At 41.4% G+C, this 144,179-nt stretch overlaps 3 protein-coding genes across 5 annotated transcripts; 2 read left to right on the top strand and 1 right to left on the bottom strand.

The window, feature by feature from the left end:
* The first annotated feature begins 19,083 nt into the window (after positions 1-19,083).
* Positions 19,084-36,079, top strand: ZCCHC10 (zinc finger CCHC-type containing 10). Its single transcript, XM_060240520.1, has 4 exons — positions 19,084-19,277; positions 30,076-30,234; positions 32,244-32,285; positions 33,995-36,079. The coding sequence occupies exons 1-4, from the start codon at positions 19,207-19,209 to the stop codon at positions 34,263-34,265; spliced, it is 543 nt and encodes a 180-aa protein (XP_060096503.1). The 5' UTR covers positions 19,084-19,206; the 3' UTR covers positions 34,266-36,079.
* Positions 36,080-41,672: 5,593 nt separating this feature from the next.
* AFF4 (ALF transcription elongation factor 4) lies at positions 41,673-115,030 on the top strand. 3 transcript variants are annotated; one of them, XM_060240517.1, is made up of 23 exons: positions 41,674-41,861; positions 54,980-55,080; positions 70,985-71,111; positions 74,965-75,753; positions 76,377-76,421; positions 77,159-77,245; positions 83,509-83,545; positions 85,309-85,357; positions 87,181-87,201; positions 89,248-89,302; positions 89,684-89,721; positions 90,655-90,817; positions 92,357-93,271; positions 100,553-100,641; positions 102,368-102,599; positions 104,905-105,002; positions 105,495-105,558; positions 106,994-107,145; positions 107,602-107,673; positions 108,900-108,993; positions 111,221-111,264; positions 112,098-112,318; positions 113,783-115,030. In XM_060240517.1, exons 2-23 carry the CDS (start codon positions 55,043-55,045, stop codon positions 113,899-113,901), a joined length of 3,549 nt encoding a protein of 1,182 aa, XP_060096500.1. In that variant the 5' UTR covers positions 41,674-41,861; positions 54,980-55,042; the 3' UTR covers positions 113,902-115,030. The 3 variants fall into 3 exon arrangements, with proteins under 3 accessions (XP_060096502.1, XP_060096500.1, XP_060096501.1); XM_060240518.1 differs by having other exon boundaries at positions 41,676-41,861; positions 107,009-107,145; XM_060240519.1 differs by lacking the exon at positions 54,980-55,080 and having other exon boundaries at positions 41,673-41,861.
* A 5,491-nt stretch (positions 115,031-120,521) lies between these two features.
* Positions 120,522-122,904, bottom strand: LEAP2 (liver enriched antimicrobial peptide 2). Its single transcript, XM_060240516.1, has 3 exons — positions 122,711-122,904; positions 121,843-121,979; positions 120,522-120,909 (listed from the first exon to the last, which is right to left on the bottom strand). Exons 1-3 carry the CDS (start codon positions 122,762-122,764, stop codon positions 120,873-120,875), a joined length of 228 nt encoding a protein of 75 aa, XP_060096499.1. The 5' UTR covers positions 122,765-122,904; the 3' UTR covers positions 120,522-120,872.
* Positions 122,905-144,179: the final 21,275 nt, after the last annotated feature.

Below are 144,179 nucleotides of genomic sequence, written 5' to 3'. Positions count from 1 at the left end.
GTCATCTCGAGGTTGAACTACTGTAATGCCCTCTACTAGGGGCTGCCCCTGTGTCAAACCCGGAAACTACAGCTAGTGCAGAACGCGGCGGCCAGGCTGCTATTGGGGCTTCACAGATGGGAGCACATACAGCCGGGACTGCGGGGACTGCACTGGCTGCCAATAGTATACTGGATTTGTTACAAGGCGCTGGTTATCACCTTTAAAGCCCTGTATGGCCTAGGACCTACCTATCTTAGAGACTGTCTCTCCCCAAACGTTCCCCAGAGGGTACTTCAATCTGTATCCCAAAATCTGTTAGTCATCCTTGGCCAAAGGATCCAAATCAAAGATCACTAGAGAGAGGGCCTTCTCGACTGCAGCCCCCTACTGGTGGAATCAACTACCAGAGGAAGCAAGGGCCTTGTGGAACTTTGCCCAGTTTCGCAAGGCCTCTAAGACCGCTCTCTTCCGACTGGCTTTCCACTGACGCCAGGCCTGTATCGTAGGGAAATGGAAGAAATACTGTCGCCACTGAAATGATATAATATCAAAGAGATTAGCACCAAACTACTCTGATTGTTTTAACAATGGAATGTGTAATTTTATAATATGTATGAATTTTAACTGTCTGTTGTGGTTTTATACTGTGAGCCACCCTGAGCCTGCTTCGGCGGGGAGGGCAGGATATAAATCAAATCAAATAAATTAATTTAAAAAGCCAATCTGAATCATTCCAGAAATGTACTGAATGATATTTCTACAAGTTACTTCTGTTAAGTCCTTTGTATATCCATATACTTCATTTTCCAGCACTGTGTCATTTATGAACTGTTGACACACAATGATATGCTGTGTTCACTGAAATGTGAGTTCAGCATCTAAAAATACCACATATTTTTATAGTCCAGTGCTTAGGACACTCGCCATGCAAGCACCACTAGGGAAACAGTCAGAAAGGCAACAGAGTTTCCATGGGAACATTACACTAATATGAATTGGTAATGTCAAGTTCACAGGCCATAATTTAAGGGTGTCCAGAAACAACATCAGGAAACAGGAGAATTGTGGTTCCAGAGAACTAGGGCTACCATAGTTTGAAAAGCAAAACAGAGGACACAGAATCATAGAATCATAGAGTTGGAAGGGACCTCCAGGGTCCAACCCCCTGCACAATGCAGGAAACTCACAAATACCTCCCTCTAAATTCACAGGATCTTCATTGCTGTCTGATGGCCACCTAGCCTCTGTTTAAAAACCTCCAAGGAAGGAGAGCCCACCACCTCCCGAGGAAGCCTGTTCCACTGAGGAACCATTCTTAATGGTAAGGAAGTTCTTCCTAATGTTGAGCTGGAAACTCTTTTGATTTAATTTCAACCCATTGGTTCTGGTCCGACCTTCTGGGGCAACAGGAAATAACTCTGCACCATCCTCTACATGATAGCCCTTCAATTACTTAAATATGGTGATCATATCACCTCTCAGTTGTATCTGGTAGCCCTATGTAAACCATTAAGTCCCAATCAATACATTTCTTAGATCTGTATTATATTACAAGGTTTGGATCTAGCAGAGTGATTTCTGCAAATAAAACAGGTGTGTGTGTGTGATTTTTGCCACCACCCAGTGCTGCTTTTGGAGGACCTTTCTACAAAAAGCAGCATTTGAGGCAGTAGTTGGAAGCTGGGAAATCCTGCTCTGTAGATGGAAAAACCCATCCATGGAAATCTTTGCTAGATCCAAGCCAATAGTTTCTATTCCCTCAAATTTCAGAGAACAGGATAGAAGTTATAAAAAATATGGGATGGAGAGAGTTAACGAAGAGAAATGAACTCAAGGTCATTCAATTAAAACTGATGGGCAGTAGGTTCAAAACAGACAAAAGGAAATACTATTCACAGAGTGATTAAAATGTGGAGTTTGTTGCTGGAGGATATAGTGATAGCCACAGGGATAAGCAGCTTTAAAAGGGGGTTAGACAGATTGATGGAGGATAACTCTGTCAATGCCTATTAGCCATTGTGACTATGGGGAACTAAGACTCTGAATCCCTGAGCCAAGAAACAACATCAGCGGAAGTCTCTGGCCTGTAAACCCTATTGTTGACCATCCAGAGGAATTGGTTGTGAGATAGGAATTCTGTGAAGCAGAATGCTGGACTAGATGGACCACTGGTCTGATCCAGCAGAGCTCTTCTTATGTTCTTATATACCTATTTTATTGGGGCATTTCTCCACAAAGTGGTTTACCAACATTTCTGACACAACCAATTTCAACAATGTAAAGTTTTGCGGGGGAGGAGTTGACATCAAGTCACAGCCAACTTTTGGTGATCCTGTAGGAGTTTCAAGGCAGGAGATGTTCAGAGGTGGTTTCCCATTGCTGCCTCTGCACAGTGATCCTGGTATTCCTTGGTAGTCTCTCTGAAGAAAACTTGTTCCCTGAAATTTCTTGCCTGAAAGTTTGGTTCAGGCTGCAGATGTGGTCTTCTTGTGGGTTAATACAGTTCAGAAACAGCCTTGCTAAAGCCAGATCAAACTGACCTTGTAGAATTGCAGATAACACCAGCTGCAGAGGGAAGTCAAGGAGCCAGCTCCCAATTAGCTACATTCCATTCAAGTAAGCACCTGTGGGAAAGAACTGGATCTAGCAGCAGATAGTTTTGATTCTTTTCCCCCTGGTCTTACCACCGGTTAGTTCATCTGATCCCTTATTGACTTTAGACAAATTCTTGGTTTGCCAAAATGCGTGTCCTACTTTGCTCTCTGCTCTGAAGTGGGTCAGTCTTTGGGGGAGACAAAAGCCTGGATTGCAGTGTTTAAATTCTGGATCAAAATTCACTTTAGAACAGATCCCAACAGCCTTCTTGATTGTATGAAAAGAGACCCATATATTTCATCCTGGACAGCAGTGCTTCTGTCCAAACTCAATCAATTGGGGTTAGAGGTAGATGATTTTTCTACCTCTGATGAGTCATATATCTTCAGATGTATTAAATTGAGACTGTGGGAATCGGAGGAAACAAAATTACGGCCAACTGACCCTTATATTTGTTCTCCAGCTTCCTTAGGTCTCTATGCTTTCTGTGGCAAAATGCCCAATTATCTATCAGACTTAACCACTCCAAGTCATCACAGGGCATTTATGTTGGCTAGACTAAATGCGTTTCCCTCCAAAGTTTTACAAGGGAGATATCAGCGAGTCCCTTTAGCCGACAGACTTTGCTCCTGTGGAGCGAATACTCCTGACTCAATCCAGCATATATTGCTTGATTGTTCTTTTTACCATAACCTCCGCAAAGATTTATTTGACAAGCTTTATTTTCCCCCAGATTTGTCTATTCTACCACCCTGTTATTATTTATTGAGTGATACTGAGGGGGTGGTTAGTGAGGCTGTGGCAAAAATTTCTGGCTGACATCCTTAAATTTAATTCTGACCATGTTTGAATGCATCTGTAAGCTCATTTTGATTTTATCTCCAATGTTTAAATTTTTATATTCTGTGTATTTTTATCTGAATCTATTATGCCATTAAAGGTTTGGTATGGCCCTTATTGACTTAATGAATTGGCTATACATCACCACTCAGGTACCCTATTGGTCTATAGGCTTGAGAACATGATGGCTTTCTTACCCATGAAGAAGTAGGTTTCTAGTCTATTAACTAGTGTGGCTGACTGCTTGAGACCATGACATGCAGTCAATTTCCTGCTCAAAATGGCCATCTTGAGGGCCTGACAGCTTCTAGCTGTGCTGTCAGGAGAAAGCCACTTTTGGATTATTGGAACTTAAATTTTGAATGGTAACATCTGATATCTGGAACAAATGTATTACTGTCTTAGTTAGTATTTGAATTTATAGTTTTCTGATTTTTATCCTCCCATTTTCTTGTCATTTTGGAAATATTCCTGAACCTTATACTTTAATTCACTTTGCCGTTATTGGCCTTCAACTTATGTAAATCTAAGTCCAGAGCCTAGACTGGCTGTCCACCTATCAGAGTAATTTGCTCTTGTGTGAAACTCACTCTGCAAGTCTACCTTGCAGGGAGGACTTTCTTGTTTAGTCCCAAGACAGATGGGAATCTGCCCTTCAGTTTCTAACTGAAAGAGCTATGGCTGACCCAAGACCATTCCAGCAGCTGCAAGTGGAGGAGTGGGGAATCAAACCCGGTTCTCTAAAATAAGAGTCCACACACTTAACCACTACACCAAACTGGCTCTGGTGGCAGGCTACCGGACTGGTATGTGAGGAGTAACACCCCAGAGTTTTGTAATTTTGTGTTCTGCGGCCCTTTACCATGAGCCGGCCCTTCCACTATGTCATGAGCCCTGACGAGGAGGAGCTAGAAGGGTTAACAGTTCTGGAAGAGTTGCCAGCCAGTTCCTCAGCTAAACAAACAGCAGCTGGCCCATCAATCACTCTCCAGGCACCAGTGTCAGCTGTTGACGATCAATCTCCTCCAAGCTCTCCTCCTCCCATCTCAAGAGTTTGAAGCAGGCTCCAGAAAGAACTTTCAGAGCAAAGACATGAAGCACGCCGATGCTTCAGATCTCTCAGCCCTGAGTTCTAGCAGAGTCACTGCCACCCAGGGAGCAGGTTGATTGAGACTCCTAAATAGCTCCCACCCAGGACCTGGTAACCTTGTGAAAGCAACAAGTCTATTCACTGACTTGCATCCACGCTCCTCCCTGATTCCTGATCCTAACCTGCTTGATTTCCTTGGCACCCTGACCTTTTGACTTTTGGACATTGACTTCTGATTCTGGTTTGTGATTCTGCATTGGTGACTTGGCTCCTGCTTGACCTCCTGGACTTTGACCTTGGACTGGCTTTGGACTCCTGCCTGCCTGCACCCTGAGAACGTGACACACTAGGAAAATTAGGCATTTGCTTAAAGCACCGGGCTGGGGGGGCGGGCACCAAATTGGGTGCTCCCCCCCTCCCAGTGCCCTAGGCAAATGCCCTGGTTGTGTGCTGGCCTGCTGGCTTCACTTCACCTCCCTTCCCAAGTGTCCTCTCTGCCCTACTTCACTGTGTGGGTAGCGAGTTGCAGCAGCACGGAGGAGGGCTGCGGTGGGAGGGGTGTGTGGTAGGCCTGCCTAGGGCACCAAGCACCCTAGGGCCAGCCCTGCCTTTGTCCCCAATGAGTTTGGGCCCAGGGTTGGCCTGAAATACTTTGACAGTCTCCCATCCAAATACTGACCAGGGCTGACCCTGCTTAGCGTGAGTTCTGGTAAGATCAAGCAAGCCTGGGCTGCCCAGGTCAGAGTAATGTAAGTTAAACAAACAAAAAATATAAAGAAAGAATTCTTCTGAGCTATTTCTCATTTTAACATGCTGTGGTATTCCAAAGGGTGTTAAGTATAGCACTTTGTTACTTGGATCTTTAAATTGTGATGTACAGGTACAATGGTTGTAAATCTAATTTTTCTTAAGTTTACTTAAAAGTTATGTTTATATTAATTTAATTCAGAATACATTCTGGCCCATAATTACTTTGTGTTAGTAGTCACAGCTTCTATTTACTGAGCAAAAAATTAAGAAATATTCATTAGTTTATAAAATTCCTATCTAAAGATGTCATAGCTTTAAGTAAATAATGGATTGCAACTTTTTTAGCAAGTGAAATTGAGAAAAGGAAATGCATAGTGAATTAGAACATGACACTTTTTGGCAGAAAAGTTACTGAAGAAAGAATTATCATTACCATCATTATATTATTATATTGAAATGTTTTTATGTTTGGCACTTTGGGAACCCTAACATAGAAAAATTTTAATTAGACTAATAAATGTTGTCATTTATAGTCTGCCTTTATCACTGAGATTAAAAGTGAACTATAAGCAGAAAAAAACTATTCAGTTAATCAGCAAGTGAGTTACAAAATATGACAAGCTGGATCCAGTATCACCTCTAGTCTCTTAGGTGAGTCAGTGAGGGTCAGTTGGATCCCATCAAAAGCAGGCTATCCTTCAGAACCTCAGCCTTTCCAGCCAACATTACGGCCATCCTGTCAGGATTCAATTTCAGTTTGTTTACCCATAGCCATTTCACTACAGGTCAGGTCAATGTTCAGAGTCTCTACAGCGCCACCGGATGAACTGAATCAGAAAGTGACAAAATATTGCCCCATTTGACCTTCCAAATAAATGTCTCAAATACCATAATAAATTAATGGTAAATGTGGTGATCTGATGTTAAAAGTGGGATAAATTGGGATGCTATACCCATTGGTGGCCAAGCAAGAAAAAGGGAAAAAAGAGACACAGGGCACCAACTTCTGAGCGTGGAGTGTCTTTAATTTACTCATCACGTATTATCTCATCTCATTGTTATATGGAAATCTGCTTGTACAGATCTTTGGGAAGATAAATTAGGACTGAATACATGCTTTTCCTCCGATCGTAATTAATTTGCTTATACCATTTGAGCCAGAAAAAGAGGTTTCCCCTAACAGCTTAAAGGCCCCCTAAATGGGCTGAACTGCCTGTTTTAAGACATACGTCCTTGCTCCCAATTTTCCTTGCCACACTAGACTGAATGGAAGTAAGCAGCAGGTCTTCACTTTCAAGCCTATCGATGAGCAGAGAGAAGGCTTGGCTTTGTGCTTGTGCTTCCGGCACTCCATAGCAGAATGGCGGTAGTCAGGGCTGACCTGAGGGTTTCTGGCATTCGTGACCAGTCAGCCTGCAGCACTTCTCCCACTGCCAGTTGCCCTAGCTGCACTTCCTCTTTTGCAGAGGTGAGGCAGGGAAGGCAGGTGCCACACAAGGCAAGACTTTTTTGGTGCTCTTAGCACCTGCTGCTCACTGGTACCCTAGGCAGTCACCTAAGTCCACCTAGTGGGTAGGTCACCGCTGCAGGCAATATGCAAGTGCAGTTCTCATTCTGCCTGTCCTCATGTTTCCCCTCTTTTTCAAGTCAATGGATTAACTCATTCCCTCTCCCTGCCCTGCCTCCCCACCCCATGGCTAGAGTTGCGTCTAAGCATGCAGACTGCTCCCTCTTGTGTGCAGGTGATACAGTTTTACAATGTTACTGTACTTTGTGTGTACACAACTGCAGAAGGGAAAATAAACACAATGCACTATTGAGAGAACAACAACATTATCGCTATGACTTTGAAGAAACAAAAAAAAAGTTATTGCAGAATAATTTTTTCTGATTAAATGATGTATATCTTATACCTGCAGAACAGAGCTAACCTTATGGACAGGGATGCCTGAACATGTCAGTTGAAAGGAAATGTTTTTTTTTATTTTAGCCATTTGGCTGTTCAGAAGCAGCTCAAGTCAGCAGGTTATCTCCCAGCGCTCAAATGTGCAGTACAGCACAATCGGCAGTATTTCGTGCAAGTACATTGTGATGGGAATCTAGTCACCCCTTCCAGATCTGTCATCATTTTATGACAGCTAATCATGTAAATAAAGAGTCAGAAACCAATCAGATAGCCAGCAACTATGAATAAAAACTTATTTTTTATTTTTTTTAGTATTTATCTAAGTTCAATGACAGCCACTTCCAATACATTCTGGCTAACTTTGCTATCAGCCAATCACAATATCACTAAACAACAACACTAAAAACAGGCAAAAACACCTGTTTCCTGTGTCCAAGTGGTCAGGAGGTTCATATATTTAGGTCCTGAGATACTCAGAGGAAAGGCAGGTACATAAATATTTTTTTTAAAAAAGGCAGGAAAAGGAAAGGTGCCCTGTGCAAGCACCAATCATTTCGACTCTGGGGTGACATTGCTTTCACAACGTTTTCATGGCAGACTTTTTATGGGGTGGTTTGCCATTGCCTTCCCCAGTCATCTACGCTTCCCCCCCAGCAAGCTGGGTACTCATTTTACCAACCTTGGAAGGATGGAATGCTGAGTCAACCTCGAGCCGGCTACCTGAACACCCAGCTTCCGCAGGGGATCAAACTTAGGTCGTGAGCAGAGCTTAGGATTGCAGTACTGCAGCTTTAACACTCTGCGCCACTCTGCAGCCTATAAATATAATGAGATTCTTTTGTACCACAAACAACATTGACAATAACTGGTCATGGCTCTGACCTGGACAACCTAGGCAAGCCTGATCTCATTAGATCTCAAAACCTAAGCAGAGTCTCCTTTGGCAAGTATTTGGATGGAGACCTTGGAATGCCAGAGTCAGAGGCAGACTTTATTCAGTCACCTCTCTGAATAAAGGCCCCTAGAAGGGGTCAATCAACACAGGTTGCCATGACTTCCAGGTGTGCACACACACACACACACACACAAAAATACCCAAAAAAGAAAAGAGTAAATAACTGGTCATAAAATTAGAAAAATATACTAAACCACTATGTTTGGGGGTGATCTTGCATCCCTCATTGTATATGGAGGCCCAAGACAGGCATATCGCCAAACCGGCATTTTTCATCTGCTCCAGGATCAGCAATTGGCCCCTTTCCTGTCATGCCCTAGCCTAGCCATGGAAATTCATGCAACAGTTACCTTCAGGCTGGACTACTGTAACTTGCTCTACACTGGCCTGGCATCAAGATTGACCCAGAAGCTCCAACTGGTCCACAATGCGGCAGTGCAGGTCCTAACAGGAATGTCACAGACAGCGCATATACACCCAGTGCGGTGCCAGTTACACTGGCTCCCAGTGGAGTACCGTGTCAAGTTCAAGGTTTTGGTACTGACCTGTAAGGCCTTGAGCAGTCAGGGACTGACATAACTACGTGACTCTGGTATGTCCTCAGGAGAGTATTATGCTCTTCAGAGAGCAACCTACTGGTGGTCCCTGGCCCCAAAGACATCTAGCTGTCCAGGGTCAGGGCCTTTTTGGTCCTGGCTCCAACCTGGTGGAACTTTCTGTTAAATACCATTAGGGCTTTGTGGGACCTTATGCAACTCCACAGGTAGGCTTGCCAGTCCCCAGGAACCCCCAGTTTTGCTGGCCAGCAGGGGAAAGTCCTGTCCCAACAGCCACCATGTGAAGAAGAGGAAAGAGAAGAGATTGGACTTATACACCACCCTTCACTATCCAAAGGAGTCTCAAAGCGGTTTACAATCTCCCCTCCTTTCCCCTCCCCACAAATAGTCTGTGAGGTAGGTGGGGCTGAGAGAGCTCTCCCAAAACTGCTCTTGAGCAGAACAGCTGTGAGAGAGTTATGACTGATTCAAGGTTGCTCCAGCCGTTGCATGTGCAGGAGTGGGGAATCAAACCCAGTTCTTTCAGATAAGAGTCTGCACACTTAACCACTAAACCAAACTGAGCCATTAAACCTCAGCAGGCTCAGAAGACGTTTGCAACTGTCTGTGTTTTGGAACATGTATGTGTCTTTTAATCTCAGTAACAGGAAAGCGGAGGGTGGGGTGAGCAGGTAGAGCCATGAGTTTGTGAAACTGTGAAGTTGTTTCTAGAACCACTCCTTAGGCTGCCCTCCTTTCCTGTTCCTGGTTAAAATACAGCAGATGGTTACATTCAGCAACTCGTGTGAGTAAATTGCCCCAGTGAGAACACAAAAGTTTGGGCTTGCAAACTCTATTTTGGCATCTTTGTGAGTGTGCATGCATGTCCCTTTAAAAAGCCATGCTTGGAAATGCCATGGAAGTGCAGCTGCTAGGTTGGTAAAAAAAAGAGGATGAGGAAATGAAGACTGTATTCAGGGAAACTGCACTACTGTATTTTTATTTATTTATTTATTTTGGGGATGGGAAAGTCTCCCAGCTCCCCCCCCCCCCCCAAAGTCCCCAGATATTTCCCGAGTCAGACCTGGTAACCCTATCCACCGGGCCTGCAAGGCAGAGATGTTCCGCCAAGCTTTTTGTTGAGGACAGCAACTGTTTCCGTCTTGGCTGGCACCCTCCTCCTCCTGTTTTGTCTCTTCCCCCGCCTGCAAAGTAGCCAGCAGTCTGAAATAGGATTAACCAATATTTGCCATCTGTTTTAAAATGTATTGTAATGTTTTAATTGTTTTATCCCGTGTATGCTTTTACCAATGTTGTACATCGCCCAGAGCCCTGAAGTAGCAGGGATTAGGCAATTCATAAATTCAATAAATAACGAATGAAATAATATGCTAGATGCAGAAATCCAGTTGTTCCCAGCTCTGAACTACTTAATTCCATAGGTTTCACAGGACAATAAGTACCATGCAGTTTTTAGGGATAGGCAGATTGTCACACAGATTTTCAACTGGTTGGGACATCAGGCAACATCATTTCTGCCTCTGGAGCTGCCCCTAAATCTTCTGGGAATACCAACCATTGGTCTAGCATCTCTTGTTCCATATGTATATTAAGTATGAAAGTGAGGTAGGGACTAATTGTTTTAAGTCAGTTACTGATTCTACTCTTTTATGCCATTGTATGTTTTATGTCCCCACCCCCCACCCCCCATTTGCAGCTTTGAGCTATGGAAAAGTGGCATAAATGTTTGGGTTCAAATGCAGACCACACACAAGTCTCTATCTGTTAATGAATTATATCTGTGACTCCTAAATAATAGGTTGTGACATTTTGGGTGCTCTGATAAATTACTAGGAATGAGAACAACACATTTCAAAAAGGGCTGATGTAAAGAGAGATTCACCTAAATCAGATACAATCAAGTGGTGGCACCTTTTAACTGGAAATCTCAAGAACTGCTTACTTTAGAAGTGGTTCAGAATTCAACCTGATGCAGTTTCTCTCTTTCTTGATAATAATTTCATGTTATTATTTGGAAACTTGAGCAATCCAGTTTTACCCAAGGATAGGCAGTCTTTCAAGGTGTTAAGGGAACATCTTAGATGTATATAATTTTTAAAGTCAACGTACATACTTTTTGGTATAAAATGGAAGATTGTTTTATAATCTTCAGCGATGAAAAATACTTGAACCTTTGTAATGCAAACACTGGCACATTTACATGCTGAACAGCTTGGAGAAGGCTGTTCCTGCCACCATCAGGAGAATTAAATATTGTGTCTTTTCACTGACATAAATGAGGGAGGGATGATGATGGGTTGTTTGTCAACATTTTTGCAAAGCGTTTGGTTACAATCTGACATCAGTGTTCATTCTAAATCCATTTCCTTCCTTTCTGAGTCAGACTTTTACCAACTGAAACTATAGAAACAATTTTCCTAGATGTTATCAGCACACTGTTGGGCTCAAACACAAGAACTCCATACGCTCTCTTGGCGGCCTCACATACATACATCCTGAACAGTAGTGGTGTGACAGAATGATATACTGGGAACTCTACTGGGAACACCAGTCGACACCATCTTGGACCTTCCTACTATATGTAGAATCACTGAAGATCAGATTCTGGAATGCTCGCCAACTCATGCAGGTGTCACCAGCCCCTCCTAATTAAATGTATCAAAGGTGACAGAAAGAAGTAACAGGATGAATAGACTGCCATTTTCCCTATCATTCAGGGCCATTAATCTAGTGAGATACCCAGGCTGAAAACCAGACCATGAGAAGTCTAGAAAGGTGGAGCTATCCAGATGTTTCAGGAACTGGATGGTCAGGAAAGGATTGTGGGAGATGGGGTAACAACTAGGCAAGGAGCTCTTCCCAAGTTGCAAGCAACCCTGATGACATTAGACAAAATAAAAAAGGATTTAGGATTTCCTGTAGGTTTTATTTAAATTTATATTCCAGCTTTATACGGAATAACACACCATCACATACATATAAAATACAAACAAACAAACAAACCTTACATCTACAGACCTAATACCACTTTTGTGCTCCATACACTGAATAACAACTTTCCAACACATATGTAATTTTTGGGCAACCAAAGATTTCTGAAAAGCCTGAAGCCTGATTCATTTACATAGTTCTTTTACTGCATTGAACCATACTGTCTTTCACAGAAAAAATATTAATTTTCTACTATCAATATATTTAAGCCCATTACCCTGTTTCTCCATAAACTGTTACAGCATAATTGAACAACAATTCTAGACTAAGGGACTAATACACAAAAACAAATAGAGAAGTCTTCAGTATCATTTTGCGCAAATACATGTCTACCAGCTGTGGAAAAAAAGCTACCAGAATTCCAAAAGTAACACTTTCCTTTTATGTTTTTATCTATCTTGGCCAGTCTCCCAGGAGACAGATCCTGCTAATACCTTATTTTCATAATGTTTTTGCTAAATAAAATATCAACAGAGAGCTTTGGAAAATTTTCTATACTTCTTGGTTAATTCTGTAGAAGAAGGTGCCATAGAGTTGCAACTGACTCAAGGCAAAACCAACCATGGGTTGTTCAAGCACAAGTGATTTAGCATTGCCTTCCCAGCATAGCAAACCCATTCTTCCATGGTGGTCTCCCATCTGAACACACACAGTAGCTGACCCTGCTTAGCTCTCAAGCCCTAAGGGTTCAGGCCAACCAAGATGTTTTCAGTAACCTTTTAATGAAATTCTTAACTGATTTACATTTATGTTCTAACAAAATATAGTATATAGCAGAGAAAATACACTTACCCCCTCCCTTCTATTAACATTTCAAATTTGCTAATTTCAGTAAATTCTGGAACCTTCCCATTAAATGTTCATTTTGTAAATACTGAAAGGCAGATATGCTATATAATTACTACAAACTGACACTAATCTAAATTAGATTACCATATTACAGATCTGTAATATCCGAGTCCACCCTTATTTATTTATTACAATGAATGCAACTAAAACTCTGTCTCTTGAGGTTTTAAAAAAAGCTAATTGGCAAGCCCTTGGCAATCGGGTGGGTCACTGGTAGGGCTGCCAGCTCTGGGTTGGGGAATACCTGGTGATTTGGAGGTGGAGCCTGAGGAGGATGGGTTTTGATGAGGGGAGAGACTACAATGGGCTATAATGCCCTAGAATCTATCTTCCAAAGTGGCCATTTTTTCCAGGTGAAATTATCTGTATTGCCTGAGATCAGCTGGAGGTTGGCAAACCTAGTCAAAGGGGAAAGGAAGTTTTAAGCTTTCCTTTATATGCGTTTTCCGCCATTTAAATACCCCTCGGAAGCCATAAATGGGTGGAAAAGGCAGGTAAAAGTACATGAACCTGTCTTTCCCAACCTATGGATTCAATTGTAGCTTTAGCAGGGCAAGAAGAAAGGATTGAATACTTGTATCAGTGACCCTTCCATGATTCTCAAAGCAGCTGCTTGGGCTTTTTATACACACAGAGAAGATAGTGATCAGGGGTCTAGTTTAGTCTTTAGTTTAAAATGCACTGATAAAGCAGGAGATGGAGATTATCTGTTCTTTCCCTAGGCCTTTCATCTTCTCTCTCCTGTCAGAAAAACAGATGTTCTGCTTGCTAACACAAGTCTAAAAGAAGGGTAAGGAACAAGGGAGGCAGTTGCATCACCATGAGAAGAACACATAATGTTTAGGGTTGTACTTGAAAATCTGATCCCACCCCCCAATGCCATCACTGCAAAGCTGCTTACAGTTATGCTCTGAAAACAAACTACCTTGTTATCTGAGTATTGGTCTGATTACCTAATTGGTTGCACTACTATGCATCTGAGGAAATGAGCTCTGATTCACAAAAACTCATGCTGAAATCAACTTTGCTAGTTTTTAAGGTGCTACTTGACTCCTGTGTAATTTGCTACAACAGATTCTCATGGCTATACCCCTTAAATTATCACCTTGTTATTAAAGACAGAATAACATATTTCCAGTTGGATTCCTGCACAATCCCAAAACCTTTTTTTGCAATCAATATATCATGATGTTTTCTTTTGGACATCTGTTGGAGTCTTTTTCATGCCATTTTGGAACATTTTAGCTGGTCCTAATAAAAAATACTATGTGAATGCTTCTGTTTGTATTTTCTCCTAATGGATCAACAAGACAGCATTTTTTATTTAATGGAAGATATTCAATGTGTAGAAAATATCTGGGGACAACAGTTGATGATATGAATAATGGGTTTCAAGGGGAAATTACAACTCTTTCAAGTTCCTGAGCTGCATTTGTAAGCTCAGCTGGGGTGGGGATTGTGGTATAGCCACATTCTAGAGCTCAGGACAGGTACTATACACTATACTGTAACTATGCCTCTTATGTTAACATAATTACTCACAAGTGCACAGGTTGTAGTCATGACCTTGTAACAGAAGAAAGAATTCCAAGTTTGTCTCTTCCTTTTGTTGCAAATTTAATACCAAATAGACAAGGAGACTGGATTTGTGCATGCTTTCTTGTTCTAGATGCTGAATTTGCACCTGCTACAATTCACAGTAAATGCCCAAGCTGCAAAATTCATGTTCAGTTCCTTGACTGGATGGTCCCACAGAACTATGATGCATGTCTTGAGCTAAGGTTTGTGTACAACAGTGATAAAGGGTCTTGGCACCAATTTCTATTGCTATCATTGTTCCTGGTGAGAATACCTTACGGTTTCTGCTTGTTGTAAGGGATCATGATGAATCCTTACCTTCACCTGTAATGTTTTAGAATACTTCATGACATTTACGGTAACTTCTGTGAAATCAGTTATAGCTGGAAAAAAATTAAAATAAGGAATTGAAAAATATTCACATTGCATTTGTGAGCTGAAATACATTGATCTTCATATTAATTTATTTTAAAAGTCAATTGTTTTCATGTTCACCCCATTGTATTCCGTGGAAATTAGTTGCAAAAAAAGAGTTCTTGAGAGATGCTCATTGGTAAGTTTGGTGAATACTGTGCTCCCCAAAACTTTTAAACAGGACTTTTTTCTAAGTTGGAATGCTGTTTTCTAAGCACTTAATAATGTTAAATATGTTTCTATATTTCATTGGTTTTAAATATTTTAATTATGATCCACCTTTAATCTTTTTGAGAAAGGCAGATTACAAGTGCTGAGGCTCTGTGGAAGAGCCTCTGCTTTCCATGCAGAAGGTCCTAGGTTCAATCCTCGATTTCTCCAGGATCAGGCAGTAGGTGATGTGAAAGACTTCCACCCGAGACCCTGGAGGGCCGCTGCTGGTCTAAGTAGACAATACTGACCATGGACCAATGGTCTGATCTTATATAACAACCTCATCTTATAGATGTTTATAGTTACTGTGACAAAAAGCTTTGTGCATAATGACATACCTACAGCAACAAAGCACGATGTTCCTTAGGCTGTGTTTCCAGTTATAATAGTTTACTATAATATGTAAGGATCATAATAGTTCTGATAATGAAGCTGTGTTTGCAGCAGCTCAAACACCTTTAAAATGTGTGGTCCTCCCCTTGTTTGGCCATTTTGACCATGTAGGGTTCTCAAGGCAAGAGACGATCAGAGGTGGTTTACGATTACATGCCACTGTGTTGCAACCCTGGACTTGGTGGTCTCCTATCAAGTACAAACCAGGGCTGGCCATGCTTAGCGTCTGAGATCTGACAAGGCTGGGTTAGCTTGGGCTATGTATTAATGGTTGCTGTTACTAGTACAATTGACCTATTAGAGACTGTGATTTAGACTGCTTTAGGTCAGGATATATCTTGACTTAAGTACTGGATATTAGGCACCAGAGCTTGGTTCCGATGACAGCAAGAAGCAGATATGAGTAACCACAAGAGCAGCACAAGGCATCACATATAACATAGTATTATGAAAAGCAGTAGAATATCACACAAGCACAATAAGCAGTCATTAAGACATTGCAATTAAAATGTTCAGAAATGGGAACTGCTTTTTTGCTCAGGAATGAGTCATACAGTAATTATCATAGAGAGTAACATATCCAGCTAAAGCAGTGACATATTTAAATGGTATGTAAGGCATGTTTTGCTGTTGCATCAAGGGGATGTAATTTTTACAGTGATTAATAATGCATGTATAATATATGGCATTGCTCTAGAAACCTCTGATGCCAATTAGATAGGATTATCATTTTACAGATACCAATTCCTGAATATAAGAATATAAAATATAAAGTAATATAATATAAAATATTATAATATAATATAATGTAAAGTAATATAATATAAAATAGAAGGATAAAATAAGAATATAAAATATAAAGAGCCCCATGGCACAGAGTGGTAAAGCTGCAGTATAGCAGTCAGAGCCCTCTGCTCATGACCTGAGTTCAATCCCAGAGGAAGCTGGTTCAGGTAGCCAGCTCCAGGTTGATTCAGCCTTCCATCCTTCCGAGGTCGGTAAAATGAGTACCCAGCTTGCTGGGGTGGGAAAGTGTAGATGACTGGGGAAGGCAATGGCAAACCACCTTGTAAAAAGTCTGCCGTGAAAACGTTGTGAAAGTAATGTCTCCCCAGAGTTGAAAATGACTGGTGCTTGCACAGCGGACTACCTTTACCTTTTTAATATATGGCATTGCTCTAGGAACCTCTGATACCAATTAGATAGGATTATCATTTTATGGATACCAATTTCTGAATATAAAACGAAGATACTTAAGAAAGAGCGGTAGATATTCAATGCTTAGTGTATAACAGCACATTTACAATTAAATTGTATTTAAGTGAACAATGAAGGAATCATTCATTTTTGGGTACAGCATGCTTCATTTCTGAATGAGATTTTCAGGGACCTGGTCAGCATTTTAAATTCATTTTATTTATTTCAGCTTTTTTTAAAAAAAATCTAGATCTCCTGAATAATAACGAAGTCTTGAAAGCACAAAAATACTTGACTGTTTTGCCTAATGAAAAAAAAGTTTTCTCCAGTCCTTCATATAACTACATGCACTCCACTATGATCCCTATAGATTTCAATGCAACACCACTCTGTAGTCATAGTTGTGGAGGGACTGAACTCATATCATCTGTGAAGAGATCTCTCAAGAACACATATGCAAAGCCTGAAATGATCAAATACTAAATGGGACTTAGCTGTGTTACATTTACAGTTTTCCCACAATAATTCCATCTGATTTATTCTCACAGTAACGATGTTTCTTGAGCTTAATGAACTTTCTGTAATTACCTCCAATATAATTACTTTCCCTTTCTGCTAGTTTCTCCCTTGCTGCATATCACATTAAGAACTGCTATGTCACATTCTGTTGCGGGGAAATTATTTGACTAGAAACTTCCACATTTGTACCCTATGCACACACACACGTATTTAGCCAAGTGGGACAGCCAAGCTAGGTAAAGGTGTTCAGAATGACAGCTCTATCTAGTGATGTGTTTGCAAGGACAGAATAGCTAAATCAAACCCACTATCTACCTTTATAAACCCCAAGGAATATTACCAGCCCTGTCTTCTTATGGACAGAGAATTAACAGATGAAGTTATAAGGGGTGCATTTAAACCTTTTTATTTCTATCTATTAAAAAGGCATGGAGCTTCTGTCCATAAAAATACAGCAACCCTACATGATGTTTGAAAATGCTGCTACATTTTCCAACATAACACAGAGGTCAAGTAGCACCTTAAAGACTAACAACATTTATTTCAGCATAAGGTTTTTGAGTCAGAACTCACTTCAGATGCATGGAATGTACAATTGGACTAATTTTAAAGCTGTGGGTGGTGTGCTACAGAGAGGCACCAGTGTAAAACAAGATCCACTCTGAGATGTACTCCACTCAGATACTCCTAATTATCAGCAGAACAGAGCACACAATTTTGATGCAAGATGAGGCAGTGGAACAAATTAGCATCTGTAGGGATGGGATATGGGAGAGAGTGCGCTAAGAATCTGAGGTCTCTCTTGCATTCTAGGGAGTTACATGGTCTTGAATTTGTTAATTGTTCCAATTCAGCACTATCTGTGAAGGTTTTTTTTTAAGTAGAACAACTCAGAAGAGGAACTTACCTTAGTTAATTGTTTTATTGGTTTTTATAGAACTGTATTTTATCAATTGTTGTAAATCGCCCAGAGCCCAGCACTAGCCAGGATACAGTGATTAATTAAACTGAGGACATAAATGTAATCTGTGATAGACTGGACTGCTGTGGAAGTGCAAACACTAAACTGGCAAGGCCACTTCCAATCATCTTTAGTGGCCTCAACAACAAAACTAGAAGCTGAGGTAAAACACCAGCAAAAATCATAGAGTTGAAAGGGGCCATACAGGTCATCTTGAATGTATCCTGTGGATTCAAAATGGTGCAGATAAGAGGTTGTGGAAGCTGTCAAATGCTGACAGTTGTTTGTGTGTAAAGTGCTGTCAAGTCACAAGTAACTTACAGTGACCCTGTAGGGTTTTCAAGGCAACAGGCATTCAGAGGTGGTTTGCCTTCCTCCGCATAGCAACTCTGGAATTCCTTGCTGGTTTCTCATCCAAATACTAACCAAGGCTGACCATCTGACCTGATTGGGCTAGTCTGGGCCATCCAGCTCAATTGGCAGTCAGTAAATAGGTACTATCACTGTGGCACCTAAGTTGTGAACTGGAATGTAAGGCCCAAATTTGAGATGCCTGAACAAGGGCAAAAGAGAGATGTACAGCCCCGTAGTTGTGAGAAAGGACAACTGGAGTTGCAATATCCTGTGTAGGACTGTGAATACAAAGGAAACCCAGAATGGATCTTGCCAAGAACTCTCCAGAAGAAAGAGTAAATGTCTAGCAACACTCTCTAAACATAGACATATTGCTCCCCCTCTTTAAGTACTGTCAGTGACAACTTAAAGCCCTGATGCTCCTGTCACAACAAGGCAAAGCTGGCTCACGTTGGGAGGATGACTGACAGAACTGAGGACAGAGAGAGGATTAAATTGTGAAGTGGAAAGAGTTCTGGAAGTAGTGACTGCAGCATAGCACTGCAGTCTGTCCCACTGACCCGCAGTTTTCTACTTCAAGCCGGCCATCATATGCCTGGGAGTAGATCCCACTAAACGAAGTGGCACTTTAAAAAGAAAAGAAAAAGAAGTAAGCATACATAAACCTTCATCGGCTCTCCCTAACCTACCATCCCAGAGAGGTTTACAGTGTTTACCTTTTAAAAGAAATATTAAGATCCCGAACCTGTACTCTGAGCTAGATAAAAGGGACACCTTGCTTTGCATCTTTGTCGTGCCTTCTTTTTCATCTATGCATCATCAGAGAAGAAAAGCACTAAAGCCTCAAGGTTTTCAACGCAGTCGTTAGATTTGGGGAAGACGTTGGTGTGGAGGGAAAGGATAGGGCAACGAGGCTGACCGTACGTCCTCCTCATATCTCACCTGCCATCTGCGCATGACCATTCCACCTTCTTTCCCTCCCTCGGAGCCCCCTTGATTTTTTCCACCTTGACCGATTCTTCCAATAGGGCAGAGAAAAGAGGGTGGAGTTCCCGGCATGCAATGTGCGCTGTTGCCCGGCCGGTGGCTAAGATGGCGACTCCCATGCATCGCCTTATCGCCCGGAGACAAGCGTGAGTTTGTGTGTGAGGTTGATTGGGGGGACGGAAGAATGGGGTGGTAATAATGAAGTGGATGTGGAGAATTGGCATGGTGTCCTGAGGATGATTGTTAGGAAGCTAGGACTGTCAACCGAGAGAGTGCAAATGGAAGCATGGTGTAGTCCTAAAAGCTTAGAAATACTCTAGAATATTTCTCTTTCAGGATTTAGGAATATAATTTCCTGTGCTTTTTTGCCTGTGCTTCTGCATAGGAAGGAATGCGGTTTGTATCTGTTTGTGGAAAGAGTTGCATTCAAAGTTTTGACGCGTTAAAAAAGCCTTTTAACATTTCAACCTCAACCTTGGCTGTTCAAACTCAAAATGGTCACAGTAATGTGGCCAATTGTAGTTGTATTCGTGTCTCTATCACTTACGAGAAAGAGTTCTTTGGTTAGGATTTTTTTAATAAACCATAAGTGACAATTTAAAAGAAGATTGCAATTCCGTTTTCTTTTCTAGTGCGTTTGCCTCCTTTGATCGTACCTGCATTTAAAACTGCTTCTGTTGTTAAATGTTTTGTACATAGCTGAGTGTGGTTTCTAAATTCTTCCTGTGAAGTGCTGTACTCGCACTGCATTAATTAAAAGAATATTTTCCTGTATGATGCGCCACTGGAAAGCTTATTAAAATTGGTAACTGGTTCTCTCAAAACCAACCCGACAATGTGAATACACATCAGGTCCTTCAGTTTGTCTCTCTGCCCCATGGTCTGTGAATCATATTTAAATTAGTAGAACAATGTGACCCCAGTTTGGGTCTATAGCATTTAAGTCTTGTAACCAGTGTTCCCACTAAGCTGCAGAGTCTTGTGAGCAAAAATTCTGCTTTGTGAGTTACTGCCATTAAAGCTGTGAGCTACTGCATAAATTAGTGTGCTCTGGGGCCATTCTTTTTGAGCTAAGACAAAAATGTGTGAGCAGAAGGCTGACAATCTGTGAGCTAGCTCACATTAACTCAGCTTAGAGGGAACACTGCTTGTAACATCTTAAATTTGAAACATAAATTTACATGAATGTATGGGGAATAAAAGAGTGGGTCTTGAAATGCAGGAAGTGGAGTCTGGCATTTCTATGCAACATAATATAAGTACAGTGACCACTTACAACTGCTGTAATTATTAAAAACACTTCTAATGCTTCTCTTGACTAATGAATATTTGGGGCCTGACAGGCCAGGCCATGTGTTTACTAGTGCTAAGTGAGCACGATATTATTTTGTAAAAGGAATTGGTTGGTGTTAAATGAGTTAACATTATTATTCACAACAGTGACAAATGGTAGTCACTATGCTAGAAGAGATCTTGTTAGGCTTTAAGAGGCTGACAGTGCAATCCTAAACAGAGTTTTATCCTACTAAGCCCATTGACTGTTGCTGCCTTAGAAAAGCGTAATTCTGTTTGCCCTGTAATATTGTTGTTCTACTGGAATTTATAATCCTTAAAAATGTTAAAAATAATCCTGTGTATGCTTACTCAGAAGTAAACCTCTCTGCAACTTATTTATTACTTAGCTGGAAGTGGGTTTAATTGAACTCAGTGGGATCCACTTCCAATTTAACATGGCTAGGCTGCAAGTTCCATAACTATATATTTGTCTTGACTTAAATTGGATATATTTGAACTTCTCAGACTGGCTTTCAAAAAATGCTGAAGCCAGGTATTAAACTATTATTTAGCCAGTTGTCTTACCTCAATGAAGAAGAAGAAGAAGATATTGGATTTATATCCCGCCCTCCACTCCAAAGAGTCTCAGAGCGGCTCACAATCTCCTTTACCTTCCTCCCCCACAACAGACACCCTGTGAGGTGGGTGGGGCTGGAGAGGGCTCTCACAGCAGCTGCTCTTTCAAGGACAACCTCTGCCAGAGGCCCTGCTAGCAGGTGCAAGTGGAGGAGTGGGGAATCAAACCCGGTTCTCCCAGATAAGAGTCTGCACACTTAACCACTACACCAAACTGGCATTTTGCAGTGAAGGTATGAGCTATTGGTATTTGACCTTTTAAGGCTTAAAGTAAATTGCAGTGAAGACTTACAACTGCATCCCAATCTCTTTGATTATCCATACAGTCTTTATAATCTCCAGGTTACTTTTCAATGTATTTTGCTTTTTTAAAATTCAACATTCCCAGCTTCATCCTAACTTTGATTCATTGTTATTTGTGTTGGCTTCACTAGGTCTCAGACTTCCTGAAATGTGTGTTCCGTTCACATTCCATACAATTTAGTTTCACATTTTCCACTCCTTGACCTCACAGTATCAATGGACTTATTCCTTATCTACCTTCCCTGGAACCTATAGATGCATAATCAGGCAGTTACCTGTAGGAAAACTGACATTGGTGAAAATTTATAGAAAATACTGAGATGGTCATAATTGACTAGATTGTAGATTTGTTCTTGCAGAGAACTGCACAAAAATGCTTATGTGGTACTAAATTTGTAAATGCACATGCATAGGATTGCAGCAAAACGGCTTTCTTGGTATACGCTTATTCAGCAAATTCCAATGAGTCTCTTTCTCAAGCATGTATGAGAGTGTAGCTTTAAATATGGTAATTAGCATGTGAGAAGGTAGTAGACTGTGTTTAACTAGGAGCTAATTCGATTTATCCCAAAGGTTCCTGACTGATTACACTGTGCTAAAACAGATAAAACACATAACATGCAGCTAAACAATACTTTGTATAATGGAAAAACCAATTAAAACTTCAGTTAGCATTTATCTTCTTAATTTAGTTCTTTTGAGTTTATTCTTGTGAGATTTGAAAGACTGGGCTAGCAACCATTTTTAGTATTTGTTTTATTCTTTAGAGTTATGTTCTGAGCTTTTTGGAAAACTTATGTGTTGGCCCAGACAGTCTTACTTCAGCTATAGAATTGTTGCTGGTGTACGTTAAATAGATTGTCCATGAAGCATCGAGAATATAACCTACTACTATAATGTTAAAACTCTTTTAAAGACAGTAAAAAAAATACTCCTGGATAACAAAGCTTTTTGCAGGTGACCTAAATCTTCTGACTCTTGTTCTATTCACTAGAGCAAAAGGACACTCTGTACCTTCTAAGAATAATCCCTGTGATAGGCAGGTGTGGTAGAAAAATAAGCAATCCAGTACCTCCTTGGCGCATACATTTAATATAGTTCTGTCTGTCTCCCCCCCCCCCTTTGTCTTTTGGGACTGCAGTATTTCTGTGTTCCGGATTATAATAGTAAATAAGTACATTTAGTTTCTTAATGTTCTAGTTTTCAGAGTAACTTCCATGTATATTGTAAAACATCCAGTTAAACTGTTTAAAAACATGATTTGACTTTTAAAGGGTTTTTTTAAAAAAACCCTTTAAAATAGATTTGAGAATGACCCACAGATTACTTGAAATAATTGAAAGGATAACAGAAAGGTTTGACCCCCAGAAGGCAAATCCAGTAACCAAGGACAATAGTCCAGTGATTTTTAATAGAGTTGAATAGCATCCAAAGATATGTGAACACCATCTATTGCAGTGTAACTGGTTTGTGGACAACTCTTTTAAATACTTAAGTCAATGGTAAATGATCATAAGAATATTTTAGGGTAGCTATAAAAACAATTGTAAGCCTCTTACAGTTAATAGCAAAGTTATAAGTGACTGTTACTAATCTAATAATTTTAAGGTAGCTTCCGGATATTCTTCAGTAGAATGTAAGAATGAAGCAGTAAAATGTTCTTAAAATTCAAATTAGGGTAGCGCCATTTATGTGGTTTTCAGTAATGACTGTGCAGAGTTACACCCATTGACTTCAGCAGTCTTAAAAGGGCATAGGTCTGTTTAGGTTTGCACTTCATATCAAATCCAAATTCCTTGATGTTTAGCTGTAATAACGACATTTGCTTTTGAGTGTGCTTGTTTTTGCGTTATGTAAGACACAGCCTGTGCAGACAGAATGTTACAAACATGTTTTTTAAAGGTGAAGTGTGGTGGGAAGTACCGTAAAGTCAGAGCTGACTTGTGGTGACCCCATAGGATTACCAAGGCAAAAGACATGCAGAGGTGGGTTGCCATTGCCTGCCTCTGCATCACAACCCTGGTATTCCTTGGTGCTCTACCAACTAAATATGAGTCAGGGCTGACCCTGCTTTGCTTCCAAGATCTGGCTAGCTTGGGCATTTAAAGGTGATATGTCACGATAATTGTAAATGTTCAGTCCTAGAGCAACTTTCATATAGTCACGGTAAATTATTTTTTTCGCAAAACAATTTTGTAAGTTCATCCCCAGAGCTATTGACTTTCTGAATAAAATTCTAAGTCAGAAGATTTAAGTCACCAGGCTACTTAAAAACATGAGAGCAGCAATTTTGCATCAGATCAGTGGTCTATCCTAGTCTAATATCCTGTTTCACTCAGTAACCAATCAGAAAATTACAAACAGGACACTTAGGCCATACCTCATTTTTACTTCTTTCCCAGCATTGGCATTTAAAGAGTTACTGTCTCTGAATATGCAGTCCCTTGTGCCACATGGTATCACAATCTGTAGGGTCCTTGGACCCTTGGAAGTGGCATTTTGGGCACAGAAGACTGCTGGGAGTGTGGGCAGGTGCTGAAGAATTGTTTCCATCGTTTCTGTTGATAGTTTTGATTCAACCACAGATTTCATTGCCTGTTTATTTTTTTCTTGGCAGCTCGGTAATGTTAGACACTTGATAGAATCTTTTAAGATGTGTGTCCTGCAGAGAGCTATGTTTTATAAATTTGTAGGATATGGTTTAAAGCCATGCTTAGATTAGCTGATGTTGGTGGTTTGGCTGGTGTACCGTTTGCCTAATGCACCAGTCAGCGCCTTACCATCCCTGATGGAGGCCGTAAGAGGCTGGGCATTGGAACACCCAAGGCTTTTGATCCTGGGTGATTTCAGGGTCCATGCCAATTACCCGACCTCCATTCAGGCGGCAGACCTAGTGTCATCCATGGTGACACTGGGACTCTCCCAGGTTGTTACAACATCCACGCACCAGGCGGGGCACATGCTGGACTCTATCTTTGCGACGAGGGTTGTAGTGGATCAGGTTGCTGTGGACACAGTGCCATGGTCGGACCACTATGCCCGAAAAGCCCATGTGGATGTCAAACCCACCTCAAGCCCGTTTAGGCGGCAAGCATATTTTGGCTCGCCCACAGAGCCTGATGGACCCTGTGCGGTTCCAAATGGCTCTTGGGGGTTCCTGGTCTCCTGGCAATTCTCTAGATGACTTGGTAGAGTCATGGCATGATCGACTCTCTAGGACCATCAATGAGACTGCACCATGGCGCCCTCTGCACCCCCGTTCTAAGCTTGCACCGTGGTATACCCCGGAGTTGCGGCTGATGAAATGAGTCCGCCTAGAGAGGCAGTAGCGGCGGACTCGAGACGAAGCAACCAGAACATCTTATAGAAAGTGTAAGAGATCCTATGAGATGGCAGTCAAAGCCACAAAGAAAGCTTTCTTTGCAGCTTTGCGACATTGCACCAGGCACAATTGTTTAGTGTAATTCGGTGGTCGCTTACAGTACTGCCACAAGGCGGGCCAAATTGTAGAGAATTAGATATTGGCTGTGAGGCTTTTGTGAATTTTTTCACAGACAAGAATCTTGTCGCTCCATCACAACCTTCCGCTACAGTTGAACAGTATGCAAACTCGAGGCTCCATGCCTGTCTTCCGGACCAGTTTTGGATCATTTTAAAACACTCAGTTTGGAGGAAGTTGACAGAGTACTCTCCACTGTACACTCAACAAATTGTGATCTGGACCCATGCCCATCCTGGCTGATTAAAGCATGCCAGGGAGAGCTCCGATATCATATACAGGATATCATAAATAGATCTCTCAGATAGGCTTTTCCCAACATCTCTTAAAGAGGCTGCCCTCTCCTGAAAAAGTCCGCCCTAGACCCGGCCAAATTGGCACACTATCGACTGGTCTCAAATTTACCCTTTTGGGGGAAAATTATTGAGAGGGCAGTAGCATTACAGTTACAGAGTTTTCTGGAGGATGCTTCCATCCTAGACTCCCACCAGTCCAGCTTCCAGCCTGGTCATGGGATGGAGACAGTTCTGGTCGCCCTAGTGGATGACCTCCAGTGGCATCTGGATCGAGGTGGCTTGGCGGTACTGATGTTGTTAGACCTATCGGCTGCGTTCAATACGGTCGACCATCAGTTGCTAGCCCACTGCCTTGCCAACTCAGGGATTCAGGGGCTAGCCCTACAGTGGCTTTCCTCCTTCCTATGCAGTCGGGGACAAAGGGTGTCAATTGGGGGAGAGTCGTCCTAGAGACACCCGCTTACTTGCGGTGTGCCTCAGGAGGTGGTTCTATCCCCAATGCTGTTTAACATTTACATGTGACCCCTTGCCCAGATTGTCCGGAGGTATGGGCTGGGTTGCCATCAGTACACCGATGACACCCAGCTCTATCTACTGATGGAAGGCCAACCTGGTGCTGTCCCAGAAAGCCTGGATCAGGCGTTGAGAGTCATGGCTGATTGGCTTAAGCTGAGCCGACTGAAGCTGAACCCAACAAAGACAGAGGTCCTCTGCCTGAGTCGCGGCGGCCTAGGCAGGAAAATCCCCCTACCAGCTTTTGACGGGGCACCACTGTCAGTGGCGCCCAAGGTCAGAAGCTTGGGGGTGCTGCTGGAAGCCACCCTGACAATGGAGGCCCAGATAGCAGCAACTGCGAAATCCACCTTTTTTCATCTGAGGCGGGTGAAACAGTTGGTTCCCTTCCTCGACTGTCGCGACCTGGCAACTGTGATCCATGCAGCAGTCACCTCGAGATTGGACTACTGTAATGCCCTCTACTTGGGGCTGCCTTTGTCGTGAACCCAGAAACTTCAGCTAGTACAGAATGCAGCTATTAGGCTGCTATTGGGGCTGCCCAAGTGGGAGCACATACAGCCAGCGCTGCAGGAACTACACTGGCTACCAGTAGTGAATCAGATTCATTACAAGGTGCAAGTTACTACTTTTAAAGCCCTGTATGGCCGAGGACCCATTTACCTGAGGGACCGTCTGTCCCCACAGGTTCTCCAGAGGGTACTAAGATCTGGATCCCAACATTTCCTAGTAATCCCCAGGCTTAAGGAGGCGAGATTAGTGACCACCAGAGATCGGGCCTTTTCAGTGGCAGCCCCGTCCTGGTGGAATCAACTGCCAGAAGAGGTTAGGGCCTTGAGGGACCTTGCTCAGTTTCGCAAGGCCTGTAAGACCATTCTCTTCCAGCAAGCCTTCAACCAATCGTAGGAGAATTCTGGAATAACCATCATCTTGAGACTCTGAGTAACATCTAATTGTTAGCACCAACTGTATATTGTTTTAACTTACATGTTTAAATGGTTTTATTGATTTTATGACTGTGATCATAGCATACTATGATTCTGATGTAAGCTGCCCTGAGCCCGCCTTGGCAGGGAGGGTGGGGTATAAATCGAATAAAAAAAAATGTTGTACAAAAACTTTGATGCATGTCTCCATTTGCATCAAAAAATAGATCCATCCAGTTCAAAGGGGTCCATATAAATACTGTAAAACAGATGTAGCTCCTGATCTTCATCTCCCTTATCTGAGCACATGATACATGCGATCCCTTGCCCCCCTTTACTGGGGGATTTTTCCTGCTGCAATGGGATCTCAAACTAACCTTATAAACAGGTCTTCAAAATTTACTAGCTCTAAGATATTTTTAGAAAGAATGAGTATTTAACTATTAATAATAATAATAATAATAAAGAATTGTCAACTCACTGGTCAAGTATTTTTAATGTTTTGGAACCAAGTTTTTATTTTACTAAAATTTTCTGTCTGAACTTTTCCTCCATCCATAGTGGGTCCAAGTGACTTACAAACTTACAATCAAAAAGGCAGGGCACAAAATTTTAAAAACAGTGTAAGTAGTATTATCACAGACTTGATACTAATTATATAAACAAGTTAGTTTGTTTCAAAATAACAGGTGGTTTAAAAAAATAATTACAACAATGTAAATAATTCGTGGAAATATTTTTTAAAACTTTCCTTCTAGAACACAAGAGTGAGCTTACAGAATTAAAAAGAAAACCAGAAATACCCAAGTAATATCAAGGTTATATCTTCTGGTTTTTATATTTTGGTTCTTGCAGTTTCCATTGATGACTGCATATGTTCATTTGAGACTCCTGAAGTTATAACATTTGGCCATAGGAGAGCTTTTGATATACTTCTGATTTGTCCCTGTGCTATGAGAGGAATAGCAGAAAACTGCCCTTGTGTCTGTCTTTACTAATATTATTTGTACTTACCCGATTTAAAACATTTATCTTGTCATTTCATAACAGTTCTTGAGGTGCTTCAGAATAAAATAGCATTTGAAAATCAATATTACTAACAAGCAAGAAATTAAAACATTAGCAAAAAAGCAAATACTAAAACTAGGAAAAAGACAATAAAACAAAAATCTCCCCAAAATAAGACAACTGACTGAATAATTGAATAAAGTAATCTATTAAACGTACAATAACAATCTGGGCTTTATAGAATATTTTACGATGTTTGGCCCTGGTTAAATAAGAGGTTCTCAATTGACAGGTGTCCTACCCCCCCCCCCTTTTATTTTGCTGGTTCACACTTCTAATCACATGTGGCATGTGATGACCATGAGGAAGAAGAAAACTATTGTTCTGTTTATAAATGTTTTCCTTGCTGGTTGCCTGGAAGTGATACTTATCCACTACATGTGACCAGGCAAATTCTATTTACTTTCTGTTTAAATTCTAAAACTGTATCTAACATTTAATATCCTGTAATCTTCAATGGAGTGTGTAAGAGTTGCTTTCACTGTTGGTAAATGTGACCATAGAATGTACCTTTGGTCTGTTCCTTGATGAAGTCATTTCAAGCCTCTTAAGCATTTAGCATTTTTTTAAAAAGAAATTAAAATCTGATTGTTTCTGATAATTAAAGGGCGGGAGGGCGGGATATAAGTCAAACGTAATAAATAAATAAATTACACACAGAGAAACAAAATTATACATATCAAAAGAAACAAATTCATACATAAGCCACACTGTGATCTACAATGAATCATAAGAGGCAACTAGGTAAATCTAATCATTTATTTTCTTAATCCAGACCGTAATAAGCAATATACAGTATTTATTAAATGTATGTGTTTTTTTAAAAATTGCTTCATCTGGTCTTCTGATAGTAAATAAGCTATTCTTGTCAATGAAGCAGTGCACCAGATTTTCTAAAATTGTTCATTTATAGAAGGAAATTCTGCCTTTTAACAATTTATTGTTATAACCATCTTGATGACAGTGAACAGACTTAAAACTAGCTTCATATCTGAAGGATTCACATAGCCTCTCAAGTACCTGAGCAGTGTCATCTTAGGTTCAAGGCGTGTGCTGATACCTAGTATTTATCCAATAAGCTGGACTACAGTTCTCCCAAACCATCTGTATTTTAAAGCATGTCCATAAGATTTGAAATATCTCAGCAGATGATGAACCTCCAATGTTTATTCTGCAACAAATTACATATGAGTGATAGTTTGTGGGAGTATTTATATTTAGTCTTTTTTCATACTTGCTAAAAAGCAGTGTCCTGCATGAAGCAAATGTAATTGTGTTTGGGACAACTATATATTAAAAATGAACAAATAAGGCTCTGAATGGAGTTTCTGCTTTACTAAATACGTATTTGATATGCTACACACCAAACTGTTGACCAAGGGATATACAGGATTAAATGGTACCATAATAAAATTAGAATGAAAATAGAAACTTAACAGTGCCTTGTAATTTGTTCTTGAGTTCTTTACCCTTTTACCTTTTCTTTAAGTATATCATAAGAACCTTTGTATGTATGCCTTTCAGTTCAACTATATCATGAAAACCTTTGATACAGCATCTTCACATTTTTATGGGCTGTATTAAAGATAACTGTGAAAAGCGGGTAGGTGACTTCTGGCTTTATTTTTACTCTAGTACAATTGAAAATAAATATTTACTTGTGTAGAAGCATATATAAGTTGCTCTGCATAAACAAAAAAATCACATATCCTTAGTATGAACTTTGACCTTGCTGCTGTTTATCTCTAGTGTTAATAATAGGCAACCATGCTAAGGTACATCTGTACTTCACATAGCTGGTATGCAGTGACAGTTTAGTCCTACATACACCATTGACTTCAGTGAGCATATAAATGTAAAGTTCTGGGTCTGTGCTGTAAGTTGGTATTCTGTGTCTGTTGTGCACTGTCTTTTATTTGTTTCCTGCCCCGTGGGATAAAACAGGATTGGGTACCATTAATTTTAAAGGATGGGGCTTTCTGAAGTTAATGGCTTTGAGTTGTAGTATATCCATAAATTAAGAAATATTAAAAGGGCACCCCATCATAGTAGAGGAGAAAATGATTTTTTGTGGGAAATTTGGGGTATGGTTTTTCTTGAAGATATAAAGCAGACCCCTTGGGGGAAAAAATAAGGAGAAATTTCCCATTTGCATGTATACTGGCTAAATGTAAAACTAAGAATCCAGTTCACTTGCCACAGGAGATTTGAGAGTACAATTAGGATCATTAATTGTACCCAAGTAAGTACTTGTGGATCTTCTTCCACTTTACCAGATACTTGATGAGTTGAGGGAAGAACAATCCTAGCTTTGAAACCACAATTGGAGATAGGAGACTAAAACTGACATGGTAGTGTCTGCTGCCTTCAATATTATGCTTTTAAATCAAAGTAATCTGGTCTCCAACTCTGTTCCTTATTTTTACAGGGAAGCAAACAAGCAACATGTGAGATGTCAGAAGTGTTTAGAATTTGGGCACTGGACCTATGAATGTACAGGGAAAAGAAAATACCTTCACAGACCTTCAAGGACAACAGAATTAAAAAAAGCACTGAAAGAAAAAGAGAAACAACTATTACAACAAAAGTAAGATCAACCATGTGGGAAAATTCATGCCATCAATATACAAGTGTGTGCATAAGGTCCAGCTGTAGCTAAGAGCTTTAAGCCCTATTGACTTCAATGTGGGGGAAATACATTTATTTATTTAAATTTATATCCCGCCCTTTCCGTGAGTGGACTCAGGGCAGCTAACATCAGAAACAAGTATATCAGTTAAAACCTTAAAAAAGTGTTGTTATACGTCAGAATAATACAGACATGTTTCTGTTTGCCTTTAACTATAGTTTATACTCTGATTTTTCTTCAGCGCACATAGTTTATCATGTCATTAACATTGTATGTTCTTAGCCCAGTATCTGAAACCAGGCTTAGCGTTACTAAAAATAACAAGAAACCATAGGTAATGACAGAAAAAGGGAATTTGCATGTGAAAGAAGAGGAACTGGGGGATATATGCGTGATGATCACGACTATGCCGACTATGGATCCATCTAGTTCAGTATTGTCTACTCTAACTAACAGTTGTGATTAGTTATATAATTGTTATATAAAATGTGCTGGCTGTTGAAACTCCTTATAACTGTTGGGGCTCAGCTTGAACCTATAGTGACAAACAAGACAATACCAGCTCTTCATTTGCACTAGCAGACCTTCTGGCAATGTTGGTATAGTGTCATGTTTGTAAACTTATACCATCATAAGAGTCTTCCTTCATGGCTAATACTTATTTGCTGGAGCAAAAAAAAAATACAACTGCAACTGGCGTTAACAATCCGTATAGCACTGGCATAAGTATCATGCCATTTAGTATGTGAGCTTGTGGGCCAGGGTCTGGTGTGGATTTCACTTGTCTGGGTGCAGTGTTTATTTATGCAGCCCAGTCCAATGCAGTTAAGTGCATCTAAGCCATTGGAATTGCTTAAGCATGCCAAAATATGTATAAGACTGCTGTATAAATAGCCTTTCTGCTGTTGCTTGTTGGTGGCTTAAAAAAAAAGACACAAGGATTTATTTTTTACAAGAGCTTGCTTTTGAAATCTCATCCTAACTTCCTCTATGTAATTATGTGTCTCATAGATTTTGCCACTCTAAAAAAACTTAACATTTTTATAGCACACTTCATAAAATCTTGGTAATCCTTTGAACAGTCATACTGTAGGCCAGTATTATATCTATAGTGCATGGAGATGTTGAATCTGAGAGCAGTAACTTGTTCTTTAGTTCTTTAAACTATGGTCTGCCCAGTGCACATGCTTGGTCAGTGCACTACCACATATGTACAAACTATATGTATAATGCATCATTAGTGTGTTGCTTTGTTCTTTTAAATCACCCCTTAATTGCGATGGAAACAGAATTGCAATGTTGCAACTCTCTATTTTAGTTATAGTAGACATTTCTTCCAATCTGTCGTTCCAAGGGAGTGATCAACATTTAAATGCTTTATGGTTTTGTTTGTTAAAACTTGTATATCCTGCACTTTTATTAATTTTTTCTCTTGAGGAAGTTTATAGGTAAACTAAAACTGGAAGAGTCCACTTGTAGGACACATTAAGGACCACCTTTATTTTTTACTGCTATCTTGTTCTTATCTGTTGTTTACCGCTTGATGATTGATTGTTTAAAACTGATTTTACTATATAGTGCTGTGTTGTTTATATGCACTCACTGTAAGCCACTCTGAGCCCATCTCAAGGTACGGCAGGATATAAACCCAATAAATAAATAAACTAGAGCTAGGAGAAATGTAACTATAAAAATATTAGCTGTGATCCCTCAGGTACTATGGCTGGTCTGTTTCCATTTCTTTTAATGGATTGTTCTGGAGACACAAAGACTACTTTAAAATACTTATAGCTCTATTGAGTTTAGTGGATGTTGGAAATCAACATGTTTATATATGTTACTCAGGCCTTCTGTTTATCTTATCTCTTGTTAAAGAAGTTAATTTTTCTAGTAAGACCTAATGTATCTTTTAATTTATTTTTTCCATTATTATTAATAAAAGCCATTTCCTCCTACTTTTTAATTAGCTCTGGAGAAAACACTACCGACAGGAAGAGCAAGAAGAAAAGGTATGTGATGTGAAGAAATCAGAAAATGGAACAGATTATTTCTCTCCATTGCACTGATTCTGGTGATAATGATCAACTTGATTAATGAAGTAGGCAGAGGCTACAGCCCTTATTGAGAAGTATTGGCCAGCAGAATTTATTTCTCAGGATGAAGTTGTGTGTTGAGTTAGTTCTCATAATGTATTATGCATATTTTTGGCATATATCATTGCAGTTTTCTTTGCCCTCTTTTAAATATAACATCTCTGTTTTCTTTCAGCTGTCCCTATTTTACCTTGCTTCTTACAATGGTAATAGGCATACACACACACTCGCTAGATTGGCAAGCCAAATTTGAAGTTGCTGTCAAAATTGTAGGAGGAAAAAAATACATTCTATACATAATTTTAAATGCAAAACTTGAGGGTCTGTTGTTCTGTAGTATTTGTCTTCTGTTCTTTCCATACATGCACATGTAAGCTATATCCATTGTACTTAAAGACCATCCAAGACTTGCAAGACTATTTAAAAGTTGTCATTTCATGTGCCATAAATCTACAACTTTGATCTGACTATCTCTACCTGTTTTCAGTCCTGATTAAGGAGAAAAACAGGATATAATAAAAATAATAAATATCCTTTTAAAAATAAAATGATATAAACTTCTGCGCATCCTAGAAAACTGAATATTCTGATCTGAACCAGTTGTCTTTAGCTATTTTACAGGCTTGCTTTCTTCTAGAAAAGGATGAATAAAGGATTTTAGTGGAAAATGCATTTACACATACATTATTTTAAGAGTAAGCCAGAAAATTCTTTGGCCTCAATTTGTAAAGGCTTAAGTATTTCTCTCCCCACCCCTTTGAGACTTAAAGGCTGTAGGATACTTGGTGTACCCAGATCTTTGATTGCAGCTTCACTAGAATCTGAGATTAATTGAACCTCTTACCAAAAACATTCTGTAAAGCTAGAAATCATTAAATCTTCTCAGGAGTCTAAAGCTCCGTTAACATTTGCGTTTCTTACACATGGTAACAGGCATAATAGTGTTGGTTTATTGTATTTTTTGTAACTATTTCAACAGCAGTTAGAAACTTAACTTTAAAAATCAAGGAAGCAATATTCTTTCCCTTCAAAAAAACCCCTTTCCTTGATAAATAACCAAAGGTTACTATGTTTTTGAAGTCAAACCTAGACATTTCCCAAATATTTTGGAAACTCTACAGCTTTTTTGCTCAACCCTGCCTTTACGGCAGCTCCCATTCCACATGGCTTTTGTTTGTGTAAGTCCCATGATCCCCAACATAGCCTGTTTTCCCCCACAGTCACAGAGAACCCTCTTCTTTTTTGGCCAGTAGAAAATCTGGCTGTATACAACTCATGGAAAGTATAATTGAAATCTGGTTTGGTAGATTCCACTAGCCATTGTTTATTATTATAGCCAGGGCTTTTTTGGTAAGCAGAGACTTATTTGCATATTAGGCCACACCCCCTGACACCAAGCCAGCTGGAACTGCATTCCTGTGCATTCCTGCTCAAAAAAAGCCCTGATTATAGCAGTCCTTAAGCCAGTCATTCAGAAGGAAAATACAAACATACAAGATTCCAAAGTTTTAAAAATTTAAAATTTCGTCTAATATCTTATTATCTAACTACCATGCAAATTCCATAGCCTGAGTATCCAGTGATCTTGAGTAACGACTGCTGTTATTTCTAAAAATTTTATGCAGATCTAAAAGCGTGACAAGTTCCAGCACTAGCAGCAGCAGCATCAGTTCTGCCAGCGAGTCATCTTCTGAGAGTGAAGATTCTTCATCCTCCTCTTCTGATGACAGTGACAGCGATGAAAGCACTTCCACTTCCTCTTCCTCCCCTTCTTCAAGTAGTTCTTCCAGCTCTTCTGACTTTGAAACAGATTCCAGTTCCTCCAGTAGCAGCAGCAGTACCAGCACAGATAGCAGCACAGATGATGAGCCACCAAAGAAAAAGAAGAAGACATAGTTTGATGCAGGGTCAGAACTCTAATGTTGGCATTTAAAAAATTAAATGGCATTTAAAATTGCATTTATGGCCAAACAAAACAAACAGGTCAGTTTTTACAATTTGGGGGGAAAAGTGTAAGTGTTTTACAGAGTAGTTGCTAGGGTATTAAAAAGCTGTTAAATGGCAAGCAATGATTTTTGAAAGAGTATTTTTGTGGGTTATTGTTTAATAGGAAAGGCTACTTTATTTAATTTTTAAAGAAATCTATCAGATGTTTATATGAACTAAGGTCCAGTCGCCCTGATGTTTACATGCTAGAAAGCAACCTTATTTCTTTGAACCATCCTGCGTTGTGTCATAGAGCAACCTTTATGTTGCAAGCAAGATGGAAGGAGGGTGAATATGAAGTTTTCTTTCAGTTGGCTGAGAATATAGCAAAGCCATGTTAAAATCTCCACTAAGAGTTAAAGAGGAAATGTTGATATTGCATCAAATATAGATAAATTTACTTTTTTTTTTTTCCAAATGGCTTTTCTGTCAGTGCTGATCTGTTGGTTTATATGTTTGTGTTTATACATTCTCCCAGATCTTGTTCTGCATAATGGAAACAGGCTTCTGTGCACAGATTGCTGTTCTGGATGTGTTCCCATGTATGCTAAAGGTTGCTTTGCAGAGAACATAGCACAGTAGTGGGCTGCACACACGTTACTGCACTTGGTCTCTCCCAGCAAATGGATGACGACTGTTATTAGTTTTGAAAGTTCAAATCGCCTTTTGGGCTTGGGGAGGCTGATTCCGGATACCCATTTCTCCTTTATGAGTGAACAGTACTGTTAGTACTACCAATGTCCACCTGTTCATCAGTGGAGATGGTTACATGCAGCTACATATTTAAGTCAGTGCTATGCACCAGAATCTCTGGACCAGGGCCAAATGCTTTAATCTTTTTAATAGGACCTGTGTTTAGAGCTGCTTCTACTGAAACTTTTTTGAGACAAAGGTCATCCCTATAAAGCATTACTTGCACAGTGCATAGAGTACTATTACCATTGCCACAGAAGTGTATCATCTTTGTGCCTTTTTCATAAATACGTACTAATAAGGACAATGGAAATTTTCATTCTACCTTCCGCATGGTAATTTGGGAGCCTGGAGAAATGGTAATAACATATGTGCCCTATTTTCAGTGAGGAAGAAAAGTACTTTAATTTGGGGCTGGGTAAAAGAACCTGTCTTTTGCTTCTTGTGCTATGTTTGGAAAATTATTAATTGTAAAATAAACTCAATTATATTGGTTGCATAATTTCCACTGCATTTTTAAGTTACAATTGCTTGTTTAGATCTATTCTTTGCATAGCACAAATTTTATATATGAAAATCTAATATGGAGGACACTTATTTGCAAAGATCATATTACAGTACATTTCTTGCTAGTTGACCGAAGTGAACTAACTTGCTGTTGTGATGAATATTAACAACTGGCAGTAGTCACTTAATTTGTGATACTGTCTCCTTTTAGTTTCTTATTGATGGGAGTCTTTTTAAGAGGGATGTGGGGGGAATCTTAAATATCCTAGTCTAGTTAAAATATGAATTAACTATTAAACTATTTTTTATATTTTTATGAAAATGTAGTGTGTAGACTGAATTTTGAATACAAACGTTCTATTTAAATGTTTATGTAAGTTGTGCATTTTAGTCTGTAACCATTTCTATGTTTTGCAGAATTCAGATACTGTAATTCTAACAGTACCAGAAAATTATTTGGGAGAGTCATGCTAGAGAATGTATCATTTAAGAGGAAAGATTAATAAATTATTAAAGCAGATTAATAATGTTAATACTTCGTGTTTATGTACCACAAGTGTAGAAACAAACCTCTAGTTTAGTTCCATACTGGACTGAAGAGCCTGAAGCCATGAAAGATAATGAAGGGAATATCAGAGAGTTAGTGTACGCTAGACCCTGCTGGAATGGAATGAAAGGAACTAAAGTGGCTTAGATAATATTGAGGCATTGCAGCACTTCACTTGTTCATAACAGAAAGGTGTTTGAACAGTGTTACTAAAGAGATCTTTAGTCAGAAACAAATTAGGGCAGAGTTGCTGGAAAAAGGAACACTAACAGCAAAAGTAAAAATCTAACCTTTGACAAGACAATCTTAATATGGATATAAGGGGGCTGATGAGAATAGTTGCAGACATGTTCAATATATCTTGAGCAATGACAAAACAAGTCTGTCATGGCTCAAACTCATACCTAGTTTCCATTTTAAAAAAATCAAATAGTACAGCCATCTAGAAATTTTACTACTTCACACTTCAGATGGGGGTTACTCATCTTCTGCTAAGGAAGTCTAGCACGGTAGGAACATAAAGGGCTCTAGATTCATGTTTTCTTTGAAATGGTGGTACTGTCAGGAATTTTTTGACCTGAAGCAACCTTCAGCCAAGCAAGCTAAAGGAGTGTAGTAATGGGGGGTTTATAATGTATTCTTCCTTAGAATGAGTACACTGAGACTTCGACAACATATGGTACACTGATTGTTACTTACTGAAATTTCACCGTTTCACTCAAGCAAACTAGAGGAGAGCATGTATAATTGAAGGTTAGAAACTAACCAGTTATACATGAGTCATGGGAATTAAGCCATTTCTATAGCTGTTTTCCATCTATAGGTTCCTCAGTGTTGATGATTGTGCACAAGGATGGTGCAAATTGTTACTGTTCTGCTTACTATTTTGCAATCTGAGGGATGTGGGAACTGGATTTGGCTGTGGTTATCAGCAAATAGAAGATACTGACTTGATGTTCTATCTAAGCAGATGAATAGCATAGATAACAGGGTGATCTCTCCTGCTAACTTAATGGTTTCTAGCTACTTGCTGCTCCTGCATTGTAGTCATCAGTAAGAAAGACTTTGTTAATCTCTCCCGTAGCAAAATGGTTACTCCTACAATAGTTTTGCCACCCCATTTAGTATCGTGAAGATTCTTCATAGTGTTGCTCAGACAGGTGCACATTTTGGAGATATGGATATGTATGGTGTAGCTATCTCTGGGGGGAAAAGGCTCTGAGCAGATTTCTGGAAAGTTCGAACACTGGCATAAGAGATGCAGATTGTCTGTGAACTGCAGGTACTAAATTAAATTTCTTTCTGAAATGGGCTTTTTAGAAAAGAGCCTCTTGATACATCTTATGGATTTGTTTTAATTTATTAGATGTGCATTTCACTTTTGGTTCTAATTCTTCCCTTTTTTAGCCTGGAAATTAAACTTTCATGCAAGCAATTCAAGTTTAATTTATTTTGTCTTGTAATGACTGGAACTAAGACATCAAGAGAAAAGAAAGCAACCATAAGATTATGAATTAATCTCTTACCATCAAAGTCAAATAATGTCCTAACCTCTGGCATCTGACGCAAGCCCATGATGTACAGAGTGCAGTTCTAGCACCGCGGTGTTGCATTCATTCTTTCGTTTTGTTTTTGGTCTTTCTGACAGAAACATTAATGTTACCCTTAAGTTAACATCACATTCTTTATACAGGCAAGACTTAGGACTCAATTGTTTTATCTTCATGTACACTTTTCTGCCTAATCTTTGTAGATTGATGACAAAACAAAGGATTTGACAAGAAGATTCTTCTCAGGAAGGGGGCATAACTCAATGGTAGAGCATCTGATTTGCATGCAGAATGTCTTAGGTTCAAACCCCAGCATTTCTCGTTAAAAGGATCAGGTAGTAACAGGTGATATGAAGCCTATGATATGAACCCAGGTGATATGAGACTATGGATAGCTGCTGTGAGACTGAGTAGACAGCACTGACTTAGAAGGTCCAATAGTCCGATTCAGTATAGGGCAGCCTCATAAAACAACTCTTGAGTAAAGTTCAAAAAACACAGTAATTTCCTTTATAATACGCTACAAGGAATCAATTTTACAAGAGTTTTGCTACAGACACTTTTCTGTAGCTAGACTGGCAGACTTGGACCTCTAATGAGTCTTGTGATGGGAAGCGAAAAACCCAGCATCCTATTCTTTGCTCTCTATTGTTGAACGTTGGATTCATGGATAAGATCCATAGGACTAGAGGAATTCTGTTTGTGGACTATTCCTCTTCTGACTTTTTTTAAAGGTACTTATTCAATACTGGCTTCTAATGTATGTGGGGGGGGGGGTGCCGCAAGTTGTCTGTATTCAGAGATGATATGTGCATTCATTTTATAATATTTCACCGGGGAGTGACTCAGGAGCTAACTAATTCATGCTTACTCTAGTGACAAGTACCAGACACAGAAATTAGCCCTTGGAATAATAGTGGAGTGGTTAGGAGTGAGGACTCTAATCTGGAAGAACCGGGTTTGATCCCCACTCCATACGCACCTGCTGAGTGACCTTTGGTCAGTCACAGTCCTCTCAGAGTTGTTCTCTCAAGAGCTCTCTCAGCCCCACCTACCTCACAGGGTGTTTGTTGTGGGGAGGAGAAGGGAAAGGAGATTATAAAATGCTCTGAGACTCCAAGTGAAGGCAGGTTATAAATCCAATCTCTTCTAAATCTTTTCATACATTCTTAAGAGATTTTAATGAATGGATATTATGAAATATGTACCTTTTCATTTTATCACACTGCAAAACTATTTTATCTATAGCTATTAGCCAGCCACAACCTGTAATTATCTGTGTAGCACTGGAAGACACAAAGCCTTACATGTAATTTACCAGCAATCACAGAACATTATTAAAGAAATACATGCAAAACTTTATATCATAGTGTTCAGTATTCATGTAGCAAATGTGTTCAAATAACTACGCAAGCTTATTGATGTAATCCTTGCAACAGGTTAGTGATATCCCTATTTTGCTGAGGAGGAGGATAGGTAGCCTTAGACTATCTATGACAGAAGGAAAGAAGAAGACTGATTTGTATTTCCATCTCTTGCTCCCTATGCTGCACAAGGTGTCAGGTTAAAAAGTGTACATGAATACAGATATTTAAATTACAGTTCAAGTAGAATGAGAGCTATAACTTGTTTTTAAAACTAACTTGGAAAATGTGTCAAAACAATGATCTTGTCCAGGGCTTTTTTTGAGCAGGAATGCAGTTCCGGCTGGCTTGGTGTCAGAGAGTGTGGCCTAATATGCAAATGAGTTCCTGCTGGGCCTTTTTCTACCAAAAACTGTGAAATAATGGTGATGTCAGGGGTTGTGGTCTAATATGCAAATGAGTTCCTGCTGAGCTTTTCCTACCAAAAAGCCCTGATCTTGTCTATGATCCACTGAAGCTATACAACTTTTGAGTTTGATATAGCAAAATCAAAAACTTCGATATGTTCAACTGCAGTTACTACTAATCATACACAGTACTGCAACCTTTATTGGATTAAAGCTTTTAAAAATAGTTCAGACACTTGTGTACTTAATACCAACTTAAAAAACAACAGATCATTCGTTTAAATTCTCACACTCACTTTGAATACACACCCAAGTTGGAAAGAACATCTTGTGCAGTTCACCCTTTCACTAAGGTGAAATTAAGTTACTGGGCTTTACAGTTCACCATTTCAGGACTGGAGATAATATGGAGTTATGTATAATATCCCTTTCTTGCAAGAAGATAGGAGCCCCGTGACACCAGGTCCAGAATCCATAGCATTTCCAATTGTGATAAAGTGGAGGTCCAGGAAGTCTACAAGCAGATAATATTTCTCATCTATATCCTGATCTGCCATTCAGCAGCCCATTTAAGTTTCATTTGTTCATCATGGCTGGTTGTTCATAGATATCATTCATAGATATCATTGAGTGATTAGTCTAATGCCCCTACTGTCCCAGTAGCCATAACCCAATACGCTGGCTGCACAGTCAATTATTCATGCATGGAATGAAAATACTATTACTGCTTTCCAGTAGTAGTCGCACCCATTAAGTTTAACCTTGTTATGCACTCTTCTTTCTGCCATGGGCCTGTAGACCATTGTGCAGGTGTTGCCTTATATAATTAAATATCACCCACGCTTAAATAGCTTTTGCTTTGTGAAATTACTATGTCATACTATAGTACAGACCACCCGGAAAGACAAATGATTGGAGCCTCATCAAATCGATTTTTAAAAACCCCTGAAGTCTCCGTGGAAACTAAAATGATTAAACTGAGTTCATGGATCACATTATAAGACAAGAATCAGTGAAGAAGACAATAATGCTAGGAAAAGTTGAAGGCGGCAGGAGAAGAGGGAGACCTACAATTACATGGATTGATTAAAAAAAAAATGCCACGGCCTTCAGTTTTGAAAGACCGGAGCAAGTCTGTTAACGATAGAGCATTCTGGAGGCCATCAATTAATAAGGTCGCCATAAGTCAAAAGCAACTCGACGCACACTGACACGCGCGCTTTCAACACTAATCCAACTAACTGTGCCATTTGCCGGCGCTCCGCACCCGTCCTGTGTGAGCAGAGCTGAGCTCAGCCTGCCCCTCCGGGACGCGGGGATGGCTCTGTAAAGGCAGCGGCCGAGCATCAGAGGGGACAGGAGAAGCGCCGCCGCCCGGCCATGAGCCTCTATGGCAGCAGGTGCCTGCCGCGGATCAGCATTTGGCTGCCCTGCCCAGCTCGGGGAGGAAGGCCGAGCCGGCCCCGGGCAGCCCTCGCTGGAGGTGCGGGGAGAAGGAGGACGAGGGTCAGTGGCCACCTTCTGGCTGCTGAACGCCAAGCCGGAGCTCCCGGTGCATTGGAAGGCAGCGAGGGGCTTTCCAAGATCGCGGTGCAATTAAGCCAGACACTCGGGGAGCAGCGGCGCCAGTGAAGACCCGGGCCCGTGGCGCACGCCGTTTGCCGGGAGCTGCCTGAGCAGCAGCGGGCGCGGTATCTGCGGGCTGCCCTCGCTGGGAGTCTCTCCGGCTGTCCCCTCTGCCGGCCGCCTGTCGCACTCCGCCTTCACCGCCCTGCCTCGGGATCGAGGCTTCGCGGTGCTGCAGCAGCAGCAGCCGCCGTCGGCCGAGCAAGCTTTGCACCGCCTCGAAGTCTGGATGACACAAAGCAAAGCGGCGAGCAAAGTCCATCGCGCTCTGCCTCCACTGTAGGTGCCGTTGTTTTGCTTTCCCCCTGTAGGGGGCGCGCAAGAGCACCGACGCCCTTCAACTGTCACGGTTTCACCTCACGCGTGACGTTCACGCAGCCCGGGGCTTCCTCTCTGGGCGAGAGAGAGAGAGAGAGGCGGAGCTCGCCCTAGACTCGTCGGACGGGAGGAGTGTCACGTGGCGGGGCCTGAGGCCCCTCCTCCCAGCCGCAGGAGCGAGGCGGCGGGGCTGTGTTTGGCGCGGGGGCCGCTGGGTAATCCGACTCCAGACAGAAGGGAGAAGAAGGCAGCCGAGGGAGGCGGCGGCAGGGGGCTGACATTGCCGCCCATCCCCAGCTCAGCGACCGCCAGACATGGCGTCACGGCGGAGCCGAAGATCCGCCGCCGCTCGTGCCCCTTGGCGGTGATCTGCCGTGGCCCGCGCGGCCCCTCCCCTTGCCGGCGGCCGCCTGTGGGGCCTTCGCGGCCCTCTCCACACCGCCCGGCAGCGGCCCCCGGGAAATGGTCGGGGTGTAGCGGAACAGCCAGCGGAGGTGAGCGGTGGGTGGGGGGCTGGGGCGGGCAAGAGCAGGCCCCACTTCCCGAAGAGGGGGAGTCGGAGCCCCTTTCTTGGCTGGAGGACGGCGAAACGTCATCCCCTCCCTCCTCCCTCCCTCCCTCGTCGTGGGCAGCCGGCCTTTATTCGCCCCTGCCCCGCACGCTCCCCGGAGAGCCGCCGACGTCGCATCGGGCATCTCTCGTTCTCCTCGGCGGGGATCGAGGAATGGGAAGGCGTTTCCCTCCTCCTTGTTTCGTTTGGCATCCGCTTCCTTTCTTTCCTTTTGGCTGCCGCTTAGAGCCCTCCTTGCATTTCTCTTTCAAAACTCAGAGGCGCTGCTTTTCTTCGGACGCGCTTTTGCTGTCTGCTTGCTTGCTTGCTTGCTGTCTCCTTTCTTTCCTTGAGATGTTCTTTGGAAGACGTCGAGTTTGTGGCACATGTGGCAGCTACCTGAAACAAATGACAAAAATAAAAGCCCATTGAGAACAATGGGTGATGCCTGAAGGCCCGTCAGATATAAGGGGAGGCAGGAATGCCAGTTGCCTTGAATGGACTTCATTGAAATACATTATAGCAAAAATAAAATAAAATATGGAATGAATCTCGGGAAATTTGCCCTGGTCCTTGAATGGCAGGCCCAGAGTGGAATTAACACTTTCTGGGCAAAGATAGACCATGCTGACACTGAAATGATAATCTCCAGAGTAGAATGACTGTCTCTGGAAGTAGCAGAAATGCTTTGAGCCTGTAGTAGCACCAACTCAGCATTCTGTTTTAACTGTTTTAATCATTGAATCTGTTTCACTACTGAATGTGTAATTTTGATACTTATTAATATAATTGTTTGTGGGATTTTATGTTGTAAACTGCCCTGAGCCTGCTTCAGCGGGGAGGGCGGGATATAAATAAAATAAATAATAAATACATAAATAATAATGACAACCCCCCAGAATGAAATGACAGACTCTGGGTATAGCTGAAGTGTTCTGTCATTCCAGTTCCAAGAAGACTTATGGGGTTGTCATTACAGTCCCAGTGCAGTTTATCTCCAGTATTGGGGCTGTCGTTCCAGTCTCAGAATAATTCTGATACTCCCAGGGGCTGTCCTTCAACTCAAAGGGCTTTCGTTCTAGAACAGGCCCAGTGCAGTTTATTTGGGTCCAGGAACTGTCATTCTGCTCTGGGGACTGTCATTTCCCATCCTAGAACACTTTTATTCTGTGTCTAGAGGCTGAGATTCCACTCTGGGGACTTTTATTCTAGGCCCAGAACAGTCTGTTTGGGCCCAGGGACTGTAATTATACTCTGGAGGCTGTCATGCCAGGGCCAGGACAGGTTTCTCAAAATCCTTCTGCATTTCCATTGCAGCTTTTGTGTGCTGTAATGTATTTCAGTGATGCCCATGAAAGTAAATTGGCATTCCTAGCTCCTACTATATCCATTGACATTTCAGGCCTCCAGTGTTTTCAGTGGGAATTCCTGTTGTCTGTTTTATTACATCCCTAACCTACCTTTTACAGACACATACTGCAGGAGCATTTCATGAACTCTTTGTCTTTATCTTGCATACTTGCATGTATCTAGGAACAGAAAAAAGCACCTCCTTTTGCTCCTAGAAGGGTTCATGGAACAGCCTGGGATAAATGCACCTATAGGTTGGTCTTAACGAAGCCACCTCCTTTGTTCTTTCTCAATGTTAGTTGGAATTAGTCTTTCGCCAGTAATTAATGTCAGTGTTTTGTTATTTCAACTTGAGTGTGTGTGCAATATACCTTTACATATAATTAAAACAGTTCTTTGGATTGATAAGAAAATAAACTGCAAGGAGGCCTTGTCGGTAATTTGCCTAGTTCAGAGTTTGTATTTGTGTGTGCCTTGGAAAAAGGAATTCTGCAGAAGGGTAAAGTAAGTTGTCTATTCCTAGCACATGGAGTTGAATCCTGTAACTCCCTTTCAATGTTCCCTCTAAGTTGTGGAGTCTTGTGAGCAAAAATGCTACTTTGTGAGGCTACTAGCATTAAAGTTGTGAGCTACTGCATACGTTCGCGAAGCCAAGCCGAGAGAGAGAGAGAGAGAGACTGCATAAATTGGTTTCCTTTGGGGCCATTTCACCTGAGCTAAGACAAAAATGTGTGAGCCAGAGGCAAAAAAAATCATTTTAGAGGGAACACTGCTCTCTGTCTGTCTGCCTACCTACCTATCCATCCTCTCTCCTCCCCCTCCCCACCCATTTAAGATCTTTTACAACAAACTCTTCTTAAAGTTCTCTGGTCATCATTTGGGATTTTATGGTCGTTTGGTGAATAGGTGCAGGAATCTTCCATGTGCCCTCATACAAAATTCTACTTTGAAGTGTACTCCTAGTATAATGAAGAAGAGCAATTTGAATAGCTATGCTTATCTAGCTGTAGAACTGAGAACTGGTTTATGCAATATGTTTGTATGCATGAGATGCCTCAGCTGTCCTTGGGTGCAAGCACATGATGTGGGCAGTGATGGGCCTTTCCCCAATTGTGTGTGATTGGTGGAATTGCTGTTAGTATAGTTCACATGTTGTTTGCTTGTAGAAAGTAATAATACTTTATTGCATCTGGGGAAAAATGGCTCAAAGGTGTTATGAGTGGGTCTGTATTCATTGAGGAGCAGGCTTTCAGTTGCATGGGACTCTACGTAGAAGTAAGCTGTGACTCAGATTTGCTTCAGTGCCAGTAGAGTTGATTTAGAGGTAGACAGTTTTTACATCGATGTAACACTTGGATCAATAAGGTGAATTATGATCTGTTTTTTTTTTCTGTTTTGAACACATGATTGATTAAAGTTACAGGAAAAGGAAATAAAATATAAAACCAATAAAATAATTTGAAAATATATTAGTCAGAAAAGTCACTGTAAGGAGATCCAATAAAAAGAAAGATTTTATAGCCTGTGTGGAATGCACATAAAGGAGAACAATTATAGAAGGGTCATTTCATGACCTTGGGTGCATGATTGTAAAAGTCCTGCTTCTAGGAACTGATTATATGGGAGGAATGAGTGATGGCTGAAATAGTGTCTGGGTTCATAAATGAAGACAGTGGCAAAGTTGATAGAAGGAACAACTGTTTCAGGTTATATAGACCTTAGCCATGCACCATAGGTAAATCCAGCACTTTTAAAGTGAGAACACAGAGGTAAATGAGTGTTGTTGACAAAGCAAAGTCTTGCATGTATTCTCATCTCCTGATACTTATGGGTTAGGGCAGGATATGAACTCAATAAAATAAATAATAATTAAATAATATTTAACCGAAAACAGTCTACAGTATTTTGCACCTACCTATGAGTTATTTTCAAGGGCAGCTCAGATAAACTGCATTACAAACCATCTAGCTTATAAACTACAGAAGTATGGTTCAATGTGGCAAGGTCTGTGCCTCCCTAGGACGGCACAGCCTGCACAGGAGATGTAATTGACAGCTGTTCTGCATACCACAGCAGCCTGCTTAACAAAACAAAGCTGTTCCACTGTGATGCCAAGGCTATGAGCCTGTGTCTATAGAGTAATAGTAACCGCATCAATTGCCATGTGATTTGCCACCAGTATCCTTGTCTTCTCTGGATTTATCCAAGTGGGCAGCCGTGTTGGTCTGAAGCAGTAGAACAAAGTAGGAATCAAGTTGCATCAACCAATTTTTATTCAGAACGTAAACAAGAATACATAAAATGAAAATGGGTTAAGTATATGTAACGAGATAAACAGCCAATATCCCTTATTTGAGTATGTCAATATAAAACGTTATTCTGATACACTATTATAAAAGAGAAATACATTGGAATACTGTGGATGTATAGCTATACTCACTGAGAGTGGGTTTAGCATATGTAATAAGATAAAAAACCAATGTCCCTGTTCAGTCCTGGAAAGGTGTTTGTTCCAAGTGTCATAATAATTTGGAATTAAGTAAAACAGCTACCTTGAGGTCACCCATTGAATGCTTTGGAAGGTTAAAGTGTTCTCCCACAGATTTCTCAGTTCTGTAATTCCTAACGTCAGATTTGTATCCATTCATCCTTTGGCGTAGGGTTTGTCCTGTTTGCCCTATGTAGAGAACTGAAGGGCGTTGTTGGCATTTAATGGCATATATAATGTTGGAAGATGAACAAGTGAATGAGACTGAGATCGTGTAGTTAATGCTGTTAGGCCCAGTGATTGTGTTGTCTGGGTGTATGTGGCAGCAAAGTTGGCACTTGGGTTTATTGCAAGCTTTGGTACTGGTGCCGATGCTCAAACAACTCCTCACCCACAACAATACAGCATCTCATCTGAGCATATACTTAACCCATTTTCATTTTATGTATTCTTGTTTTCTAATGTCAGACTAGAATGATGTTTAATATGTATAGATTGATGTTGGTAAGTTGATTGGGTGGACTACAAGTTGGATATACATGTCCTTTTGTGATTCACCTAGATTAGCAGAAACACCACTTGGCAGAGAATTTTATTACCTTTTATGGCTATCTAGACCAAATGGCCTAGCCACACTGTTTTATGCGACTATGTGACTAGTTATTTTGCCAGATTGCTTTTATTTCAGCTCACAATACCTGATCCCCTCGTCTGATGAAGTGTGTTTAAGAGAGCGCATGAAAGTTTACGTTCTGAATAAAAATTGGTTGGTCTTAAAGGTGCACCTTGATTTCTGCTTTGTTCTCTGGATTTAGTTTGTCAGCTCAACTGCAAACACTAGATAAAGATACAAATGGTAGCTCCTAAGTGCTAAAAGATTTGCATGATTCTCCTAGCACTGTGATTTGATGTTTGAGATTGTTCTACAGAAGGATAGTTGGTTCAAGGGAAAATACAGACCACTTGCTTATTTATTTTATCAAATTTATATCTCACCCTCTCCTAATGGGCTCAGGGCAGCTCACAACAGTTAAATAACATAAAACTTTAAAACAAGATATACAATAAAATCATTTCCATACAATTTACAATCATGACGTTCAAGATGTGCATTGATATTCTGATCATTCTGATGTTTTTGGTTTCGGTTCTTACAGTTCAATGAGATTGCCAGTGCTGTGGAATAATAGCCACTTCCCCTTAGCTATTGAAAGCAAGTTTAAACAATTCAGTCTTACAGGCCCTGCAGAATTGTGACAAGTCCTGCAGGACCCTGATGTTTCAGGGAGGGCATTCTACAGAGCGTGGGCTATTACTGAGAACGCTCTGGCTCTGGTGATGGATAATCGAGCTTCTTTTGGTCCAGTGATCTTAAGAAGATTTTGGGACCCCGAATGTAGTGCTCTCTGGGATACATATGGGGAAAGGCGGTCCCAAAGATAGACAGGTCTCATGCCATGTAGGGCTTTAAAGGTTATAACCAGCACCTTGAAACGAATTCGGAATGCCACAGGCAGCCAGTGCAACGTTTCCAGCACAGGTCGAATGTGCACCTGTACAGGTAGCTCCATTAACAACTTGGCTGATGCATTTTGCACCAGCTGCAGCCTCTGAATTTAAGTCAGGGGCAGCCCCATATAGATGGTGTTACAGTAGTCTATTCTCAAGGTGACCATTGCATGGATCACAGTTGCTAAGTCGTTGCGCTCCAGGTATGCCTTATCTGCCTAAGATGGTAAAATACGGATTTGGTAGTGGCTACTACCTGTGCCTCCATTGTCAGCAAAGGCTCCAGGAGCACCCCTGAGCTCTTGACCTTTGAAGCTGGCGTTAATGGCGTCCCACCAAAGGCCGGCAAAGGGATCACCCTACCCGGGCCGCTGCGACTCAGACGCAGGACCTCTGTCTTCGCTGGATTCGGTTTCAGTCGACACTGCCTGAGCCACTTCACTATGGCTTGCAATGCTAGGTCCAGATCTTCCAGGATGCAGCTGGACTGCCCCCCCCCCCCATCAAAAGATAGAGCTGGGTGTTATCAGCATACTGGTGACAACCCAGCCCTTATCTCCGGACAATCTGGGCAAGGGGGCGCATATAGATTTTAAACATCGGGGAGAGAACCACACCCTGGGGCACACCACATACAAGTGGGTGCCTCTGTGATGATTGCTCCCCTATGGCCACCCTTTGTCCCCAACCTTGGAGAAAAGAGGTAAACCATTGAAGGGCAGACCCCTGAATCCCCACGTATGTTTCAGGCTCAGCTCTGCCTTTCATTACTGTGTTTTTTACCATCTTCAGTAACTATTTTGTGTGAGGCTCACAAATCAACTGGAATAGTTGGGTTTAAGCTAGTTGACTACGTCAAGGATAATGCTATCAAAGTAGTTTAAAATGTAGAAACAGTTTTAGCTGGCTGTGACTGGTTCCAGCTTTATTGAACTGCAGTTCTGAAAGATCATAGAATAGCTGCTATAAAGTAATAGTAGCATGATTTAGTCTAGAATAAACAGCATATTAATCTGCCATTCATCAGAACTGAAGTTCAATAGACAATAGTGGAGCAGAAATTATAAGATTATGCTCTGAGTTGTAACTTTATTTACATTCTTCAGATCTCTATTAGATGTAGTTTCTTTGCAGTCCCCATTTTCTGTTATTGAGGTTTCAGTTCAGTAAATGTAATGCTGTTCCTGACAGGAATTTGTTATTGAATAGGTAATGTGATAATGTTTGAAAGGACTGCTTATTCCGAGTGACAATTAAATGCCATTCTGAGTACCATCTCCAGTTGCCAGTGTGAGGAGCGGTAAGCAGCAAGCACAAGGTCCACTTCCTACAAAACTGTCAGTGATGGACTTCTGACAATCTGTGCAGACACCTTGAACTTGCAGCTTCAGATATGTGCTGGGTACAGTTTGTACTCGGCATTGACAATTTTTTTTTTTTAAAAAGATAGTCATCTCCGTTTCTGCGCAGTGTGTCAGAAACTTCGCTATGAAAATAAAAGCTGTATGCAGAACTACTTTTATACTGAATTGGCTCATCTGTTACAGTGCTATTTACACCGGCAGCTTCATTCCAATCTCAGCTCTCTTACCTGATATCTGGATAGTATTAGTTTTTTTGGTGCAAGGAGATCCCTGTTCCTTCTCATTGGCACCTCTTCTTTTATACCTAAATCTAGCATATTCTTGCACATATACCTTCCATGCACTCATCCACTGGTTTGGGTAGGCTTAGCCATTTAAAAAATGTTCAAGACCTGTAGCATATTTTAAACGAATTTGGATAGGGTTTTTTGCTTGAAATATTGCTTTGGATGGGTGGAGTGCCCTCACGATTGCCACTAGGACTAGACAGTTGTTATACTGCATAGCCAACTACTGCTAAAAACAGGATGAACTGGTTGTTCCTGAACTTGATTCTTTTAAGAAGGTTGTATATCTGGCCAAAAAGATGAGTAAACAAGGTTTGTTAATCAAGATATGTGGAATTCTATACCCAACCTTGGCAGAGATATTGGAGATTAGTTATGGCATATTATCCATACAAAGTACATTTTTTTATCACGAAGTTGTAGCCTGTCCTGCATATATTTCACTTATTTAGGCTAGCTTTATCAGGCACTGTATTGAACGCAGAGATTTATTCTTTTGAGCTTTTGTAGTTCAGTTACATTTCCTGATTGCCTAAAATGTTTCCTCTTTCCTTGTGAAGATTAGCAGAATAACAGGGGATCTTGCTTACTCCACTGTACCATTTACTGTAAAAGGCAAAACCTTTGTTGTTCTTGTAACTATTAAAATGAGGGAGTGTTTAAAATAATTCTTCGCTAGTTCAAAATTTCCTTAATACTTTATAGAATCTGAATCTTTGTAGGCTACTGAAATCTGCTATTGGAGAAGCTAATACATATGTTAGATCACTCTAGTGATGGGCTCCCACGGTGACTCATTGGACTACCAATAGATACAAGCTTTATTTATTTACTGATCTAATGGACTAAATCATTTGTATAAATTTTTGTGTCTGCCACATGGCTGATCAACATTGCCTGGGAGTTCCATGCTTTGAACTTAATTCCTGACATATGTGTAGGCGTGGTTTTCATATGAACTGTTTGGAGAAGGGACTTGAGCCCCATTCTGCCCATGCCATTTTCCTGACCTGAAATGGCCTGGGAAGCCAGTATTTGCCCTTATGGGACAAACAGTGGTTCCCCAGGGCAAATTGATGTTGTAAAAAAAAAAAAAATAGCATGCAGGGAAAGGGAGGAAGACCTCCTTTTCCTCATGGTCCCAGCCCAAATTGGGTCCATGGATAAGCCTGAGAGTTAATTTTCAGCTATGGAATTCTAGTATCTCCTCTAACAAGATGTGAACTAGTCCTGAATTAAATGCAGGTCTTCCTGGTCTTTGTTTGACTGCGCAGGAAATTGATTCTTGTTGGTTGTGAATTGTGTTAGTTTCCTGTTTTGGGAATCATATGATTTATGCTCACAGTTCATTGCTAGGCTTGGATTGGTTCTGTTTGTTTGTGTTGGTTTCTCATGCTCATTCTGACCAAGTTTATAAAGTTATTGTGGGAAAGACCGAATCTACATTGAGGCATTTCATGAGGTTCTGCACAGTTCTCTGGTGGCTCCTGTGTTTAATATTTTATGTATGAGTGAGATCATCTGAAGCTGTGGAGTACGTTGCTGTCGCTATGTCGTTGACACTTTGTTTTACGTTATTTTAAGCTCCTCAAAGCTGCTGGGCCAGTGATTGGATTCACTGGTCATGTGGTTGAAGGAGAGCTTGCTGAAGCTAAATCTGGATGATATGAATTATCGGTAATGGTGATGTCCTAGAGGGGACTGAGCTGGGTGACCAGAGTGGGAACCCAGATTGTCTTTAATTTAATTTTAATCAGATTCCTATTTAGTGATCTTCCCCTTTCATATTCAAGATTACAATGCTGAGTACATCAAGGGTTACCCAGAACAAAAACTTGGTCAGATGTTGTCTTTTATGGACTGCATGCAATAAGTTGCTTTGCAATTAAAATTAAATATATAGTCATACATTTTTTGCCACCTGGTGAACAGAAGGCTCTTGCAGTATTCCTTCACTGGTTAAATAAGCGATACTTTAAGTACTGATAGTTTATAGCAGCTCACCAAGATCCTTTAAAGTAGGTCACAGTTACCATGGAAGAGTGAGGCTGAGAATAATTTGCCCAGTGCTCTCATAGTAAATTGATGGACAGTGATGGAAATGTATTTATTTGGAATAATTGCCCCCCCCCCCTTTTCCCCTGAGAATGTGTCCAACAAATGCAGAGCATATAATGAACAAAATATCTAATAACTGCTTATGGACCATGGTGTCTGAGATCTCTACTTGGAGCACCTTGGTTCCCATGTTTTCCAGAAAGAATTCCCTAGTATTTGACAACTGTAAACTTAAACTTCCAAATTTCTGCATTGGTTCCACGTAATAAACCAGTTGTGATAGTTGAAGATTTTGATGCTTTGAACTGACCCTAAAGCTTTCTAAAACCATTCCAGTCAATAGTAAACAAATGTAAGAAGTCTATATCTTTAAAAAGTACAGTATCTTCATATTTTCATATAAAAACTAGTAACATTTCTAGAAATTCAATTGAGGGAGACATTCGAGGTGTATTCATAACATGCATCATGAATTAAGTTAGTACCTTACTTCTTCAGAGTAAATGACTACAATAAAGTATTTGTTTTGGTTAAAATGTAGATATTTTTAAAATAATTTTAAACTAACTTTTTTATTGGTTAATTTGTAAAAATGAATGTTGTTAGCCGCCCTGAGTCCGCTTGCGGAGAGGGCGGGATAGAAATTTAAAGTAATAATAATAATATATGTATAGACTATGTAGAGTAACAGAAGCAACTTCCCTTTTGATGGTTTCTGGCAATAGGCCTGATCTAACAGGAGCCCCATGGCGCAGAGTGGTAAGCTACAGTACTGCAGTCCAAGCTCTGCTCGTGACCTGAGTTGGATCCTGGCGGAAGCTGGGTTTAAGTAGCTGGCTCAAGATTGACTCAACCATCCATCCTTCTGAAGTCGATAAAATGAGTACCTAGCTTGCTGGGGAGGGGGATGTAGATGATTGGGGAAGGCAATAGCAAACCACCCCATAAAAAGTCTGCCAAGAAAATGTCATGATGTGACATCACCCCATGGGTTGGTAATGACTTGGTGCTTGCACATGGGACTACCTTTACCTTTAACATTGATAGTGTGATAACCGTCAAGTCATAACAGTGAAGCCTCAATGAGAGGAAGTCACCTTTTCCCTCTGTGTGCCTGCTTATATCTTCTTCTCATAATCCCACAAATTAATGAAGAATGGTAAAATTAGCTAACATAGATGACAAGCAATTTCTGTTCCAGTCAGTAAGAAGTAGCCTTTATTTTAAAAGGACTATATGAAGGGTTACATGAAGACTCCTAAAACAGAACAAAAGCTGCACTGGACATGGGTGTGCTGGCATTAGAGGTATGCAGTTTTTTTGTTTGGGTCCATTGGACCCGAAAAAAAATTCAGGATTCAACCCCCCCCCCCCCCAAAAAAAAAAAACACCCTGGTTCCCAATACTGGTAAAGTATTCTTATTTGGATATTATTTTTTTTTGAAATTCCGAATTTTTGTTCCAATAGACCCAAACTGAAAAATACAAAGGAAAAAAAGCAGCAGTGATGCTGTTGGGGGGGGGGGGACCCAACAACTGAGAAGTGGCCCAGCTGGGACCCTTTTGGGCAGTTCCTTTAAATTGGAGTGCCCGAAAGAGCTCTCAAAGCAGTTGATCCTACAGAAAGAACTTTTCCCCATAGGGCTCAGCTGGGGCTCTACTTGGCAGCCCAGTTTAAAGTGGACTGCCGAACAGAGCCCACAAAGCAGCTGATCCAGTAGGGGGAGTGCAGAAGAAAGCCCCAAAACAGCTGAGTGGTGGGAACAATTTACTGCTGCCACTCAGCTGTTGTTCCAGGTTTGCTGGTAATCCCCAAATATATCCAGGATTGGGGGGGGGGCTTTTTTTCAGTCCTCCCGAAAAATCCTGGATACATTTGGGATGCAGGTATATTTTCAGTTCATGTAGACCTGAATGCACATCCTTAGTTGGCACTATGGTAATCTGTCATGATCTATATTCAGCCTAATATTATAATGTTGTTTGGTCTTCTCAGGTTTAGGTTAAGTTTCACCAAGGTGAAAACACCATGATAAACATAAAAACAATTCCTCTTAAAATGTTGTTACGCCCCACACACATTTGTATGTATTGTAGCTTATATGATTTCTATGGGTCTTAAAAGTAATCGTTTTTAGAAATTTTGAAGACATAAACCCTTTTCGAATCTTGCCTATTGAATATACCAGTGATATAGGAAATGATAGCACTTTCTTATTCTTAAATATACAAAAGAAGACTTCCACTGAATTTCGAATATTAGGAGCAGTACTGCTGGTAGTGTGAATTAATTCACATAATAATTTTCCATGTATTATATAGTTACTCTCTAATACTAAATACTGATCCATGGGGTCGCAGAGTCGCATGACTCTGCGACTGAACAACTACTGATTTGTTGCTGTGGACGAAACATGTTGATTTAAAACTCATGCTTTCTACAACCTTAGTATACGTTTCTGAAATCTTGATATTTTTACCATTTAAAAAAAATGATATACAGCACATTGCTTAGTCATTGGTAACATATTACTCCTAACCACAAATAAGGTCTCTTTTATAAAATGCATCTATGACAAGTTTTGTTTAACAGATGCTGATTGAAATCCATACTAAAAGGTGCCTTTTCTTTCTGGTGTTCTTTTTAAATCTTCCCTTCCCCTATCCCCAGTCTTAACTAGAAGCAAGGAGTGGTGTAATTACTGGAAAGATAAAGGTTGGATGCAGTGGTGTCCTGGCACAAAGATTAGGGGATCTTTGCTTAACTATCTCAGATCTTCCCCACTTTCCCTTTCCCAGTAATCTATTTCTGACTCAGGCAAATTGATTCTTGGGATTGTGGGATTCATGTGGAGGAATAGCCATGCTGTTTGCTGTACTGCATTGAGCAGGTGTGAAATTGTTCCCTTCTCTATCAGCAGAGCTTTGCTATGAGAATAAAGAACTATAACAGAACAGACAAGAAGGGCAATTTTGCTTTCTTCCCCCTCCTTGCAGCAGCCCACCAACTTCCAAAGGCAGCAGAGGGCATTCCAGTGGCAAAGTTTTCTGTCTAAGGCAGCTCTTCTTAGTTCACATAGAGGAGAACCTGCAATGATGATTTCCTCATCTAGGCAGGTACAAGAGAAGGTGGTCCTTTAATTATCTGGTACTGGGCCATTTTTGTTCAAACTCAGCTCTTTGATTTGGGTTTGCAAACTTAACTTGTAACCAAGAGAGGTCTCTTAACACTGATATAATATGTTTTAACTAACCCTAGTTAGTAAATTAGCTGTGTTCTGAACCAGTTAAAGCTTTCAAGCCCTTTTAAAAGGTAGTCCCATGTAGAGCACATTGCAATAATCTAATCCGGAGGTGATTAGCACTTGGATTACTGTGACTAGAGTACCTCTGGTTGTGGATAATAGCTCACATAGTGTTGATGATTCTACGCCGATTTCCTCTGCTACTGAAAGATTACAGTTCAGCAAGCAGGGGACCTGCAAGGGTTTATGGAGGGCATCTTATTCCCCCCATTTCCTCTTTATTTTTCCTGAAAGCCTCTCCCCTCTTTCCTGCCTATGAGCCAATCTACCTTTATTTCCTTTCTGCCCTCCAGTCTTCCATTTTTCCTCCTTCCCTACCCTGGTAGCCTCTTGCGGGAAAAGTCTGGCCAAGTTGCATGATGCAATCTGCTGGGTGAGGGCTAGTTGTGCGGTGGAGAACTCAAAAGGACTTGTGAGTGGTGCCTTACTTTCCTCTGTATCCCTTTCCTCACACTATTTCCTCTTGCTCTTCTCCTGGCAGCCTTCCTATCCTCAGCTTTCCCTGCTTCCTTCTGTCCTTCCTACCTCCAACTGACCTATCTTTTATCTGCCCCCCCATCTTCAGCTATATTTATTATTTACTATATAACCTGCCTTTCTCCACAGCATGGACCCAAATTCATTTTTCTCCTCACAACAGCCCTTTTGTTCCATTTTCTCCTCACAACAATTATTTCTCTTCTATTTTTTTTTTTTTTTAGATGTACCCAAGTTGAGAGAGTCATTACAACAGACAGGGTTGAATACAGAGTGGCAAGGAATTAATGAGATGTATCTTAAGAAGTGGTTTGTGGCTGGAATGGTAGGTCTGTTTCAGTTAAGGGCTGTTGAGTTTGGGGAGCGGGGAGGCTTGACAAAATCTTTTCACATAAACCCTGAATGCACTGCAAACCACCTTAGAAACTGGCTGTGTGTGGGAAAGTAGGGTGGTCCCCCCAAATTTACTCAGATGATTTTTTGATTAAAATTTCAGTTATAGAAATTGTGTCTTAAAATAGCTAAATTTAAAAATAGAATTTAAAATACGGTACAGTTATAATAAAACTTGGTTTGCCATCTCTTAGTCATAAATCATGACCATATATCAAGTCAGTGCATGGAGTTGAAGCCTGCTTTGCCTGACTTCTGAGGTTAAGCACTGTGAATTATAGAATATATAACATTATTATGTGGTTGCTACTAGGTCCTTAGAGCACTAAACTTTCTCGTTTTACCAACCTGAATGCAAATTGCAGCCTTAGGTCTTAAGTGATCTTCTTGGATATTATAGTAAAAGCCATGTGAAATCCATTTGAGCCCCGTGATCAAAGGGGCTTGGATTAAACATGTTTAAACTGTGGAAAAGTTTTAAAGTGCCATCTTAAGTTGAGTTGCACCCTTCTAAGTTCATTGATGTCTATAGGTTTAGAAAAGTTTGACTCTGCTAAGCACGGCACTTTGCAAATTGCAAACCAGTATGTTTCTTTATAGTATACAGTTTGCATACAAAAATATTAGAGTATCAAAGTGGGAAATTGGATTAGATCAGTCTTTTCTCTTAGCGATTTTCAAAGTGGGATGGGAAAAGGCAAACCATAGTGGATTGAACCCTGTGAGCTTTATGCTTGCATAGTTGGATTTTGCCTCATTTTTTTCTTCCGTAGTCTGCTGAAACCCATTAAGTCCTATGCTGAGAGTTGGGGGACATTTATAGGTTAAATACAGTGGGAATTGTGTGGAATTGGCCGCCACCTTCTTATGGGAGCAGAAAGAGGGTAGGATCCAACCTACTGCAATACAGTATCTGACCTGGAGTCAAAATTGGTGCATACAATCAGGAACATTCTACATTTTCATACTCAGACTTGAGCTCAGTCTTCTGTTTGTTGTTAAGATAGTCTGAAAAGTATGAAACGTTGAAATGTGATTACTGTTGAGCACTGAAATCACAGCCAAATTTTCTGTGAAATATGCCACAATGGAGTATCTACTGAGGCATTAAACAATAATATAAGTAATAGTTATACAAGCGTCAGGAAGATATCTCTTCCTAGAAAGTTCACCTATAATTTTTTTTAGAACCTTAAGAAAATCTAGATACAAAGCATTTGAATGACTTTACTATAAAAATGGGACCTATATACTACATAGGAACAGGAGACAAAAAGTAGGCAAATTGTGCGTCTGTACCTCAATTCCAGGTAAATTCACATTCAGGGCAGCAAAAATGAGTGTATCAGAATATCCAGACTTTGAATCCAAGATATCAGAAAGTCAATGCAAACTGTAAATGAAAACATTTATTGTTATTAATTGCTGTCCCATCCTGTATCTGTCTATGGTGAGATAAAGTCTTCTCTAGGAAGACTTGTTTGTGCCAACCTATTGATTCCTGTAATACTCCATTTCAATACTTAATGGAATTTTAAATGCTGTTTAGAGAATAATCTATTAGGATTTCTTTTACAATTCTTTTCAGTTGCAAAATCTGGTTAAACTATGGTGGCTGAGAAAGTTAGATGTCACTTTCATCTCTCTTGGTTCTTTCCATCTGAAACTCTAAAACAAGTGAAAACAAACAACGTCATAAATCCCACTCAATTTGTTTTTAACATGGATGGTAGCAAACAGATTTTTTCTGTTTTTCATTACTTTAAAAATGAATGCACACCCTTCACTTTGTATCTAGTGTACTAATCACAGTCAGACCTCATTATTACATAAATATGCACTGTCTTGGCTCTTCTCCACTGAAGTCAGTATTTTTTTTTATTCTCTTTTTTTAAATTAAATTTTTTTTAAAAAAAGATATACAACAAGTGCAGTCAGTATTTAAGGAATCTTAACAGTGTTGTGTCAGCCTACATTGTTGGCATTTGTATGGATTAATTAACCTCTTCCATAAATACAAACAAAAACCATTGCATGTTTGCATTTTGCTTGCCAGGAAAGAAAACGTAGAAAAGTTCATTTGTTTTCTCTCTCTCTCTCTCTCTCTCACACACACACACACACACACGCACACACTTTCACACTCACACTCTTACTCACACTCACACACTTGCACAGAGAGAGAGAGAGCCTTTCCCCAGTATATTCAAGTATATTGCTTTTTGGTAAACAAATATGTACATTAGCAAATTAGTATTTGTTTAAAAACAAACAAGTATTGTTCTTATACACATTGTGTAAAAATGTGCTTGTTCATTTCAACTCTGTAGGCACTGCAAGTTTATTGTAAGCCAGCATACGTATAGTAAACAAAAACAAAAGTCTGATGTGACTAGAAAATTGTGAAGACTTCCAGTTATTTTGTGCTGAAAGTCCTCCATTCTTGATTGGTGAGGTTAATCAGTCTTGGTCTGTGATTTGTCTAGAAAGCAGCACTTTTGACATGACAGTTTTGCTAACCTGTCTGGGCTGATGGTAACTTTACACGAAAACCCTAATATATTTGATTGAAATTCACCTTCGATGTTCTTGGAAGCCTAATTTGCTTGTCATCAAAACTGGCATCCTCATATTTGGACATATTGTTTTTGTTTTCTTATTTAATGGTTTTATAAAGGAGCTCGTTTCTGCCCAGAATTTTGTAAATAGCTAATTGCTTCAGTTTGTGATATTAGGTTGAAAAGTTTCAAAAATGTCTTGTCTTTTTAAAAGTAACAAATTATTGCAGCTATGTTTGTGGGGCCTAACTAGTAAACCTTTTTTGTGGGCTAGTAATGTACTTGTAAGACTGAAGTAATAATAGTTGTGGAGACGCTGGCCTCTGTAGTGTCTTTTTCTTTCCCTGGAAGACTGAGCAGCCAGGCCATGACTGGAAAGTGTTCTTGCTTCCTGATGCTTCCCCCATCAAGTCTTCTGCTGAACCCTGCTGCTCAGAGAATCATCTTAATGACTCTTGCAAACTACTTGGAATGTTTTCGAAAGATGCTGCGTAGATCTAAATAACCTCCTCAGAACATTGTGCCAGCTACATAGCTGCTGGGGAAGGCATAGGCGAAATTAGAACTGCCTTTCCTGGAAACAAAGTGAAAATACAGCTAAAGTGCTCACCAGCCGGGACGACGCCGAGGCCGGCGAGGGCCGCGGCAGGGAGGCGCCAGGCGCGGACGGAGGGCCGCGGCGGGAGAGTGCTGGGCGCGGCGGAGTCGAGCCGGAGTGTGGAGCGTGGAGTGTGGAGCGCCGAGGTCTGAGAGCAGGCGGCGGAGTGTGGTGTTGGAGGGGTGAAGTATCGACCGGGGAGTTGGGGAGCTGGAGGGCGCCGGCGAGAGGCTGGAGGCTGCGGCGTCTGTCCGGCGGCGGCGTCTGTGAGCTCAAGACGGGGCGAGGTGCCGGCGCGGCTTGGCTACCGGCAGGACGACGGCCCTGCTTCCCCCCCTCCCCCCCCCACTACGTAGACCGGAGGCCTGTGGACTGGAGTGTTGGGAAGCGGAATGAGAGGACGCCGACGAGAGGCTAGAGGTAGCGGCGACGGCGTAAAAGAACTGTGGGACGGGGCGAGGTACCGAGGCAGCGGGTCTGCCGGCGGGACGACGGCCCTGGTTTCTTCCCCTCCCTTCCCTCCCTCCCTCCTTCCATCGTCAGGACTGAAGGTCTCCGGGCCTATTGGGTGGCGTGCTGACCCTCATGTGAGATCAGCGCCTAAGACTCAGACCAAGTCACCTGCACTTTATAAGACACTACCGCACTTTAAATCAAGACCATTTGTACTCCAAAGGCCCTGCACTTTATAAGACACTACCGCACTTTAAATCAAGACCATTTGCACTCCATTGTCATCAGCACCTTAAAACATCTGGATTTAAAACAGCAGCACTTTAGCCAAATAAGACTATTAAGATCATTTGCACTTTACTGCCCCCGGCACTTTAGCTGGTACAAACTGTTCCCTCCTACCCACTGGATCCTATCTCCCAAATTATTAAGATTGGTGTAATTTATTGGTTATTTAAATTGTTAAGACTGGACTGATTATTGGAAGAGACAAATCCAAACACCTGTCAGTGGAAGGGTTGGTGGCACCAGTGAGAGATGATTGGCCTGGGGATTCCGGTACTCCTGGGGAGGGGAAGGTATGATGGTGGGAACAGGCAGAAATGGAAGGGAAGGAGATCGAGACAAGATAGTGCTCGACCACCTTCCAGCCTGCGTCCCATCCCGATGGTGACAGGTAGTGGGGCAAGGCGAAATTACTCGCCTCCGTCACTGGTGTTATGTAATGCCAGGTCCATTAATAATAAGACCTCTATCCTCCGGGAATTCCTGCTTGAGCAGGATATGGACCTGGCATGCGCGACCGAGACCTGGGTCCGCGATGGGGAGACCGTAGCTCTCTCCCAGATGGCGCCCCCGGGATACTCGGCCTTTCACCAGTCACGGACTAGCGGGCGGGGGGGAGGGGTGGCCCTGTTCATTCGAGAGGTTTACTCCTTCCGGGCCCTCCCGGCTCCGGAGATCAAGGGCATTGAATGTGCCGGCCTGGCGTGGGATGTTGGGGAGGGGCTGGCGATCTGGCTGGTGTACCGACCGCCTAACGCACCGGCCAGCGCCTTACTATCACTGATGGAGGCCGCAGCAGGATGGGCATTGGAGCACCCGAGGCTTTTGATTCTGGGTGACTTCAATGTTCATGCCGATGACGTGACCTCCAATCAGGCGATGGACCTAGTGTCTTCCATGGCGACACTAGGACTCTCCCAAGTAGTTACGACACCCACTCACCAGGCCGGTCACATGTTAGACTTGATCTTCGCGTCGGGAGTTTTAGTGAACGATCTTGCTTCCATAGCAGTGCCATGGTCGGATCACTATGCCCTCAAGGCTCGTGTGGATGTCCCACCCCAACCCCGTTTGGGCGGCGAGCTTATTTTAGCTCGCCCGCGGAGCCTGATGGACCCGGAACGGTTCCTGATGGCTCTGCGGGATCCCTGGCCCCCTGGCGATTCCCTCGATGACCTGGTGAAGTCTTGGAATAATAGGCTCACCGGGGCCATCGATGAGATCGCGCCTAGGCGTCCTCTGCGCCCTCGTTCAAGGCCGACACCCTGGTATAACCAGGGGTTGCGGTGGTTGAAACGAGGACTCAGACGACTAGAGAGGCAATGGCGGCGTACCCGAGATGAAGCAACTCGAACATCTTATAGAGAGGTTATGAAGTCCTATGAGATGGCAGTCAAGGCCGCAAAGAAAACTTACTTTGCGGCAGAGATTGCGTCCGCAATTTCGCGCCCGGCACAACTGTTCAATACAATTTGGACCCTTACAACGCTGCCACAGGGCAGACCAAATTTTAATGAATTGGAAATTGGCTGTGAGGCTTTTGCGGATTTTTTTGCGGATAAAATCGCATCGCTCCGTTCCGACTTCCCTGCCACATTAGATACAGCTAGTGAACCTGAGGCTCCGTGCCTGTCTTCGGATTGTGTTCTGGACGGCTTCGGCGCGCTCAGCCTGGAAGAAGTTGACAGGATCCTCCTATCTGCACGCCCAACAACTTGTAAATTGGACCCATGCCCCTCCTGGCTTATTAAGACCTGCCAGAGGGAGCTAAGATATCCTATACGGGATATCATAAATAGATCCCTATTGGAGGGACATTTTCCATCAGCGCTTAAAGAGGCGGTGGTCCGTCCCCTCTTGAAGAAAACAACGTTAGATCCGACCGAATTGGCACACTATCGGCCGGTATCGAATTTGCCCTTTTTGGGCAAACTTATAGAGAGGGCAGCGGCGTTGCAGCTACAGAGCTTCCTGGAGGATGCTTCTGTCCTTGACCCCTACCAGTCTGGTTTCCGCCCGGGCCACGGGACGGAGACGGTGCTGGTCGCCCTGGTAGATGACCTTCGGCGACATCTGGATCAAGGCGGCTTGGCGGTGCTGATGTTGCTGGACCTATCGGCAGCGTTCGATATGGTCGACCATCGGCTTCTGGCGTGCCGCCTTGCCGACGCAGGGATTCAGGGGTTGGCCTTGCAATGGCTTTCCTCTTTCCTTGACGGTCGGGGACAAAGGGTGGCGATTGGGGAGGAACTGTCCCGGAGACACACGCTTGATTGTGGGGTGCCTCAAGGGGCGGTGCTTTCCCCGATGTTATTTAACATCTATATGCGCCCCCTTGCCCAGATGGCCCGAGGGTATGGGCTGGGTTGCCATCAATATGCTGATGACACCCAGCTCTATCTGCTTATGGACGGCCGGCCTGCCTGCGCCCCAGAAAATCTGGACCGGGCGTTACAGGCAGTGGCTAGGTGGCTTAGGCTGAGTGGGCTGAAGCTGAACCCGGCGAAGACAGAGGTCCTTTGCTTGGGTCGCTGCGGCCCAGGAAGGGAACTCCCCCTGCCAGTTTTTGACGGCGCTCCATTAACAGCGTCGGGCAGGGTTAAGAGCCTGGGGGTGCTGTTGGAGCCTTCATTGACGATGGGGGCTCAGATAGCAGCCACTGCCAAGTCCGCTTTTTTTCATCTTAGGCGGGCGAGGCAGTTGGCCCCCTTCCTGGAACGTGACGACCTGGCAACAGTGATTCATGCTACGGTCACCTCGAGGCTGGACTACTGTAATGCCCTCTACATGGGGCTACCCTTGTGCCGGACCCGGAAACTGCAGTTAGTGCAGAACGCTGCTGCCCGGCTGTTATTAGGGCTCCCAAGATGGGAGCACATTCGGCCGCGGCTCCAGGGTCTGCACTGGCTGCCAGTAATATTCCGAGTCCGGTACAAGGTGTTGGTTATTACCTTTAAAGCCCTATATGGCCTAGGACCTGCCTACCTTAGGGACCGTCTCTCCCCACACGTTCCCCAGAGAGTACTACGCTCAGGTTCACAAAACCTGTTGGTAGTCCCCGGGCCAAAGGAGGCCCGTCTAAAATCCACCAGGGATCGGGCCTACTCAATAACGGCACCTTATTGGTGGAACCAGCTGCCGGAAGAGGTGCGGGCCCTGCGGGATCTAGGGCAATTCCGCAGGGCCTGCAAGACAGTCCTCTTCCGGCAGGCCTATGACATTAGCTGACAATGTAAAACATCTTGGATGGAACAAAATGTATCTATAGGCCGCCGGTTTTATTCTATCTTGTTTTTTACTAATTTATGGTTTAATTGTATTTTTAAATGTTTTAAACTGAAGTTGTTTTAATTATTATGTTGTAAGCCGCCCTGAGACACTTAGGTGAGAAGGGCGGGGTATAAATCTTAATATAAATAAATAAATAAATAAATAAATAAATAAATAAAACATTGCATTTTACTGAATCTCCAGAAAGTACTTTCAAGTGCAATTACAAAAATGGTCACCCCCCCCCCCCAACTTTAATTATGATTTCTGCTGTCTTTGTTCAACATGAGTTTAGATTTTGACTGAATTGTTACCTGCATTTGAATTTGTTACAACTAGAGTTGTCCCTTACCTTTAGTTGAACAATAAACTGTTTTGCAGTGGACTTGGAGAGTAACAGAAACATTTTGTCTCCAGCCTGATTAATCAGATTATAATAAGAGAACCATACTTGTTTGTTTTTAACCTACGGCTGTAGTGTACATCTTGTGGTCACTTAAGATGTACACTACACCACTACTAAACATTTGTCATGCTCCCACTTTAAGCACTGCATCTAAAGTAGAATAGATTTGCCAATATCACGCCTAGCTATGATGCAGGCAACATAACTGTAGTACGGATGCTCACACATGCAGTGTAGACAGGTACACATTGTGTAAAAATTAATTAACCTCTTCCATAAATACAAACTTTCTCTGCATCACAGTCCAGAAAATGAATGACTTAACTAATGTGTTTTTGCAGATAAGCCATTACACCTCCCCCCCAGCCACTTGTGATAGCAGTCTCTTAATAATATGAAATGTAAAAATGTGTGGTAAAGCTGCAGTCCAAAGCTGTGCTCATGACCTGAGTTCGATCCCAGCGGAAGCTGGGTTCAGGTAGCTGGCTCCAGGTTGACTCAGTCTTCCATCTTTCTGAGGTCGGTAAAATGCGGACCCAGCTTGCTGGGGGGAAAGTGTAGATGACTGGGGAAGGCATTGGCGAAGCACCCCGTAAAAAGTCTGCTGTGAAAACGTTGTGAAAGCAACATTGCCTCAGAGTCGGAAACGACTGATGCTTGCACCTTTACCTTTTTAAAAATGTATTGGTGTTTTTTGTTGACCGTTAATGAGAATCAGATTGCACTTTTGCACCTTGATGAAGTCCTATAAAACACTGATCAGTGAATGCTTTTGGTTTGAAATCTGTTTCCAAAAAATTGAACTAACATGCTTAGCAATCGTTGCAACAACATGACTGTAATTTGGTAGCTTTGGCTGTCCTTTGCATCAATTGTCACATTTTTTCAGTTTTTCATTTCAAATAGTAACTCGCACAAAATTAATGTACAAGTATTTGTGAGCTTAAGCTGAAAGGTCTTTAAAGAGAGGCACACAGAAATCTTTATGAAAGCAGGTATAGCCCTTTTCAGAAACAAACTGGTACAGTTTACCCAGCACTTCCACTCTGGTCTTCTAAATTATCTCATTATGCTAATATGCTTTGCCTTAGTTTTTCAACAACAAAGTCTGAGCTTTTTCTTATCTAAAGGGTTGTTGACACCTATGTTTGTGGCATAGCACTACTTCAATATCTGTGTAGTATTTCTGTATGCTTTGTGAAATTCACTGCACAGTCAGTAATTATATCTAATGTCACTTTGGTCAGTAGGTGGCCTTTGAGGGTGTTCACAGGTGTCTAATTGTAGATGGGTGTGTCAGAGCTAGTTATTTATAGTTGCACTGGAGATTCATAGTCAAATATTGGCATGCAGGACTCAGGTTGCATCATGTCTAGTTCATTGGCACTGCATGTGATGAGCCATTTGTGCTTTTGCTTGAGAAAGCATTTTTAAAATCATCCAACCAGAAGCCCTTAAACCACTGAGGTGGTGATTTCTTTTCAAGTCGATAGTTTGAAAGATGATATTGAAAGTTTATAAGCAGCTTCTGGCCATGCTGCATGGCACTCAGCAGTTCATTTGTACAATCTGAGTGCTTCCCAAGGTTTTAGCAATCCTACAGCCTATAAGAGAGCTACAGGATGCAGAACTCTTTTAACTTGCATTATGAGAGTAAGTAGGAGGCAGTATGACAGTATAGCAAAGTCCAGGAATGGAGTTTGATCTTGGCACCCTTAGCTCTATGAAAAAGCAGAGAATGTATGTTTCTCCTGGTTTGTGCTGCATTTTGCTGTATAAAGGTAAAAGGGCCTTAAGGTATCGGATACTTGTTTATGTGATTGGAGGTAATGGGAAAGAACCAAATGCTAAATGTTCCAGGATAAATAATACATTTTTTCATATTGTAGAACTTCTAAGTTTGATAAGTATTTATAAGATAACAGCACTTCCTAAAGCCTGCTGTTAATTGTTTTGAGTATATAACTACACCTGACATAAGTGAGCCTTGTGGCAGAGTACACAAAAGAAACTTCAGTGCAGAGGTACCAGTGCAAGCTTAGTTCTCAGAATGCAGAAAAAGTTCTGAAAGGCATCACCTCTGTAGTAATTTCGCTTTTTTTTTTTTAAGCCCCAATGTAAGTTTTTTGGAAGTGTGATTGGTATGTATAGGAAACAACTCTTTTGGCTCAGGCATGTATAATCATTCTTTTGTACACATTTTGAAAACCCATTCGCATAGTTAATACTGTCTGAACTGACCTGTGTTCCTCCACTATGAGAAGAGCAAAAGCCTCTTCAGCTGTGGCCCTTTGATTATGAAATGCCTTCCCTATCTCTGCCTTCCTGGTGCAAAGTGTATTAAGTGCTGGAGCTAGGCTTATTTGTCCTTCTCCCTCTGAGGCAGACGACATCTTGGTGGGTGATTGGCAGGGACCCTAGTCATCATATAGACAGATTGTATTGGACCTGTATCTTCCTATATTATAAACTGACCAGAGCCAGAATCTGATTTTGGTAAAATGCCACCTTATTATTGTTTTGTGGTTTTACTATATCAGAAAAAGTTGGTAAGCAAAGTACAGGTCCAGTCTAGAGTCAAGCCAGGATAGTCTGAACAACACCCGAGTCAGGAAGTCCAGTCGGGGGTCTGAGAGTGTGGTTGTCTGAAGCAAGGAGTCAGGAAGCTGAGAAATCCAATCAGGAGCACGAGAGGCAAGGTGGATGCAAGGGTGTCACAGATGTGACTTGTTGCTTCCATGGAGAGTTCGGCCCCCCGAGCAGGGCGCTAAATAGGTCTCCGGTGATGCTTCAATTAGCAAATGGGGACGCTCCTGTTAGAACTCAAGGCTCAGCAACCATCTTCCTTACAGGCATGCATCTCTTTGACGGGTTGCTAAGTCCTGGTGGAGTCACTCTCTCAGCCAAGCTACTCGTGGAGGTGAGTCAGGTGGGCTTTCAGATTGCAGCTGCTGGCCAGGTGCAGGAGATGCTGACTCAGGCAGCGGTGGTGAGCTGTCCACTCCCAGAACATCAGAAGAGCCAGCTGCAGGCTCTGTTGGGGCTGTGAGCTTGGGCGGGGGCTCAGCAGAATCATCATCATCACCCATGACACTTGCAATGTCCAGCCATTTAATGTATTCCTAGGCTCAGAGCATTTTATATTTTTGGTTTCTGCTTTGATCCTTGTGCTTTGCATTGCTAAATCCCACTATTCCCCCACCTTTCCATTTAAACAAAATAGCACAAGAATTTTAAGCATGTTTGTATTTTAAGTAAAAAAAATTAATATCTTTCATTGTGTTTCTCTGTGTCCTTTATAAAGTTTATATCTCTGCTACCTGGCATTACATTTTTTGACACACATGGGCTAGCCCTGCAAAGTCCCATTTATGTTAGATCCAGCCCTCATAACAAATGAGTTTGACACCCCTGCTTCAGATGGGCCAATTCTTCACCAGGTTTCATCATCCCCAGGCTGAAGGGAACAAATGCCTTTAGTTTTAGTTTAGGTTAGTTTATTTGATTTGTATCCTGCCCTCCCCGCCAAAGCAGCCTCAGGGTGACTTTAACATTAAACTGGCCAAGAGGTCTGATGCACATCTTCCTACCAGTTCCAATAGTGCAGAAATTACTTAGAAAGATCAAAGAACGACAGGCAGAGATCATACTAGTGATTCCCATTTGGCTTTGCTGCCCATGGTTTTCAACCTTGCTGCAAATGTTGACAGGCTCGCCTTTGAGACTCCCAGGATCTGTGGACGTCCTACAACAGGAACCTGTCTGGCATTCCCATCTGGAGTGGTTAAATCTGACCTCCTGGAGATTGAGTGGGATAACATCCTGTGCCCTAGAAGTAGCAAATACTCTTCAGCCTCTAGAAGACAATCTACTAATAGAATATACAACACTATTTGGAAGGCTTTCATTCAATGGTGTTTGACAAAGGGAGTTGATATACTGAACCCACAACTCAAGTCACTTTTAAGCTTCCTTCAAGAAGGCATAGAAAGAGGTTTGAAGGCTGCAACACTGATAAGTCAAGTTGCAACACTGTCTACAGTATTATCTCAATTTGAGGGCATCAGTCTGTCCAGATACTCACATGTACAATGTTTCATTAAGGGAGCAACTCTAAAAGAGCCTCCCCAGATATATAGATTTCCAACCTGGAAATTACATGCTGTGCTCTCCTCTCCCACCAAACCACCCTTTGAACCAATTAGAGAGATTCCACTGAAATGACTGAGAATGAAGACTCTAATCTTAGTAGCAGTCACTTCTGTGAGAAGGATGTCAGAGCTGGGAGCAGTTTCTATCAAGCCTGAGCTTTGTATAAAGTAACCTTGAGAGCTGATCTAACTCTCCAACCTAAGGTGAATTCTACTTTTCTCAGATCTCAAAAAATTGATCTGCCAACTTTTTGTCTGAATCTCACTCACCCAGTGGAAAGGACATGCTACACCTTGGATGTTAGGAGGGACTTGAAGACATTCATATTCAGAACCAAGCGAATCAGGAAAAGAGATGCCGTGTTTATTTCTGTCTCACCATCAAACATGGGGAATAGAATGTCAAAATCAACCTTTAATAGGTCTCTTAAAGCAGAGGTCCCCAACCACTGGGCTGTGGACCAGTACCAGTCCGTTGCTTGCTAACAACTGGGCCGTGGAGCAAGGCACAGCACTGCCCCCACCTGCCTGGGACCCAGGCAGACAAAAGAGGCAGCGTAATCTCGCTCTGAGGCAGGGAGCAAGGCAGAGCAGCCCCGCCACCCCTTCCACAGGGAGGCAGCTTCAGAGTGAGGCCACATTGCCTCTTTCATCCGCCCGGGTCTCAGGCCGGCGGAAGGGGCAGCACTGCTGCAACCTTAGCTTACCCCTCATTTAAATGGAAGGGAGATTGGCTTTCTGCTTCCTGGCCACCTAGTGGGGAGGCGGCAGAAATAGCCCCAGTCTCTCCCCCCCCCCCCCGCTTTAAAGACCACCATGAGGGGCAGGGAAGGGGTGTGGGTGCAGCCTGGGGCTGCAAAAATCCCAGCTTCAGCACATATTAGACACAGAATACAATGACCCATGCAAAAATGAGGACACTGCTATGGCAGGTCCCACCAAGATGTCATCCACCTCAGAGAGGGAATGGATCATTGGATACTTCCCATGAAGTGTCCTCCTCTGAGGAAAGGAGGACATATTATCCCTCCCAAGTCATTGCCAATCAATCAGTCATCCAGTCAACCAACTATCTGCAGGATTCCTTCTTGTCTTAATTGTCTAACACTTAACTTTTTCTTACTTATGTTAAATGTTCTATATAGTTATAGAGTAGTCTTTTACTGCTTGTGAAGTTACCAGAACTGAAGGACAGGTGACTCTCACAGCAAACAGGAAGAAGAAAAGTTTAGTTCCTGCTTCTCTAAGTAGATGGTGGGAACCACCCACCAAGATGTCCTCCTTTCCTTCTGAGAGGAAGGACCCTTTATGGCAAGTATCCAGTGATCCATTCCCTCCCATTTGAAGATATTATCATAAATGTAATTCTACACTTTGCCCTAGTTTGTCTCAAAAAATCCCAAGAAAATGGAGACAGGTACAGACAGTTTCCAAAAGGTTTTAAATTTGGGTTTTAAAAAAAATCCTCCAAAACAGAGATGCATTGCCTGTGCTTGTGCTGGCAGCAACAAGGAAAAAGAGACCTGACCTTCCTTCCTTCCTAGGCTGCACTCCCCCTTGCCCAGGAGAAGAAGGAAATGTCTGTATCTCTCCTGCTGTGTTCTTTTTTCTCCCCTTCTACTGCCTGGGAAAGAAGACTTAAAGTGGAAGAGTAGGAGAAATCTGTGAGAGCTACTTGGTAGAAATAATAGAAGAAAGGGAGGAGGTGGCATTGAAGTGAGCCATGCAGCCAGAAAACCCACAGGGCTGGCAATAACTGGAGAAGCAACAGGGAAGGAAGGAAAAGGCAATGGGGAGGGCAAGAATGATGCCACCACTGGGACAATTCTGGAGGAGGAAGAGGTGGTGGCATTAGAGAGACAGGAGGAGTAAGATAAAGCTAAGAGGGTGATAAAGGGAGGGGAAAAGCTGGTGGAGGCAAAGTGAGATAAAACAATGGGGTTCTCCTCACGACTTTCTTGGTCCTCTTGGCACTGTCTCTACCCTTAAATTCCCTTAAATTAAAGTCTCCAAACACGTCTCAAGGGCAGCCCCATGAAGTAATCTAAACAGGGCATTCATCAGTAGCTAGATCTTTTCTGCCCAGAAAAGACCACATCTGGCTAATCAGTCAAAGCTGGTAAAAGGCACTCCTGGATTCAGTTGCCACCTACTTAAAGAGCAGTGGGCCTTGGTCCAAGATCACCCCCAGATTATGGATCTGTCTCTTCTAGAATGCAGTCCCATCCAGAATAAGCATAAATAACAGGTCAGACCTTTTAGGAATCCCAGTTCCAGCTGTCATGTTCCAGAGCCTAATTTGACTGAAGTGCCTTCTCTTGGCCTCAGTCAGAGAGGGGCAGGGGTTGAGTATCGCCTAATGCACCATCTCTCCTAGCTCGAGCGAGAACTGGTTTGTCCTCCTTAGCCTCCTCCTTCAAGCCTTCTGAAAGCCTTAGTCAGGCCTGGGGCATGCCTGTAGGCTTCATTTGCCCATTAGCCTTGTGGGGGTGTTACCTAGCCTGTATGGGCAAGAGTAGCTCCTATTTTTGCCTCGTTATTCCCTTTCCCCACCCCCGGGGTAGAGTTTCTCGGTAGCTGACTGTCACATAGCTAGCTGTCAAAGGGCCATGAAGCTTCCTAGTAGTTGATTGCCAGCTGTGTGACAAAGGGCCAGCTGTCAGTGAGTGCCTGTCTCATAGCTATCATTGATCAGCTGGCTGGTGTACAGCTCTTTATAAGGAGCCATCAGTCACCTCATTTGTCCTGGAATGCCAGGCTTCATCCTATGGGGAACCGAGAAGGAGGGGGCATGATATTGTCTTTTCACTCCAAAACTGGCATATATGACAAAGTTTAGGACTATTAAAATTACTTTTTTAATAGACAAAGCCCTTCTGACAAAGTCTGGGCATGTAAAGTCTTTGTGAGCCATGAAGAGAGGTACAATTTAGGTACATTAATTTATTCAAGGTTTTAAAGATTATTTTCATCATAACTATTTTGCTGTTTTATTTAGGCACAGTTTGTTAAGAATGTATTGTGTTGTGATAGGCATAATCAGATGCCTTGTAATCTTGATTGCTGTGTGCCAAATACTTTGATGGTTATGCATTTTCTAGTAAAGCAGGCTTAGACGCACTAAGGTTTTCAATACTTGCTATATCAAAGGAAAAAGAGAAATCAGTGATTGAAAAAAGTATTTTATTGAGAATAAGTATTTGAAATAGTTGAAAAAAAGCATTTTATTGAGAATAAGTATTTGGCAATAATGCTTTAGCAAGCACACCGGAAATAATTCAGATTTTCTTTGTGACTTGGTTATGTAGAAATCTTTGTATATTTTTAGTAATATAAATTGTGATTATCATCTAAAGCACGATATCAACAATATCAGTTAAAATTTAGTCTGTCTGCTTTCTTCAATTTAAGGAGAATCTTCTCTTTTGTAGATTTAGGGCTTAAATTTAGAGCACTAGGTCAGATTAAACAGAGCTCTGTTATATCAGCTTTCAGTTGACCCATTCAATAAAGGGCATTCTTCCATGTTCTTAAGGCTCAGAGATCAGTAAGGGTTCGCATTTTGAGACGGTTGTTCCTGTAACTTTGGAGATGTTCACTGAAATAGGTATTTAGAGTAGAAATGTCATATTTAGGGAACCTAGAGACAGCAAAGCTGAGAGCATGCTACAAAGGATGGTCACCAAGGAAGCTGTATTTGGGACAGAAAGAAAAATGAGGTGGATCAAAAGTAATGGCAGTTGTTGAATATGTACATGTGGGTTTATAGGTTGGATGTAGTCTGAATGTGATAATTGTTACCAAGAGAAGTCAGAGTTTGATGTTTTTAATTATGAAGAATGCTTCTTAGTTATATTTTCTATCACCCTATTCTAAATATGCAGGTAACATGATTGAGGAGAATGTTTGAAGTACTTGCATAAGTATTACCAGTGCTCTAAATGCCATCCAGGTTTTGATATACAGGCACCAATGTTTTAAAGAAAGCTCATTAGAGTGTCTTTAAAGGGAAGGTGGGATTCTTAAGATGCTTTGCATAGTGTCTAGGGGAAAAATCTTTATAGCTTACCGTCACGGTATCTCATTTTATGTAATCAAATTATTTTTGATCATAGCAACATGAACCGTGAAGACCGGAATGCGCTGCGTATTAAAGAGAGAGAGAGGCGTAATCAAGAAATTCAACAGAGTGAAGAAGCTTTTCCACCTAATTCTCCTCTCTTTGCTGAACCATACAAAGTTGTAAGTGCATGTTTATCAAATGAGCTTTTACATCAGATTAAAAAAAGAGATGGTTTAAGGTTTTTATTTTTTAAAGAAAAATCTGACACTAGCAGGTTTGCCCAATGTCGTGCCCCTGGTGCCCCCCATTGGTCCCCAGTGCCACCCCAGCCAGGCTGTCGCTCCCCCCCCCTTTAGGCCAGAGGTCTCAGAATTGGAAGGAGGCTGGGTTGCACCACTCTCTGGCTCTCCTTTTTGGCTGTGGTTTTGGGCTCCATGTTCTCTCTTTCTCTCTGAGTTGGCAGCCCTTCATCAGTAGCCTGCTTCCTCCCCGATCTCTCTGGATGGCCTCCTTTTATTCTCCCTGAGGGTTGCCCCCTCCCTCTCAGGGCCCGCCCCCCTCTGGCCCCGCCCCCACTCTTAAGCCCAGGCACCGTGGAGAGGGGTCTCTTGGACGTTCCTCCCTCGGGGGCTGCTGGGGCATCACTGGTGCGATGGACTTGGGTGCAGTGGTGCGAGCCGCAGCGTCTCTGGGTGTGGTCCTGCGCTGTCCCCAGGATCATTCGGCTGCTTGGCTCCCTGCTCCCAGCTGGGCGGGGCTGCGCTACTCTCTGTGAGCCCGGGGCCTTGTGCGGTGGCTGCCTGGGCTGGCAGGCTCCCGCAATGGCAGCGCTCCACTTCCTGGCCCACAGGTAGGTTGGGGCCCTTCTGTTGCTGTGCCTGGCGCCGTCCCTGTTGGGCTTGTCGGGCACAGCATCGGGGAGCAGGGGGGCTGAGTCCCAGGCTGAGCGAGACACCCAAATGTATGAGCATTTTCTGAAAAATGTTTTACATAAGCCTTCCAAGCCTTTATATGAATAGTAGTCCTCTAAAGTAACTTGGTGTTCATAAGAGGCTTGAAAGGGGTTAAGATTTTTTGCCCTTGATGATAATCAAGTCAGAAATGTTACTGTATGGTTTAGTTTTTGACATAACTGGAGATTAATGATTTTTAGAATTTTATTACTGTTCTGGGATTAATACAGGTTTTGGATACATCAAATCACCACTCTTTAAAAAATACTGAAGTTCTAATTTCTGTAAGTAGTACCCTAATACACCTATAATCTGCACGTGAAGCTGGTTAGCTACTAAACAGTATATATGCAAAGTGTTAGTACAGAACAGTAAATACAAATTTATTTGCAGAGATGATTGTTACACTGATGTTTTGCTTTGTTGCAAAAGAGTGATTCAAGATATAAACATTTCTCATTTCATGGTGTTTGTATTTCATAGAAGACACATAATTGTTAGGGCTTGATATTTTAGTGTCTGGTTCCTTCTTGTTTTTAAAAGGCTTATTGTGATTGATAATGAAATCCTGCATTGTTTAATTGTACTAGTCATAAGTAAAACTGAAACCAAACTATGTAGTCAGGAAGAGACTGTGTTACAGAAAATGGTTGATTTGACAAACTTCGATCTGGGTTTTTTAAAAGTACAGACTCCTTGTTCATAAAGTGACTGCAGATGAATCCCTGAATACCTCTCTTTCTGGTATCAGACAGTTCAAAGGTCAGGGACAGAAGATTATGCAGCTTGGAACCACCTTGCCTATTTCTTTCACTAAAGGCACATCTTGAGTACCTTTGGAAGGTAATTAAAGGTGATGAAGGGGAATGCAGAAGCTAGACAAAAGGAATTTTAAAAATCCAACTCCTTTTTCAGTCTTGTGATTTGAAAACTGAAGAAGTACAAGCTTGCATAAAAGATGGAAAGAGGTAGATGAAGTGTAGTGTCGGACTAAGAAGAGTAAAGTCAAAACTCCCCACAAGCAGCCAAATTAGACAAAGCTTCATGTGTATAACAGTTTCTTGCCTTCTGAGCCCATTTCCGGGTCCCTGCAGACATCACAAACCACAAATTGATTCATAAAGTGGGGAAGACCGTGGAAGTTCTTGGTTTGTGAAATTCACTTACTTTGAACCTCCATAGACTTCCGTTTTTTTTTTTCCTGTCAGTGCCCATCCATAGATATTATCCATTTCCCCCAGTTTAGCCCCATTACATCAATATGTAATTGCTCACGTCTATGAGCTTCATGGCAAAGTGGAGGATCTGGAACCTGGGATCTCTGGGCCTATTACTTGTAATCTCCCTCAGTGAGCCACGTGTGTATTCAGACAGAGTGTCACAGTGTCACTCGGCCTTCTTATTCAGTAAAGACAGAGATACAGTCTGGTTGCTTTTTTAAACAGAAAATTGATCCTTACTTGTGCATTACTGGATGATGAATATAACCAGTTTTGGTTCTTGAATATAAAATGCTTTTGTTGTTTAAGACATAGCCAATGCTTGTCACTTTTTAAAATTGTGACATCAGAAGGAGAAGACTTTACTTCATCTCAGTTTGAGCATGTTAAAGGAAAGTAACCCTTAAATATACTGTGATTATCTTATGGATAAAAGGAAGTACTTCTTCACCCAAAGAGTGATTAACACATGGAATTCACTGCCGCAGGTGGTGGTGGCAGCTACTAGCATAGGCAGCTTCAAGAGGGGATTGGATAAACATATGGAACAGAAGTCCCTCAGTAACTATTAGCCACAAGGTATAGATGGAACTCTCTGTCTGGGGCAAGTGATTTTCTGTATTCTTGGTGCTTGGGAGGGGGACAACAGTGGGAGGGCTTCTAGTGTCCTAGCCCCACTAGTGGACCTCCTGATGGCACCTGGTTTTTTGGCCATTGTGTGACAGAGTGTTCGACTGGATGGGCCATTGGCGTGATCCAACATGGCTTCTCTTATGTTCTTATGATTTACAATTTAATAAGTAACAAATTATTTCTAGAAAAAAATATGGAATATTTGGCATTATTTCTAGAATATTTCTAGAAAAAATATGGAATATTTGGCATTACAATTAGGGGATGAACCACATTTTTGCTGCTCCATTCATGACTGAACCACGAACTGATATACTGGATATACTGGTTTGCAAACTGAACTGGTTCGTATAATTTCATTAGCCATTTAAAGTTGAACCCCCTGTTTTCTGCACTTCATGAACTGCATCAAAATTTGTGGAAGTTTGTGGCTGTTCTTCAGTTTGCAAACATCACTTCACAAACCAGCCAAAATTTGTGATGATTATCACAAATCCCTAATTATTATAATCCCTAATTATAATAATATATCAAAAATACATTTTAGTGTGTACACATAAGCAAATCTATGATTTCATTATTACAGAAGATCCATACAGTGAAATAGTATTGACATTTTATCATTATAGAAGATCCATACAGTGAAGTAGTATTGACATTAGTTTCAGCTGGATACTGGCAGATTCTATAACTAAGATTTTTACAGTTATAAGGTAACTGGCAAGGTGTAGTAGTTTAAATGAAAAATGGTCCAGTTTCTTTCTTAAAATATAATTCAAGGAAAAAGCAGCTGTAACTTGCTGTGACAGACCTTTTAAGAGACTGAAGTGCCAGAGTCTTTGTTAAATACCCAGTGATTTATTTGTAACTCACCCTTAGTCTTTGGTACAGCCGGTTAATCAATGAAGCTGTACAGCTTCATTTTCTTGTAGGTGTTTTAATGGTGAAATGAATTCTAATAATAATTAGCCGCCATGAGCCTGCCTTGCCGGGGAGGGAGGGGTATAAATAAAAAAAGTATTTATTTTTTTATTATTTAATACCATTGATTGGCCAACACATGTGAGTTGAATTAATTTAGGTAAAGAACAAGTGATTAGAAAAATATGTAAATAATTAGCATTCAGAAATTCATCTGCCTAAAAGCTGAGTTGTATAATGACTTACAAATATTTGTTAATGTATTTTAATGTGCTTTTGTATTGTGGTTTTTATTACTTACACAGACTAGCAAAGAAGATAAATTGTCTAGCCGTATCCAAAGCATGCTTGGGAACTATGATGAAATGAAGGATTTTATAGGTGACCGGTCTCTCCAGAAGCTTGCACCAACAGTACCATCAACACCAGATGAAAAATCAACCCAAAATTTCTTTGGTGAGCAGAGACATAGTACTGGCTCTCATCAGAGCAGCAAATGGACGCCTGTAGGTCCAGCGCCTAGCACTTCTTCCCAGTCACAGAAGCGTTCTTCAGGTTTACAGAGTGGACATGGCAGCCAGCGCAACAGTGGCAGTAGCACTAGCAATAGTGGGCAGAGACACGACCGTGATTCATATGGCAGTAGTGGGAGCACCAGTAGCCGAAAAAAACCTCAGCATGGATCAGAACATTCAAAGTCTCGTTCTTCCAGCCCTGGAAAACCATCTACTGTTTCTTCTGTGAACCCCAGCCATTCCAGATCTCATGGAAATGATCACCACAGCAAGGAGCATCAGCGTTCTAAATCTCCACGAGACCCAGATGCCAACTGGGACTCACCATCTCGTGTACCTTCATTTCCTAGTGGCCAGCATTCAAGCCAGTCTTTCCCTCCTTCACTTATGTCTAAGTCTAACACAATGTTGCAGAAGCCTACTGCATATGTAAGGCCCATGGATGGTCAGGAGTCCATGGAACCAAAACTTTCTTCTGAACACTACAGTAGCCAGACTCACAGCAACAATATGAATGAACTGAAACCTAATAGCAAAGCACATTTAACAAAGCTGAAAATTCCCTCTCAGCCTCTTGATGTAAGTTGTCTTTTTTAAATAGTTTCATAACATGCTCAGTGCACCTTGAAACTGAACTTCAGTTATTCCATGGGTAAAATATACATGGGGCGGGGGGACAGGTGACAGACAAGAGATTTCTGCTGAAATCACCTCCTGGAGTAAGGAAGCATGTTACTGTGGAATAAATGCTCCTGCGTTTAACTGTTTCCTGTGTGCACTGTTTTTGGTATTAAGATCTTCAAGTCTGCCTTCATTAGTATTTTATAACCAAATGTTTTCTAAGTGCTTATCAGGCTGCATAAGCTCTTCCTTGCACAAAATTAACTTGTTCTACTGTCAAACCTAAAACAGTATTCACATTGGCAAGTTGAATGAAATAACTCTTCATAGACTTCATGGCCTTTATTTCAGAAAGCAAAAAAGAATGACTATGAAACTAAGTAGGTCTACTCAGAATCCTCAGGTCAGTGGAGCTTACTCTTAAGAAAGTGGTTTTAGGATTCCACTGTAAGTTATTCTGCTCCCTGTACCTAAATATAGTGTCTTTTGGGCACTAGTTTTAAAGGGAAAATCCTGAATTTGAACCTCAAACCAGCATGACAATGCAAATAAAACCTTGATTTATGAACCTTGATTTATAGGCATCAGCATCTGGTGACATGAGCAGTGTGGATGAAATCCTAAAAGTAAGTTGTTGTTTTTGTTTCCGGCACTTTTTTCGTACATATGCAGGGTGATGGTGACATAGGCTAGTCAAGATAATTTGACCATGCACTGTCAAATTCTTAACATTTTGTAAATATTTAAGAATATCGTATCAAAGTTTTAGATTTGTTAACATAGCAACTTGATGGCCAGGTCTGTAGCCACAGGGGGCCACTCTGTGGGCCCCACCCTGATTTCTTGAGGAGGATCCTCAACTCAGGGCTCCCAGACTGGCCCCACCTCTTTCTCCCCCCCCCCTCCTTCTTGACCGACCAGGACAGGCAAGCAAGAGGCAGTGGATTGCCGTCCTTCTCTCAGCCCGCTGGCTGTGAGGAGTAGGAAGAGCGGCCCTGCCTCTCTCTCCCCTCCTGCTTGGCTAAGCAGGACAAGAAAACAAGAGGTGGCAGATTGGGGGGCTGCGCCTGAATTTTTTAAAAGCCCCTGAAAAAAAAAATCTTGAGTTTAAAAAATCCTGTCTGTACCCCTGTTGATGGCTTTTCATTCTTCTGTTTAGTTTGTGGATTGAATTTAAAGGATTTATAGTCTGCTGTTCATAAAGCTTAGTACGTTGATAATTAGTTTTAGTTTTCTCAGCTAACCGTGATGGTGAGTGAGGTCACAGACAGCTTTCTTATTGTGTGTATTTGAATGTGAAGTCTGCCTGTTCTGTTTGTGCTAGCACAGAAGTATAATTGTTTTGTGCTTTGTGCGGCTATAGGAGATGACCCATATTTGGCCACCTCCACTGACAGCTATTCACACACCTTGCAAAACTGAACCTTCAAAATTTCCATTTCCAACCAAGGTCAGTAGACAGTACACCCAATGTTATAACCATAGCTAAAAGTTTAATGATAAAACTACTATTGTATACCGCAGCTTTCATAATACAATGTATTTCAGAATTGTACTATTTTTGTTTGCATTGGCATTAACATTTTGAGTTTCTAAAGTCTTTTCTGTGCCACCCCCACCCCCTGCTTGACCCTTTTTACCTTTATCATGAACTTGAATTCTTGTCCTGCTCTTTGATGGCTAGTAGGTCTCCCAAAAATTGCTCTTAGCAAAACATGGAATCATGTCTTGCATTCAGAACATGAGGTCATAAATTGTTCAAATTTTCTTCCTGTTAGGAAGCTCCAGCTATGCTTTTTCCGTACTTAGTATTTCGTGTTCTCTTAAACATCTTAAAATCTTGTGCAGCCAGTCCAGCAATGACTGATCAGGGGTTGCTTTGTGAGAATTATAAACAGCAATTTAGAATGAGCAGGTGGCTGAGCTGATACTTATTTTTAAGCTGCGCCTTGCTAGAGGCTGAGCGCATTTCAGAGAGCTCAGAGAGAGAGCAGAGAAGAAGTGCTACAAGGGTGAGGTTTGGCTTTCTAAGCAGCTGGGGAAGTTGTTGAGAATTTCTGAGTTTGTGTGATTGGTGAAAATTCTGAGTTTGTGGTTGCTGGGGAACTGCTGTTTGTTTGGTTTGAGTGGGCTGAAGGTGATTGTAGCTGATTGATTAGGAGTGACTGTGTTCCCCACCCTCTTTGCATTATTAAGCTGTGTCTTGCTAGAGGCGCAAGCCTTTGGCACGAGCTGAAGGGTGTGAGCTAGAGGGTGCGAGCTAATGGGCTCTTGGCCTGGGGGCTCTGTAAGGACCAGGAACCCAGATTCCTTGTGTTCCCAATAAGGTAAGTAAACCCTTCAGAAGGAGAGCCACATAAACAAACAGGATTTAAAAGGGGACTGTATATTTTTGAAAAAAGCTATCATGAAGATAGAATGCCAGCAGGGGGGTGGGGGCTTTCCAGTGTTTTGCACTGAGTGTCACATGTATGACTACCTGCCCACAGGACAGAAGTCTTGGTGGTGTGCTCGATGCAAAGAGCTCCTGGTCCTCAGGGAATGCGTACCCTTGAGGCCGAGGTGACTGACCTGGAGAAGCAGAGACAGTCAGTTAGGCACTCGGGGAAGACTCTCAGGGACGTATTAGATGAGCCCCACTCTGAACGTGGTAGCCCCGTTGCTGCCAGGGAGCATGAGGGTCGAGAGGGAACAGGGCACCGGGCTGAGGATAAGGGGAATGTGCCCTCAGTAGGGACCTATTCTTCAATTGGTGAGCAGGTATCCTTTCACGCAAAGGAACCGTCCCTGGGCAGGGGGAGAGGGGGGGTCTTGGTAGTTGGTGATTTGATCCTTAGGCAAGTAGACAGCTGGGTGGCAAAACTGCATTCTGACTGTATGGTGACTTGCCTGCCTGGTGTGAAGGTAGCGGACATTATGTGTGTTGTAGATAGGCTGATAGTGCTGGGGAGGAGCCAGTGGTCGTGGTGCATGTTGGCACCAACAATGTGGGGAAATGCAGTCGTGAGGTCCCGGAGGAAAAATTTAGGCTGCTAGGCAGGAGACTTAAGGCCAGGACCTCCAAGGTAGCCTTCTCAGAAGTGCTACCTGTTCCACGTGCAGGGCTGGAGAGACAGGCACAAATTAGAAGTCTCAATGTGTGGATGAGACGATGGTGTAGGGAGGAAGGGTTTACGTTTGTTAGGCACTGGGATGCTTTCTGGAACAAGCGGGAGCTGTACAAAAGAGACGGTCTCCACTTGTCCCCAGATGGAACCAAGCTTATGGTGCTTAAAATCAAAAAGGTGGCAGAGCAGTTTTTAAACTAAATCTTGGGGGAAAGCTGACAGATGAAATGTCTCTGGTTCAGGAGGACTCAAAGAGATGAAGGGTTAGCTGTTACTTTTCTACCGGGTAATGGGTCAGAGTTGTCCACTGAGATGATGACAAACAGTATGGGCTGCCTGCCAAAGTCTTGAGGCAATTGGAGGAAGGTTGCGGGCCTAACTTGCCTGGGAAACTATAGATGTTTGTATGCAAATGCTAGAAGTGTTCGAAGTAAAATTGGTGAGTTGGAATGTTTAGTGTTGGGGGAAAACATAGACATTGTGGGAATTTTATAAACTTGGTGGAATGAGGAGAATCAGTGGGACACGATGATTCCTGGATATAAGTTATATCGGAAGGATAGGGAGGGAAGGGTTGGAGGTGGGGTGGCTCTGTATGTCAGAGAGGGTATACAGTCCAGTAAGACTGAGGTCAAAGAATTAGATTCCCTTCTAGAAATGCTTTGGGTCAAAATAGAAGCCCCAAAAAGAAATTTAACTATGGGAGTTTATCGCCCACCAAATCAAAAGATAGAGGATGATTATAATATGATGGAAGGATTAAAGATAGCAGCTAAACATAAAAACTGTGTCGTAATAGGTGATTTTAACTACCCACAGATTGATTGGGTCAATATGTGTTCAGGTCAAGAGAAAGAGATTGAGTTTCTAGATGCTCTCAATGACTGTGCTATGGAGCAGATGGTCACAGAACCTGCCAGGGGTGGGGCGATCCTGGATTTGGTCCTAAGTAATGCCCAAGACTTGGTGAGAGATGTAAAAGTGATCGCACCGCTTGGGAGCAGTGACCATAACGTTATTGATTTCACCATTTGTATAAATAGGGAGTTGCTCCAAGAGACCAGCACAACCACATTTAACTTTAAAAGGGGTAAATTATCTGAGATGAGGAGGCATGTGAAGAGGAAACTGAAAGGAAAGGTAAATAGAGTCAAAACCCTTGGGGAAGCTTGGGGGCTATTTAAAACTACAATCCTAGAAGCTCAGATAAACTATATACCACAAGTTAGGAAAGGCACAAACAGGTATAAGAGAAGGCCTGTATGGTTAACAAACAAAGTAATGGAAGCTGTAAAAGGTAAGAAGGACTCCTTTAAGCAGTGGAGAGCTAGTCCAAGTGAGATTAATAAAAGGGAACACAGGCTGTGGCAAATCAAATGTAAGACTGTGATCAGGCAGGCAAAAAGGGACTATGAGGAGCATATTGCAAAAAACATAAAGACCAACAATAAAAATTTCTTCAAATATATTAGAAGCAGGAAACCAGCCAGGGAGGCAGTGGGGCCCTTGGATGACCAAGGGGTCAAAGGATTACTGAAGGAGGATAGGGAGATGGCTGAGAAGCTGAATGCATTTTTTGCCTCCATCTTCACTATGGAAGACGAGAAGTGTTTGTCCGCTCCAGAACCACTAATTTTGGAAGGGGTGTTGAAAGACCTGAATCAAATTGAGGTGACAAGAGAGGAGGTCCTACAACTGATTGACAAATTAAAAACTAATAAGTCACCAGGTCCGGATGGCATACATCCAAGAGTTCTGAAAGAACTCAAAGTTGAACTTGGGGATCTCCTGACAAAAATATGTAATCTTTCATTGAAAGAACGAATCTTCGTTCCTGAGGACTGGAAGGTAGCAAATGTCACCCCCATCTTTAAAAAGGGTTCCAGAGGAGATCCGTGAAATTACAGGCCAGTTAGTACCAGGAAAGTTGGTAGAAAGCATTATCAAGGACAGAATGAGTAGGCACATTGATTAACATAAGTTATTGAGGAAGACTCTGCATGGGTTCTGTAAGGGAAGATCTTGCCTCACTAACTTGTTACAGTTCTTTGAGGGGGTGAACAAGCATGTGGACAAAGGGGACCTAATAGATGTTGTTTACCTTGACTTCCAGAAAGCTTTTGATAAAGTTCCTCATCAACGGCTCCTTAGTAAGCCTTTATTAGTAAGCTCGAGAGTCATGAAGTAAAAGAACAGGTCCTCTGGTGGATCAAAAACTGGCTGAGTAATAGGAAGCAGAGAGTGAGTATAAATGGGCAGTCTTCACAGTGGAAGACGGTAAACAGGTGCCGCATGGCTCAGTACAGGGTCCCATGCTCTTTAACTTGTTCATTAATGATCTGGAGTGAAGTGGCCACGTTTGCAGATGAAGCTTAGTTGTTCAGGGTGGTGAGAACCAGAGTGGATTGTGCAGCACTCCGCAGGGATCTGTTGAGGCTGGGTGAGTGGACGTCAACGTGGCAGATGAGGTTCATTGTGGCCAAGTGCAAAGTAATGCACATTAGGGCCAAGAATCCCAGCTACAAATACAAGTTAATGGGGTGTGAACTGGCAGAGACTGACCAAGAGAGAGATCTTGGGGTCATGGTAGATAACTCACTGAAAATGTCAAGACAGTGTGCAATTGCAATAAAAAAAGGCCAACGCCATGCAGGGAATTATTAGGAAGGGAATTGAAAATAAATCAGCCAGTATCATAATGCCCCTGTATAAATCGATGGCGCGATCTCATGTGCAATTCTGGTCACCGCACCTCAAAAAGGATATTATAGCATTGGAAAAAGTCCAGAAAAGGGCAACTAGAATGATTAAAGGTTTGGAACACTTTCCCTATGAAGAAAGGTTAAAACGCTTGGGGCTCTTTAGCTTGGAGAAACGTCGACTGCGGAGTGACATGATAGAGGTTTACAAGATTATGCATGGGATGGAGAAAGTAGAGAAAGACGCCCTTTTCTCCCTTTCTCACAATACAAGAACTCGTGGGCATTCAATGAAATTGCTGAGCAGTCAGGTTAAAACAGATAAGGTTTTTAGGTTTTTTAAATGTTTTGACTTTTAAATGTATTAACTTTGTACCTTGTTTATTGTTTTGTCGTTGTTGTGAGCCGCCCTGAGCCACTTTGTGGGAAGGGCGGGATATAAATTATAGAATAAATAAATAAAAATAAATAAAATAAAAGGAAGTATTTCTTCACCCAAAGGGTGATTAACATGTGGAATTCACTGCCACAGGAGGTGGTGGCGGCTACAAGCATAGCCATCTTCAAGAGGGGATTGGATAAAAATATGGAGTAGAGGTCCATCAGTGGCTATTGGCCACTGTGATACAGAGTGTTGGGCTGGATGGGCCATTGGCCTGATCCAACATGACTTCTCTTATATTCTTATGTTTTTTTTTTCCTGAGGTATACTCTGTCCTGTTTAGCACATGGATAACTTACTGGATCGTTGTAGGCTTACAGCATATAGATGTTTAAAATTGCTGGCAGTGTAGTGTATCTGTAATGTGCACATGCAGTAAAACAAGATGTTAATTTTTGCTGATTTCCTGTCTTCCTGCTACAAATCATCTGTTTGCCCCTCATGTTGCTCCTGGGTGGCTTTTCCTGTCTCACAGGAGTTGCATTTCAGAAACTGCAATGGGAGAAAGGAGGCAGTAAAGGGTTTTGTTTTTTTGCTAATGTTAGAGCCTTCTGTTAGTGGAAATTATTGTCTGGATACAAATCTAAGTTATCCCCAAGAGAACAAATGATAGCTTTGCACTTTTCTTGACTATTAAGCATGAGTTGAACTTCAGCTGTTGACTGGTTCAGGCTTGTCAGTGGCTGCTAAATTGTGGTAAGAATTGCCTCCAAGCTGGGAAGTATTTATAGTTTGTATGGTTATCGTGTGCGCACACACACACATCGCATCAAGGTTTCTGTGCTACAACTGGCTAATGTATTAGAAGACAGGGCAGTGCAGACTTTTGTGGGCTAGTAACTTTCTGGACATAATTGCAAAGCAACTCTAATTTTGGTTCTCCTTTTTTACAATAGGTTGAATATTTAAAGGACTTTACATACGTATTAACATATGTTGGACTGTTTATGGTTTTAATTCTAAACTTTTATCTCTCAACACTAGCTGTTCTCTCCCCCCCCCATAGTTTTTGACAGTGCCCCTTTTTCATTTTTTGCAAGATGACTGAACTTATGCAGCTGTGTTTATTTGTAAATGAATGTGTGCTTAATCTAAAACCCATGCCTCTTGATGTTGAGTGATCGGCACTAATTTATTTCTGATATGTATACTCTGCTTCCTAGTTATATGGTTTCTGAGACAGCTAATGAACAATCAATAAAACCATTCTTAAAATTATTTGGAACCAGGAAAGTGAAATCTGAAACAAGACCATAAGAAAAAAAATTAAAATTTGAAGTCTTAATTTTGTAATAGTTTCAGATAGGATTGAATAAAATATTTAAAAAGTAGTTGTTGTAGTCTTGCAACTTGCCAGCTATGGATATGAATAAAATTAATAATCGGAGGCAAACATGACTAAAGTTTTATTTCTGTCAATACTTTTTTACCATTAAGAGACCAGTAACTTTTGGTATTCTTCCAGGAAACTCAGCAGTCTAATTTTGGCACTGGAGAACAAAGTAAGGTTAAAGTTCTTAATGCAAATTATTTTTATATAATCTCTTGTTATTTTAGAATTTTCATTCAAAATACTTTAGTTACACGAGGCTTTGTCCATCTGAATAAATGTTTAGTTGTGATATTCTTTCATTCTGATCCTTGGCCAGCTAAAGACCCCAGCCTGTGTATCTTGGGTTTTTGGAGTTTTTTTAATTAGTACAACTTTTTATGCACATTGCTAAGAAATAGCTTATTGATGAGTAATTCTATAACTTCTTAGTGGTTGCTGTCCTTATATTTTTGTTCTATATATTTATATTAGCTCTTTAATAAAAAAACAGAGAATGAATTAATATCTGTAGGCAGGGCCTTTTTTGAGCAGGAATGCACAGGAACGCAGTTCCGGCTGGCTTGCTGTCAGGGGGTGTGGCCTAATATGCAAATGAGTGCCTGCTGGGTTTTTTCTACAAAAAGCCCTGTGTGAAACAATGCTGATGTCATGGAATGCGGCCTAATATGCAACAACCCCCTCCCAGCGTCACTGTGTGGGCATGGTCTGATGACAGTTGCTTACATCCACTTAGAGCCCTTTTGGGAATGGTTATACAGTTGCTGATAGCAACATAATAGCTATAGTGCCTAGTGAATTAGTAGCATTTTCCAGTTTCTTCATACCTAGTCAGACCCACAGCATCTACAAGCTATCCAATGCATCCAGTGTTAATATACTCCAGCTGAGAAGGAAGATGATGATATTGGATTTATATCCCGCCCTCCACTCCGAAGTCTCAGAGCGGCTCACAACCTCCTTTACTTTCCTCCCCCACAACAGACACCCTGTGAGGTGGGTGGGGCTGGAGAGGGCTCTCACAGCAGCTGCCCTTTCAAGGACAACCTCTGCCAGAGCTATGGCTGAGCCGAGGCCATGCTAGCAGGTGCAAGTGGAGAAGTGGGGAATCAAACCCGGTTCTCCCAGATAAGAGTCCGCACACTTAACCACTACACCAAACTGGTGTACACCAAAATGGAATTAAAAACAAGTTCTGTTGTTTTTAGTACTGATTTTTAAAAACCATTATTGTTATATTCTGGCCAGCTTGCAAGAACGAGGCATGTCTGTACTGTTGCTTCTCATCTTGGAGAACAACTGGCTCCTTGCTTAGCTAGCTGCTGAGGTGATAATGAGGCTGCTGTGAAGTTTTTAGTACTATTGGATAAATGCATCAAATGAGATAGTGTTTTGTCTGAAACAGTGCCTGGCTTCTCTTAAGTGCAGAATTGATCTATGCTTTTGAAATAAACAAGACATCACCATTGCACCATTTTGCAAACTATGAATTGTGTAGATTATTTTGGTCTTCTTTCCCTGCTAGCTCTTCCATTCATGTTAAAAGAAACCTGATTAACCATATGCTACCTTAGTCATCACCAAAGTGGCCAGGATAGGCCCAGGTTGGTTTTGGACAGGGACTTGTGATCGACCCGAGGTTATCTAGAGTCACCAAAGCGGTTGGGGTGTATTCTAGTTATTACAGAAGAGAACTGTAGTAGTATGTCTAGTTCATAATTAATTGGTGAGTCAACAATGCTGCATTATACTGCTTGGGGTGTTGAGTCAGGAATACAGAAAAGGCTATTGCGTCAGGACTGTGCTAGATAACACCTGCTTACGCTGTGTCTGACAGTGCAGTTTCTGTCCAACCCATTGTTTTCTCCAGGTATTTCTTAAATTCTGTATGTTGTATAAATTAGACTTCAAACAATTATTTTCCGTTTCCTTCAGAAAGATACAATCCTTCTTCGAAAGCATCTAATAGCCATCAGTCTAAATCGTAAGTGTTCTTTATAAAGGAATTTCAGTTTCTTTTGCAGTATTTGCAGAGATAATGTAGAAGTGTTCATGATAGGAAAGTCATCCCCTTGGAGGTTCTAGAGCTGGGGTATCAACCATGTGGCCCATGGTTATTGCAGAGGTTTCAAATCCACCCCCTGAGCAATATCCCTCTCCTGCTTCCATTTCCAGGGCTGTTGCTGCAGCCGCACCCTAGGTTGCTTTCCCCCAGCTCTTTCAGTGGCTCTTTGCTTCCTGTTTCCTGCCTCTTTCCGCCCTCCTCCTCCTCCCACTCACAAAAAGAACTCCGTGTCTACTTCCTGCTTTGTGCGGGAGAGATACAAAAACAAGCCTGTAGGAGAGAGAGAGAGAGCTTCCGTTTCTTTCTCTGGGGTTGCTCCTCCTCTTTTGTGGAGGGGGGGGGAGAGAGAGAAATTTTGAGTCCCAGCATGGCAGCTTAGGGCCAACAATGCTTTATTCCAGGTATAAGCTTTGGTGAGCAAACCCGCTCCTTGGGTGAGAGGCGGGTGGATTCTTCTAACAAGCATAATGCACATGGAGGAAATTATTTTGGCTTATTCTGAAAAGTTGTTTTTTAAGAAAAAGATTGGATTACTGTTCTACCTGGATTTATTTTCTTTAAAAAAAAAAAAAGCAAACCCTGATTAGGAATTAAAACATTTGGATTGGTCCTCGTGTCTTGGAGAGTGAGGTGATTTTAGATGCCAAATGATAATAGCACACATTAGTAATGAAACAGGAAAACTTGGTCTCAGTTCCGTCCAGGACGATGCATTGTCTTGAGCCTCATTACCGATTGCAATTCAGCAGTCTCTCTTTCAAAACTCCCTTTGAAATTCCTTTGTAAGAGCACTGCTACTGTTAGGTCAGCAACTGAATGTTGTGGTTTCTAATGTCAGACTTAATGTCCATTTATTCTTTGCATCCTCCTGGAAGGAATTGAGACCGAGGTTTCCTGTCTTATACCAATGTTGGTATCTCCTCGCCGACTACCCCTATGCATATCACACCTAATCCAAATCAAGGCTGCTATTGTCATTCACCTGCTATTGCCATATGACATCTGAAATCACCTTTATAAAGTTTATATCTCTGGTACATTTTATGGCACACATAGCCTTGCCCAACAAAGTGACATTTATGTCAGATCTGGCCCTCGTAACAAATGAGTTCAACACTTCTGTTCTAGAGTTATACATCCAGAAGAGTAACTACTACAAAGAATTGTAGGTTGCTTAGCAGATCACTTAATTTCTGATTCCCTCCCCTCAAGCGCATGATTCTGATGGAAATGTAATTCATGTTAATAACTGAGCCTGGAACCAGAGACTGTTATTGCTGCATTAATTAATGTATAAGTCTGAGATGGTCACATGAACAGTTTTTAAAGGTGATTGTCAAACCCAAATGCTGTGATTCTGGGTTTTCCCATTAGCTATGTATTTCCAGAATTGATAGATGGTTTTTCCCCCCTCCATTTTGGAGCCTTGTATTAATCCCTTGTAGGTTTCTACATCACCCTGATATGTGACATGCTCAAATTGGGGTGTTAAAGGTTTTTGAGGTCTCTTTAGTCTGGACCAGATGGATGATTAATATTTGTCCACTGTTTTAATGATGTTTTCATCCTTTAATGTGCTACTAGAGGAAATTGAAGTTGGTGTGATTGTATTTATTTTTAAATGCTTTTTGTGGGACAGATTGGCTGTGTGTTAGAATGGCATAGTCAAAACTTGTTTTTAGTTTCAAAATCACCTTAGGTGGAACATTTTAACTCTGTTTCTGTTTTTCCCCCCATTACAGATGTGAATCAAACCAGACAGAGTAAGATGCTATGATTGTTATAGTGATCTGAAGTATGATTCTTAAATGCTTGTTAATACTTGTATTCTGTTTGGATATATTTATTGAGTGAAATGTTAAATACAACATTAAATGCAACTATTGCTGTTGGGCAGCAGAACAGTAAAGCGTGGGTATGAATATGGGTATCAATATCCCTTCAGTTCTCTTTAACTTATTTCAATATAGCTTCTTAGACAACTGGTCAAGCTAATAGTTTGCTGTCATTAATTTTCAGTATCATAGCTCAGTTCAGTACCATAGCTCAGGTTTTTCTACTTCCTTTGTATGGGACTAGATAAATCGGTATTTCCTGGTTCATAGCAGATTGTTGTTGGCAAATCATGATTTGTTTTTGCCTTTTAAACCAGGATTCCAAACTACAGTAGCCCTCCACACACAACCTCTCAGCAAATTCAGAGAGCGAGCATGGTGGTCCCAGTCTCACCTCCAAGGAGTGTGTGGTCACTTGGGGTTATTTTGTTGGTGTTAAATTGCAGTGCTTTCAGTTATGATTTAATTTGAAATTAAATGAAAAGAGTTTCCGGCTCAACACTAGGAAGAACTTCCTGACCATTAGAGCAGTTCCTCAGTGGAACAGGCTTCTTCAGGAGGTGGTGGGCTCTCCTTCCTTGAAGGTTTTTAAACAGAGGCTAGATGGCTACCTGACAGTAGTGAGGATCCTGTGAATTTAGTGGCAGGTATTTGTGAGTTTCCTGCATTGTGCAGGGTGTTGGACTAGATGACCCTGGAGGTCCCTTTCATCTCTATGATTCTGTGATTAGTAGTCTGCCTTGAGCCAAGAGGAGTGATGGATATAAATGTTTTAATAAATAAAATTATCACCTTGCGAGCATGGCACCTACACATGGAGAAAGTGCAGATGAATATTTTCTCTCCCCAGGATAGCTTTTCAAACGTTTCTGATCACAGTGAGTGTACACTGTGTATAGGTGCCATAAGCCAGGGATCACATGGGGTGAGGCCAGCATGTTTGTACCCACTGTCCCACTCTACGTGCATTGACCGAACAATCAGAAGTGTTGTGTGTATTGCTAGTGAATTCCCACTTTGGAATCTTTGTGAGACAAGCATAAGCCACATTTTACCAGTGTAGATGCAATGGTAAACTGTAGTTTGCTGCAAACCCAAAAGTATCTAAGGGAGCACATGAATAGGAGGAGCTCCCTAGTTCTCCCAAGAAAGAGAGAGAGTGAGAGAGAGACTCCTTGAGAGTCAGACCCTATGAGTGCTGGGGTCTTTCCATTTCCCTTCCTTTTTGTGATCTTAAAGGTAAAGGTAGTCCCCTGTGCAAGCACCAGTCATTTCCAACTCTGGGGTGACATCGCATCACGACGTTTTCACAGCAGACTTTTTTAATGGGTTGGTTTGCCATTACCTTCCCCAGTAATTTACACTTCCCCCCCCCCCCAGCATGCTGGGTACTCATTTTACCAGCCTCGGAAGGATGGAAGGCTGAGTCAACCTTGAGCTTCCACCGGGATCGAACTCAGGTCATGAGCAGAGAGTTTGGACTGCAGTACTGCAGCTGTACCACTCTGCACCATGGGACTCTTTTTTTTTGTGATCTTAGTCGCTTGTATTCTGTGTCAGCAACTAGTCGTGTTGGTGTAGGCCCAGCCTTATTCGTTTTGTATTTGCCATTTTTATTTTTGAGGGAATGCCTTTGTTCTTAAGTATTCATGCCTTCAGGTTAATATTAATCTCTTGTGGTAGCAGTATTCCCTTGGTACAAGTGGGATCTCAAACCATGGTGATAGGGATAGAATTCTGCTTAATGCACCCATCTCCTCTCAAGTCCACACAGTGTTGATACTTTATCAACTTCCAAGCTGCATGGTGAAAATTTGCTAGTTCAGTGGTACTATCCAGAGACACTGTAGTGATTTCTTGCATCTGTGCATCACTGACTCATGGTGTTACATGTTACAACTGTGGTTGCATTATAGTAGTAAATAATAGAAAATAACTTTTGAAAACCTTTCCCATCTTTTTCTTCTTACCCAGTGTGCTGATAAACGATCTAACAGTCACCAGTAGTGAAGACAGTGATGGTGAGCAGGTATGTGCTAGGAGTATTTTTGAAAGCTTTATACAAAATAGGCAGGGTTATTTTGAGAATGTAGAAGATAGCACCATTTTGTTTGTAAAATCTTGTAAACTGACAAACAATGCCTGTCAAAAGAGATTTGAAGTGATAGTATCGTCTTAGGGCTCTGAATTAATCGCCTGTTGATGTCCGTCTATTATTGGTTTTAAACACTGCCAAATAAAGAACCGTATTTTTATTTCCATAAAGTGCATTCGTGTGTGGATTATAACAATTGCATATATTCCTTTACACTTGAACAGCGTTTTATAGAGGCTAGAGTAAAGTAGCTGAGATGCAAATGCTGTAGTTTTCTCTTCTGTTTTTATGTTCAATATAATGTTTTAATTACAGGATTCAGATAAGACAGCGCCAAGAGGTACACCTGGGAGGTAGGTATCCATGGTTGATATAATATTGTCTGTCTGTCTATCTCATGATCATACTTCAAGCTGAGAGCAGTGTGCATAAGGTATCCTGTTCTGAGTTTATCCTTACAACACCCCTGCGAGATAGCTTAGGCTAAGAGACAGCGACTGTCCCACAGTACCTAGTGAGTCTCATGAATAGGGATGGGCATGGAATGCGAAAATGGTGGTACATTTCATTTAATAGTTTGCTGGGTTGCCCAAATTGATGGTTTGGTTTGTTTCATTTTTTTTTCTGAAGGAATTGTGGTTTGTTTGGTTTGGGGGGAGGGGGGGCTAGAAAGTGCCTGTGCACCATGGAAGTACCCAGTGTGATGATGTCACCCAGAAGTGATGCTATCTTGCTGGGCACATTTGCCAGGACAACGTGCCTGGTGCAGTAGCGTCACTTCCAGGTGACCTCACCACGCCAGGCATGTCACAGTGTGTGAGGAGGATCCCCTGCCAATATTAACACAGATGAACTGCTCAGAAAACAAGCCACTTCATTTTGCAATTCATGCATAGTGAGAGTACCCAGACTGATTTGGAATAAACCACGCATCAGCTATTTTAGGCATGAATCGTGATTCGTACTTTTATTCATGCCCATCCCTACTAATGGATAATCAGGGATTTGAGTCTAGGTCTCTCTCATTAGTTAAAGTATCCTTGTCAGTGCAGCAAATTGGCTGTGTGGAAATACCATGGCGTTGAACTATTCCTAAATTCACCTCTAGGATTTTAGTGCTTTTTTAAAAAAGAAGAGATAAATAGGATTTTACCTCTAATTGAATTGTCATGTGTTGAGGAAATCTGTTAACAATTTTTCTTACTAATCCTTATACTATAAACGTTAGGGTGTTTGTTTGTTTTTTGAAAGATAACATAACATTGTGTTCTTTTACTATCCCCCAGTAATTCTGAGCCATCTCAGCATGCAAGCGAAGGGGCAGATAATTCCAGGGATGACTCAAGCAGTCATAGCGGATCTGAGAGCAGTTCTGGTTCAGACTCTGAAAGTGAAAGTAGTTCTAGTGACAGCGAGGCCAATGAGCCATCACAGAATGCAACTCCAGAGGTAGGATTTTTTTATTTTTATTTTTCTGGCTTTCAGATGGCTAGTGAGGTCTGCTTATGATATTAGTAATTTTCAGTCGTTTAAAGTATATCAGTGACTCGAGGATGGGCATTGTCAGTGAATTCAATGTTCCATCTTTCATCTCATACTTTTTCCAAAAGGACTCTTGACTGGGGGGGGGGTGCTTGGCTTATACCATGCCAAATAAAAACCAAAACCCCCTTATCAGTATTTTTCGGGTATTTATTCAGCTGAATACAGAGATCTGTATTCACAGATATTGACAGATCTGTATTGGGCTACTGAAATACCTGTGCCCAAAGAAAAGCCAATTTAATTTGGCATTCAGATGCAGCTAGAAGGTTTAGTTGACTTTGCAGAGTTGCATTGCTGCTGCAGCACTACTTAGCAAGTCAAGCATGTAAATTAACTCCCTGCTGAGTTGACTCCAGCATGGCTCCAGCAACCACCCTCAAATCCCCTGTATTGCTTTCTCCTTGTGGATCACTTCCTTCCTCTGGGTCAAACCCTGCCTTCTCAGGGTGCTGAAGTCCTAACTGAGTATCCTAGAACTGCCCCTGGGCACCCCCTCTTAACATCCAGGTGTCCACTTCCTGAACACCCCAAGTGCTGTCATGAGCAAGCCCCCCCCCCTTTTCAACTTCTCCCCCCTGCAATAACACCCTCCTGGGGTGCTGGAGACCCCATTCTTTCACTGCTTGCAACTCCTGGCCTTCCTCTACCACAGCCAAGGGTTGGCCCACCAGCACAACCCCCACAACCGCCATCAAATTCCCTTCCCCATTGTCTCTGGTCACTTCCTACCGCTTGCAGCTACACCTGTCCTGGCAGGCCCAGGGCCACCACTACTAAGCTGCCCTCACCCTCCTGGCCATTCTCCAACAACCCCACATCTGATCCACCACTGTCTCCTGCAGTGGCACAAGTCAGCAAGTCAATTCAGCAAGCATTTAATTTTTTCCATTATACCCTATGGGAATAGCCCCTATAGGGTATAATGGAGCCAAATAAATTTGGGCTTTCCAAATATTTGCACGAATCTCAGTACAAAACTGATATTGGTGTTCAGGAATATTTGAGAATACTGATTTTGGTCCTGAATCAGAAAAAAATAAGACTTTTTTTTTTTGCACACCCTTACCTTACTTTTCAGGTATATTATTGGATGGGTGATTATGCAGGATAAAGGAATGCAGAAATAGTTGTTCTACAAACAGAGCTCCTGTTCATGATTCCTAAGATCCAGCCCTAATGCTGCTAGGCAAATTGCTACCAATCTGTTTGCCTGAGGGAAGAAGCGGTTGCTCCCAGATCTACAAACAAGGGAGAAATGATCCTTCTTGTGGCTTCCTCAGCACAGAGTTATGGCAAACATGAGAGACAGTGTGCTTTATATGTAGCAGCTACTTGAGTGCTGCTGAGTTTTGCAAGGTTGTAGTAAAAATTGCATTTGTTACTTTGGTGCATTTTATTAGTCACAAAGGATGTCTTATTTTTGAAATGTTCTCCTTTCCTTAGCCTGAGCCACCTCCAGCAAATAGGTGGCAGCTTGACAACTGGCTGAACAAAGTGAATCCACATAAAGTATCACCAGCTTCTTCTGTGGACAGTAACATCCCTTCAACACAAAGCTACAAAAAAGAGGGCAGAGATCAGAGTTCAGGGAGTGGATATGCAGATCAAAGCGGATCTAAAGATTCAATTTCTTCTACTCCTGGGAGAGATTCCAAAGCTACCCAAAAAGGGTCAGAGAACAGTCGTGGTAGACAGAAATCACCTGCTCAGAGTGAAAGCATCCAAAGGAGGACTGTAGGTAAAAAACAACCCAAAAAAGCAGAGAAACCATCTGTGGAAGAGCCTCCTAGAGGGGGGCTGAAAATAGAAAGTGAAACCCCTTTGGACATGACAACAAATATACCCTCTAACAGACACAAGGCAGCCACTAAAGGCTCCAGAAAGCCCAACATAAAGAAGGAACCCAAATCCTCCCCTCGGCCTACAACAGAGAAAAAGAAATGCAAGGTTGCAGGCAAATCCTCCCAGAAATCCAAGGAATTCATAGAAACTAGTACCTCATCTTCTGATTCTGATGAGAATGAGAGCCTGCCTCCTTCTTCGCAAACCCCCAAATACTCTGAGAGCAATAGGACTCCTGTTAAGCCCTCCATGGAGGAGGATGACAACTTTTTACGGCAAAGAATGTTCTCTCCTATGGAAGAGAAGGAACTGCTTTCCCCACTTAGTGATCCTGATGAAAGGTATCCCCTTATTGTGAAGATTGACTTGAGCCTCTTAACTAGAATACCAGGGAAGCCTTACAAAGATACAGACTCATCAAAAGTTGAAAGGAAAAATGCGTCTGAGAAGCATCCAAGGGAGCCTCAGAAAACATCTTCTGACAAAATGTCCACCAAGGGCAAAAGGAAGCATAAGGTATGTCAGATCGGTCTTCAATATGGTATTCTAGTGTCCTACTCTTAATGGAAATGTTCTTATGCCTGGTATCCTCTCTATACCGCAGAAGGCTGATCTGCTCTGTTGAAGGTCAGGAGTTCATTTAGCAGTCTTAATTTCACTAAGCGTACCTGCCATTGTTTTGAGAAAGTGTTAACTTCATTTCCATGATTGTGAGGGGAATTAATTCAAAACAAAAGCGTGTGTTGTGAAATGATTGGTGAATGAATTGATATTACAATTGTACTACCATGCAAGAAGTATGTTTCTAAGGATAAATTTCGCCATTGATAGTTTTGTCAGGCTAATCAAAAGGTATGGTGTTTATTTGAATATATATGTCTCATTTGATGGACAAGACATCTATTAATGGGTAATTATGTTAATGAAGTCTAACGGATTTAGAAAATCTTAAAAGATGACAAGCAAAATCCCTTTAGTGATTTCTTCACACACATTGTGAGGGGATTTAATTTTTATAACATCTGTGTTGGCAGAGGGATGGGCTTCCATGATCTCATTAGTCTATGTACTGTAGACTTCTGCAACTTCATTGCATCAACAGACCCTGATTACAGGGATTAAAATGTTTGTGTTTTGTTTAAAGTTGTTACATGTTTTATTGTGAAGGGAGTTTAACAATGCAATCATGCACAGAATTATTCCTGTATAAACCCATTGACGTGATAGCACTGTCAACATTTCCCTGCTTAGATTTTCTTTGATAAAGCCATTTTTGCGAATGTTTTGCAGGCCCAAGGTCAGACTTTGTAAACCCATGATTCGATGTGGCTTTAGTTAAGCTGCTACTTTCAACAATCCCGGGCCATTTTATGGTTGCTTAAGATATATTTAGGAGTTAGACCTTAAGATATATTTAGAAATTAACTTGGTCATCTCTGTATGACCTGCATATGAATCCTCATGTCAAACTGAGATACATTTAGTGATCCCCCTCTTTGAAAAGACGCTGTTAAGAAACAAAAGCTTTGCAATTGCAGTGACAATGTTGGCACTACGCAGCTTCCTGTGTAGCTGTTGATTACATATATTTCAGTTTTTCCTTTTAGTAGCTGGTTACAGCTAAGCAGGCTAGGCATTGCTTGAAGAGCCAAAGGGGATGGAAGGCATTTTTTCTTCCTAGTATTTTTCCAGGTACATTTGGTCCTTATGCTTTTAATTTCAAAAGTAGGACATGATTTTAGTTCTATTAACATAGTGCTGCCCAGTGTTAACTCTAATTCAGTACTCCTGAATATGAATCCTTATGTTGAACTGAGGCATATTTTGTGATCCCCCCCCCCCCACATCACCTTGAAATGACACTGTTGAGAAACAAAAGGCTTTATTATGATAGTGACGGTGGTGGGACCATTGTGAACCTGAGCTGCATCAGTTGTTTCACCAACATCTCCAGTATCTTTTAGATCTTGGTTGCTATAATAATCAGTAAATATTAGGACCACCCCCTCCCATATTGTCCAGCGCGCCAGTTAAGCCCTGTTCTCTCACAAGTCCCACCTTCAGGGGTGAGATGAGTGGCAACCAGAGATGGGGCTTTTTCAGTAGCGGCATCTAGCCTGTGGAATAACTTGAGACTTGCCTGGTGTCTTGTGTTGCTTTTTTTGTTTTAGGTGTCGAACTGTAAGGTGTCAGTGTTCTGTCTGTTTGTATGGTCTGTGCTTTTATGCTGGGCTGGGATTTATTGCTGGATTTTAATTAATATCTTTTAAAGCTTTGTGTTTATTATTTTAATTTTGTAAGCTGCCTTGGCCCAGGCTCCTGAAGAGATTGCATAAAATTTTTCAAAATAAATATGTAGCATTTAAATAGTCCTTTAGGATGCTCAGGGATGCTCAGCAGTTCTTCCTTACAACATGTATTATTCCCATAATGCAGACCAGGGATATGAAGCTGAGTTTACCGGGTAGCTTAAAACTCTTCCTTGCTAAGCTGAGACTTTTAGGCTTAGAGCTTGCACTTTAGTCACTTACTACAAAACACAGACCTGAAACACACCTTTCCACAATTATGCACCAAAATTGAGGTAAATGCTCTTTGTAGTACAGATGTATCTTTCTAATTTTAACTGTATTGACTTTCTTGTTTTCTGGTCTGATTTTATAGTATATTTGTGACATGATAATGAATGTAGATGAATAATTTTGAACTTTACATCGTTCTTATGACTGAGAGATTTAACACACATGCTATGAAGAGAAAGTTACAAAACTGAAGTTATTGATGTGTTTTAAAACATTTTGCACTGTAGTCTTATGCAGAGTTATTGCAGTGCAAATCCATTTATTTCAGTGGATATAAGCTGGCATCATCCTGTATAGCATTGTTTTGGTCTTTAGTCTAATAAGCCAGGAATAATTTTTTTTTTTTTTTGCATTAGTGGGTATATCTAGTGGAGGCTTTTGTACCAGTAATGGCGGGCCCATTACTGTTTTGACAACCTGTACTGGGAGTAAAGTGGGATATTCCACATTTGCATTCATGAACTATTTAAGTGACACTTTAGTCCTGTTTATACTGCTAAAGTAAGACATCTATATTTTGTTGCTTTCTAACAGGGTGAATATGATTTAAATCACTAGTCAGTAAGACTTTATTTAAATCATAGTTTTCTACATAAAGACTCATTTTTGCTCGTATAACCTTAATATTCACTATTAGATGATTTCATTTTTAGAATAACAACTGTTCACATTAGTTTTACAGTTATATAACAATATTGATTTTTAATACTATTAGAAACACATTATAGATAGGTAATTATGAAATTATTCTGAGGTGAATTATCTCCAGTTTAATAGATTAATCATTTATATTTGGACAATTTTTCTGCTGTACCTTATTGGAAGGAGAAAATCATTACCTTAATAATAATAATTTAAATCGTTTTATTCAACTAAAACAATAACATTATAGCATATGTTTGCTTAAACATCCATATTTGTTAACTGATGTGGTTAAACAATATATATATATTTTTAAAAACTTAAACTGTTAGCTCAGCCTATACATGAAAAACTTAAATACTGTCCTCCTTAGCTCACTTATCATCTTCATCTTTGTTCATAATCTGGAAAAAAAACCAAGCTTTCTGCTTTGTCGGGTCCCAAACGATTTCTCAATTTAGAATGAATGAGTCCAAAGGAAGAGAATATTCTTTCTACGCCTGCAGAAGAAGCTACTGCTGTTAAAAGTGAAATCATTATTTGAATAGTCTCTAAATTCAAGTGCTTAAGTGACTTCCATCAGTTCACTGGTGTGACTATCTTTAAAATATCTTCAGGAAACATATTTCTTGAATGGTTCCTCCTTAGCTCTGAAGTTTATTAAAGTTGGCATTACAGATGGATGATTGCTGGATACCCATGTCATAGCTAACTCCTCTTCCTCAGTACTTAAGTTTTGTCCCTGGTACTGGATATTGACAATATTTGCCAGAAAATGAGCTGGAGACGGTGCTTGTCCCATTAGTTTTTTAATGCCCGCCTTTTGGCGGGGGAGGGTGGGATATAAGAATAAAATTTGATTTGATTTGATTTGATAATTCTGTCAATGTGTAGTTCTGTTTTTAAGTGCTCACGCCACTTTCAGATTTCAACAGCATCAGCAATAAAACAGCTATTTTTCTGTATTTTGTTTAAAGCTCCAGAAATGGGTTTCAGGATGCTCAGCATATGTTCAACATTTCTCTTAAGCCCAATGTTGAGGATTTTGGCTGTGACAGGGCCATCTATTTTATCTCGATTTTGTTCACAAATCGTCATCAGAATAGACCAGTTCTTGATATACTGCTCAAAACAATCCACCACAGAGTTCCATCTAACATCTTGTGGGAGCATTAGCTTGGTTCCACCCATTCTTTTCAGAGCTGCTGCAGCAAAATGATTGTTACGGAAGTATTTAGCAGTATCAACAATTAGTCTTTATTTCTGGAACACTGAAGTCTTTGGCTAGGAGGTGCAGCAAATGAGCACTGCAACCATATGTTATTAGCTTTGTATTCCCTTCCTGCTCTTCTAAATTTCTTCTCATCTTGATACACTTGCAGCATTGTCTGTAACCAAACTGCATACTAGAAATTTGAATTTTTGTTCACACGTTATTATAGCTTTTGCTGCCACTTCTTGTAAGTATTCTGCTGTGTGTGCATTTCCTGATGTATCAATTGTTTGTGCAAGGAAGACTTTCCCTACTTCTGTTGTTATACAAGCACATACAACTGGCTCATTGCGGACATTACTCCACCCGTCAGGACTTAGGTTAACAGTTTTACCCTCCAGAGCTGTTGCACATTGCTCCATTTCTCTATCATACGCTTTATTCAGCAGTTTTCCTGCAACATCTGCTCTGCTGGGTGGACTGTATCCTGGTCTCAGTGATTGAACCATATTAATGAAGTGTGGGTTCTCAGTCAGACAGAAAGAAGAGTTTGTTGCATAAACAAACTGGGCGATTTTTTCGTCAATTAACTCTTTTTCTAATCTGCTGGTTTTTATCAAAAACTTATCTATGGTGGTTCCAGGAGGGAAGGGTTTTTTCTTTCTTTTAGATGATATACTGTGGGTGTCTGATGATGATGTATATGGTGCAACTGAAACCCTATCCTGGGTATGACTCTGAAACTGTAGAACAGGAGGATGGCGATCTTGAAGGTGGATAGTTTCCAGAATCCTTAGTGTTGATGATGAGTTCCCTTAGACAAAAAAACAACAACAATGCTGTTATTTTATTATTTATACAATTTATGCTTATTGTATTCATCGCCATGCAGCACTGCCCAAAAAGGAAAATTTGCTTTTCTTCATAACTGTATCAAAATGACAGTAACATGCAGTAATAATAAGAAATATAATTTTGCTCAAAATGACAATTCAAGGCATTCTTTAAGAAATATGATAAAATAAAAATGTTTACCAACCTGAAGATCCTGCCTGTTCAAACATGTTTCTGTTGTCATCTTCATCATAGCACTTCTCATTCAGGCCACTAGGCCTTGCATTTCTTTGTTGCAGTGTTTGCATTTTGCACGCATGCCTGCCTTACCAATAGGTAGAGGAACTTCTTTAAAATATTCCCAAATTGGGTCTCTTTTATGGCCTGCTGCCATTATAGCTTTTCTCCTCCAGGGAAAGAATAATGTGATAAACCTCGAGTTATACACACAAAAGATCCAAAGTCTTGTGGAGTATTCTGCTCAAAAAGTTTCACTTTCATTTTTACTGCTTGTCCCTCTCTCCTTACACTTAAGTTTCTTCTTGTGCAGATCTATTCCACTTAGGCTTGCCAATCCCCAGGTCCCAGCGGGGGTTCGGTTCTTCCGCTTTATTTTATTTATTTATTCGAGATTTATATCCCGCCCTTCCCACGAATGGCTCAGGGCGGCTTCCAACAATTAATCAAACATAAAATTTAAACAATTTCAAGTATAAAACAATTAAATATTTAAACAGTTAAAACCTTAAAAACAGAATATTTCAATTTCCTGTAAACAGATGGCTGGCCAGTTACATCGAGTTGTCGTCCTAGCTAAGTATAGGCTAGCCGGAAGAGGGTCGTCTTACAGGCCCTGCGGAACTGCGCCAAGTCCCGTAGGGCCCTCACCTCTTCCGGCAGCTGATTCCACCATACGGGGGCCATAACGGAGAAAGCCCTTTCTCTGGTGGCTTTCAAACGGGCTTCTTTTGGCCCGGGGATAGTGAGGAGATTTTGTGTTCCTGACCTCAGTGCTCTCTGGGGAACATGTGGGGAGAGACGGTCCTTCAGGTAGGCAGGTCCCAGGCTCCTTCCCGCCTCCAGTCAGCTGGCTGGTGGGGGGAAGCCCCGCCCCCAAGCCACCATGTGACTTTCCCCCTCTGGAGGCTCCAGTCTCCAATTGAAAGGCTTCCTCTTGGGATGGGGTGTCTGTGTTACTTGGAAGAAGTTGGCTGCAACTTGTGAGTAGAGAGGCCAATCCCTTACTTCAGAGTCGCCAGAAACGGGGGGGGGGGGGCGGGGGACGTCTGCTGAGCATTATTCCCTATGTGGAGATTGATTCTCATAGGGTATAATGGGGAATTGATCTGGAAGTTTCGGGGGCTCTGGGGGAGTTGTTTTTTGAGGTAGAGGCACCAAATTTTCAATATAGTATCTAGTGCCTCTCCCCAAAGTACCCGCCAAGTTTCAAAACAATTGGACCATGGGGTCCAATTCTATGAGCCCCAAAAGAAGGTGCCCCTATCCTTCATTATTTCCTATGGAAGGAAGACATTTTAAAAGGTGTGCTGTCCCTTTAAATGTGATGGCCAGAACTCCCTTGGAGTTCAATGATGCTTGTCACACCCTTGTTCCTGGCTGCACCCCAAAGTCCCCAGATATTTCTTGAATTGGACTTGGCAACCCTAATTTCACCCCAAGCAGTCTTTTTCTATTCATTGAACTTTTTGAAACCTAGCACTTGAGGGGTTGATTCTGTGTACATAGGTTTGTAGAACAATGAGATTAAGGTCTTTTTCTCAACTCTGTTCATTTTGTAACATTTTTGCTGTGTAGAAGACGCATGTGATCTCTGCAGACACAAATTATAGTTTTGAGAAGTGCAAAACCAAGCATCTGTTCTGTGATAATATCTTGTAGACACAGAATCTGCCCAGTAATCTTACAGAAACCTCTGGAAGAGCATGACATTGTGAATGGATTAATAGAATTTATTACCAAAAAATTTAAACACTGCATGAATATACAGCCTTTTCAGAATTAAAAACTAATCCTTATTTCATGATGGAATAACCTTTGGATGATAATATATTTTCCTCAAAAAGCATTTTATTTAAAAAAATCCGATTAAATAAAAAAAATGCAATTTTTTGATTATTTTTTTTAATTATTCATTTTTATCTACCCTGCTTTCTAATAGCCTCAGTAAATTCAGCTGATGGTAACTACATTGTAACATTTCTGCAGAGTGTTTTTTTTTTTTTACTAACTGGCTGATTTTAATGGTGTAAATATATTTTTAAATTGTTGTCGTAATCTGTAAAACATCACTGCAGTTATTTAATGTGAGAGTTTTCTTCAGGTTGTGAGCTTTTGTGTGCATGCGTACTTCCTCATACACATGCACACAGAAGCTGACACCCTGAATAAAACTTTGCTTGTCTTAAAGGTGCCATTGGACTCTAACTTTGTTCTATTGCTTCAGAACAACATGGTTACCCACCTTGACTATCTTCATGGATATATCTTGTGATTGTTTTGTTTTAGAATGCAGAAGAAAACCGAGCCGTTGAAAGCAAGAAAACAAAGCTGGATGAAAAACCTCCGTCCATTCACAAGACTTCTAGTAACAGAGAGTGAGTGCTGATAGAGTACTGGTTTGGCACTTTTAGAGTAGTTTACACCCCTCGTCACTAGTTTTCCTTTTACATCTTAGGCAGTTTAAATAGCAGCTTTGGAAGTCGAGGGAACTGTAAAAGACAATTCTGCAGAATTTGAGAACAGAGGTGCACACAGACCCGTAGCCAGGAGTTTTTCGGGGGAGCGGGCACTGGGGGAACTGGTGGGGCATGAGATCACAGAATTTAAAAATACAATAATAAATGGCTCTTACTCACGGCAGAAGACAGTGTTGGCCCACAGTGCAGTTGCTTGCATGTAAGAGACATCGGAGTATTGCTGCTTTTTGTGCAGCTCCCATTCGTTCTAGTGGGACTTGCTCAATGAGCCCTTCCCGCTAGATCAAGCCTCAAACAGCTTGCGGTGGTGTGATTCCATAGAAACTGGTCAGACTGCACTTACCAGCGCTCTCTAAGAAGTGGCCATGGCACTCTTTGCCCCTCTCCCTTGCATTTCTGCTGCAATTGGTCCCATTGAAGAGATCTTATCTCCAGCACCAGTCTGGTGGTGGGAGGGAGGAGGGCTGACAATGCAGGCAAAGGTAGGCAGACAGTCCTGTGTCGGGGGGAGGATTTAAGGCTAGTTACACGTGGCAGAGCATTCCAACAGCAAAGCAACCCAGCTGAATCTCTTGCTGCCACACTGGCCACTTGCTGAATAATGAGAAGCTGCTTCTTCAACTTGAGGGACTCGCCTTCACACAGGCCCCTGTTGGAGGCAGCAGCTGTGCCTATGTGTTTCTCTGCTGGGGAAAAGCCATCAACAAGTTTAGGTAATTATCAGGATCCAGATCAGCCGTGCAGGGTAGCCAGTAGGGCAGGGGGCACGGCACTGACTGGTGCCTTACCACAACACAGTTACGATGGACTTAAACTTTAAAAAGGCTTTAGAAATAGGTTAAAATAGGCATTTCAGTAAAGCAAAGTTGTGGGGTGTGGAGGGAGGGTCGGGGCAGAGGTGTGGCCACAAGATGCTCCACCATGACTATGGACCTGGGTGTGCATCTGAATCATTACCAGTATCCATTGGTTCATTGCTGCTGTCATTGAGTGAGCATAATAGGTTGTCTGTTTTTCTCACTTATTTCCTTATTAAAAACACACATGTATTCTTACACACCAGCTCTTGTTACTGAAGGATCAGAGACTTCATAATAAAGTTGCCATCTTCTAGGAATGTTTCACAGTTACAGGGCATATACAGTCAGGCTTAGCATTTGTGTTTGTGTGTAATTTCCTTACTGTACTTGTTACATAACAAAAATAGAAAGATGTAGCCGTTTATGGAGTATATTTGCTTGAAACTGAAACCATACTTTCCCCCATACCTTGATTAAAACTTGAATGCAGTGCCCGGGGCTAAGCTGACTGCTGCCTCTGAGCCATGAACAGTCTCCCTCTGCCATCAGAGAAGATGTTTTGTGCGTAGTAAATAATCCAAAGGACTCTGAAGGAAGCTATAGTGAGTTAGTGTTACTAACTCCAAGTTGATGGGATCTGCATGTAAGCCCCTTTTTAATTACCAGGGTGCAGTGTGGTTGTCTTGTTTGAGCTGAACACCATTGTCTGCATTTTCAGACTGAAATCTTTAATAGTGTGGTAGAACAAGTTATCTGCTTTGCATTTGTTGAAGCAGGAGAATTTTTTAAAATCTCCTTGTATAAAGCTAGTGACTTCTTTGCAGGTCATCAAAGCAAAGTGCTGTTAAAGAGAAAGATCTTCTCCCTTCTCCTTGCACCACCCCAGCCATCCAAAAAGATTCCAAGCAAGAGCATGTCTCTCGGAAGAGAACCATCAGTCAGTCTTCTTCCTTGAAATCAAGCAGTAACAATAATAAGGAAGGTAGCAGCAGTAAAAGTAGCTCATCGAAACAAAAGAAGACTGAAGGCAAATCTAGTAATTCTAAGGAAACAAAGGTAAGAACCTTGTGTGTCAGTTGTGTGGCTGTTCTTTATGAGTCCTTTGTGGGAAATCTGATTACTTATCTGATTTCTGCTCTGTAATTTAGCTGAGAGGGGAGTATATCTCTTCTTAATGTACTTATTAGCAGAGCCTGTATGAATATGAATATGCCTTTCAGTGTGTAGAGTTGAGGTGTTGGGCACTGATAGGTTTTTAAGGGATAACTGTTACTCTGAATGGCAAAAGGGTTCTAATAAGTGTGGCAATTTTCTGTTCTTCTATATTTAATTAATTAATTGCATTTTTGACCACCCTTCCTGAAACCAATGTAGGGCAGTTCACAGCAATGTGAAATTATAACAGATGAAAACAAAATAAATAGCAGTATAAAACAGTTGTTTTCTGTTTTCTAGTTTTCTATAAGTGTTTTCTATTTTGTCAGCAGAAAAGTGAAAGTAGTAGCTGAATTTTTAATTAAAAGAACGTGGCTGAGGCAAAGGTGTGAAACATTGTAGGAATCGGGACAGAGGAAAATCTTAAGTAGTAAACCATTAGCCGAATATTTAAGCAAAGAATATAATCATGGCTTCTCAAGATTTTTCTTAGATTGCTAGCCAAAAGGGGTTGTCTAGTTGGTCCCAGAAAAGGTGGGTGCTTCAAAGTTGGTTTTTGGAGAGTTCTTTGGTACCCTTTTTTCTAAGCTTGCATTGAGTCATGTCTGGACCACTTTTTAATTAGAATAATTAGTACCCCCTCATAGTTTGTTGAGTCTTAATAATAATTTGACCTAGCATAGTCTTGTCATGTTCTATTAAAACGAGTATACAGCTCAGTTTCATGTGCCAGAGTTGACCATGTTTGGAATTAAATGTGTTGTACTGCAAAAGTATATTACTGAACCCTCCCTGCCCATGACTTCATCAGGTGTTGCCCCATGATTTTCAGGTTTTGGGGTGCTAGGAATTTGGTAAGTTAAACAGACAAAATTTATTTATTTATTTATTTATTTATTCGGGATTTGTATCCCGCCCTTCCCAGGAGTGGCTCAGGGCGGCTATGACAATCACTAAAATGACAATCACTATCTTGTTCCATAGATTAATTGCAGCCTTGTGCAGCCTAAATTTACCTTTTTTTTTTGAGGGAGGCTGTACTACAAAAGTTGGTGGGCCACTTGTAACCCTTGAGAAGTATTTTTTGCCCCTCCTGCATTAGAGCATTAGTATAGTTGGATATATTTCAGTATTGAAATCTTACTAGTGAAAGGTGAAGTGGAATACAGCTTACTTGTTTTAAAGTTAAAGGTAATCCCCTGTGCAAGCACCAGTTGTTTCCGACTTTGGTGTGACATTGCTTCACAGCGTTTTCACGGCAGACTTTTTATGGGGTGGTTTGCCATTGCCTTCCTCAGTCATCTACACTTTCCCCCCAGCAAGCTGGGTACTCATTTTACCAACCTCAGAAGGATGGAAGGCTGAGTCAACCTTGAGCTGGCTTACAAACACTTAAAATTCATTTGCATGGAATACCTGTAAGCACACTACAGTATTGGAGGGGAAACTCCATAAGTTGAATATTGCCCTAAAATGGGAACAGAGAACTTAGGCACAGCATGGAGAAGGAAGTTTTGATCACTTTAATATTTGTTCCAGGAGAGCATTTTGCACATTAGTCCTGTATATTATTATGAAGCAGCTTTTTAAAACCCTATCTTCCAAGCAGAAGATTGGGAGGGTTGAAAAGAAGAGGGAAGAGCAATGGCAACTAGGGAGAACTGCATAGAAGGTGGTCAAATGAAAATCTTTGCATGCGAGCCTTGGATTTTATAGCTTTATAACCACCCTGGGACTTCTAGCTTACTTTGGAAAAAATGATTGTAGTATAAAATATCCCATATTGTGTACTACATTATTACCCAGTGACACTATTCATTCTCAGTTCAGTTATCTGGCTGTAACTTGATCTTGCTTGCCTGGTTCTGCTTCAGCATAGGCTGAAACACTACCAGTGATGGTGATCGGATAAAGCTACGTAGTATGTTAGATAAGTTTAAAATAATGGTTTTTAAAGTGGGCAGATCATAATAGCTAATTCATAATGAGGATATAGTACTGGTTTTCATCAGCATAACAAAACCGCTTGCTTGCTTTGTACTTTGGATTTGCTGGGTTAAGTATAGCTGCGGCTGTGTCTGTCAGGCTCTGTGTGTGGTAAGCATGGATGACAGCACACATCTGGATTGCATTTAACATGAGCAGTGAGCATTTGTTTGACAGTATCAATGTGTTAACTAACAGTGGTATGTCTTCTTCTTTCAAGGAAAAGATTTTAAATAATTCTTCAAACTGCTCTTCTGCCTCCACTACGACTGCAGACAGCTCAAAATCCCGGAGGGCAAAACTAGTGTTTGATGACAGGTGAGAATAAAATTCAAAGCTAGACTAGTGTATTTGGAATCTCATCCCACATTCTTAACACATATAGGTGCTGGGGCTGGAAAAGATAGAATTTTTAGTGTTTGGGCTCTAGTAATGTCAAAAGAGCAATTCTTCTCCCCATTCTCCAACGTTCCTTAAGCAAACTGAGACAAAGCAGCAGCCCATCCTCAAAAGTTCCTGCCTTGCTTGGGGGACAATATGTCAGGACAGGAGAGGTTGCAAGATAGCTTGCTTGAATGGAAGGGAAGTTCTGTAACATGCTGTTTGCTGCTCGTTCTAAGAGCTGCCTGATCTCTTGGTATCAGGCAGGGGCTTTTGCAAAAGCAACGTTAAGAGCATTATCTCACCTGGACTTCATTTGGCAGTTTTTTCCCCTTCATCTGCCTTTGCCATATGATAGGAGCGGCTATGTTTATGTAAGAAAATTCAGCTGATTTTATCAATCATAATTGATTTCATTTTGTGTTTTAGGACTTACTCAGCAGATCATTACTTACAGGAAGCAAAGAAGTTAAAGCACAATGCTGATGCATTGGTAAGGGCAAAAAAAAAAAATCCTAAACCGTGGTCTTCTTGACAGGAACCAAGAAATGACATTCCAGCCAGCCTAATGTGTCCCAGGCAAATTAGTAGAAACTGTAATCAAAGGTAGAATTGTTAGGCACATAGAGGGACAAAGCCTGCTGAAATCTTTTAGAGGTCTTTCAGAAAGTGAACAAGCATGTAGAAAAAGGGGACCTGGTAGACATTATATAGCTGGACTTTCAAAGGCATTTGTCAAGATACTTCACCAAAGAATACTGAGTAAACGTAGCAGTCATAGGATAAGAGGATGAGTTCTCTTATGGGTTAAAAACTGGTTAAATGACAGGAAGCAAAGAGTAGGAATCAATGAACGGTTCTCACAGTGGAGGGAAGTAAGCAGAGGGGTCCCACAAGGATCAGTATTGGAGTGGCCAGGTTTGCAGATGACACAAAATTATTCAGGATGGTGAAAACCAAGGCTGACTGTGAAGAGCTCCAGGAGGACCTCCACAAACCAGGTGAGTGGGCAACAATGTGGCAAATGAAGTTCAGTGTTGGCATATGTAAGGTGATGTACATTGAGATCAAAAATCCCAACTTCAAATATAGGCTAATAGGGTCTGAACTTGCTAAGACTGAGAGGGGAAAAGATCTTGTAGTCATAGTGGATAGCTCAATGAAAGTCTCAACCCAATGTGCTGCAGTGGTGAAAAAAGGCAAACTCTTATGTTAGGGATTATTAGGTAAGGGAGTGAGAATAAAACTGCCAATGTTTTAATGCCTCTCTGGTGCAGCCTCATTTGGAATACTGTGTACAGTTCTGGTCACTGTGTCTCAGAAAGGGCATTGCAGAGGAGGGCAACCAAAATTATTAGGGGGTTGGAGCACCTTCCCTACAAAGAAAGGCTGAAGAGTAAGGGACTTTTCAGTTTAGAAAAGAGATTATTAAGGGGGCCATGACAGAGGTTTATAAAATTATGCATGGGATGGAGAGAGCTGACAAAAATAAATTTTCCTGCCTCTCGCAAAATACTAGTGCTCAAGGGCAACCATTGAAGCTGAATTTGTTGCCAGAGGATGTAGTGATGGACACAGGAACAAACAACTTTAAAAGGGGATTAGATAGACTCATGGAGAATAAGTTTGCCAATGGCTACTAGCCATGGTGGCTGAGGGGAACCTCCAAATTCAGAGGCAGTAAACCTCTGAATCCCGGAGCCAGGAGGCAACACCAGGGGAAGACCTCGGTCTCTATTCCCTGTTATTGGCTGTCCAGAGGAACTGATTGGCCACTGTGTGAGACAGAATGCTGGACTAGATAGACTATTGGTGTGATCCAGCAAGGCTCTTCTTTTATTCTCTTATGTTTTTATGTTAGTATAATTATTTTCAAACCATTTTTCTGATCCTATTATAGTTTTCTCTTTTATGCTTGATATTCAAAGATTGGTATTTTTCAGTCTGACAGGTTTGAGAAAGCTGTGTACTACCTTGATGCTGTGGTGTCATTCATTGAATGTGGGAATGCATTGGAAAAGAATGCTCAGGAATCAAAATCCCCATTCCCTATGTATTCTGAAACAGTGGAGTTGATCAAGTAAGTGATAAAAAAATGTCAGATCAGGGTCAAAGAATTCAGGTTGTCTTTTTAAAGATGTGTTCTTTGTTCATGTGATCGTAAATTGTTACATAAAAGAAATACTCATGCTCATTTTTGTATTTAATGAGGCTTTTATCAAGATTAGTCTTACTCTTTAGCAGGGGTGGCCAACGGTAGCTCTCCAGATGTTTTTTGCCTACAGCTTCCATCAGCCCCAGTCAGCATGACCAATGGCTGGGGCTGATGGGAGTTGTAGGCAAAAAAAAACATCTGGAGAGCTACCGTTGGCCACCCCTGCTCTATGGTGTTGAAAAATGAAATTCTATGTCCTTCTGAAGTTAAACACAAGATTTTTGATGCAATGAATGCAGCACAAACCTAAAATATTTTTTGATGAAAGAACAGTAAATAAAACCAGGACATTTTAGTTTAGTAATTGTTTTATGGTTGCAGGTACACCATGAAACTGAAGAATTACTCAGCACCAGATGCTACTGCTGCTGACAAAAGGCTAGCAGTGCTGTGGTATGTATATGATGATTTTAATTAGGAAGATGTAAATAACTTAAAACAAGATATATGCGATACACCAGCGTGGTGTAGTGATTAAGAGCAGCAGACTCTAGGAGAACCGAGTTTGATTCCATACTTATCCACATGAAGCCAGCTGGGTGACTTAGGGTCAGTCACAGCTCTCAGAACTCTCTCACCTCAAAATAAGTCTTGCTTGTATAATGCTAAAAAGAGCTAGTACTCTAGGCAGCCTGACAATCTCCTGGCTATATCACACACAACACCATATGATAATTAATTAGCAAGATACAGCCATGAAATCTAGTTTTTGTGGAGTACTTAAATCTAGAGATTGGAGCCATGAACAGACAAGACATATATTTCTAAAAACCTGGAAAACACTCGTTTGCAGAAAAATATGAAAACTTTAAAAAGGGGAGGAGGGAGCAATACCTAAGCTTCAAAAAATTAATGTCCCAGTGGCTGTTGCTAGGCAATCACAACAGTATTGCCAGCCTTTCAAGCCTTGGTTTCCATCATTAAAAGCAGAAGATAATATAGGGTCATTTCCAGAGCTACTTTGGCCTCACTGGGGCTAGGGCCGGCTGCAACCACCAGGCTCCTTCTACTACACGCCTTGTGTGACTCACCAATGCCCAGCTACTCACAGCAGTTCAGCAGCAGACACCACACAAGCCAGTGTGGTGTAGTGGTTAGAATTTCATACTAGAACAGGGGTGGCCAAACTGCAGCTCAAGAGCCACATGTGGCTCTTTCTCACATATCGGGTGACTCTTGAAGTCCCCACCACCCCGTTGGCTGACTTAGAGAAGGCATTTTCTTTAAATCACTTCTTCAAGACAAAAATATTTAAAAGTTCATGAGGGGCATCCATGTGTTTCTCCTTTATTTCCCACTTGAGAGTTCTGGTATCTTTTGTCCAGAAAAAAAGCCCTGCTGAGAAAAATTGAGTCATGATTGTTCTAGTGTCAATTTAAGATGAGAATTGCATTGCATATTCTAGAGCAGAGGTGGCCAATGGTAGCTCTCCAGATGTTTTTTGCCTACAACTCCCATCAGCCCCAGCCATTGGCCATGCTGGCTGGGGCTGATGGGAATTGTAGACAAAAACATCTGGAGAGCTACCGTTGGCCACCCCTGTTCCAGAGGGCACAGCTACTGTTATTTAACCTATTACTAGCAAGATCTGAGAGTAATGTTGCTTTTTGTTTTGCTAGTCTTAGATGTCAGTCCTTGTTATATTTAAGACTTTTCAAGCTGAAGAAGGAAAGCGCATTGAAGTATTCCAAGACACTAACTGAACATCTAAAGGTAAAAAGTCTACTTTTGCAAATTGTTCAGAAGGAATTATTCTCATGTTCATGGTGTTTTATTGCAGTCAAGTTAGCTTCCAGAGTGGTTGTAACCGATGTTCCCTCTAAGCTGCAGAGTCTTTGTGAGCTACTGGCAATAATGGGGTTGCCACTTTCTGGAAAGTCAGGGAAATGTAAATTGGTCAGGGAAAGTCTAAGGAAATTGTGATTAAAATATATTCAAGCGGTGGGTTTTTGACCTGCTGCTGCAAGAGCATTGTTCTTGTGGCAACTGGAATAGAATAATACAGAATACAAGTAAAACTGAATGTTGCCTTTCCCAGCACCACCTTTTTTCTCAGCTCCACTCCCAGCAACCAGCCTAATGTGTTTGTTGAGCTCTGTCCCTGCATGATTTCCAAGGTTTGCCTATAGGATTTGCAAAGCAAAGCTAGTCTAAACATTTAGTAATATACAAACTTTAAACATCTTTTTTCATCCCTACCTGCTAGTACTGCATTTAACTTACATATAAAGTTAAGCATGATTTGGGGTCATGCTTGTGTATGGAATGGACATTTTGTCTCCTTCTAATTCCAGCAGAGAGTTGCAAATGAGTTTTGCCGCTGTTGGATTTTACAGACAAATAGCACTTTCTACTCTACACCATGCAAAGTAAATTTTGCAAATGTGATTGCTTGTTCTTGCTGAAGTTTACAAAGTACAGGCTTTCTAACCCTCTTTCCTGACTTCTCCCATGCATAAAGGTTGCAAATGAGGGTTGTCTGCTAATCTAGATTGCAGAAACTCCACCTCCTTTCTTGCTGCTGATCTGCTCTTTACACTTTCTGGAACCAGAAAATGAATGTGAAACTTTCCCAGCTTTGGAAAGTTCCTACTTGTTAGCATTCAGAGTTTACATGAATTGAAGTTTGTATCTTGGTGTAATTTTTGGTGCAGTTGCAAAACTGATGTTTCTGCATTTAATGTTGAAAGAAGCTGATATTCAATCTCTTACTTTGACAAATGTTTTTGCAGTTGAGACTTGTGTAGTTGTTGAGTGGAACATTTCATTAAGCCTTGCATTAATGCAACACAACCTATTCATTTTTTAACGCGTGGTTATATATGAATAGTGGTCAGGGAAATTGACAAATGTTGGTCAGAGAAAGTCAGGGAAATGAAAAATAAAATTTTAGTGGCAACCCTGTTTGAAGTTGTGAGCTGCTGCATAAATTATTGCCCTCTGGGGTCATCCTTCATGTGTGAGCTGGAGGCTAAAAATCTGTGAGCTAGCTCAAACTAATTCAGCTTAGAGGGAACACTGGTTCTAACTGACTGTGAGTTAATCTTTGGGTGGGATCACACTGGGAATTTGGTGCAGCAGTATCCCAGCTCTGAAAAAGTCAGTACTCTTTGATACATGCCCCACCCTGCTGCCAGGAGAGGCCCAGGCTGCACATGCTCAAGAGGAGCATTCAGACTGCTCCTGCAGGTGCAGGGTACTTGCATCATGTGCCCCGGCTGTTCAGACAGCCAGGAAACATGCCCTGAACGAGCTTTAGAGATTGCTACTTCCCAGTAGCTATTTAATCCAGTCCCAGCCCATCCTAAAACAAGGTATGTGTGGGCAAGACTCAGGGGGAAGATGTGTGTGTATGATTGCAGGCATTAAATCCAGATGGGAGGCGTGGCGAGGTCAGGCCGAATCTCTTGCACCCTTTGTCATACAGCTTTAAAAAATTAATATCCCAGTGGCTGTTGCTGGCTAATTATTCAGGAATTTGGCAATTCCAGATAGTCATGTTAGTTAGTCCTAGCAAAATAAAACAGGACATCCTCTAGCACCTTAAAGTAACATTTTATTACAGCCATTAGTTTTTTTGAGCCAGTAGTAACTTTATCAGCTTTGGCAGTTTTCTTAATCATAGCTACTATTTACAGATATATCGTGTTTTGTGTTGTTGTCTTTCCTCCCCCCCCAAACCCCCCTCCCCATTGAGTATATTGTTCAGTTTGTTTTTTGCAGGAGGTCCCAGAACTCAGATTTCTGTCAGTTAATGTAGTTCCCTCTTCATATCCTGCATTGTTTCTCATAAAACTTCAAATTTGCTGTTTCCTATTGAATTAATTTTGAATGACTAATAATGGTGTTATCTTTGGAATAATTATTGTTCTTTTCCCCAGGTTTTATCAAACAATTAATAAGCCTATTAAAATGTTGTAATTTTCTTGTTCCTAAACAGAATTCTTATAACAATTCTCAAGCTCCATCACCTGGTATGGGAAGGTAAGCATTTATTGAACTTAGGGTTATATTGTTTCATCTGATCTTAAAAAAAATAAAAAAGCAAGCAAGGTGGGGTTTATGCATTCTTCATATTCTGTAAAGGTTTGTGTATTGCAGTAATCACATTTTAACTGGTTTGGGATTATCTAAACATTTATAAATTATACCGTTCCCCCCCCCCCTTTGAAAGAGTAAGTTTGATAGAGATTGTCTATTGGAGTATGCAGATTCCTCCCTCGTATTTTGAGTTTCTGTTTTGCCTGTGCATGTTGTTTCTAAGGGTATCCTGGCCCCCCTCGCCTTGAGCAGCATTTTGGGGGACTTCATGGGATGCACTGGGAAGGTGTAAGAAAGTTCCATCACATCAGCAGAGCTCCCCTGACAAATTCAAATCACGTAGATGGGGATACACATAGGAGAATCTTGGTTTCTTGCATGCATCCAGCATTCTGCAGGGCTTGCAAAACTACCCTCTTTATGCAAGCATATAAGGAGCCCTGAAAACGATACCTAGCCATCGAAATATATCCACTGAACATAGCACCTTAATTTATTGTAGTTTTAACTTTTATGTAACCGTTTTTAAATGTATGTATCAACTGTATTTTAAAATTATTTTATGTAAATCATGGGATACCATGTCTTGTTAGCCGCCCTGAGCCTGCTTCGGCGGGGAGGGCGGGATACAAATAAAAGTTTATTATTATTATATGCATAACTAATATCTGGATGCAGTTTTCACGTGCTGGAACAAAAACCATGACCACATTTTCTGCCTTGTCTTAATGCAGGGTATAGCAAGCAAAATGTGTACTTTTGTTTTTACTTACTAGCAAACCAGGCAGTATGCCGTCTCCAGTCTCTCCAAAGTTGTCTCCAGGGAATTCAGGAAGCTACTCTTCAGGGTCAAGCAACCCTTCAGGCAGCACTTCTTCAGTGACTATTCCACAGAGAATCCACCAGATGGCAGCCAGCTATGTCCAGGTGACTTCTAATTTTCTGTATGCCACTGAAATTTGGGACCAAGCAGATCAGCTTGCCAGAGAACAAAAGGGTAAGACTTTATAGCATTTTTCAATCTGTTGGATTTTGTTACATTGGTAGATCTTGATATTTCAGTATATCAACATTTGTAGATCTTGATATTTCAATATATCAACCTTTATGCTTTCAAGCATTTCAGTGGTCCGTCAGTAGGATGTACTGACAGCCCAGGATTTTTCCCATTCCCCCCCCCCAAGTTATTTCCACTCCTGGGAGAGTTTATTCCCGTTGAGGGTTTTGCATGTATTAGCCTGTGGGGAGGAGAGGAGTTGAGATCACCCTTTTTGCCTTTTGCTTGGGTGGAGCTCTGCCAGTGGAAGGGAAAAGTTTGGATTTGCTCCCTTCCCTCACCCCACTGCATCTATCCAACCAGTGCAGCAGTTAGTAAACACAAGTCCCTGAAACCCAGGAATCAGTTTCCCTGGGATCAGAAATGGCTCTGGGGCGAGTGGAGAGTGAGGAAGATCCTGTTGACCCTTGCACCCAATTACTGTATATTTTATTATCTGTCAGCATCTCAAGCTCCATGTGCATCACTTCCGTCCCATGCACAATTATGAATAACAGCAAACTATCTCAGTACCAAAGAATCTTGGCCATTTCTGAAAGTAGTGCATAAGGTCAAGCTTGCATAGAAGTTAGATTCCTTCCTTCCTTCCTTCCTTCCTTCCTTCCTTCCTTCCTTCCTTCCTTCCTTCCTTCCTTCCTTCCTTCCTTCCTTCCTTCCTTCCTTCCTTCCTTCCTTCCTTCCTTCCTTCCTTCCTTCCTTCCTTTTTGCAGTTTGGGATTTCTTTTGGAAATTACTGTTTTAAAGTACAGAGTTTATTTTACAATTTGACCTTAACAAACTTTTCTGACCACTCATATAAAAATTACCAGATGCCCAGAATAACTTTGGAGCAAAGTTTTTCCAGTTGTTTAGGCATCTGTTAAATCTGGATTTGTTGCAGTCTACACATTTTTGTATTGGTAATAAAAATTATTTAAATAGAACATTTAGTACTAAGAAGAGTTACTTCTGTCCCATCCCTCAGCTGGAAGAGGAACTAATTAATTTCCACATGTGGCTCATTGACCCCAGTGTAGACAAAATATTTCCCCAAGCTGCTTGCTTATCTGGACAATGAAACTCAATATAGTTAACAATATATTGCTTCAGAATATTCAGAATTTAGGGTTTGAATTCAGGAAGCTAATTCAGGAGTCTTTGAGTGGTGAGAGTTCTCCAGTATCTGACATTTGACATGTGTAATCAAGAATAATATGGAGTCTTGATAATGAGGCAATGTAAGTGACAGTTTAGAAACTTCTGTGCCTTCAGATGGTGTTTTTAATCTCTTGGTGTCACATCATATTTCAGTCTTTTCAAATCAGTTTAACACAAGATTAGTCCTTCAGGAATTCTGAATCAATTTCCTATCAGGAGATATGTGGAAATGTGTGTATCATTCCTGTTGTTTCTGGTTTTCTGTAGAATTCTTCGCAGAGCTGGATAAAGTTATGGGCCCTTTGATCTTTAATGCAAGTCTCATGACAGAGCTAGTACGTTACACCAGACAGGGACTACATTGGTTGCGTTCAGATGCCAAGTGATTCCTGGACTGCAGAAATCTTAAACGAAGAAGATACTTTTCTTGCTGCCTCTGAATTTTTTTTCAACACTGTGTCATAACAATAAGGAAAGACTGCCATAATGCATTGCTGAGTGGAAAATAAGAGTAAGGAATGCTTTCATGTGTCTCCCAGCATCATGTGTATGAGAACTTGAATCATGTCAATATGAACTTTTTCCAGTGGTCCCCTTTTTAAGATATTTAAAATATTTTAACCTCTGCAACATTTTAATATAATATGGATTCACTGAGCTGCAATTGGATTGAAATTCTAGTGGTTATGTCTAACAGATCTGTTTAAAACTTATTTATTTTAATTTGTTTTTTAAAAGCTCTGTTTTGGGGCTGTAAAGTTTTAGCTGTGTTTTCCTATAAATTTCCCCTATCAAGTACGTAGTGGAGATTAAGTGTAGACACTTTATTTAAGTATTTTGTGAACTTTGTTATTCTGTAATGTCTTGTGGTGGTAGAGATTGTAAAAGAAATAAGGGTTGATAGGTTCTAAAGTATAAGGGACACGTTTCTGTGAATGGACTCAACCCCTAAATGACAGCCACAGTTTTACTATTGTGCAAAAGTTCCAAGGATATTCTTCTATAAGATAAGCCATTGCATTGAAATGAAATATAAGGCTGGATGGACAATTAGTTTCAAAACTCATGTCTTAACACTAACAATCACAAAACATTACAGGAAGTTGCATTTAATGCAATATCAAAGTGATGTGGATCACAAAGAGCTTCAGTCTCCAGGTGTGAACTAGAAATTGTTTCAAATGGACAATCTTATGCTTTGTGCAGCATATTTATTTCCTTGCTTGTCACTGTTAGATGCTGAAGCCACTAACATTGATGCTTACGTGGAACTGATGCTTATCTCATTTCCAGAGCTTAACCAGAAAACATGAACAGTGACTAAGATCCGTGTCTTCTCTTGAATATGAATATGCGGTGGGCAACAAAGGGTAGAGAATAGGCCTGTGATTACAGGGAGGTTGGAAACTGTCCTTTCCAGTTCACTTAAAATATTGGTTTTACTCCCATTGTTTTTATGTTGTCATTAATGTTAAATGTTTGAGAAGAGAATGGTTTATTAATGTTAAAAGGAAATAACTGTGATCAGCAAGAATCATGCATGGAATTCTAAGTGACTGCTTTAAGGTTTCTAACCAAAGTACCTTTCCATAGAAGGTGCTTGTCTGAGGTAAAAAAAATCTTACTGTCCCTATCAAGTCTGGTGTGCCTTATGCCTTTTTAGATGAAGATTTTGAGTACTGTTTACAAGAGGTTTTACATGTAGGACCCAGTATATTGTGTCCAGTTGGTATCCTGCAGTACTACTAAAATTTCACTTCCTTTTCCCTAATATTAGTGGCTGTCATTTGTTGACAATACATCTTGGTTGTCTTTTAGAGTCAAACTCTGAACCCCTTCAATGTGGGATCGTGGAATGCTGCTTTACCTGTCCTTGTCCCTGAATCCTATCCCAGATATGAACGTGCATGTTCAAGAAAATGATTGCACTAAAATTATGTCTAGCTGTGTAGCTAATGTGCCAAAATGATGGCGACCTTTGAAAGAAGAAATGGAATTCTACATTAATTAATACTGCAGTGTGTCCTTAGGATGTTGAGAAGCTTCATTACTTACAGTAACTTCAGTAAACATAGGGCCTTGTATTCAGATGTGTTGTTTATTTCCAGGGATGCACAAATTTATTCCCCCCAAACTTGGAATAGATTCATTTGAAATCTTTGGGTTTACCAGGATTGCCAGTTCTGGGTTGGGGAACTCCTGGAGATTTGGGGGTGGAGCCTGAGAAGGACAGCAGGGAAGGGAAGGACCTCAGCAGGGTCCAATGCCATAAAGTCCACCCTCCAAAGCTGCCATTTTCTTCAGGCTCTATTTAGTCTGGGAATGAGTTGTAATTCCAGGAGATCTTCAGGCCCCACCTGGAGCCTGGCAACCCTACTTCACTGAATGCATTGAGCAAGTCAATTAAAAAACCCAGTCATATCTATTTTGACTGTGCACAAAAATATGAGGAGGGGGTACAGCTTAGTGACAGAACACACGCTTTGCATGCGGAATGTTCCAGGCATAGTCCATAGCATCTCCAGTTATAGAAAGACCTTTCTTTACTGGAGAGCTGCTGCTAGTCAGAGTAGACAGCACTCTGTTAAATTGACAAAGGTATAAGATAGCTTCATATTGCACATTGCATTATAAATTAAAGAATGTTCACTTGTATAAACATTTGCTAAATGAAGTTAAAGGCTTGGTTGAAAATTGAGGGAAGGCGCTGTCGCTCATATCTGCTTGGCATGCAGAAGGTCCCAGGTCCAATCCGAGGCACCTCCAATTAAAAGAATTGGTTAGTAGTTAACATGGAAGACCTTAGCCTAAGACCCTGGAGAGCCACTGGTAGTCAGAGTAGACAATACTGACCTTGATGAACCATTGGTCTAACTCAGTAGAAGGCAACTTCATGTGTTCCATGATGAGTAAATCCAAATATATCTAAATTGCTGTGTTTCTTTCTGTGTAGCTTGTCAGGGTCGCTGTGTGCACACAGGCTGCCACATAAACTTTTAATTGCTCCCCTGACACACAGTCCACTGCGTTCACATATTGGGAGAGTTCTAGACTTTATATTTGAAGTCGTTTTAAAGCAGGTATATTTTAATGTACCTCAATCCCAAGAGGTGCAACCCATATATTCTAGCTCAAATCCATTGGGTTGTTTCTTTTTTTTCTTAATGTCCAGAAGTGCCTGGCACACTGCCATGCTGAAGCCTCTACACCTTTAAGAGCTGGATTATATAAGCTCTATTGCTGTGTAGGTTTGCAGTGATCTGCAGAGTGGTTTGGCTTGCTTTTGTATTCAGTTATGATTACTGCCAGTGTGAATGTCTGTCTCCCCCCCCCCCTTAAAAACTCAAGTCCATAGTATCATATTCGAATTTGAAGGGGAAAAAGTTTTTCCCGATCAATCTTTAACATGGGCATGTTTAATAATAAATCTACCAGTTCCTCTTTGCTTTAATTGTGGACCTAAGGTAGCATACGCTAACTGTTCCAATACATGCCCTCTTGAGCTGTTATCTGTGTGCTCTAAATACATGAATAGTACTTTTGCTTCCTAGTAATTTTCAATCAGTTATATTGGAATCAATGATATGAAAAGGCCGTTTAATGTACTCTGAAATCCCTTTTTCTTGAAGTACATGACTATTTTGCCAAAATGTTAATACTTCAGTGAAAATGTCATAAGCTTCTACTTTCCTTTCCAAAAGCAAGTAAACAACCTAAGGCTGCAATGCTGATAATGCACTTACCTGGGAGTAAGCCCTGTGGAACATAATTGGGCTTGCTTCCAAGATTGTGCTGCAATGCATACGAGTATCTCTTGAGCACTGTCATAATTTGTGCTATTGTCTTCATTTTGAAAACATTGCATTATTAGATATATAAAGGGGTTAATGATTGTGTGTTACACATATCAGTGTTTATAGTTCATCCCAGTGATGAGCCTTTAAATATGGCTTAATGGTCAGACTAAGCTTGCTCAGGCATTTGAGTAATGTTGAATTTTCCAACAGCCTTGCAGGACAGCAAATCATGAACATGGTGTGAGATCCACCAGTGATGTTTTGTGGGTGTTCCACCAGGCTGCTGGCAGTGGGTGTGAAAGACAGTGCAGCACAAAAAGCTACAGAAGTTTAATCTGTGGGTTGGGGTGAAGTGGAAATTACATGTGTCCCAAACTCGAGCAAAATTCTGATGGCAGGTCCCAAGGAATAATGGACTTGTAGACACTTGGCTACTTCATTTTGTATCTTATCATGAACATTCAGGGTACCAGACCAAGATGACCCACATGTTCAGTGTGATTTAAATCTCTTGGCTGCAAAGCAGAGCTAATGGCTCTTGATCTTTGACAGTAGTATGCAATTTGTAATGTACATGTTTCTAATACATATATCTACATGCATATATAGATGAATGAACTCAGATCTGTCCAAAGTTTGTTATACTTGTGTTAGATTATAGTGCTGACTATATTGATATATTTATTGACTGCTGAGCCATCCTCATTTTGGTGGTGGTGATAAATTTTTCATATTATGCAGGAGTGCTATGGGTTTATTCTAGAGCAATGAGGCTTAAATGCTGTGATTTTATACAAAATTGCCCCTGTAATATGCGATGATCAGCCGCTGCATGTGTAGAGTCTACAGATATAACTGAATGCTTGCCAAGTGCAAGTAAAACACAGCTTTCAGAAGATAACTGTTTAGTTTGCCAAATTTGGCAGCTAAAGGGAAATACTGTCTTTTAGTGTATATATCATTTTCCCTGCACTGTAAAATCTGCAGTATTTCCTCCCAAAAGTGGATTAGATGAACTGAGCAAGTCAAGCTTGAATACATTTTTATCCATAGAGGAGTAAGCTGCATCCAAACCATTTGGTAGAGTCCTAAATGGCAAATATTTCATAAATATTTGGATCAAGGACTAAATGACTATAAATTGAGTGGAAGCAGTATTGTGGGAAAATTTGTGGTTTTTCATTGACCGTTAATGTTGGATATCTCAACAAAGTTTAGCCAAAGCTTTTATTAGTAATCCCTGTTAATGAATTTGTCCTTTTCTGAGAGAATTTCCGAGAAAGAGAAATACAGCTTAACAGTACCAAGTATTGTTTTGGATGATTCTTTAATGTAGCGGTGATGGGCCACTAAAAGATTTTCACTGGGTTGAGACTATCCTGGAAAGTTCAGACATTGATTACAAATGCCTCTCCCCCCGCCCCCCCCCGGGCAAATGATTTTTAGCTCTTGCCTGTTCAGCTGTTCTGAGCTGAAAGGACTTGGTTAAAGACATCTGAACCAACTGCTGCAACTCAGATAATGGGCAAAACTGATCTAATATTAACTTCACTCCTCATTTCCATGCGTAAACACATTGGCAAAACATTTGTACCTGGTAATGTAAATGTGTGAACCAATGCTGGCAGATTGGATTCAAAATATTCCCTTTCTGTTTCAAAGCGGTTGCATTAAAATCTCCGAGAACGTGGCTTCTGCGAGCACATTGCTGACATTTGTATCTGGTTCCCCCTTTTAAATGGTTTTAAGAAGTTTTGTATATGGAGGATAAAGTGCTTATATATTTATTAAAGATCCTTTATCTTATTTGAAATTATTTGGTAAAGAAGGTTTTTCTTTTCTTTTGGAGGGGAGGGTAAACTTTAGAAGTGGGATGGGGGGGAGGTTATTTTTTACTTGTAACTTATCAATTTTAAAAAACAACAACCTTTGTTGAGCATGCAGCTTGGTACTGATCATGACTGGCAGGATGGCTCACTGTCGTATGCTTTGTACATGACATGTCCACGTCTTATATGTTTTGTAACTTACCAACATATTTAGTCAACTGTTTTCAGCCAAAACTAAACTTAAAAAGAAAACTGTGATTTTTTTTTTTCCATTGCAATACATTTGAAATTTCAAAAGGGTACTCTGGGGCTCCAAATTAGGATTTCTAAGTCAGTATGTGCATTTCACGTATGTTAATGGTGAGCAAAGTATTATATACTAACTAGATTTTTTTTCCACATCTGTATAGTATATTCTATGTATTTTGTGGTATTGAGATTATAGAAAGTTTAGTGTCTGAAATATGCGTTTAATGTGTATTTTTAAACAAATTTATGGCAATTAAATATTTGGAGAAAAGGGTATCACATTTCAATTTGTAAAGATCTTTTTAACTACTGTGTCATTAAAATGCTTTGTACAATGCAAAACTGTAACTGGAGAAACTAAGTTTAATAAATATCAAATAGATTTTCTGTATTAAACTTTATAAGTGCAGTACTTGCATTCATTCTTTATAAATCGGTTTTACTATGGGGAAATCTCATCAGGAAAACATACTCTGCGAGGGACGGAATGATCAATATTGTGTCCAGGAAAGGGGATACACACACTTTGTGTCTCTATTCCATGAGAGCCAGTTTGGTGTAGTGGTTAAGTGTGCGGACTCTTATCTGGGAGAACCGGGTTTGATTCCCCACTCCTCCACTTGCACCTGCTAGCATGGCCTTGGGTCAGCCATAGCTCTGGCAGAGGTTGTCCTTGAAAGGGCAGCTGCTGTGAGAGCCCTCTCCAGCCCCACCTACCTCACAGGGTGTCTGTTGTGGGGGAGGAAGGTAAAGGAGATTGTGAACTGCTCTGAGACTCTTTGGAGTGGAGGGCGGGATATAAATCCAATATCTTCTTCATGATTCTGTCTAGCTGATTGTAGCATTAATCTACCACACAATGAACTTCTGAAAGCCATATATGATTCTCTCTTTGCTCATCTTTTTAAGTCAGTGTTAGTGTTGAGATGTATGCTCTTTCTGGTTCACAGGGTTAAGCTGGTTCCTTTCAGACTGCTAGCTTTGTAAATGATGGGACACAGTCAAAACCTGATACCGTTCCCTTAATTACTGCAAAATAGTCAATGTCTTCTGTCCACTGTAGTCCAAGCATTTCCAATTTACCTCCGCTACCTATGGCTTTTCTGGTTGGCTGATTATATACAAGATAAATAGTTGCTTAAACAGAGCTTTAATGTATTGGTAAAAAAAAATGAAATACAAAGTATAAAAAAAAAATGATCAATATAAGCTTAGCTAAAAGTTCACAGAGGTATAGCCTAAAACAGCTTCTAGCAAGTGCATTTAACATCTGTTCCAAAAAAAAAAAAAAGGTTTGAATTGCTTTTGCTTTGGTTATATCATATATTATAAGGAATCTTGCAAATAAAAATCTTAAAAAGTTTAAAAAAATAGGTTTGAATTGAAAAACAGTAAATATATGCAAGTGGTTCCAGGCAGGTAATAAATAAACAGGAACATTGTCAATGGAAGCAACAGCATTTTCTTTTCCATAGTGAAGAATCATTCTTCTGATACTGCTACAGAACAATGTTTACTCCTGCAGAAGAGAACAGCAGTCAGTTTACATGATCGTAGGCATGTGCCCCTCACATAAAGAGAAAATTTTCATTGAAAGGTTTGTATGATCCTTTCTCCTAAAGCAGGAACCCCTTAGCGCAGAGTGGTAAGCTGCAGTACTGCAGTCGAAGCTTTCTGCTCACAACCTGAGTTCGATCCCAGCGGAAGCTGGGTTCAGGTGGCTGGCTCAAGGTTGACTAAGCCTTCCATCCTTCTGAGGTCAGTAAATTGAGTACCTAGCTTGCTGGGGGGAAAGTGTAGATGACTGGGGAAGGCAATAGCAAGCCACTCTGTAAAAAAAGTCTGCTGTGAAAATGTCATTATGCAACATCACCCCAGAGTCAGAAATGACTGGTGCTTGCACTTAGGGGACTACCTTTACCTTTTTCTCCTAAAGCACAGATTGTTCCTTGTGGTTGTGTATTTTCAGGGAAATGGCAATAAACCTGCCATTGTCTCATTGTCAGAGTGGTTTCTTGGATTTAATTTTTAGATTTGCAAATCTGAAATGAGATTTCTTCCCGCCCCCCTCCCCCCCCTCCGATTTTGATTGTAGGTAATAGGAATTGTTTAGCAGCTGGTCAATAAAAGCCAACTGTGTTTAGTGTCTTGAGCCCCGTTTCCAGAAAATGTAATGCAAGCAATCTAAACAGTGAGGGTAATGAGGATACTTTATAAATAAAATATTCATAAAGAACATGTTCTAGATCTGGTACACCTGTCAACTTGGGTTGTTGGGTTTTTAGCCACTTTTAATCACTTAAAACTAATTTTTGCAAGAGGCATAAGTGCAATCTGTATATTCAAGATGACTAAGCCTAGTTTTCTTGCAGAAGGCATATCTGAATAGAAGCTTGGCTGCCCTGTTCTGTATGAAACACAGGAGCTTTGTTTCAAAGGAGGAGAGTATTACCTGCATAGTCTGCTGAAGCACTCGCTGTCATCCCTGCATGGTGCTCCAACTGGTCTTGTGACACCTCTCCAGAAAGGTGTCATTCTCTTAAGCCTCATCAGCTCAGAACTTTGTGGATGCAACGCAGCACAATGTGTCTGGAAAACAAGTGTCGTGTGGCCGTTACACATGCTATGGACCTTTTTAGCTATTAAGCCTTTTGAAGGTGCTCAGACTCCTACCCCTCGACAATATTTCTATATGGAAAATATTGGGATGGCCCCTTCCCTTGTCCTCCCACTCTACTGAGCCGTTTTCAGTGAAAACAGACGAACCAGTGATACAGCAGGAAGGCTCCCTGGAGGATGGTTGGATTCACCCCGTTGTTTCAGCTCAATTTGTCTAAGCCAGTGGGAATTTTAAAATATCCACAGGGTAAGTTCACCCAAGTTGAAGCCTAGAGTGCTCCCCCCTCCACACACGTACACAGAGTCATTTATATGGGAGAAAGTGCTATACTGTGCATGGGGCTGATAGTATAGTAAGGTCAAAACTCAACTTTCACTCCTGGAACCGGGATCCCACCCACTTTGCAGATCTCAGATTCTGCAAAGGTGTGCAACCTGTGTCAGTTTGTAGGAGTGAACCTTGAAAATATAAATACCCTTTTGCATTCAGGTACTTTGTAATGATAGGTATTTTGCTCATTATGAATAACTAACCACTCACGCTGCAATCTTTGCCTCCTCTGGTATCTTGATATTCCAGTAATTGAAGAAAGTACTAGCTAAGGATTCCTCAGAACTACTGAAATGTAACTAGTCATACGAATAACACTCAAACCATCATTTTGGTAACGGCAATGCAAATGTGTTCTTTCTGTTCTTACCTGAGTCAACAGGACTGAACAAACTAAGACAACTCCAATTTTCAAGTTCTGCATGATCTTTGGATAGCTTTCCACTGGTCAGTATGTTTCCCAGAAGCTACTGAAATTCCTGAACAGTTTCCCAGCTGCCTTGCCTGGCTTTTATAGATGCAAAGCCTCTGTTGCATCAGCCACCAACTTATTAAAAAGCCAAAGTTCATTGTAGGGAAAAAAAGAGGTTTAGTAAGTTATCTACTCAAGTGGTAGTCCAAGGTCTGTCCACTAGGCTAACTATATTTACTTTTCCCAACACTTGTACTTTGTCTGTTCAGTGCATTAAACATGCCAACTTGCTTTTAAAAAAAAACTTAATTTCACAATGTGCCTGAAAAGAGGCAAATGGTCAGAGCATAATAGAAATTAGCCATTTTTGTTTAGTTTCCTAGAGTTCAGTGGAAAATAACAGCCATAAATTGCCTCATGAAAAGGAGAAAGAGTTGATTATGACCTTTTGCAGTCATGCATGAGATATGTGTGTTTAGCCAAGCCCTCCCCCAAACTTTCAGAAGTTGTATAGTTCTACTCCATAAACCTTCTTGAGTGCATAGCTCTACAATTTGTTTTCTGATCACATGAAGTAGTTTGGTGCACATGGAACCTCTTCTGCAACACTTAATCTGCAACCGCCAATAATCTGAGGCAGTTCTTTAAAAATGAAAAAAAAAACCTGAAACAATCCCAAATGACTCCGTATGTTTCACATTACCCACTCAGAAAATATGCCATATTGATTCAACCCAGCCCTGTGTACACTCTGTTAAATCTCTTCTGATTCTGTGTAAGTACTGTGTGTTCTTCTAAATATAGTTATTAAATCTCTAGGAAGCTAATCTTGGTTTGTTTCAAAGTACTGTAGAACAGCCTTTTATATAGGGTGGTAGGAATAGATAGGCTAATGTCAGTTGTGGGGGGGAGGAGAGTAGCATTTTTTCTGCAATGTTTGTGCCCTTGGAAAATATTTTTATTCTCTGTGTGCCTTGTTTCTTGTCTCCTTCATTTCCCTCCTCTATCAAATTCTTTTCCTCCTCTCCTCTTGCCTCCTGGTTTTACTTTTCTCTGTGTTTCTCCTTTATGTTTCTTCACACTTACTGAGAAGTAAGTGTGCTGTAAGGAAATAATTTTGAAGCACTGATGCTTGACATACAGCTGGTACACCAGAAAAGTAAATGCATACAAAGCTCCAGCTCTTCTTCATCCCTTCTTCAATCCCATTTACCTTCGCCAGGCAGCTGTTCTGGACTTCCTCAGACCCACCAATTCAGCTATTAAGGAGAAACAGAGCTTGATGTCATCTATGTTCTGCTGACAGCTGATTCCAAATCATGGACAGTTTCTCCTCACTGGTTTCATGGAGATGTTAAATGGCATGGGGGACAAAGGAGACCCCATGGGAGATGAAAGCACAAATGCTATGGACCTAAGTAGCAGTCTCCCACTTCCAGAACCAGTCAAGTAAAAATGAAACCACCAAGGCATGGTGCCCCTCCCACACGGCCAACCCACCTGTCCTCTTCAAATGATACTATGGTTGATGATATCACAGGGTACTTAGAGGTCCACAAGAATCAATAGGGATGTACACCTCATTTCACTTTTCCAGTGAAGATTGTTGGAGTGACCCAGTCCATTTCTCTCATAGACATATGTCAGTCCAGTGGGTCTAAATTATCCATCTCTTCCAAGATTTCCAGAAGCCGCATAGCCACCATCTGTTCAGGCATCTTGCTTAAGAATGGTCCCTAATCATTTAGGTAACAGGGATCTATCTAGTGATGCCTTCATTAGAGAGGAGTTACATGATTTCTGGACTATGCTGATTACATCTTGAACCCTATTGAACAACCTAACCCAGCTAGGTACTATCAGCCGCTAAACGGGTCTGTTCACTTATCAGCACTTTGTCCACTTCAGCAGGCTTCACCAGCTGAAAGTCAACCACACATCTTGTGGCTGTATTCCAATAGCATCTTCAAATGAAACAGATGCAACTGTGATTGTGGCAAATGTACATCATTCCTCAAAATGTACTGCAAAAGAGTCACAGTGAGCCTGTACAGGGCCAGGTTTTCATCCTGGAGCATGAGGAAGAAGCCCCACATGGTCTGGAAAAGTTCTGTCTGAATAAGAACTATTAACATAGAGACAGAGAACTGAATAAATCCTCAAGACTTCAGGTCCTCGGGTTAGGGAACACACTTTGGCTTGGATCCACCCTAGCATTTCCATGGATGGCAGCACTTCTGCTTGGGGAGCATGACTTTCTCATCTCCCCCTTCCCCCACTACAGTCCCAAGTGCTCCCTAAAAAGCTGCTACCATGAACAGCATTTCAGAAGACAGGTTTTTGGGCTGCAGCAGGAGGGGAGAGGTTAGAGAGTGAAAAGCCATAAATCAATGTTCCAATGCATCCTTAAAATCTGTACACCGTTGCAAAAAGTAATATGAAATATGTTTACAGAATAAACACAACCATGTAGATTTGTTCTCATCTGCCTTGCTGGATTGCTTTTTCTCTGTGTCTCTGTAAGCAGTGTAAGTGCCCTGTACTATGTGGCACTCTTAGAAGACCTAAATGTTACAAAAATGATAGGAATCCCACCTCTAACATGATAGGAATCCCACCCTTTCTCTAACCTGGATGGTAATTGAAACAAGAGAAAAATAGTCCTTCCTGCAAAATCAGCAGCAGGGCCCAAAAATTGGGACTAGCTAGGATTATCAGATGTCCTCTTTTGAATGTCCTCTTTGTGTGTGTGTGTGTGAAGAGCCAATTTAGTGTAGTGGTAAAGTGTGCAGACTGTTATCTGGGAGAACCGCATTTGATTCCCTGCTCCTCCACATGCAACTGGTGGAAGTGACCTTGGGTCAGTCACAAGTTCAACGCTGTTCTCTCAAGTGCAGTTCTTGGAAGAGCTCTCTCACCTCACAGGGTGGTCTGTTGTGAGGAGGAGAAGGGAAAGGAGATTGCAAGCTTCTCTGAGACTCCCAAGTGAAGGGCGGGGTATGAATTCAATCTCTTTTCTTCTCTTTTGGGCGCTTTTTAAAAGCTGATGAAAATGTGCTCTTTGGGGGTTGGAAGGTTAAGAATATTCCTAGTTAGTATCAATTATCACAGCTTAAATGGTAGAGGTATTTAAAATGAGATTTGTCATAGTGATCACTTGTTTGACATTGTAGGGAAATGTGTCCTCTTTTTTGCTATTCAAAATATGGTAACCCTAGGACTAGCAAATAGTATTAATCCTCCAAACCCTTTAACAAAGATTTGGAACTTCTTAAATCTGGCATTTGGAGTCCTCTCCTAAATTCCAGAGCTTCACAGTCCCCCCCCCCACCCCAAATCCAGTGGAGTAATTTATATATTCACTGAACATTATTCTCCCATAAAGGCTTGGACATCCATTTATGTACAAGGGAGGGGGCTTGTCCAGGCAAAAGTTTACAAAGTTTTTTAAACACACACACACGCACACACATTGTTCTCTGCCATTTTCCAGGGCAGCTTTTGTTCTGGTGTTACAAAGTGCCTTCAAAGCAGTGCCTTCTCCTTCACTTCTAAGAATAGAAGTGAAAGGTGATCACCTTGTGTGTATTTGCAAAGTGAACCTAGTGTAGACCTAGGTACCTGTTTCATGTGAATTTCCACAGATTAACCATAAAGCCATAGCAGTACAATGGTAGATAGTTTATCTGGCTGTAAGGAGTGATTCCATTTTGTGGAATAAATGTGTATTCTCAAGAAAATGGGCTTAGACACACTCTAGCCCTTTCCATGACCTACTAGAAAGTTCAAAGGCACAGCTATATATTCCTATATAAGCATACTCTAGGGCAGGGGAATCAAACATGTGGCCTGGGGGCCAAATCAGGCCCTCAGAGGGATCAGACCCTTCAAAGAATACTAGGGTCTCTCTACACGGAGGCAGGCAGGCAATGGCAAACCACCTCTGAATGTCTCTTGCCTTGAAAACCCTGTGGGGTCACCATAGGTCAGCTGTGACTTGATGGCTTTTTTTAGAAAACGGGAAGCTACCAGTTTTTTAGGGCAGAAATACAAACTTCAGTAGGATTTCAAAAATAATCGGAATGCACTGTGTGGGGTGGGGTGGGGGGTGGAATCAAGCTCCCTTCATCAGCCTTTCCATTTATCCCCAAACATACATCTCTTTATAGAGATGTTCAGAAGTGGTTTGCTGTTGTCTGCCTCTGCATAGCATCTCTATATTTCCTTGGTGTTTCCCCATCGGAATACTAACCAAGGCTCATCCTGATTAGCTTTCAAGATCTGTCTGGACTAGAGCTACCCTAATGTATTCTTAGAAAGCAAGGAAGGTTCTTTTAGCCTGTTTGCATGCTTGTGTGTGTGTATGAGTGAGAGAGAACCTATAGTCCCACCCAGGTCCTGCATCCATCCTGTGGAGAGAACACAGAGGAGGCTGGGCAAAGGTCAGGGTTCCACGTTATCCAGGAATGCAGCTGAGACAGAGTGGAGTCCAAGCAACAGTTTGTCAATAGAAAAAGAGACCAAGGGCTCTCTTGCAGGGGGATTATTTCACTACTTGCCTTATCTGTCTTGAGCCCCTTTACTATCCTGTGCCAGGCATACATGTCTTTCCAATTTCTTCTCACAACCAGCTGTGCCCAATGTTGTAGCTATTCGGTTAAACAGATTAAAACAGATTAACAAAGCCAGAATGATACCCGGAGAAAACCTGTTACAAGCCAAACCCAAAAAAGACAATAACAGAACACCACTAGTGATCACACACAACTCTCAACTGAAAACAGTTCAACGTGTCATCAACAACTTACAACCTCTATTGAATAGTGACAGCTCTCTTTCAAAAGTACTGGGGGGGTAAACCTTTTCTTGCACACAGACAGCCCCCTAATCTCAAACAACTCCTCACCCACAACAATACAACATCTCATCTGAGCATGGACACCGGTACCAGAGCTTGCAATAAACCCAAGTGCCAACTTTGCTGCCACATACACCCAGACAACACAATCACTGGACCTAACAACATTAACTACACCGTTTCAGGCTCATTCACTTCTTCATCTTCCAACATTATATATGCCATTAAATGCCAACAACGCCCTTCATTTCTCTACATAGGACAAACAGGACAAACCCTCCGCCAAAGGATAAATGGACACAAATCTGACATTAGGAATTACAGAACTGAGAAACCTGTGGGGGGAACACTTTAACCTTCCAAAGCATTCAATGGGTGTCCTCAAAGTAGCTATTTTACTGCAAAGGAACTTCAAGAACAGAATGGAGAGAGAAATTGCTGAATTACAAATTATTATGAAACTTGGACAAACACCTTCCCAGGACTGAAGAGGGATATTGGTTTTTTATCTCATTACAGATGCTAAACCCACTTTCACCAAGTATGGCGATATATCCACAGTATTCCAATATTTTCCAATCTTTTAGGATAGTGTATCAGAATAATGCTTTTGTATTGACATACTCATACAAGGGATATTCGCTGTTTATTTCATTACATATACTAAACCCATCTTCCACTATATTTTAATGTATTTTTTCCTAATGGCAAACTAGAATGATGTATATATTTATGTTACATGTTAAAAGGTAAATTAGTTGGACAGGAAAAACTTCTGGGAAAGAAATGCCCTCTTTTTGACCCAGATTTATTAGCAATAGAATAATTAACAGGCATTCTCACATTCTGACATGCTACTGTTTTATGGTTTCCCATGCTGGTGCAACCCAGATCAAAGGTTTTCTGACTTTGTTAGTTTTACTATTCTGCTATTGGATTTTAATTTTGTACCACTATTCCAAACCCCACCAGCTATATGTGGCTCTGCTTACTGGATCTCATTCCTCATCTGAAGAAGTGTGCATGCACACAAAAGCTTACGTTCTGAATAAAAATAAGTTGGTCTTAAAGGTGCAATCGACTCCTATTTAGGTAAAACCCTGTCTGGGTTTAACCCTTGTGCCTTCTTGCTGGCTGTGCCATTGGCCTGTCAGAGTGATCTGGAATTGCCCCTACGTACCACAGACCCATTTGATCCATATTAAACAGGAAGTGTAACAAAATACCTCTCCAAACAGATTTGTTATAAACTGCAAATCATGAGACTTACAATGGTCTTTAGGAATATTTCTGGAATATTCTAATTGTTTTATTGCATATACAAAAGGTGACAAAAGAAGAGGTCCTACAACTGATAGACAAATTAAAAACTAATAAGTCACCGGGTCCGGATGGCATACATCCGAGAGTTCTGAAAGAACTCAAAGTTGAACTTGTGGATCTTCTAACAAAAATCTGTAATCTTTCATTGAAATCTGCCTCCGTTCCTGAGGACTGGAAAGTAGCAAATGTCACCCCCATCTTTAAAAAGGGTTCCAGAGGAGATCCGTGAAATTACAGGCCAGTTAGTCTGACTTCAATACCAGGAAAGTTGGTAGAAAGCATTATCAAGGACAGAATGAGTAGGCACATTGATTAACATAAGTTATTGAGGAAGACTCAGCATGGGTTCTGTAAGGGAAGATCTTGCCTCACTAACTTGTTACAGTTCTTTGAGGGGGTGAACAAGCATGTGGACAAAGGGGACCTAATAGATGTTGTTTACCTTGACTTCCAGAAAGCTTTTGATAAAGTTCCTCATCAAAGGCTCCTTAGTAAGCCTTTATTAGTAAGTTCGAGAGTCATGGAGTAAAAGAACAGGTCCTCTTGTGGATCAAAAACTGGCTGAGTAATAGGAAGCAGAGAGTGAGTATAAATGGGCAGTCTTCACAGTGGAAGACGGTAAACAGTTAGGTGCCGCATGGCTCAGTACAGGGTCCCATGCTCTTTAACTTGTTCATTAATGATCTGGAGTTGGGAGTAAGCAGTGAAGTGGCCAAGTTTGCGGATGACACTAAATTGTTCAGGGTGGTGAGAACCAGAGAGGATTGTGAGGAACTCCAAAGGGATCTGTTGAGGCTGGGTGAGTGGGCGTCAACGTGGCAGATGGGGTTCAATGTGGCCAAGTGCAAAGTAATGCACATTGGGGCCAAGAATCCCAGCTACAAATACAAGTTGATGGGCTGTGAACTGGCAGAGACTGACCAAGAGAGAGATCTTGGGGTCGTGGTAGATAACTCACTGAAAATGTCAAGACAGTGTGCGTTTGCAATAAAAAAGGCCAACGCCATGCTGGGAATTATTAGGAAGGGAATTGAAAACAAATCAGCCAGTATCATAATGCCCCTGTATAAATCGATGGTGTGGTCTCATCTGGAGTACTGTGTGCAGTTCTGGTCGCCGCACCTCAAAAAGGATATTATAGCATTGGAGAAAGTCCAGAGAAGGGCAACTAGAATGATTAAAGGGCTGGAGCACTTTCCCTATGAAGAAAGGTTGAAACGCTTGGGACTCTTTAGCTTGGAGAAACGTCGACTGCGGGGTGACATGATAGAGGTTTACAAGATAATGCATGGAATGGAGAAAGTAGAGAAAGAAGTACTTTTCTCCCTTTCTCACAATACAAGAACTCGTGGGCATTCGATGAAATTGCTGAGCAGACAGGTTAAAACGGATAAAAGGAAGTACTTCTTCACCCAAAGGGTGATTAACATGTGGAATTCACTGCCACAGGAGGTGGTGGCGGCCACAAGTATAGCCACCTTCAAGAGGGGTTTAGATAAAAATATGGAGCACAGGTCCATCAGTGGCTATTAGCCACAGTGTACGTGTGTATATAAAATTTTTTGCCACTGTGTGACACAGAGTGTTGGACTTGATGGGCTGTTGGCCTGATCCAACATGGCTTCTCTTATGTTCTTATGTTCTTACAAGGCACCAAACAGATTTTATTTATCAAATCATTTATTTATCAAAGCATTATTTCTTCTCTGAACCTGTCTGAAAGCAAAAATTTGGTCATAGTGATAAAGTGAATAAATAAAATCACTGAATTTGGGGTGAATGATAGGAGGACTATTAAGAGCTCATCCCATTGTGGTTATACAAAAATGTTTTTCACTACAATAAACAGTGGTCTGAATCTGTGCATTATTTCTCAGCTCTGATCCCTCCCTATTCCCTGTAGTAATAATAGGACTGAACGGAGCAGCAGTTAAAGTCAGTTCACACAGTTACTGCTAGGAGACAATAGATACACACGAACTCCAAGCTCATAGCTATGGTGGGGCATTTTGGGGCCACACCCCCTCAGTTGTGAGCCACACCCATGCCTTACCAATCCATCCCTGCCCCATGCCTCACCACCCATGCCCCAAAGTCCAGCTCATGTGGGAACACTGGCCATGCTCAATTGCCTCACTCTCCACCACCCCTGCCCCATGCCTCACCACCCCCACCCAAAAAGCCAGTTTCTGCTACCAACTGAGCCAAGTGAGCAGGCAAGGAGCTGGTGGATCAGGCAGGCAAACCTCTGTGACAGCATCATGTGACCCAGCCACCATGGGCTTCAAAAGACAAAACCAACACTCTGAATTGGGCTTGGGGAGCAGATTGGTAGCCAGTGTAATTGCTATAGTATTGGAGACATATGCTCACAACAGCTGGCCCCAAACAGCAGTCTAGTTGCATCATTCTGCTTTAGCGGCAGCTTCTGAACACTCTTCAAGGAGTAACCCCAAGCAGAGTGCATTGTAATAATCAGTCTAGATGTAACGGATCACTATGGTTAATTCTGACTGGCCCAGGAAAAAACACAGTTGACACACCAGCCAGAGCTGGGAAAAAGCACACTGAGCCACTGCAATCAACTCGTTTTCTATGGTGACTGCTGTGTCAAGCAGAGGGAACTGAAAGGAAAGGTAAATAGGGTCAAAACTCTTGGGGAAGCTTGGGGGCTATTTAAAACTACAATCCTAGAAGGTCAGATAAAATATTTACCACAAATCAGGAAAGGCACAAATAGGTATAGGAAAAGGCCTTCATGGTTAACAAACAAAGTCATGGAAGCTGTAAAAGGTAAGAAGGATTCCTTTAAGCGGTGGAAAGCTAGTCTAAGTGAGGTTAATAAAAGGGAACACAGGCTATGGCAAATAAAATGCAAGTCTGTGATCAGGCAGGCAAAAAGGGAATATGAGGAGCATATTGCAAAAAACATAAGGAAGGAAAGGTCCCCTGTGCAAGCACCAATCGTTTCCGACTCTGGGGTGACATTGCTCTCACGTTTTCAAGGCAGACATTTTTATGGGGTGGTTTGCCATTGCCTTCCCCAGTCATCTACACTTTCCCCTCAGCGAGCTGGGTACTCATTTTACCAACCTTGGAAGGATGGAAGGCTAAGTCAACCTTGAGCCAGCTACCTGAAAACCCAGCTTCTGCCGGGGATCGAACTCAGATCATGAGCAGAGCTTAGGACTGCAGTACTGCAGCTTTTACACTCTGTGCCACAGGGCTCTAAAAAACCATAAAGACCAACAATAAAAATATCTTCAAATACATTAGAAGCAGGAAACCAGCCAGGGTGGCAGTGGGGCCGTTGGATGATCAAGGGGTAAAAGGATTACTGAAGGAGGATAGGGAAATGGCTGAGAAGCTGAATGTATTTTTTGCCACTGTCTTCACTGTGGAAGATGAGAAGTGTTTGCCCACTTCAGAACTGTTGATTTAGGGAGGGGTGTTGATAGACCTGAGTCAGAGTGAGGTGAGAGGCGATCCTATGACTGATAGACAAATTAAAAACTGATAAGTCACCAAGCCCAGATGGCATACAACCAAGAGTTCTGAAAGAACTCAAAGGTGAACTTGTAGCTCTACTGACAAAAATATGCAATATTTCATTAAAATCTGCCTCGGCGGGGAGGGCGGGGTATAAATAAAATATTATTATTATTATTATTATTATTATTATTATTATTATTATTATTATTATTATTCCTGAGGACTGGAAGGTAGCTAATGTCACCCCCATCTTTAAAAAGGGTTTCAGAGGAGATCCGGGAAATTACAGGCCAGTCAGTCTGACTTCAATACCATGAAAGTTCGTGGAAACCGTTATTAAAGAGAGAATTAGTAGGCACATTGATGAACAAAAGTTATGGAGGAAGATTCAGCACAGGTTCTATAAGAGAAGATTTTATCTCACTGACCTGTTAGAGTTCTTTGAGGGGGTGGGCAAAGAGGACCCAATTGATGTTGTTCACCTTGACTTCCAGAAATCTTTTGATAAAGTTCCTCATCAAAGGCTCCTAAGTCATGGGGTAAAAGGACAAGTCCTCTTGTGGATCAAAAACTGGCTAATTAATAGGAAACAAAGCATGAACAAATGGGCAATTTTCTCAGTGGAGAGTGGTAAGCAGTGGGGTACCGCAGGGCTCAATACTGGGTCCAATGCTTTTTAACTTGTTCATTATTGATTTGGAGTTGGGAGTAAAGAATGAAGTGGCTAAGTTTGCGAATGATACTAAATTGTTCAGGGTGGTGAGAACCAGAGAGGGTTGTGAGGCACTCCAAAGGGATCTGTGATGCCTAGCTTCTTAACTGTGACGCACATGAGCTTCCCCCCTTGTGTAAGCAGGTCAACTTCCATCTTTTCTACTAATATTTGCCTAATGATAAAGTAATTATCATACCCCTTTGCATTATGCGCCAGGAAGTTATAATTCTTGAATTTGTTGATGAATTTTTTAACAACGCTTGACACACAGCCCTCTTCTTTGAATTCCCAGGTATCACTTTCCTCTAGCCCCATTGCATAGATATAATTTGGAATATGTATGCCAGTCTCTTGCATACATTTGAAATCGTAAAAAATATTACTGTTGCCAATTTCAACCTTTTTAACAGGAGACATGAAACAGCGGTGGCTATTTATATCCCCAACAGGCTCTTTGCATTGCTTACACCAGCGAACACGGCATGTGTGTTTCTTTGGAGCATAGGATTGGCATGATTTGCAATATATTTTGGTTTGCAGATGTCTGGCAGATCCCTGTGTTTTTCAAGGCAGATCCAGGATTTACAATATACTTTACAGGTATTGCATTATACCTCCTGCTGAGGACTACATTTGGGGTCCAAGCACATGCGACAGCTGTATTTACACAGATGTGAATGGCTATAAACATTACCACACACCTGACAATTTTTCTGGCCATAAAACCCTTTCAAATTAATTATTCCATAATGATGATTCTCATGATTCAAAACAAAATGGGTTTTCTGGTATACAGGGGGCCCTGTTCTAAAAATTTCACACCATTCAACACAACTCCTATATTTACCTTTAAATGCTTTTCAAAGGTGGCAACATCCGATAATAATATCTCCTGCTCATCTGAAAACCCAAGCTCTTTGTACAACAGCCGTGCCCTTTCTGTTAATTCAGGAATGGTTACCAACTTCTCTGACATAACACCAATGAGACTTATCCCAAAGCACAGAATACGATTGCCACGATCTGGATTTAATAAATGCTGCCGCTTCTTTTTGATAACTTCACTATAGAGGACGGTACTTATAACTCTCTTCCCTCTCCCCCCTCTATTCCTTATTACCATCATAATTAAGCACAGGGTTCCATGAAGATGAATTTTGGCATTACTCTGCATGCAGTTTGACATCTGATTTATAAACTCATCAGCAGGAAAGCCAGCTGCTGGCCTCCTTACAGAATGCAGGGGATTGCTTAGCCCTGCCCCATTGATATGGAGCTGCACTAAATCACCATCCTGGACTCTGGCTCTCATATCATTAAGAAGGCCCTGAATAGTTTCCCATATTGCCTCTTGTATGAGGGCGGGGTGGCTTAACTGCTCTAAGTTTACAAACCTGAAGGCCTCTGAATACTGATTCATTGGCAAGTTTGCAAGATGTCATTTCTACTCTCCAACTTTTTCTAGGTAAACCTTTGGTGTGTCAGGGCTAGAGGATGGTTTTTGTGGGGGTGTTATTTGGCAAAATGGAGGTGGCAGCAGGCTCTACCTCTGTGCTGAGAGAGGCGCCATCACCTGTGTTAACATTTGGCCTCTCAGAGGCCCTGACTCTGCTAAGAAACCTTAAAAGAGAGTCACTTCTTTTTTTGTCTAGATTTAAACTTTTTTGCATTCTTGAGGCGCTTTTGAAGGACTCTTTGCCAAATCTTTCTCAATTTCAAATGCTTGCTTTTCCTATGGTGTGTGTGACAAGCCCCCCGCACCGACCTGCCCTGCACCTATCTGCAGGGCTCCCCCATTTGGACATAAAGTAGAACTTTGTAAAATTCTTTCAGAGCCTTTCCAGAAACCAACAAGGCTGTCTTTTAAAGCAGCATTTAAGGGATTACAAGAGCCATCTAGCCCCAAAGAATGAAAGCTTGTGGCTTGGCCGTTAAGTATTTGCACAGCAGCTGTTGTAATGCCAAGCAATTTCAACACACGTTCACATATCTCGCTAAAAGGGGCATCTGTAGTGATATTAATGCGGGGCTGACAGCCTGTAACCTGGCTTGCACCCCTTTCCCTGCTTTTACACACCGAATCAGTTTGTAAAATAATTTCAGAACCTTTCCAGAAACCCATAAGGCTGCCTTTAAAAGCAGCAATTAAGGGGTTGCAGGAGCTGTCTATACCCAATGATTGAAAACTGTTTGCATGGTCAGCAATTGTTTGCATTCCAACTGTTGTAGCTGTCAGCAATTTTAGCATGCATTCACACGTGTCCCTAAAAGATGCATCCACATTAGCATTATTAAGTTTCTGTTTCTTAGAGGGTGATTCAAAAGCACCCTTTTGTAGGTCTTTACAGTCTGTTTGGTTTGTGTGTTTCCTTTTCACTTTACCACATCTTTTTGGCTGGGACGGGGTGGATGATCCTTTCATCGAAGTCTGCAGCTTGGATTGCTGTGCTGATGTGTTGTGGCCACGTCCAGACCTCAGCGAGGTGGAGATCATTGGGCTCTGAGGATATCTCTGGTTTGTGACATCTTTAGGAGAGAAGATTGAATGAAAATAAAATGCCAAGCCTCAACAGAAATATTAACACAGCAAGCCAAAGCAATCATGCAGTTAATATATATATTGTGGCCTGCTATGTTTTGCTTAGAGCCCACATGTGCTTCATCAGATTTGCAGCTTTTCTCATCTACAGTGGAGAGTTATTACATAGGCACAAAGTTGAAAATCATTTCCCCACCATATAAAAATTAAACATTAAGCTTGCTTTTTAAAATGAAAATCCAAAACAGTGAAGCAAAACTTAAAATTTACCAGACAGTGGTTTCAGACGTCTCTTGGTTTCCAACAGGATAAGGGAGGAGGGAAATTTTCCTTAGAAGGCTCATCATCATCTTTGTCAAGGGCATGCTGGCCTAATGAAAAAAACATTAGCTTTTTCAAACTGTTTTTTTTAAAAAGGAAAAAGCCCTTAAATTTATTCACCCACCACCCTCACACACAAAGGCAAATCAAATATTTACCACATGGTATTTTTGAACGTATCATTTTCCACCATTCTTCACAGCCATGTGGTCTCTTCTGGCCTGCATATTAAAATGCAAAAAATATGAAATATAATGCAGCCACTCAATTTTTAAATTATCCCCCACCACACATCCCTCTTATAAAAACAATAACAAACTGATTTTAAAACTGAGAGGAAAGCAAAATATACCTTTGTTTTTTGAAGACTTTTCTTCTGCCATATTTCTTTTTAACCCCTAAGATTTACAAAAAATATTGAAAAGGACTGATCACAAACAAAACTTTTTACAGCATTAAATTATTATCCCCATTTATGAAGCTTAAGACAAACACCTCAAGGTAAAAAAAGTCTCCCTTTAGTGCCTCTCTGTGAACTAGAAAAGGATGTGCCTGGCCCTTTAATCTAATCAAGAAAAACTGAAACAGCCCATACTACCTCCCCCCCAGCCATTCATTTTTAGCCAAAGGAAAGAAATCTGCCTCTTTTTAAAAGCATATTGTAAAATATATAAAACAAACCTCTGCCATTCAAAAGATCTGCCATAAAGGGTAGTTAAATATCTTTGCAGTTTGCAAACATCTGTTAAATTAAAAAACAGGAGTAGATCCCCTCTTTCTTCTCATTAAGCATGCTTGGGGCAAACAGGCCATAAACTATCTGCTTTAAAGGCAGTAAAAGGGGTCAAGCAGACAAAATTTACAAGCAGGATTAATTTCTAATCACTTAGGAAAAATAGTAGCACACGGCTTACCTGCAGCCTCAAGGTAAAGATGTCTTCTGACCTTCTCCTCTGGCCAAAAAGAATGTGACACCCCCCCCCCCGCAAATCTAATCAAGACAATGACCACTACTGTGTGTGAAGGAGCGCAGTGATTGGTCCCCATCGGCCATGTGACTTGCTAATCCAATAGAAATTGTCCATGAATTGTAAAGGTAACCAGGTTCCATCCATGTGACTGCAAAATACTCCCCCTTCCTTTCCCCTCCCACACAATCTCAGAGAAGCAGCAGCCATGGTTTCAGGAAGCACATGGGAAAGAGGATAAGTAGTTTTTCAGAATACACTGCAATATATATAAATTAGGCTCTCCCTTCCCAAACCCTTTAAAAAAAAAAAACAGTCACCAATAAATATGGGGGCTAATCATCCTAGCAATTTTAAAATGCTGCTAGATTTAATTAGAGTGCAGCCCCCCTTCCTCTCTCCCTTGCAGCCACCAGCCCTTCGTTTCATGGGGGCATGCCTGGGCATGTAATAACAACACTGATTTCTTTAAAATGGTTCCTTTTATTTACAGTTTTTTTTCATTTACAGACAGTGAAAAATGGAGTTGCAGTCTATTTACATGGTTTATTTCAAAAGCAGCTGCAATCTCTCTTTTAATTACATCACAGAAATGGCATTTTTTTCTGGTGCAGAAAAAATGAATAAAAATGCAAATCTTTGATATAGTTTTGAACATATTTAACCATTGCACTGTCAGAGTTTTTCAAAATTGTTTCAAGAGTTTTGTGCGAATTTGATGCGTCTCCAATTTTATTCAATAAATCAAATATTTGGTCCATATTCTTTGCGTGAAGAGCAGACATTTCAATGAATAGGCAACCGAGGTCACAACTTGCATTATCGAATGTATTGACATTTCATCAATTACAAATTTCACCTTGCAGTCTACTATTTGTTCAGACCAAGAAACACATGTGTGAGATTTCTGCCCGGGCAATTGAAGCTGGCATCCTTCACAAGAATCATATAAAAATTCATTAATACAATGCATTGTTATTGACTAGACGGCAGCACAAACTAATGCTGACATTGCTGATTTCCATTTTCGGGGTGGTATGCAGTCAGAATCTTCTAAAAATTCCATGTTTAAAAGCTTTCTCATGGCAATGACTCGTTCCCTGGGCGTCATGCCAAATGGAATTTTTTGCTGTTCCGGTTAAAAAACAGCATTTATTTTTAGTTTTTCAAGCGTTGACAAGCCCCCAAACCCAACACACAACACTCAACAACTGGGGTCCATACTAGGGATGTGCAAAAAAAAAAAAAATCAGAAGTACACTGATTCGGAAGTGTACGGGGGGAAAAATACGGTAAATGCGCGGCTATTTCCGAATATATGGCCCCATTATACCCTATGGGCCATTGAAATCAATGGCAAATAGGGTATATTTGAAGCCACCTGGAGGGAAGCGGGCTTGAGAGAGAGCCCCCAAATCTGCAGGGGACTCTCCCCTACAAACCCGCCAAGTTCCAAAAATATTGGGCCAGGGGGTCCCATTACAGGAGCACCCAAAGAAAGTGCCCCTATTCCACCATTTTACCCTATGGGCCATTGAAATCAATGGCAACATAGGGCATAATTAGAGGCTACTGGGAGGCAGGGGGTTTGAGGAAGAGCCCCTAAAACTGCAGGGAACCCTCAGGGGACTCTCCCCTACAAAACCCCCACGTCTTAAAAAGATTGGGCCAGGGGGTCCCTGTCTTTGGGCTCCCCAAAAGGCCCATTGCCAACAATGATGGGGAAAGCCCAAATAGCCACTTCCTCCACTATAATTGCTGTGGGGAAAGTGGCTCTGGCCAGAGAGGTGTTTGAGGGAGAGACCCCAAAACTGCAGGGCAGCTTCAGGCGACTCCCCAGCATGAAATCCCCCTGGCCCAAAAAGACTGCATCCGTCTGTGGGCACCCCAAAAGGAACACTGCTCCCAATGGTGAGGAAAAACCAATTACAGCCACTTCCTCCTGTAATTGTTGTGGGAAAAGTGGCTCTGGGGAGCAGGAGGTTTTGAGGAGAGACACCCAAACTGCTGTGCAGCGTCAGGGCACTGTCCCACACAAAACCAACAAGGCCAAAAAAAAAAATTGGACCAGGGGGTCCAATTCCTGGGGCACCCAAAGCCAAACCCAACTTCACATCAGAGAATCTCTATAGGACCCAAATGCACTACATCCCTCTATCTACTCTATGAACCCTGCAGGCCTGAAACCAATATAAACCCAGTTGCCAACGTCACTGCCACACAAAACGCAATCTGCTCAAGGTCTGCTCTGCAGACCTGGCTGCAGCAAACCCAGATGCCAGCTCTCCAGCCCTGCCCCAAACAACACAGGGAGAGCTGGCCAAGCACAACAAGCCTGCTGGTTCTGGGTCTCTCACCCAGGTGCCAGCTTTTCTGCCACAGAACACACAATCTACAGATGCCAGCTCTCCAGTTCTGCCCCAAACAACATGGGGAGAGCTGGCCAAGCACAACAAGCCTGCTGGTTCTGGGTCTCTCACCCAGGTGCCAGCTTCCCCCCCCCCCCAAAAAAAAACCAGAACCAGGAAAAGGGACAACAGGAGAAGGCCAAGAAACACAACTGTTAAAAAAGTGGCCTTTTAAACAATGAAAATTAGGCCAAACAGCACCCTCCACAAGAACCAGAACCAGAAGAAAAAAGGAACAACAGCAGCACAACACAGCAGCAACAAATCAAACACAGAATCCTTTCCAAACAGTAAAAAACTTAACTTTTAACAATACAGGAACTTTACCAACCCCTCCCCCCAAAAAAAAACATTCACCCTAACCCCAAGAAATCTAAGCCACCCAAATCAGGAAAAGTAAAAGGACACTGCACTTTTAAAAGTCCTCTCACTAAAGTAAGATATGGGCAATTGGCAAAAAAAAAAAAAAAAAAAACCCACCCCAGCAGAACCCCCTAACCCCAAATAAGCTAGTACCCACCACCCAAATCTGGACAAGTAAAGGGACTCTGAGTCTTAAAAAGTCCTTTTACCAACTAAAATAAAAACAAGAACCCCAAGACTGTCTTACTTTTTAGACGTCTTCTCTTACTCCAAGCAAGTCTGGTAAGGCTGAGTAGCAGCAGCTGCCTAAGGCCAAGGGCCAGCACAGCACAATCTCTCTCACACACAGACAAAAGAACAACATTGTTGCTGATGGCTGGAGGATCAGCTACACAAAAGCCCTTCAAAGCATGCATTTGCAATGCATTTTGCAAATGCATGCTTTGGATTGGCTGCTGGGGCTCCTCTTCTCCCTCCCCCACTCCCTGATCCCAGGGAGGCTATGGGAGAGGCGGGAAAAGGCTACCAAAGGCGGGAAAGGAGGCAAGCAGCTCCCCTGAGGCTGCAGAAGCCCCTTTCCCACCTTTTGCATTGACTTCCGTATACTTTCGAATATTTATACGGAGCTATACTCGGCTCCCGCATAATGGGCCCCAATTGGAATCGGCTGTATGCGATTCCGTATATAGCCAAATCAGGGGTGATTCGGCGGTTGATTCAGTTCGGCCGAAGCGAATGCACACCCCTAGTCCATACTTGCATGGAGATCTTCACCTTTGAAGGAATATTCTCCTCTGTGGCTTCAGCCAATTTTAAATCTGGAATTTATGGCTCAATGCAGGCAGAATACTAGAAAATGAAAAGCAGATTTTTTTCAGTTAAAAGCACTATGCAAAGTCTGTTTCCAATAACTTTTTCTACTCCTCCACCCCACCCCCCTATCCCCCTTTCCCAAATTACCTGTGCCATAGAGTTCTCGCTTAGAATCAGCTCGGGAATCAGGAATCCCTTAGAAAACCTGAGTACTGTAGGAAATAAGTTCCTGAGTGTCTGGGAAATCTTCCAGGAGGCCTTGCAAAATTTGGAAAATGCCATTTTTAACTAGCATGTCAGCTGTTGTCTCCCCGCTGTCCATAATAACGCGTGTCTCTTTGTCAAAAACAGGCCCCGGGAAATGGAGCTTTGAGGGAACAAATTCTTCATCCTCAGAACTGCTCACATATCTCCTTTTAAAATTTTGTCTCACCAATGGCGGCAGGCTGGAAAGTACCAGGGGTCTGGCCAGAGTTTCCATGTTCTCAGCAAGAGCCTGCGCACATGTGTTCAAGCACAAATGGCTTCTTTCCTAAAATAACCTTGCTATTGGTCAGGAGTGACTGGGCATGTTGTTAGAGGGGTCTCACAGACCTACTCAGGCCTTTTCAGTGGCGGCCCTCCTTTTCTGGGATGGGGTGCCACAGGTGGAAGTTCAATGACGCTGCAGTGGGTGGCGCTGGAGAAGGGGGCAGGGGAGGGGCTACACATGTGATTTCCGGCCTGCTCAATGAATATGCAGGGTTGCTATGTCACAGCGAGGTGGACTTAGACGCTGATTGGCCTGGCTACGCCACGTGGTGTGACTCAGTAAGATCATTTCCTGGAGGAGGTGCTTAATTAATTAAATATGTGGGGTAGCTACATCACAAAGGAAGTGACATCACTGGCCACGTCCCCTTCATTAATAATGCGTGGGGGGGTCTATTTACTACTACTCCCATCAGAAAATGAAGGCTAGACAGGAAGTCCAGGTTTAAGTCCCCTATCTACAATAAAGCTTACTTAGTTGCCTTGAACAGACCTTGAACCTTTCACACAGAATTGTTGCAGGCTGAAATTCTGCTCTAAGCTCTTGGGGAAGAAGGAGTAGTACACTAAGGTTATACCTCAACAAAACCAATAGAATGACACATGACCATTCCTGATATGCAAATAAAGAAGGGACATCAGTCTTTGTACCCACATGCAATATAAGTTCTCAGAAGTGGCTATGTGTAATCTTTAAGGTTGCCAGCTCTGGGTTGAGATTTTGTAGGTGGAGCCTGGGGAGGGGAGTGACCTCAGCAAAGCACAATGCCACACAGTCCACCCTCCAAAGCAGCCATTTTCTCCAAGAGAAATGATCTTGGTAATAGCAGGAGATCTCCAGGTGCCACCTTGAGGTTGGCAACTCTAGATCTTATTCATACACATTACTATTTTTCCATTCATTTGTTCAGACTTAAAAGATAATTTTGAGAAATCCAGCCATGAGAAGTTTTCACTCATACAACTAAGAAGAGGAGTCACCAAGTTTTTTACTTATTACCTTACACAGCAATGGGTTCAGAAAGGGGCTGAAACAGATACCTTTATAAAACTAGACAGATGCCTTATTTATGGGCAGGCAGGGCTGCTGAGGGTGGATAGGGGGACAAATTCTAGAAGCCATAGCTACCCTGGGCTTCCCAGGTGTGAGAAGCATCACATGATTTGATTTCATATGATCTTTTGGTAACATCTGGGTGATGTGAGGGTGTTCCAGAGGTACAGATGCCAGCTGCAGGACCTGGATATCCCCCAGAATTTCAGTTTAGCTCCAAACTGCAGTTCCCTGGATGAAATTAATGCTTTGGAGGGTGGACTCTATGATATTGTACTCCACTGAGCTCCCTGTCCTCCCCAGGTTCCATCCCTAAATCTTCAGGAGTTCCTCAACCTGGAGCTGGCAGTCCAACTGCCCTATCTCCCACTGGTTGTCAGGGTTGGTGGTGGTGGGGACACTTGGCAACCCGACCCAAAGGAAATAAATTGGATGTCATAGTGGCATAAGAAAGGAAGGTTCTGAAATTTAGTGCATGTCAATGTCGCTTTGAACCTCTACCACTGAAGCTGTGAGCCATTGTGGGTCACTTCATACTCTTTATGGAATAGTTTGTACTGGATTATCTGGAAACCTTTCCAACACGCCCCTGTTTAGCAAAATATAGAAAATAGGGAGGAGAGCCTGCAGATTGTTGCTGAAGCAGTAGCATAAAGGAAATTCAACAAACAAGCAGTTTAAGAATATTATAGGGAGGGGGGACTTAGAAATATGGAGCTGGTCTTGTTAGCTGACCAAACTAAGTACGGTAATTTTACAAGTGTGAACCTTATGTTTGGTTTTCTCGTAGAGGTCATTCGAGGCAAAGGTTCTCAAAAACTGCCAGCTTTGGCTGTTGGTGCACAAAGGGGAATACAAAACACAGGTAGAATGAGCCAGACTGTTAGTTGTTTATTCACTTAAAGAGGTGAAGACCCTCTAGCATACTTGGCAAAGCCTTTGTTTCAAATTACTGTGAACAGGGTGATAAGAAAAAAGATCACTTGTTATCAACATAGCCCTAAAGCAGCCAATATATTTTTTAAAAAAGGAGTTCCATGATCTTGACAAGTCAGTCTTGTTACATATCCCAATGCTGTCTTTAGAAGAAATGCATCAGTTTGTGATTATAAAGCACTAACCCCAGGGATCATTTTGTAGAAAAAGAGGTGCTGGAGCTCATTAGCACGACTCTTTTTATATGCCACACACACCCCTGACATCACCAAAAGGTGTACTAAATTATATCAGCTCAGCATCTACCTTTAAATGCTTCCTGAATTCTCACTGTCATAATAAAAACTTACTCCCATCATACTTTTTAAATTACTTTATCCTATGTTGCCATAGTGGCATGATGAAGATTTCCACCTGTCTGCTTTATATGTTTGGGTCATTTCCCCATTTTTTGCAGATGAAAATATTAGAAAGTTTGTCAAATCTTACAGTTCAGCAAAATTCTCACAGGGGGATTGAACAATGGAGCCCAGAAGCAGGTTTTTTTTTTTTTTGGTGGGGGGAGAAACAGTACAATAAAATGTAGAGGTTCTAGAGCTCCACTCTTGTGAGCTTCTACCCAAAATGAAGCCTGACTAAGCCCATATGGGGCTGAGCAAAATGAAGTGTTCCATCACATCTGGAGGTTGCACAGGAAGTCTTGAAGCTGCAATCTCTTCTTCCTTGCAAAGGAAACTGTGCAATATCTTCACATTGTGTAATTGTGGACTGAATAGTGGAATGATCTTACACTTTTAGAGGAGAGCATTTGTAAGACTGAATAACACATGCTGCAGCACATAGGATGTGGAGCACATGATCCACAAAAAGGATAATTCTCCATTATACCCTGCTGGGGACCAGTCTCCATAGGGTATAATGGAGTGCCCAGCAGACATCCTTCCCCTTGCTTTCTGAGCTCTCTGATCCCCTGCCTTCAACTGGGAACTGGCAACCCTAAATTCAGAGATGTACAAAAAAGAGGAGGTCTGACTCTTCTATATTCCACAAATCATCTGAGAAGAATAAAGTGACACCCTATCCTCATCAAACAGAAATCAAAAAGT

This window comes from Heteronotia binoei, chromosome 5 (assembly GCF_032191835.1).
Source record: "Heteronotia binoei isolate CCM8104 ecotype False Entrance Well chromosome 5, APGP_CSIRO_Hbin_v1, whole genome shotgun sequence".
Taxonomy (NCBI): domain Eukaryota; kingdom Metazoa; phylum Chordata; class Lepidosauria; order Squamata; family Gekkonidae; genus Heteronotia; species Heteronotia binoei.
Note: the sequence above shows the minus strand (reverse complement) of the source record. Positions and strands in the feature narration are given on the sequence as shown.

Bases quoted from the DNA above. Each gene is read 5' to 3' on its own strand.
- ZCCHC10 (XM_060240520.1), top strand. From the start codon at position 19,207: ATGTGCGCTGTTGCCCGGCCGGTGGCTAAGATGGCGACTCCCATGCAT. The intron at 30,235-32,243 runs GTAAGATCAACC...CTTTTTAATTAG, and splicing joins AAACAACTATTACAACAAAA to CTCTGGAGAAAACACTACCG. The intron at 32,286-33,994 runs GTATGTGATGTG...AATTTTATGCAG, and splicing joins AGGAAGAGCAAGAAGAAAAG to ATCTAAAAGCGTGACAAGTT.
- AFF4 (XM_060240517.1), top strand. From the start codon at position 55,043: ATGAGATGTATCTTAAGAAGTGGTTTGTGGCTGGAATG. The intron at 71,112-74,964 runs GTAAGTGCATGT...TTACTTACACAG, and splicing joins TTGCTGAACCATACAAAGTT to ACTAGCAAAGAAGATAAATT. The intron at 77,246-83,508 runs GTCAGTAGACAG...GTATTCTTCCAG, and splicing joins AATTTCCATTTCCAACCAAG to GAAACTCAGCAGTCTAATTT.
- LEAP2 (XM_060240516.1), bottom strand. From the start codon at position 122,764: ATGCAGAACTTGAAAATTGGAGTTGTCTTAGTTTGTTCAGTCCTGTTG. The intron at 121,980-122,710 runs GTAAGAACAGAA...CTTGTTTTCCAG, and splicing joins GTTCAGTCCTGTTGACTCAG to ACACATTGTGCTGCGTTGCA. The intron at 120,910-121,842 runs GTAATACTCTCC...TCTCTTCTGCAG, and splicing joins TGCTTCAGCAGACTATGCAG to GAGTAAACATTGTTCTGTAG.